Source organism: Pteropus medius, unplaced genomic scaffold (genome assembly GCF_902729225.1).
Source record: "Pteropus medius unplaced genomic scaffold, Ma_sr-lr_union100, whole genome shotgun sequence".
NCBI classification, from domain to species: domain Eukaryota; kingdom Metazoa; phylum Chordata; class Mammalia; order Chiroptera; family Pteropodidae; genus Pteropus; species Pteropus medius.
Genome location: NW_024342471.1, coordinates 3078847 through 3213541, shown reverse-complemented (window position 1 = coordinate 3213541; position 134695 = coordinate 3078847). Strand labels below are relative to the sequence as shown.

Below are 134695 nucleotides of genomic sequence, written 5' to 3'. Positions count from 1 at the left end.
CTCCTAGAAATTATTAGGGAGACAGACTATTTCATTCTTGTGAGAGAACAGCCTTGGGCTATAGGTCAAGGACTCAGGATAGACAGGCCCAAGGATGTTCCTATTGAGACTTCAGGCCTGGGAGCAGTAACCAAAGGGACTGTGGAGACTTCTCTGCAGGTAGGAGGTTGAGAGGCCTTGATGCCATAGAGGTGGTGTGAGTAGGAGCAGAGGGACCCTTCTCTAGCCCTCTGATCCCAGGGAGACTGTGATTTTCAGGTAACACTCCTGTGGGTCCGTGTTTCCCCTTTTGTTTTGCCACCTGCAGGCCGAGTTTCCAGCCTCACATCACCTGGTGGGCCTGTGTCTCCGACTGTCTCCTTCCAGCCGCTGGCCCGTTCCGCCCCCAGGGCAAGCTGCTTGCCTGGCCCCCCAGTGTCAGTTCTGTCTACTGGCACTTCCTCCACCTCCTCCACTGGCTTGGCCTCTGCAAGGGGTGCTGGTGACCAGGCTAAGGCCGCTATCTCTTCCACTGGGGCAGGGGTGCCCACCAACTCTATGACCACCAGCACGGCACCCTCCAAGGTGCCCTCCCACTCTGCATTTACCAGCACAATTCCATCCAAGTTGCCCACCAGCTCAAAGCCCCCTGGTGTAATGCCCACTAATGTGCTCACCGGTCTGGCACCATCCAAACTGCCTGTCAACTCAATGCGTACTGGCACAGTGCCACCCAAGGTGCCTACTGGCTTGGTGTCTGACCACAGGATGCCCATGAGCACAGTGCCCAGCAAGGTGCCTGCCAACACAGCACCCACCATTAGGAGCAGCAACAGTTGCCTGGAGGTAAGTCCTTACCCCTTCTAGTAGTGACCCAGGCCCCTCCCTAGCCCTGTCCTTGGTTGGACCCTTCCTAGTTTTCATTCTGTTTCCAGCCTGGGCTGGTCCAGAGCCTTTTTGAAGGTGTAGGGACAGCTGAGAAGCAGCCTCATCCAGACCCTACACCATGCCCTTTAGAGTAATAATAACCATTAGAACTCTTAAGTGTGGATACCTCAGGAGGGTCAGGCGTGGTGGGCCACCCCCATTGGTCACGTCTATTAACCCATTTAGAGCTCACAGCTCGCTGGTAAGTTTGCAGCGCCATTTTGCAAACAAGGGAGCAGTGAGGGGTAGAGCAGGGTGGCTTGTGTGCCTCAACACTTTGCTCTTCACCACTGGGATATTTAGCTTGTCCCTCCATGACCAGAGTTTTACAGACAACAGCCCTAGCCCGTCCAGCCTGGGTAGCCGCTCTGATCCAGCAGTGCCCCACTTCTGAGCTGCCCATCTAAGTCTGCACATCTAATCTTATTACTTCTGTCTGCCCAGAAGAACCAAGTCCAGGGGGCCCCTTGGGTACTGTGGCCAACCACTCCATGGCCCTAAGGCCCAGGCCAAATGTGATGCAGGATGGGGCCACACACCACCAAGGGCTCTGAGGGGGTGGGGCTAAGCTCCTAGGCAGGGAGATGGCTGCCCTGGAGGAGGTCACCGCTGGTGCTGTTGTAGCGCCTGGGTCTCCTCCTCCCCTACTGCCTTCCTGTACCATCATCACTGGTTTGAATCCCCAAGAGAGGGTGGCCTCATGGGCATTATGGGCTGGGAATTGCAGGGTTAGGGTATTAGTTCATGCCCTGGCCAAGGAATGGGGCTGCCCAACCTGGCTTGTCCCCTTGCTATCTCCAGTCCCATCCATACTCTTCTTTCTTGACCAGGACACTCCAGTGTCTCCAGTGCCCACAGGTGCCACCGCTGGAGGCAGCTCACCTTATGCAGACAGCAGTTGTGACAGTTTGGGCTTGGAGCCAGAGCTGAGCAAGCCAGGCAGGCTGGAATCCTGCATGAGTAGCCAGCCATTCTCTGGCTGCTCTGCGGACCTTGCCATCAGCTACAGTGACACGTTGGGTGCAGGACCTGACAACGCCCCAGAGGAGAATGAGTACGTGTCGGTGGATGCCCTTAGGTTGCATGTGGTTGAGGCTCCCAGCCCCGACCTCCTAGAGGGCAGCCCCAGGCCACCTTCTGCCCTGCAGCCCCAGGCAGAGAAGCAGTCCCTGTGTGTTGGGACGCCCCCCTGGGTTCCGTGGCTTGGGGTGGCTGTGGCCGGGGTGCTCCTGGCTGCAGTCGTGGCTATGCTATACCGGCGGCGCCCACTTCAGTGAAGCACCTTGGTCCTCCCCGCCACTTGTCTTCCCCAGTACATCCAGCCCCAGCCACGGAGCTGGTCCTGCCCGCTGGAGGCTGGGTCAGAGCGGAGCCAGGGGGCTACAGGCCTGGCCGGAGGCCACGCCACCATTGACAGTCTTGGGAGGCAGCATTTTCGTCCCAGCTCATGCACTCTGCAGCTCTCTCAGCTTTCTGGGCCCTGGGCTGCCCTGCGTGTGCCAGACTTTGTCCGCCCAGCAATTTGGATTATTGCCCTTGTCCTCTGGAGGAGGTGCCTCCGTCCAGGCCTTATCCCTGTTTGCCCGAGCCCACGAATCAGTAGGTGCTGCTGGAGGGTGCAAGGAGTCAGCAATGCCTCCCATCCTGCCCTGGTCCCTGGCAGTGGACAGCGCATATCTGGGGTAGGGGACCCACAGGACCTTGCTCCTCACTCCTAGTGGCCAAGCCTGAGCCCACTGCCCTGGAGAGCACCCTGGAGAGCACTGGAGCTGCTTATGGTCCTCTGCCTCTTTGGTTCTCCACCCATGCAAGGCTGGGGAGGAGGTCTGGAGGTTCCTGTGGACCCTGGGGAAGCCTGAGGCAGCTGCTGGTGCTGAGGACACCCTCCAGAGCTTCTTTCCAGCCTTCTCACCCCTTTCCCTTTCCTTCTCTCCTGGTCCCCATCCCTATGAGAGCTGTGGAGGGGACCTTTGGGACAGAGCTCAGGCCAAAGTTTGTTTTTCAGTTCCACCCCTTCCTGGGCTGTGTGGCCTGGGCAGAAGATCAGATTTCTCTGGTCTTACTTCCCCATGTGGACTACGAGTATTATAGCTCATCCTTCTCTGGGTTCTTCTAAGATTGAAGCATACAGGTGTTTGTTAAGTGACTGGCCCAGACCAGGTAGCCACTAAATGCTTCTCCCACCTCTCCCCTGTCCAGCCTGGTAGAGATGAGGGCAGGAGAGGCACAGTGCCCAGTGGGTAAAGGTACAACTCTGTAGTATAGGGTGGCCGAGGTCTGCATTCTACTCTGCCTCTCTCTTGCTCCGTGCTCTTAGGCAAGGCGTTAACCTCTGTGCCTGTATTTTCTCAGCTAAATAAGTAAATAGATAAGTATGTATATCTATCTATCTATCTATCATCTATCTCCTGGTGTTGTTGTGAGAATTAAATGAATTTATCTACATAAATCTTTGAATGGTTCCTGGAATTTACTAAGTGTGGGAGACATGTTATTATCACTATTCAAATTGGAGGGGCTGGAGAACTTTGCAACATCTTTAGACTCAGAGCCTACTGCCTCCCCCACTTTTATTTGCCCCTTACTTTATCCTGTGCTTTGGGGATTTGTTGGGGAGTGGGGAGAAAGGCACGTCCACTGGGGCAGCTGTGCAGGGTAGGGGCTGGAGTACCCCCCAGCACCCAGATGGATAGGGGGTTCTTTTCAGGTGGCCATCTCTGGACAAGGGGCATGCACAGGAGCGTCAGGAGCTGCTTCCACTTCTGGGCTCCACAGGGGTAGGGACTACAGCCCTGGGGAGACATTAGGTGGTGAGAGGTCACTGTGGCCCACCCACAGGCTGTCAGCCTGCAGGGTTCTGCACTCCGTTTTGGCTGCTACAATCTTTCTTTGCCCTGCACTAGGGGACTTCAGCAACCTCTACCTTTAATTCCCTCTACCTCTGGACTTCTCTTTGACCCTCATTTCAAACCCAGTAACCTGTACCTTGAAACCAGGCGTGGTCCCTATACAAGCTGTCTGAACAACTTCCATCACCTTTACTCTTTACCTGCCCTCTGTGCTTCCACCTCCCTCGTAGTTACCCAGGTCAGTGAACAATTCATACACAGGTGCTAGTTTTAATGTGTTTCCCTCCCAGGGTATCTTTAGAAAAAAGTGTCTTAAGAAAGCAACATGTAGCCCCAAAGAATGCTATTTAAGTGGTGGGATTTCAAGCACAGTGACCGGTATATAAGATGGCACTAGGCTCCTGGCCCCAGCCCGGCCTTTAGCCCAAGGTGAAGTGTACCTTCCCCGATGTGTGGGAGATACCTTTGGGTAAGGTGTGTAGAAAGTGTTCAGGGACCTACCCAGCACTTTTCAAATTATGCTACCCAGAGTCCTCGCCTTGGCTTTCATTGACTGGCATCCGTCTTTTGGCTATTGTCAACCTGAAGACCTCTAAAATGCCAGCTTCAAGCAAGGTTGGGAATTGGCTGGTGTATCGAGGCCTGTGGCCAAGGGAGGGCTTAGGGTGGTTGATGAGATGTGTCAGATCTCGGGATTACTGGGTTTGGAGCGTGGCTCTTAGCTGCAGGTTGTTGCATGTAAGAGGGAGCCCAGGTTACCCTCACAGCCATGGCCTGGGTGATGGAGGCCAGAACCCAAGGAGGAGAGGGAGGGCCTCCACCTCCAGCGGTGGGCCCAGTCCCCTATACTTAGAGACTTGGGGAAGCACACTTTACCTTGGGCTAAAGGCTGGGCCATCCTGGGCTTGTGTCAGACTCACTAGCAGCCAAGATACATACATATAAATCTCTTTCCACCTTCTCTACTGCTGAAACATTTCTCTCAAAGCTCCAGAGCTGCTGATGCTTCTCTCTCCCTGGGAAACACAGTGGACCTTACTTGATGACCTACTGAAGCCAGACCAATGCCATACCTCACTTTATTTCCTTTCTGGATGTGCTCAGGTCTAATCGGATTTAGAGAAATTTTTAGTCAAAGATCAGGAATATGCCCTTTACCCTGCCAGGCCTTGGATATTCATAGCTTCTTTTAAGAAACATTTTTGTTATTGTTATGGCAAACTTTCAAACACACACAAAAATAGAATATAGGAAAAAATATATATGAAATACATATATAAGAAAAATAAAATAAGAACCCCTATGTGCCCACCACCAGCTTCAATAATTATGGACTGAGGGGCAGTCTTGTTCATTGCTGTCCGATTCCCCTTTTTCTATATAGGTTCCTTTTGTAAGAGAGTGAGGGGTTCAGAAAACCAAATGGCAGACTTGGGTGGGGACGATTTTGTGGCAAAAGCCCTCTATTTTCTCTAAGGCAGCATTAGGCATTCCCCTCTTGGTTTCTTGGTCTCTGTGGGTGACATCCCACTTGAACCAGTTCAGAGTGTGAGCAGCACTGATGTCCCTGTCTTAGGAAGAGGGGACCAAACGAGGTGCCTCCATTGACAAGCTCCTTGGAGGTTCTGGCTTCTGCCCCTGTCTCAGAGAGGTGACAGTTGATGAGTATGTTCTGTGGCACTTTGCCCCATTTCACCAGGGGCCTCCTCTAGGCTCTGACAGACCCCTTCCAGCAGGCAGAAATGCCACTGGGCTGGATTCAGATTCCACAGCATGGCTCCTGCTCTCATGGGAGTCTCCTAGGGATGGAGTCATTCAGGCCTTGAGGCCCTTGCTTTCTGCCAGTGCAACCGCAAAGCTGATGGCCAAGAATACACCACCCCCATCTCACCCCCGGGAAAGTAGTGTCCAGGGTTCCTGTTCTAACCTGGGCTGGAGGCAATAACTCTCTGTAGATGAAAATCACAATTCTCCTGTGCTTACCCTTCTGCTCTTTTTCCTATAGCCCAGGGCCGTGAAGGTCACATGTACTGTTGGGCGTGGTCACCCAGCATTACTCATTCCTGCTGCTGCTGCTAACAACAGCAGTAACTAAAAGGGCTACCACTTACCCTACGCTTCACTGTGTGCCCACTGTGTGCCCGGCTAAGCACTTTAAATATATATTAACTCCTTTAATTCTCACAATGTCCCTATGAAAGGGGTACCATTATGACCCAATTTACAGCTAGTCCTCAAGATTGGATGGGAGGAAGGACTGCCGGGGACAATGCAAGGGAAAACTGACCTTTGAGCCCCAGACCTGGTTGTTCTCTATGCCTATGACCCATAGCTGATTGGGTGTCTGGAGCCCAAGACCCAATTTTAAAGTGAGATTTCACACTAATACATCCCTTCTTAGTGTGCCAAGATCTACCACCTGCTATAATAGTGTAATAACATGAAATATATAATTAATATAGTCTCAGGGATGTTATAACAATATGACTACAATCATCGTATTTGTGGTAGGCTCAATGGCCTGAGGCTGTATGAGGCAGGGCAAAGAGCACAAGCCTTAAAAATGCCAGGCCTCTGGAGGTCAGTTTGTTCAACAGACATCATTTATTAAAAGGTTTTCCTGTATCAGGTCTAAGGCCTTAAATGAGGAAGACACTTGCATATCCTCCAATAGTTGGGGATGGCTCAGGAAGTGTGGTGGAGACAAACAGGCTTTCATATCATCATTTTATGTATTTGTACAAAATTTATTTTGTACCTACTGTGCGCAGAGTGCTAGAAAAGGGCTCGGAGACCCAGAATCATAAAGCAAAGACTCTAAGAGTCCCTTTTTACCACCTATTGTCTCCAATACAATAGTGATGGTCTAGAGCAGCAGTCCCCAAACTTTTTGGCACTAGGGACTGGTGCTCGTATGGGAATTGAATGCCTGATGATCTGAAGTGGAGCTGAAGCTATGATGCTAGAGCTGGGGAGCAGCTGCAAATACAGATGAAGCTTTGCTCGCTTGCCCTCCTACTGTGCAACCTGGTTTCTGGCTCCAGGGTTGGAGACCCCTGGTCTAGAAGAGTGTTCCTGAAGCATGGGTGGGGGTAGGAAGAGAAACGAGTGTTGTTTTGATCAGTTATATACTATTAATAATTATCACAATCTAGGAAAATAGTAATACTAAAGAGCCTATAGGGAATAAGAAAACTATTAAGTATAAATTTACGAAGACACTCAGCAGAAAGGCTAAAATGAAAGGGTCTGATAAGATCAAATGTTGATGAAAATATAGAACAACTGAAATTCTCATGAACTTTTGGGGGAATGTAAATAGGTATATAACCTTTTGGAAAATGCAGTACCTACTAAAGCTGAACACATGCATAACCTGTGACCCAGCAATTCCACTCCTGGGTATGTGGACTATAACAGAAACGAGCTTATATCTACCATGAATGTTTCTAACTGCACTGTTCATGATAGTCTCAAACTAAAATCAACCCACATGTCTATCCACAGTAAAGAGGATATGTAAGTTGTGGTAAAGTCACAGAGTAGAATACTAGCATATAGCCGTGAATATGAATGAACATATTGCTACACACAACCACAAAGACACATTTCACAGACATGACACTGAGCAAAAGAAGTCAGTATACACAAAAAAGTTCGCACCATATGCTTCTGTTCATATAAAAAGTACAGAAACGAGCAACTGAGCCCTGGTGTTCAAAGTCAGAATGGTTACCTTTGGGAGGGATAGAACCACAAGGGGCATTCTAGGGGGTGACTCTACCTCCTGATTTGGGTGTTGGTTTCATGTGTATGTTCAGTTTGTGGCCAGATTCTCTCTTGGACATATGGAAATAAACTAAGGTCACCCAAATGAGAACAAACAGAGACTGTTTATTCAGAAATTGCAAGAAAGTCAGCCATTATTCATGTGCATTTGGCAGGGAGGGACTCAAAGGCAGGAAGGCAGTGGGAAAGCTTTGTGGTGAAGAAAGGGAGGCTTCAAGTGTTTGCCTGGGACCCTGAAGTGGGGTCTGACTAGAAGAGGGGCATCTCTGTGATTGGTTGGGGAGCACATTTGGCTTTCTCTGGTTGGGCCCGAGTTGGAAGAAAGGAAGGAGTGGCTGGAGATTGGGAGGAAGCTGGCAGACATTGACATCGTCCTTATTCTAGGTCTATTATTTATTGCAGAGATTGTGGTTTGGCTTTCCAGACCGTTTACTGCCAAGGGTTCTGTCAAAGTGCTTTGTCACATAGGGCCTGGCCATTGTCCATTTGTGTAGTAGGTCTCTAGAATATGGGCTCTGAGAGGGGCTTTCCCTGCTGGAATAGGAGGTGAGCATATACACACTTCCTCCAGCTCCGAGTCCCTCCATGGGATTAGTAGTGCCACGGTGAGGATGAGGCCAATGGCTAGAGTGCTCTGCTCCAAGTCAAGCTCCAAGTCATTGCTTAACTACTACACCTGCCAAGGTTCTTTTCTTCTTTAAGGCCTGGCTGAAAGCTCAGCTCCTATTGGAAGTCTTCTTTGATTAGAATCCTTTCATTTATTAGCCTTCTTAAATTCCCATGGCTTAGCTCACATCCTGCAGTGTAAATTCCCATTCCTTGCCTGCATTTAAAAAACCTACACTAATATTTTCTTTCTACTTACTCAATACTTACCCATATAAAACAACAAAACCAAAAGTAAACCCCGTCCTCAAACCTACAACTTCTTATTGAAGTAAAATATACATACTGAAAAAGGTACTCAGAAGGGAGAGCTGAGAAGTGAGAAGAGAAAAATGGGAGGGGATAAAAAAGGTGAAGAAAGGAGGAAGCCCTGGGTTCTACTTCTGTGTCCACAGCCAACTCCTGGCATCCCTTACCATCCTGGACTCACAAACCTTGAGGCTGGGTGAAGTGATATCAAATCCTTCCTCCTCCACACTTAGTCCTTGAGTGTCCTTGGCTCAGACTGACACTGCATTGGCTTCCTCCCCCTCCTGCCCCTCCTCCACCATCTGCAGGTGCCACTGCCTTACCATCCGAATCACTAGCAATCAGACGCTGTCTTGTATTTAATCAATTTGCTTGTATTTAACATAACAAAAAAGAAAAAAATCTTTTCTTTATTACATGCAGCTGGAAATCAGCTTCTCGCTGGAGGCTTATCTAAAAGAACTGAGAAAGGGAGAAGCTGGTAATTGCTGGAAGAATTACTTTTTTTCCTACTTGCTGTCACGATGTCCTTAGAATTGTGAGTCCAGTGACAGACAGTCTTTTGCAGTATTTCTGCTGTCGTTACTTCTAGATCTAAGATCTTTTAACATTTCCTTCATTCTACACACTGTTATGAGGCTCTACCATGGCCAGCTGTCTGCTCATGAACGTAAATAGAACTTTCAATCTGGAGGGCTTGTTCTGGACCTCTCCCCTTTTCCTCCCCTGCCTTAACTCTCAGGAGTCTTTTATTCAGACACATGCTCCTCTGCTCTCAGGAATGTGGCAGGATATCATCTTCCAGGCTGGCTCAGTGAACTAAATTCTTCCCACCCAGTCCAGGTGGGTCAATCACCCCTCTGATTTTTCAATTTTCTTATAATCTCATCTCTAAAACATCTTTTAATTGCACAGGTAGTACATGAACAGGTGCTTGCTATAAAAAATTAAAATTCTACTTTAGTTATATAGGCCAGAGTTTCTCAAACTTCAGTATAGGCACAAATCCTCTGGAGATCTTGCTAAAGGCAGATGCAGACTTATTGAGTCACTGTATTTCGAAGAAATCTTTTTTGAGGATAGACAAAGAACAATAATTGAAAATGCCCTTCACTCCCTTGCAATCCTTTTCTCTTTTCGGGGGATTTGATAGACATCATTCCTTACCTTTCTCTATTTACTTCTGTGCCATCTGATAGCCCTAACTTAATCCCATTCTTGGCTTGGGGCCAGGACACTCTCTGAGGTCCTGTTCATAGCAGTGGGGTGCAAGGCCTTCTGGCTCCCAGCCTCCTCTATAGCTCCCTGTAGTTCCCCACAAAGCATGTTGTCAAGCTTATAAGTAGTTCATATGACAATCCAAACAGTTTGGTCATTGTTTCAGTTGGTTGAGGACCCTCTGGTTCTGAGTATTTTTCCACCATGTGCATGATGAGCCACCCAAACCACTGATGAAATGGAGAACAGGGCAAAGCCAGAGCTAGAGTCCCACACAATGCTGCTCAAGACCATTGGCCAACTGACCTCATCAGTTGACCTCATCATTAATCAATTAATCAGCATTCTACTTTCCCTACACTCATCTAATGGTTAAGAGTATACATAGCACAACCCCGATGCAGGTATAGCTGTTAACTAATGCTGCATGAGAAATTATGCCAAAATTTAACAGCTTAAGACAACACATTTAATATCTCACTTTCTGTGGGGAGAGATTTCAGGTGCAGGTTTGCTGGGTCCTCTGGCTCAGGGTCTCTCATAAGGCTGCAATCAAGGTGTCAGCCAGGCCTGCAGCCATCTCAAGGCTCAGTTTGGGGAGGGATTTTCACTTCCAAGCTCACTCATATGGCTGTTGCAGAATTCAGTTACTTACCAAATTGTTGCTCTGCAGGCCTCACTTCCTTGTTAGCTGTTGGCCAGAGGCTGCCCTAGTTCTTTGCCACATGGGCCTTTCCATAGGGCAACATACAACATGGCAGCTTGCTTCATTAGGGCAAGCAAGAGAAATAGAGAGTGTGAGAGCAAAACAGAAGTCAGTCTTTTGTAATTTAATCTTGGAAGTGACATCCCATAATTCTTATAAGTTGCACTCAAGGGACAATTTACTAGGAACTGGGGATCGCTGGTAGCATCATTTCAGAAGTTTTCTATAGCAGGAGGGAATTTGGCCCTGTCCTGTAAAAATGACTTATGTATTTATTCTTTGACCCAGCAATCCCATTTCTAAAAATCTAAGACAAAGATACATTGGCAAAAATGAGTGATGTATACACAAGGCTAATCATTATGGCATACTTTGTAAATAGCAAAAGATTGGAAATAAACCAGTTGTCCATCAACAGGACACTGTCTAAATAAACCATGGTATCTCCATATTGGAGTGCTATGCAGTTGTCAGTAGGAATGAGAAATATCCATATACTACTATGGAGTGGACTCCATAATGTTCTGCTAATGGAAAAAATTGAAAAAAAAATGGATATAATATATATATAATATATATAAAAAATATATATATATATTATATATATATAATATAAAGATAGTTTTTATTTTGAAAAGAACAAGTGAAGTTTTATTTAAGAGTTGAGACTTGGCATCCTGTGTGACTCTATTGGGAGAGGACTCTTGGAAGCTTGGGTCTGGTTTCCTCTGGATTTTGCCCCATGCAGCTTTTCCCTTTGCCAATTTTGCTTTGTAGCCTTTCCCTGTAATAAATCTTAGTCATGAGTACTACTAAAATTAAAAATAAGAGTTGAGACTGGAATCTCTTGTCTATTTCTATGGAAGAGTAGACAAAAAGCTAATTTAAAAAATGGTTGCCATAGAGAGAGTGAGGGAGGAAAGAGTGGAGGGTTCAGGGATAAAAGCTAGATTTCTCTGGATATACCTTGTTTTATTGACTTTGGAATCATGTTACTATTTTCCATAATTATATAACAAAATTAAATAAAATATATGCAAAATCCCCAAACAAGAATCAAATAATAATAAAAAAAAGAACCCAATTGTGTATTGATGACTGAACTACACAGAGGAGAATTATTTCAAATGACTTTAAAGCACAATAATTTTATTTTTCATCCCTAGTGCAATGCATCCTAAGGACAAAAAGAACAAAGAAATCCTAAATAGTATTTAGTAATCCTATTGTTGGTAATAATATTGGTATTTTTATTCTAAAACTATTATCTATATATTTAATGATAAAGCAAAAAAGTAGTGAATGTTATTAAGAACTTAGATTTTTGGGTAAGATAAAAGAGAAATACTAAAAAAAGGTAAAAACTATAAGTGTCTAACCAATGTACTGTATACTTGAAAATAAAAAAGATAAAAACTGTAAATTTAAAAATGAATGGAAAATAGCAGAAGAAGTTTACGATATAGTTTTATCTTTAAAAATATATTTTCTAGTTCTGTTCACCAAAAGAGCCTGAAAACAATGAACCACCCAGTATCAGTGAGCACTCCTAGTGTGCAAATTGTGGCCTTTAAATACCATTTTCCATAGAAAGAAACATTTACTCTTTGGAGAAATGGCTGATTCAAGATCTGGGCAGGAAATTTACAGAATCTGGGCTGGAAACTTGTCAGACCAGAGAAAAAGGAAGCTAGGACTACTAGAGTCATGTTTAAATGACTAGGAAATCAATCTAGAGGGCGTCCATTGGCCCAATATGGGACAATTTGAATATCAAAAAGAAGAGTGACTCCAGTGGATTGAAATTCATCAAACATGTTTCTACAATGCATGAGTTCATAATAATACTAAAAAGAAAATAATTCATTAGTTGCCTCTAGAAGATACTAGGAAACAAATTCATTCTGATAAAAGGGAAAGAATCAATCCTGCCTTTTCTATACAAGCTGTACTTAAGGATACCAAAGAGTTGATGAGAGAGGTTTCTTTATAAGAAAATTCCAGTTATTAAGTGCAGAAGAGACAATAGAATTAGAATATAACAATTTTTCAGCCCCTAATGAAATAATGGCTCGATCATCATTAGGCAATATCACCAATAGCTGCTAAAACCAGTAGGTGAAAAGCTGATGGAGAACTTTATAATGGATGAACTAGTCTGATGATCCCTGAACCAAGTGACCAATCTTAACATCTCAACAAGAGCTAATAATGCAAATAAGTAGTTAATGTTATGAAGTAGGATTTTCCTGTTCTCCTGATGAAATAAATAGGAATAAATAGCACCACTTACGAAGAATTCTTTTAAAGACAGCAAACCTGAATCTAATCAAGGCTCTACTTCTATCAGATTGCAAGAAACATAGGGGGCAGAAGAACAAGCTAAAGTACAAGGACACAGTCATCAAAATCCTGAATGTAGGAAATTCATCAGGACAAAAAACCTGGTTTCTTCAATATATATTGGAAGGGGAAAAAATGGAAGTGAAACCTATAAGTTAAGACTTAAGAGACAAAGCGATCAAATGTAATTTGTTGACCTTGTTTAAAAACAATTTGAACAATTTTTAAAAAAGTTTGACAATCAGGGAAATTTAAACACTGACTAGTATTTAATGATACTAGGTCTGTGAAAGTGTTAAAAAAAGAGTCCTCATGTTTTATAGGTACTGCACTAAAGTATTTATGATGTAGCAATATGTCTGGGCTTTACTTCACAATAATCCCTTGAGGTTTGGAGAGCGTGAGGGTAAAGATGAAACAAGAAAGACTATGAATTAAATATTGTTGAAGTTGGGTGATCAGAATATGAGCGTTCATGATACCTGATTTTTGTACATTTTTTAATTTTTCTGTAATAAAAGGTTAAGACATTTTTCTTTTGTGTCTTGATAGTAAGAGACTTCCCTAAGTGCCCTGTTGAAACCACAGAGCCATTGCACCCACATTATTTTTCTGAGCTACCAGCTAGTAACTGCGTCAACGAAGGAATAGGAATAGGTGATACTTTTTAAGCATTTATTACGTGCCAGAAACAATCTAGCTGTTCTATAAATATATTTAATTTTTCCCAAAACCCATTAAAATATTTTTCATCTTTTTGTTAAAACAGATGATATACATGTCTATATTTTGCTTTTTTTTTTTTTTCAGTTAAAATACTTTGGGAATCATTCCATAGTTATCTAAAGATATTACAAATTTCTTGTAATGGCTGCACAATGTTCCATTGTATGGACCTATCATAGTTTATTAAACTGAAGTTTAGCTAAGGTAAGCACTTTTCCCAAATCACTTACCTGGTGCAGCCAGGATTAGAACCAAGGTTCAGCTGACTCCAAAGTCTATATTCTACACTAGTGCTTCCCAAACTGTAGCACATATATGTCACCTAGAGCTCTTGCTAAAAATGAAGATAAGGTGGGTCTGGGGTGGGGTTTGAGATTCTTCATTTCTTATAAACAATTATTTCAAAGCAAAGCCAGCCTAGAACTCTGGATCTCAACCTTACCTGCACATTGGAATCACCTGGGGAGTATTAAACACTACTGACATTCGGGTCTCACCCCCCGAGATGCCAACTTCATTTGTCTGGGATCTATGCAGCCTTGCTATCTTTTTTTTCTCCCAAAGCTCCTCAGGTGATTCTCAGGTGGGGATGAGAACTACTGTCCCAGAAGCCTGCTTGTTCTGAGGAACTCTTACACCATCACTAACCTACTCCTCATTTAGTTGGCTCCTGGGCAGTTGATCGGCATCAGGTGACTTCTAATTCAGAGCAACCTGGTGCCATATTATAGCCTGCTCCAATTACCTTATCTAGAGTTAGTTCTATTTTTACATCTGATACCCCACTGTGTGCCAGCTGCATATCTATTGGGCTGGGGGAGAGTATACAAAGATGATAAAGTCACAGCTCCTTCTCTCAAGGTGTTTACAACCCAGATGTTTTTTCTTTGACGTAAGCCCCAGAAACAGTAAGAACAGTGAGTGTTAGGGTTAATGGACCCAAAGCACCACATCCCTTTCTATTTTTCTGAGACAGAGACAGGAGTCAATTAGTAATCAAAATGCCATCTTTTTAAACTTCTGAAGCTGATTGGAGAATTCGGTTTTCAGTCTATGGCTGAGTGCTCAAGTTTTGAATTTAACCCCCTGTTCACAGTGGTTCTGGATACTTCTGGCCTCCCCCTGATCCCCACAGGGGTGGACCTCTTACCAGGTGGCAGCTAGCAGACCAGAAAGCATATACTCCACAAGCCCATGACACCCACAGCGGAGGGAGTTAGGACCTAGCCAAACATACGAGGTTCCTTCTTTCAAATTTACCAATCAGATAATACATTCTTCCTCCAATGGGGAGGGAATTTCCTTGATTTGTACCATATGGGTAGCTACTTTCTCTGGATACCCTTAGAGCCAGCCCCACTGCCATGTGATAGCTGTGCACATGATAGGAACTCAACGGCTCTTTGGGTCTGTCGGGTTGATTCATTAGCTTCCCTAAAACCCAGCTGCTCCAACTTTTGCAGTCTCCCAGAGAGTTAGGTCACTATGCATACCTCATCTTTCAGTACTGACAGGTGTTTTGGAGAGGTTTTTTTTTCAAATTATTAGATTCCTTTGTTGTTTATAGGTAAGGCTCATTCAAGCCTTTTGATTTCAAATTCAGGATCTTTCAGACAGAGGTCAATTTGATCTTTTTTTTTTCTATTCAGACACTCAATTAAAAATATTAATTAAGATTTTGAAACCAGTGGCAGAGAGCTGCTGTGTAGCTCTGCGGTCCCCGTCTGTGAAGGGGTGTCTACTGTATCTGTGGGCCTGGCCACAGTGCTGCAGCTCTCCAGGGAGCAAGGTATCACTTTGTGTAAGAGAACCCAAATCGTGGTCAAGTTCTTCTCATTTGGCATGAACAGCATTTTATATTGGCATGGCATATATCCATCTGAAACCTTTACTTGTGTGCAGAAATGTGGACTCACCTTGCTTGTAACTACCGATCCTGAGCTCATGAAATAGCTAAATAATGTGGTGGAACAACTATAAGATTGGTTATACAAATGTTCAGTTCAGAAACAAGAGGTAGTAATCTCAAATATTGAAAATGGTGAGATCCTTGAAAGATGGCAATTTCATATTGTGACAAGACTACCAAAGATGATAGTACACCCGGGGAAAAACTTCAGAATCTAAGATGAAATCCAATCAGTGATAAGACAGATCACAACTACAGTGACATTCCTGCCACTGTTGGAAGTTTCTTGTTCATTTGATCTACTAATTTATACAGGTAAGGATTTGGTTATACCTGAAAAATGGGAGGAGTTGGGACACAGTTCATTACCAATTCTGAGCAAGTCCATCTTCATTAATTCACTACTACAATCCACAAAGTAAATAGTATAGTGGACTACAAAATCCTTGCTGATGACTGAAGATGAGATGAGAACAATAATGTAATTCTCAAATGTGCTTTTCCTGAAACCAAGTCAACTATAGTTCATATGTTTTATTTCATAGGTTATTTTTTAGATGGGGAACCCTTAACATATTTTACTGAACTGTGCATAGTTGTCCCATTTTTGTGATACCCGTTTGACTTTCTATAGGGTTAACATAATTTCTGCACACTGTTCAAAAGGGAACCAGTAGATTACATCAGCACTGTAATATCAATTCCTTTGAAGGCAGTAACTGTGGATGGAAAAACTTTTGCTATAAAGCTAAATGCCTTCCTAAATCAGACCTTTTGGTCAAGAAGCTTTACTCGGAATATAGGTAGGGAGATATTTAAATATGAAATATAGCAAAAAAAAGTCTGAATATTCAGAATCTTTATTTAGGTCCTAAAGTAACTGATAATCCATAAATAAAATATTGCTATTAGGTCCTTTTGCCATTTATTACATTTGTATAGTTTCCATATTGAAAAAAGCTCCAATTATTTGATTTTAGTTTACATAACTAAAAACTTACAAAGCTGTCAATATTTCTACGGTTTAAATTCCAGTGCCACAAAACTCTGAAAAATGTTTTTTTGTCTGTTTTATAAAATCAAGCTTTAAATGACAATGATAAATGAAATTAAATATGTTTAAAAAATATTAAGAATACTGTGTTAAGCCTTCTGGGCACAGTGACAACCCAGCGATCCCTGCCTCATGGAATTGTAGTCTAGTGGAAAGAGGCGTGTGAAATGAGAAAAAAAAAAAAATGGAAAAGAGTTTTAAGAAGGGGACTATGATGGAGAATAAGTGAGAGAAAGTTTCTTATAAAGTTAAACATTATATGGCCCACTACTAGGGATGAAATCATAAAGTCACAGGACTTATACACAAATTTCATAGTTTTATTCCCAATAGCCAACAATTGGAAATAACCTAAATGTCCACCAGTTGGTGAATGGATAGACAAACTAAGGTATTTCCATATAATAGAGTAGTACTCAGCAAAAAAAGAAACAAACTATTGACATACCAACAACATGGATGAATCTTGAAAACATTATGCCAAAAGAAGCCAGACTCAAAAGAGGATATTCTGAATGATGCTATTTATAGGGAACCATGGGAAAGGCAAATATAACCTATAGGGTTAGAAACCAGATCCGTGGTGGCCTGGGACCAGGGATGGGGAACGCTTCAGAAAGGTGAAGGCAGTTTTTTAATTGTGGTGTTGGCGGCTACATTTATCAAAATTTACCAAATGGCCTACTTAAAATGGATGCATTTCATTATCTATACTGAATTATACCTCAAAAAAAGTTGATTAAAATGCAATTGGAATAGAGAGGAAGGAAATTAAAAGGAAAGAAATAGGAAACGGGTTGGGCAGGGGAAGCAACACCTACTTCGAGAGGGTGGTGGTGAAGGGATTCTCAGAGGGAGAGAATATTTAAGCTGAGACCCGAACGGAAAAAAGGGCCAAAGGAGTAAAAGGTGAAGATAGGTTCCCAGGGCTGGGATGGGGGAAGGAGTTCTCTAGGCAGGAAGAATAGCAGATACGTAAGCCTTGAGGTAGGGAAGAGCCAAGACAATTGCTTTTGATGTGGTAATTAATTGGATGAAGATTGACTGCAAGGTGTTTGGCCAGCTTAAAATAACATCCCACTAACCTGCAAAAATAATGACTAATGACTAAGCATCCTCATCTATTCATTGGTACAGGTCCCATAATGACCTCTTGATAATACTTTTTAAGATATTCATTTAAGTCAACAGATGAGAATACTTGAGAGTAATACAAACAGTATTTCATTAAAATGACAAAATTCACACTTTCATTAATGTAGACTGGTGTTCTCTTTCAGTGAATATGACCAGCAACAGAGATTCTGAGAGGGGAGCACAATAAAGTTCTATGGAAGCCTGCATGTGCCAAAATAAAGTAGATAATTCTTCCTTTGTGCATTTAGCCTCTTTAGCTGCCTGAAATTTGAGGATCCTTAACAAATGGACTCTGAGCCTCTCCCCAAGGGTAAATAACTGAGAGAAGTGATAAAGAACTTAATAATGCTCTTCTTATAAAATAAACTATTATAACCACAGAGAAAGGAAACCTCCTAATTGCTTTCATTTCACTTTTTGAAAAAAATCTAAGCTTAATCATGGGTTTACTTTGCTCCAAGCAAATCTTTAATTTTTTTTAGAAGTTTTATTTAACACATACAGAAAAGTGCACAAATTAAGTGAACATACTGATGAAATATTAGAGTGGACAACACCCATGTAACTACCATCCAAAGAAACCAAACATGACCAGGCTTCCACAAGCCTATCTAATGCCCTCTCATTACTGCGTTCTCCCTGTTCCTCAAGAGTAACCAACATCCTGACTTCTAACATTATTTATGTTGAACTTCATATAAATAGAATCATACAGTATATAATCTTTTGTGTTTGATTTCTTTTGCTCAATTTATTTGCATTTTTGATTTAAGATTATAAACATCTTGCCTAACTGCCAGTAATTTATACTTGTTATTCTGGATTAACTTTAATGATAGCCACAGATTGTCAGCAAGTTCACAAATACACTTTAGAGCGTGAAGATACACGTATGTATTTAAAAGGAAAAAAAACCTGCCGGTAATGTACTGGAATTTTACTGAATCCATGCCCTTTTGATTATCATATGGCAAAGTAGCTAACTTCTCAGAAATCCAGGCTCTGTCATTTTTTTAAGCTGTGTGCCTCTGGGTAAATTGCCTCATCATCCAAGTGGTGCTGGGAGGATTAAGTGATGTAAAGGCACTCTGTAAACTGTAAAAAACACCACATATTTCAGGTGTTGTTTTCATGTTGAGGTTCATCTTGGCAGCCTCAGATGATGATTCTTTGAATCTTCAGGATGGTCTATGGGAGCTCACAGACTTGGATAGAAGCTTCCTCAGGTCAAGGGAGACCATATATATTTTTTGAGTTGGTGTGGTGGAGGGAGGAGGCAAAAAGGTAGGCAGTGGTGGGAACTGAGATTTAGAAGAATAGTTATAGCTGTTTGGTTTTTGTAGGAGCTGCAGGAGCTGGAATTTCCAGAGTTAGGAAATAGGGTTTCCAGAGTTATTCCTACGGCGAGGGGAGTTATTTTGGAGGGAGCATGGTATTTCTATTTAACAAGAGAGAAGCTCATCTTTCTTGGTCAGCCTGCTACTGGCAGTCATTACAGGAAGGGTTAAGAAAATAAGCGCTATCACCCAAGGGACATTAGTCTCCCAAGGGAGGTACTCATGAAATAATTAGCAAGCAAAAGAAACCCACGGTTCTGTTAAACTTGATGGAGTGAGCGGGGCGGGATCATTCCCGGCTTGAGTAACCTCTGGAATAAGGGGTGCTTGGAAGGGCCTGTGCTATGATAGGAAAGGTCAGGATCTCAGGGCTGGACGTGACCATGTTCGCGTCCCCAAAGAGAAGGGAATACGATGAATAATAAAAAAAAAAAGACTCCTCCACTCCCCAGCTCCAAGTTGGCCACCAAATCCTTCTCTGTCTCCCAGTGCACCACACAGAAAAGGTGGGCCAGAATCTCCTTCAAAAAGCCAACCCTACTTCCTGGCTCCCACACCCCCTCCTTCGCCACAGGAGGGTGGCGAAGGATTTATAACCCACCTCTTTCTTCCAGTTGCCATGGAGACCAAACCCAGTCCTTTCATTCCTTCTGGTACCGGGAACATTTCTCCAACGCAGGCGGAATGGAGGGGGCTTAGCCCAAATACGCCAGTGACGGTGCTGGGGGAGGGGGCGGTAGTAAAAAATAGCGCGCCGGGGGCGGGGGCTAGCGGCCCTGACGACAGCGGCGGAACCAGGCCGAGGGACAAAGGCTAGGGTCAGCCACATTTCTAGCCCTTCCGTTTGCCAACGACTGGCGGCTAGACCCTGCGGGAACACTACTTGGAGGAGGGGGCCAGCTCGGAGAGGAAGGGATGGAGCATCCGGGAGGGACTCGGGGCACGCGGCAGCATCCCGGGAGAGTTCTGGTGCCGAGGAGCGCGGACCTGTCTACGCGTGCAGGCGGGTACGGTGGAAGGAGGGGGCACGGGCCCCTCCACTCACACGTCCATTGGGCGGCGCCGCCATCACTCCCCCCTCAGTCACACCGCCTTCTCTCTGCCGAGCTCGGATCTGCTCCCCTGCTACCCTGCGCCCCGCCCTGTCCTGGGAACCTCTCATTGGACGGAGGCGCGGTCAGTCCTACTCCATCCAGGGGCCCTATTGGACACTAGAACTTCGGGCCGCCCCTAGCCTGCTGGGATTGGCTTGCTGCGCGTTGGCGCAACGGAAGAGGCGGCCGGCCGAGGGTACGCCTCTGCTCCGGCTGGACTGCTTCAGAGGAGGCAACGAGGTGTCCGGAGCTGGGGGCCTGGCTCGGGCGGCAGCGGTGGCTGCTGCGGATGGGAGCGGGCCGGCTCGGCGCCCCCATGGAGCGCCACGGCAGGGCCGCCGCCGCCTCCGCCTCGTCGACCCGTGAGCCAGCGCCCGGGGCGCCCGATGGGCGGCGGCGGGAGCCGTTGCGGCGCCGGGCGAACAGCGCGTCGGCACCTGCGGTCGGGGCCTCGGCGGAGGGCGTAAGGCGGGACCGGCCCGGCTCCTACAGCGGACCTACCTCGGTCTCCCGCCAGCGCGTGGAAAGCCTCAAGAAGAAGCGGCCCCGTAAGTGCCCGGCGGGGCGCCCTCGCGATTCGCCCTGCCCCCTTCCGGCCCGGCCGCCTTTTTTTCCCGCGCGCTCGCGCGGGGACAGTGCCCTCTCACGGTGGTCCCAGGTTGGTGCGTGAGCAGACACTGGGTTGGAGGCCTGGGATCGCCTAAACGCGGTGGCTTCGGAGTTCGGCCCCCGCCCGACCCCCGGGGCGCATTGTCCGCGCTACCTGGATGTTGGAGTGGAGGGCCCTTTTCCAAACCCTTCCTCTCTCCTTAGCTCCACAGGCATTCTTTGCCCGAGAGTCGCATGATTTTATCCTGGAGAAGGCTTCTTTTGAGTCATTTCCACTGCCTCCCCTCCCCTCAAATTCATTAAATTCTCAATGTCTGTTTTCCGTGGATTTCCAAAATATGCTAAGACATTAAATCTTTTTTATCTGGAGATTTCAAGATTCCTGGAAAAATGGTTAACTGCCTCCTGAGTAGCTGCAGGCCCTAAACTGGATTCCATGTTCTATGCACTAAGCTTTGGCTGCTTTTCTTCCCGTGAGAATTCGGGTCATCTCTCACCCAGATACCGCCTCTGTTTTCTTTGCATCTATTTGCTTTTATTCAACGATTTCAGCGCTGTAGCATTCTGGGCATTAAGGCTTTTTCTTTTTGAGGGAAAAGACAGTTTCCTGAATTTCTTCTTGGGAGTTTCACATGCTCTTGCCAGAGAATCGATCTCTCCATTTTATTATTAAGATTTTTTTTTCTGTGTTCACATCTAGTCCAAATATTTTCTCCCCATTATAGGTCTTCAGTTCAGATCGTCTTTCTAGCAGTCATTGCTACTGTTGAAAGTATCCACTGTCCTTATAGTCTAATTTAATGAACCTTATAATATAGTGACATTTTACATATGGTTAGACTTGCCGTTGTAGCCAAATTCCTATTTCAGGCTATCAACTTGTTTTAAATGCAGATTATGAGTGAGAGAAAGTGGTATGATGAGTGTGAGGTGTTTATTGGGTGGTCTTGTACCCCAGTCCTACCACTCATTTGCTTTACTTATAACTTTTATGATTTGGATGATTAAATAGAGCCCTATTTTGCTATGAAAAGTTTGAGAGTTTTCAACGTTTTTGTCTTTTCCTAGCCTCTTGAAAGAGATTTGGGAAACAGGTTATTTGCTCTTAACTGATACCATTTTTAGAGCCAGTTACCTGGTTTGTGTTTTATTTGAGAAGCACCTGATTTTTAAGCAATGCAAAGCATTAGTTGCTTCATGGTTTTGTTCTACATTATTGGATATGGATGCAAATTCCAAAGATTCAGCAAATAAGAATCACAGTCATATAATATAGCCAGCTGTTCGCGGTCATTGGTCACAAGGATTCTATATTGTATTTTGGGTGTTTGCACGGATCAGGCACTCTAAAATTTTTTTTTTTAATGAAAATTTTTTTCAGGTGCTCTTCTGAGAGCTTTGAGGTAGGTGGTAGTATTTCATTTTACAGATAGCTCTGAGGTAGGTGGTAGTATTTCATTTTACAGATGAAAAAACTGGGGCACATTTGCCCAGTGTCAAGTTGCTAGTGAATGGTGGAATAGAACTGTAAACTAAGGAATTCTATCTAGCTTTGTAGCATCTGCTTTTAGCCACTGTACTTTATGGATTGTTTATGTTCTAGTAGGTATTATTTCAATGCTGTAAGACCAGGCATAATCATGATCTTTTGTGTTCAAGGTTCTCATACTTGAAGTGAAAATTTCTAGCTACTTCCAAATTTTGAGCATAAAAATGACCTGGGGAGTTAAAAATGCAGATTCCATGGGTCCAGTTCTCTCTTTTGAATCAGAATCTGGAGAGAGTTCTGAGAAGCCTTTCTTATCAGTTAGATACAGGTACTCAAAGACCACTCTGAAAAACACTGGTTTAGACCTTATGTGTGTAGGAGTGTAGTATATAAAGTGGTTTTGAAACTTCTTTTAGGAATTAAAACAAATATTAATTCGTCATTTGGTGTCTCTTAGATAATGAGACCTGCTAAAAAAATAAACAAGGTCTTGTTCTTCTCATTTGCTCTTTCTGTACTGTGCCTGGGTGCACCTTTTTAGATGGCGAGTCAGCCTGTTGGCTGCTGAACCCTCTAAGAATATATAGTTGACCCTAGAACAACATGGGTTTGAACTGGCACGGGTCCACTTAGGATTTTTTTCAATAAATACCTGTACTGTTTTCTGTTCACGATGCGGAGTGGCTGACTGCATTGGTCTCTGCCATTTTATATAGGGTACTTGAGCGTCCTTGTAGTTAGGTATCCCTGGGGGGTCCTGGAACCACTCCCCCTTAGATAATGAGGGACAGTTAAATTTTGGGGGAGTTGAAAGTTATATGGATTTTCAACTGCATGAGGGTTGTTCTCCACTACTCCCCTCCCCGCCACCGCCGGCACATTGTTCATGGGGCAGCTGTACTTTGGTCTTTGAGAAAATTCAGTAAGACTAAATCTTTCTGTATTAGTTGTTGAGAAAGTTGGGTATGGGGTGGAGCTACCTTTTGATTTTAGAAAATGGTCTGATATAATTACATTATTTGTCTAAAGGTAGGAGACTAGTTGTCATTTGAAACTAGAAGGAGCTATTCAGTTTCTCTTAGGGATTCTTGTGGGTTCTGGTTATAGTCATGTTCTGCCACACATGTTCCCTAAAGCAGTGTGATTCCCAAACCTGTCTCCATCTCAGACTTAATGCATCATAGTCTTTAGGGATGATACTAGAGATGTGTGTCTTTAAGAAGTTCTTTAAAAGTTTTAGGGTAGGCAGAGTATGTCTCATAGGACTGAGAGAAATGCCAAGTAAAGATTGGTTTAAAATGACAGAAACGAAGATGCTAATGATGTTAATATAGCACTTACTCGTTTGTGTTAGACACTGTGCCAAATATTTTATGAAACTCATTTAAGTCTCAATTATCCTGTGAGGTAGTTAATTTTATTCCCAGTTTCCAGATAAGAAAACGGACTCATTGAAATTGTCCCTTTTGTCCAAGGGCATTTAGTGAGTTAGTTGTGTTTTGATTCTAGGTGTCTGACTTCAGACCCAGTGATCTTGACCTCCCCATTTTGGAATGGGGGATGGTACACACAGTGTAATCCAGAGCAGTGGTCTTACATGGAATCACTCAGAAGCTTTAAAAAAAAACCCCTCAGATCTATAAAGGGGTCTAAGAACATGCATATTTTAATTTTTAAAATTTTAATGAGGCATAATTACATATAGTAAAATACAATTTTTGACAGATAACATATGCTCATGTAACAGGAGAACATGCATTTTAATCAAGGGCCCCAGATGTGCAGCAGATGTGCAGGATGTGTGGAAACCCTGGGATCAGAGTGCTCTATGGCAGTGTGAGGACAGCTGGATCTTTCAAGGTGACTTGCAAGCATGTTGTAGCTGCTTGGGAGATTTTTGGGACTTAACTGATTTTGGCCTCATCTCAATCATAGAATATCGTTAACCTCCATTAGTTTAGAAAATAAAGCTTTTGTTTGTAGCTTGACAATATTAAACTAGAAAATGGATTGCTTTTCCTTGGTTTTTGGGGGAGTATCAGTGTTGGCAGAATGGAACTGGTGCCGGGGCCCTGGGACACTGCCCTTTATTAGATGCAGTGTTACATCTTCAGTGAGGGAGTTTGGAAGGGCTGCCCACTGGGAGCTTAGGAAAAACTTAGATTTCTGTTGCTCATATCCCATTTTTGAGAGACAGAATGGAGGAGAATGCTTTTTATATGGTCTCTCTTTTGGATGTAAATCATAAAACATTAAGCAAGGCTTTAAAATAGTTCAATTGTGCAGCTGTGTAAAATGGTACAGTATGTTATTTTAGGAACTGTATTTATGAATCATGCATTTAGATAATATGATTGTTCAGTGTTGTAATCCCTGCCTTCTCTTTATTTGGGAGGACCATAAGCAAGAAGAGATGTATGCTATTAAAAATATTTGCTTAAATACGTGTTAAAAGGAAGAGAGAAGGAACAGGATAATATACTGGAGGCTTTTGGAGAGGACCTTATCAGGGAGTGGAAAGAATGGCTATTTTAACTGATCATTTAAAAGATCGATGGTGTTGCTTGAGCTTAAGTTTATAACTTAGTGAGCATTTTTCAGGTTCATAAGTTGGGGTATCTTTATCTTCAGTCACTTTTCTTTCTCAATTTATGTCAGTAAGATTGACTAGGGTGTGGAAATCCCTCCTTTTAAAATAATGGCTTAAGTTTTGCTGTCTAAAGAGAAAGCCATCTTGCAATTTCTTAGTAGTCTGTTATGTATTGTATGTTTATATTTCCCAAATGTAAAGTTTTTATTGAGCCTGCTGATTTTATAACATAGTATAAGAATCTAGTTCTTGCGTTAAAATTGAGTACATTTTTATAAACCATGTATTTCCCATTGGAAAGCATTTCAGTCATTGGGACTATTATGGGACAGATATTGTGCTAAAGATAGTTTTATAGAAATAATCTGTGAGAGACAGTATAAATTCTTTCTAGAAATGTGTCCTAAGTGAAGTATAGATTATCTAGACTGAATACTTTGGAGGCCTTAATATTAGGAAATATACGAAGGGCTGCAGACAGGCTAAAATATCTGAAAATTAATGGAAGCACTCATTAGTTAGAAGTAGTAAATAGGTGTTCTATTGGTGAGATATGAGGAATGTGATGGTATAGCAAGAATCCTTTTTCCATCCAGTAGTCTCATGGTCAAGGATGGGCATCTAAGCCCCTTTGAACAGGCCGAATGTATGGTCTGAGTATGATTCCCTCAGCCACTATCAGAGCATGTGTCTAATGGACCTCTTATGCCTCTCAGTGTCTTTTAGTTCTTGGATATGTACATCCAGAAACATTAAAGAAAGGATATAACAAATATATATGAGCCGACATACTTTACTTTGCTTGTCTTATTTTTCCTTAAGTATTATTTAAAGATGGTGAATTTTATTTAACTGCTTTTTATTTTTATTTTTATTAACCCAAGAATGTGTCCTGTGCTCTTAGGTTTGTATAATTACTTGTTAAAAGATACTTGTTAAAGGATTTAGGAAATCTTAGAAATCTCTAGGAAACTTATGCCTTTCCTTGACTGTGACCTTGGGCTTTTTTATACTTCAGTTTCTTAACCTATAAAGTGGAGTCATTATAGTACTTGCATTGGTCATTGTAATAATTAAATAAGTTATTCAGTAAGTCCTAATATAGTGTTTGGCTGTTAATAGATGATCATTTAAAACATAAAAGCTGTATACTAATGTTCCAATTTTTTAATCTAAGGAAACAGGAGTAAGGTTTAATTTGCTTTAAGATTTTTGCATTGTAGAATCTTCCATTGGTCTTAGGTATAGCCAAAATTTCAGGTTCCAGTCCTGTTGATGTAATATGTTCGTTGGCAGAGTGCCGTAACTCTCCTTTACTATCCATAAGGTCGACATCATCCTAAAGTTGATGGTCAAAGAATGGCACTACTAGTAGGTCAATAGGAATTAAATCTCCTTGCTTCAGTAATATCCAGCTCTTGATTTTTTAAGAGTGAAGGAACTTTTTTTTTTCTTTTAGGTGCCAAGGACAGATTTTGTTTGCCTGACTCGTGCCAGGTTGGGTTAGACCTGTCACTGGCAGTGGAATTTTTGTTGATACAAAGAAGTCATGACTCTTCTTGGGATTGAGGTGGAATGGCTGCTGGGGAGTCAACCATAGTGTTCTTTAGAATTATATTGACATTGTTATTAATTTGGGGAGAATGGATATTTTAACAAGATTTTCCTTCTTAGAACAGGGTACATTTTCCTATTGCTGTGTCTTTCAACATACCATTTTAATAGCTGTCATACATATTTAGTATTAAATTTATTTGTAAATATTTTGAAGCTTTTGTTGTGTACATTTTTTATGTCATTTTCTTATGGTTTTGTTTAGGAGAAAGCTGTTGGTATTTATATATTTTTTTGTATTCAAATACTTAAAAATTTTTCATTAGTTCTGTTGATTTAATTGATTTTTCTTAATTTTTATTTTTTGGAGTCTGTCGAATCGGTTTTTCTCCTGCGATTTAGTAATGTAAGCAGGCCTCATTAATTGGAATTTCTACTGTGAAAACCATCCTTTCATTCTTGAGAAGAATCCCCATTGGCTCTGGTGTATTCTTCTACTGCACAACTCTATTGTATTTAATAATTTCATGTTTTGGGGTTCATGTTGTAAGAAAATGAAGAGGAATTTTCACTCAAAAGGCTAATCAGCTCTTTGTTCTTCTTTTGTAGATATGCTTGCTGCAGAGGCCTTACTCAAAATTAACTAAAGATTCATCTTCCCTTTTGCTTGTTCTGTCTAAGCAACAAATGTAACTGCCTGTACCCCCTAGCAACTCAGGGGCTTTGTAACTCTTTATAACTTCCTGCAACCCATAGCAACTCCCCCAGTGCTTTGTAGCCATCTGAGGACAAATTAACCAATCAGCCCATGCCAAATAAGTTTTATAAAGCAATGTTGCAACTGAGCTCCTGGCTCAGATCTTCAGAGCGCTAGCTCCTCTGAGACTGTGCATAATAAACCTGAGTTCTCCAAATCTCCTAGTACTGCTTGGTTCCTCCCCTCGCCCCCGCCCCCGTCCGATTTTTGCAACTTTTCTGCTGGAACAATCTAGTTTTGATATGAAGTAAGAATGACTTCTTTAGAAGCTCTTCAAAGTTTACCTGGAAATCATAGAGTCTGATGCTTTTTTTTGTTGTTGTTTGGGTGATAGATCTTTGACCACTTTTTCACAATTTTCAGTGTTTTTGATTTCTGTGTTTTCTACCTTTTTTGAGCAACCTTTTGTACTCTGTTTCTTCTAGCTGATCTGTTTAGTTTACATTTTAAACATTGTTCTAAAGTTGTATATGGGTTTATTTGTATCATCTTTGTTATATACTCTTTCATCTTCTTGATCTTTTTTTTAAAAAGAAAAGCTGTATTTTCTCTCTTTTTCTTGGATAGGCTTACCAGAAATTTGTCTGATGGTTTTTTCAAAGCTTAATTTTATTGATCAGCTCTGCTGTGGCTTTGTTTACAACAATGATATTTTTCTAATTTCTTTTATATCTTGCTTTTTATCTTTAATAACTTCTAATTTGGGTCTGTTTGGTCTGTTTTATTTTTCTAGCATTTCAAATTGTGTGTGACATTCCCTTTTAATCAGGCTTCTTTTTGAATACATTCGATAGGCTAGAAGTTTCTCTTTGAGTATCACCTTGAATGTAGCATATTGTTTTTGATGTATAGTGATCTCATTGTCATTCATTTTTAAATGTTTTGATTTTCTCTTTAATCTCAGAGTTTATAATAGTGGGTTTAAAAATTTCCAGGGGGATAGATTTATTTTTTTGTGTCTGTTGGATTAATTTCTAATTTTGAGGTATTGTCAAAAGTGAATGTAGTTTTTATTCTTTTAAATTTGAGGTTATTTAAGCTAGTGCAGTTAATTTTTGTGAACGGTTTGTGAGTATTTGAAACAAAAGTGTATTTGATATTTTTGATACAAAGTTATATTTTTGTTTAATAGATCACCTTATTATCTGATAGTTATTTCTGCCATTTTTAATTTTGTATTTACCATACTGTTTTTCTTCTTTGTTTTTTCGTACTTGTTTGAGGATCATAATGTTTATTTCTCTTCTGGAGTTGCCTATAAATTTTTAACACATTTAAACCGTCACTTCATTATTCTTGTTTAGAATTAATGAGAATCTGTATCTTCCTTTCCCCAAGAAGACAGAACTGCTGCTTGCTTTCACTTCCCTCTCCTTTCTCTTCCCTGTTCTACTTCCTGTGTTGAAATCATTTAAGTATTTTAGTTCCAGATTGCTTATTTTTCTAAAAGTCAGTGCATGTTGCTTCTTTTTCTTATTGTTTCTTATAGTTCATATCTTGGATGCTTTTAAAATTATATTGGAGTATATTTACAAATTATATCAGAGAAGATCTTTGAGTAGTAAATGTTGAGCTCTTTGCTGTGTGAAAATTTCTTTTGCAATGCCAGTTAAAAGCTGATTTGTCTGGATATGAGTTTCAGAATACTTTTCCTTATAACTTTGAAGTTATTGCTCTTCTAGCATCTGTGTGGATGAAGTCTAATTTTGTCTTCATGTGGTTTATGTATGTATCTTTGTAGGAATTCATTTTTGTGTTCAGGTCTCTCCTTTCTCCACTAATTAATTCTGTTTAGCACTTAGTGGATCTTTGAACCTGTCCTTTCACCCCTATCTGTCCTAGAAAATTTCTAGAACTCATATAACATAGATGTTGGACTCTGGTTCTGCATTCTTTATATCTGACTTTCTTTCATAATCTACTCAAGAGGCATTTTAGGAGAATTTCTTATAATTTTCCATTTTTTTTGTGCCTATTTTATTAAATGTGTTTGTTAAGCTTTATTTTGGAAGTAAATTTTTCTCCTTTTTTTCTTTTGTAAAAGTGTTTTTATTGAGGTATAATTTACATACAATAAACTACATCCATTTAAAGTTTACAATCCCATGCATTTTGACAGATATATACACCCATGAAGCTACCCCTTTGCCCCAGCCATCAAGATTTGGGTTACCCCTGTGTAGTCTTTCCCCGCTCCCCCTCTCCCCAGCCTATGGTCTGCTTTCTATCAGATCCAGAAATGATTAGCTTGCATTTTCTAGAGTTTCATATAGATGGAATCATACAGTATGTAGCTTTTTGTGTAAGGCTTCTTTCACTCAGCCTGAGATTTCATTTGTGTATATAGTAGTCTCTCCGGCCTGCCTTTTTTGTTTTGAAAGCCCCACCACAGCTGGCAATCATTTCTCTTTTTTTTTTTATGGTAGTTTATTCATTTTTCATGGATGGGATCTCATTTTACCTTTGAGGATATTTATGATTAAGTCTCCTATTTGTCCCTGCAACTCTTTCTTCAGATGTTTAGCTTCTCGTTTTGTGTTGATTTCCCTTTTGGTAATTCTACTTTGAAAAGTGATCATCTCTGCTTTGAAGATGGCTGTTTTCCTGTCAGTGATTGTAGCGTCTGTTTACCAGTCAGTCAGGATAGATTGTAGGGAAGAGATGGGTTATATGGCCAGAAATAGACTCATTTCTTCTGAGTAATAGCAGCTACTTTGGTGCTATCCTGAATCTCAGGGCTCAAGTGCCTGGGCTCATTGAAGACTTTGCCTCTGTGGGGCTGGGGGCGTGGAGTTAGCTAGTGGTTTTCAGTAGAAGGAAGTGACTGGCTTGGCCAGTTGCGCCAAATGCATTTCCTCACCAGATCACCCGTGACTGCACCAGAGCTCCTATTTCCCCATGGCAGCTATTCCATCTATAGCTTGAATGGAACACTTCTATTCTACCCCCGCCTTTATAGCTTCTGTCAGTTTTTATAGCATTATTCTTCTGAGGTTTCTGGATAGTTACTGCTCTTATCAGCCTAGTTCTGCTGAGTGTATCACTTCTTGTTTCTCAAAATTATTTTAGAAAATAGTATGTCAAATTATATCTTTGTCATTTCTAGGATTTAAGGTGAGAGGAGAAGTCATGCATGTGTATCTATGCAGTCTATCTCGATCCAATTTTCTGAAGCCCTTTTTTGGAAAGGATTTTTTTGGTAACATTAACTTTGAAACATCTGTTGCACAGAAGTCCATGGAAACTTTTTTTAGGACATCCTGTTTCGAGAGAAATTGAACACTGAAGCTTATGTTGCATAGGGTTGAGCATTTCCTCTACTCCTAGTTTGAGTACTAAACCAGAACTGAAAAGTCTCAGCATTTCTTCTGTAAGCCAAGGGGAGGGTGAAGGTTTTCAGTCTCAATCTTTTTTTCCCCAGAGTTGAGGTTCATGGGTAGTCTTTTTTTTTTTTAAATGTGTTATAGTACATTTTGGGCTTGTCTATATAAGAGGTTTGGGTTGGCTCAATATTCTAATATTTTTCTTTCTGATCTTTGTAATGTTTTTTAGAAGATGTGCTTCCAAATCAGACAATCATATTTCTTCTCCCCCAAACCTTTCTGTTTGTATAGTCCTTAGAAACCTCAGGGTATGAAATAAGTTGCTAATCTAGTAAGTGTAAATTTAGTTTTCATGAAAAGCTGTTCTGACATTTTTTTCCTCCCATTTAGTTTTTCCGTGGTTTGGCTTGGATATTGGTGGAACCCTGGTCAAGCTGGTTTATTTCGAACCCAAAGACATCACCGCCGAAGAAGAAGAGGAAGAAGTGGAAAGTCTTAAAAGCATTCGGAAGTACCTGACCTCCAATGTGGCTTATGGGTCCACGGGTATTCGGGATGTGCACCTGGAGCTGAAGGACCTGACTCTGTGTGGACGCAAAGGCAATCTGCACTTTATACGCTTTCCCACTCATGACATGCCTGCTTTTATTCAAATGGGCAGAGATAAAAACTTCTCGAGTCTCCACACTGTCTTTTGTGCCACTGGAGGTGGAGCGTACAAATTTGAGCAGGATTTTCTCACAGTATGCATTTTTTAGCTTATATACAATTTACGGTAATCTGATTGTTAAAAATAATACCTATAGCAAGTGGTAGAATCATTTCCATCTCTAATGGAACTTGAATTTTCTTGAGTCAAATTAAGTATAATTTAGTGACAGTCAGAAAATAGCCACCTAGAGATTGTTGTATAGTTTTTGTCCAGTTCATATGAGTTGATGAAAATCAGAACCACTAAAAGCATAGCAATTTATTGTTCTTTAGTATGAAAAAATAGTGAAGCTGTAATAAGCAGAGTAAGGAACTACCTATAAGAAATGATATCATTAAATCTCGAACATTGAGATTGAAAAATAATTTTTAAAATTTGTCTTTTCATGTCATAAATTTGTTTCGAACCTCCTCTACCATATAGTTTCTCTTGTTCCCTTCAGTGCTTCTTGGCTTTTTTAAAATACAAGGAACTCTGGTCTAAAGCAGTGGTTTTCAGACCTCAGGAATAGTCAGAGTTGGTTGATGACAGAGTCTCCTCTTTGCAAATGCCTTCTGATGTTTTCTGTGCTACACACTTGTTAACAGCCATCTCTGAATCATGTCTGGACACTAGATGGAGTGCCAGTGGGCACTTGATTTGGTTTTTATTCAGTGAACACTGTGTGCAAGGCCTCGTGGTGTTAGGCCCTTTGAAGGTGGAGGTGGTGGTAGGTGGGAGAATTGCCAAGTGAATTGGCTGAGACGCTGACCTTCAGGGTGTGATATAGATTTAAAATATCTTAAGTGACCATGTTTCTAATGCCACCAGTGAGACTATTGTTCCTGAGATTCTGCCTTTGCCTGTGTTATATTCCATATTTCTTTTTCTCCTTATGTGTCACCGCATGATTTTAATTAATTAATCATTTTTTTAGGCAAGGCAACCCTTGGTTGACCTCACAGATTGCAAGGACTTTGTCAGTTTACAATCCCTTATTTTTTTTTTATTTTTTATACCTACAGCACCTGCCGTATGATTTTATGACCGTGTCTTCTTTGTCCTGTATCTCCTGACTTTCTCCCATAACTGACCATAGTCATAATATAGAACTGAATTTTAAAAATGAATTTTTAAACAGGTTTTATATTTTTTGCTTGAATTTCTTTTGGTTGTTGGTTTTCAGTGGTTTCTTTTCTACCTGCGAGTAAAGGGGAAGGCAGCAGGAGGAGAGAAATTTTCCCTTCTTTGTGGAAGCCTCATAGTTGACTCTGGACTATAACTGATAGATAAAGGAGAGAAAACCTCCCTATATCCAGGACCCTGCAGAGATGCCCTTTGGAACATATTCGGTAACCATTCAGGCTGTTGCCAGAGGTTCAGCATTGTGTGGTAAATCTAAGGAGACGGTGCAAGTGTATTTTAGACCCTAGGAATTGCTTCTTAGGCTTTTGGGGTTTCTCATTTGTATGTACCAGCATTAGCCTTGAGAACTGAAAATTAAATGCCTATCAAATCCTGTTTGTGCATTAGAAGTCACTAATATTTAATAAACTACAGTGAAATAGTTTTAAAAATATTGCATTTACCCTATTTCTTTTTTAATGTGAATCAGATTTCCTGACAGTTCGTACGTTGATGTAACACCTACGTTGAGTCACTTGAGTTAGTGAAATTGATTTATGCATTCATTCAGCCTCTAACTATATCCAGTTAGGCTGGGATTCATAAGGAGTAATAGCACAACAGAACACTTCAAGATAACACAAATTATGGGAAGGATAAAAGGAAATACTGGTTGGGCATATAATGGCAGAATACTACTTGGATTATAATAGGACACTGGTATAAAATGATTTGGCTTAGAAATGAAAATGCTGGCACTTGAGATTCAAGTGTCAGGAAGTCAGTATTTAAATTTGTCTTGACAAGAAGGGCTCGAGGATATGAAATGAAGACAGCGATGAACAATTAAAGGGTTTGGGTTTGGCCAGAAGAGTAACTTAATATTCTTAATTAGGGATTATTAATTAAAGATTAAGATGAAGTTACCTATTAATTGTGTTTCCACTATGAATCAGAATGAATTGCACGTAAATGTAATCAAATGGGAGGTGACTTAAATGGGGAGAACTTGTAGGGCTGACTTTGGTTGTAAACAAAACCTTTTCCTTTTTTGGGGATTGAGGCATCTTTACGTTTGTCACATATATTGAGTATACATGCTTGTACAATTCAAATGGGTTAGAAGTTCATGGAGTAAAATGTGGAAGGTTTTTTTTTAATATTCAATGTCACCACTCTTAAAAGCTTACATATCTTTAGTTTTTTTATGTATGACTGTGTGACAGATATATGTGCACATTAAAATAGGTTTTAAAAATAGGTAGATTGGATCATATTTTATAAAATGTTTCTCAGCTTGCTTTTTTGGCTAACAACATGTCTTGAAGTTCCTTCCACTTTAATTATTAATGGAATGAAGATCTTTTTTATTCTGAATTTTTGTATAGTGTTACATAATAGGAATAATAATTTATTTAAATGAAATTCCTAAAATAGTTATTTGAATGGAATTAAGTTGATAACAGTGTTCTAAATTCTGATTCTGCTAAAATCCCCTTGTCTTCCAGAAGATGTAACTTGTTTAGATAGTGAAAAATCTTGCCTTCTAATTGGCCATTTTCAGCTTTTTGGCTTCAGGTTATTAATAATAAAGGGTAGCCTACTTTGATACTGCTCCGTAGCTTTGAAGATGTTCTTTGGAAGGCAGATGTCAGTCTTTGTGGCTCCCGCCAGGTGTCACCAGGTCCTTGCATTACTTGGATTTCTTGGAGCCTGGTTTCTGATAGGGCTGTGATCTCGGCTATGCTTCTGCTTCATGTCTGTGAGCAGCCATCTTGTTTTCTGCTCAGGTTTTTGGCATATTTCTCCAGCTGCTGCAGTGGTTTGTAGGTAGAGTGTATTTGGGTCTGTGGGAGCAAGAGTCTGTCTTGTCGGTCCATAGTTATGTTTGTGGTCTACAGATCTGTAAAACATGCACAAATAAAACACATCTATGAACATTTTTATGGTTTGTAGATGGGATACCTTGTTAAATGGAGTTTTTATTTGTTTGGCTTGTTAAAAAGTCTGAAAACATTTTTATCTCATTACAGATAGGTGATCTTCAGCTTTGCAAACTTGATGAACTAGATTGCTTAATAAAAGGAATTTTATATATTGACTCAGTTGGATTCAATGGACGGTCACAATGTTATTACTTTGAAAACCCTGCTGATTCTGAAAAATGTCAGAAGTTACCGTTTGATTTGAAAAATCCATACCCTCTGCTTCTGGTGAACATTGGCTCTGGGGTTAGCATCTTAGCAGTATATTCCAAAGATAATTACAAGCGGGTCACTGGTACCAGGTAGGTTTTTATATAAAAGTCATTATTTATTCTTGATATAATGGGTTAACACTGAGTTTTCAGGTATTGCATATAATGTTAAAATTATGTGGAAGATATAACTTTTCTAGAATTATACAAACATGTTTCTCTTTGAAAGTTCTGATTTCATGATCTCTTTAATCTCTATTGCTCAAGGTTTCATTGCTATATATATAAAATATCTCATCAGCCAATTCATGGAGCCCATAGTCCCTGCCCTCAGTATATGGCGTGCATATACCATAAAGTAACCAAAGGTAGATAGTATAAGGAGAAGGCAAGGCAAGATCCTAGTTTTGAAATTGGTCTAGATTTTATACATGTATACACATACATGTGTGTATGTACACATATGTGTGTGTGCGTGCACACACAAGCACACCTCCCACACCCCCACTCCCCGCCACCCTGGGATGGTGTGCGATCTAGAAGTTGAGGCATACTGAGCACTACAAAAATGATTGAGGGAGGGTGGTCTGAAAAGGGAAAATTTGGTGGCAGATGAGAGTGAATACGTTTTGGTTGAAGGATCAGAGATCAATTGAAAAATAAGGAGCTAGAGATTGGGATAAACAAGTTTTTTAATAGGTATTGGTTAAAGAATGAGTGGAGTAATTTTTTGGGGGAAAACATTGACGCAAGAGTGTTGATGGGGCGCATGAGGATGACTTGGGGCAGGCACTTGGAGAAAGCGGGGAGGTGCCAGCATAGTCCTTGGTGTGGTGGGCTGATCTGTACCTGAGGCTCCTTATACTCAGCAGGTGCCCATACTGAACTGAGACATGAGTGGGGAGGTGAGCCCTGTGTTTTGCTACTTTGCTTATTGGAGCACGTGAACATGTATCTTCCAAGATGTCTGTTAGGTACTTGTTTTTACCTTTTCACAGTCTTGTTTCTTACAGGTGGCATCTGCATGATTGGGTTGAGGCAAGAGTGGATTGATACGTGAACATGGTTTTGGGTTCAATTTTAAAAATGTTATAATACTGTGTTGTTTGTTTTTAATCACAGTCTTGGAGGAGGAACTTTTTTTGGTCTCTGCTGTCTGCTTACTGGCTGTACTACTTTTGAAGAAGCTCTTGAAATGGCATCTCGTGGAGATAGCACCAAAGTGGATAAACTAGTGCGAGACATTTATGGAGGAGACTATGAGAGGTTTGGACTGCCAGGCTGGGCTGTGGCTTCGAGGTAAGGGGGCATGTTTTCTAAGAAACACAGGAATAAAATATTAAATATTGGGTATATCTTTTCCTTTTTTAAACAGCTTTACATACTATAGAGTCACCTGTTTAAAGTGTCCAATTTAGTGGTTTCTAGTATATTTATAGAATTGCACAGCTATCACCATAGTACAATTTCAGAGTATTTTCATCATCTCAGAAAGAAACCTGTATCATTAGCTATCACTCCCCATTCCCCCACCCCAATTCTTGGTAAACACTAACCTATTTTCTGTCTATAGATTTGCCCGTTCTGAACATTCCATATAAATGGTATCATAGAATATGTGATTTTTCTGACTGGCTTCTTTCATTTAGCATATTTTCAAGGTTGATCTATGTCGTGGCATGAATCAGAACTTTGTTCCTTTATATTGCTGAATAATATTCTGTTATATGAATGTATAACATCCATTTCTCAGTTGATAAACATTTGGGTCATTTCAACTTTTGGTTATTATGAATACCGCTACGAACATTCATGTACAAGTCTCTGTGTAGACATACTGTTTTATAATTCTCTTGGATATATACCTAGGACTGGAATTGCTGGATCATGTGGTACAATCTTTTGAGGAAATGTCAGACTGTTTTCCAAAGTGGCTGCACCATTTTACAATCCCACCTGCAGCATATTAGGGTTCAAATTTCTCCATATCCTTGCTAACACTTCTTACTGTCTTTTTGATTTTAACTGCCTTAATAGGTATAAAGTAATTTCTCATGGTTTTGATTTGTATTGCTTTGATGAATAAGGATGTTGAATATCTTTTCATGTACTTATTGACTATCTGTCTATCAACTCATTGGAGAAATGTCTGTTCATGTCTTTCATTTTTTAGCTGGAGTATTTGTCTTATTATTGAGTTGTAAGAATTCTTACATGTTCTGGATACAAATCCCTTATCAAATACACAGATTGCAAATATTTTCTCCCATTCTGCTGGTTGTCTTTTCACTTTCTTTATGGTGTCCTTTCCAGCATAGAATTTTTAAATTTAAATAGATAAGATGAAGTCTATCTTATCTATCTTCACTTTCATCACTTATGCTTTGGTATTACATGTAAGAAATCACTGCCTAGCCTAAGATCACAAAGATTTACTTCTCTATTATAAGAGTTTTATAGTTTTAGTTAGCTCTTACGTTTAGGTCTATGATCCGTTTTGAGTGAATTTTTGTGTATGGTTTAAATTCATTCTTTTTGCATGTTGGTATAGTCAACCCAGCACCTTCTGTTGAATATTCTTTCCCGATTGAATTCTTTTGGCCCCTTTGTTGAAAATCAGTTGACCATAAATGTATGGTTTGTTTCTGAACTCAAGTTTTGTTCTATTGATGTTTTTCATTATGCTAGTACCACACTACCTTGATTAACTGCAACTTTGTACTAAGTTTTGAATTGGGTAGTGTGAGTCTAACAAGTTAGTGTTCTATTTCAAGATTTTTTTGGCTAGTCTGGGCCCCTTGACTTTCTATATGAATTTTAAAATCAGCTTGTCAATATCTGTTAAAAAAAGCAACAGATTTTGATAGGGATAGTGTTGAATCTGTAGATCATTTTGGAGAATATTGCTATCTTAATACTTTCTAGTCTTCTCATCCAAGAAGATGGAGTGTCTTTGCATTTATTTAGATCTTTACTTTCTTTCAACACTTTTTTAGTTTTCAGTGTACAAGTATTATACTTTTGTTAAATATATCCCTAAGCATTTTATTCTCTTTGATGCTGTCATAAATGGAATTCGTTTTCTTAATTTCATTTTCGGATTCTTCGGAAATATAAAGTTTTGTGTGTATTGGGGCACATGGTTTTTAATAATAGAAAAGGCACTCATATATGCTCGTTTACTAATTTTAGGTACTTGGTAAGTGCTGTAGATTTCATTTTCTATGTTTGCAGCATTTGCTCATTGGGAATCACTTTTTCTGATTAGTTGGGTTTGTTTTTGTTCAGAGTTATTAATGTAGCAATTCTGCAGGTCAGGTACTTTGAAGTACTCGATCTGCTAGGGAAATCTGAAACTCTTAAGTAGTTTACTCTGGGACTTAGCTGTCTGCATTTTGTTTTGCTGGAATAAAACAGTTTACCAGATGTGAATGTGACCATTCAGCCCAGTAGAAGAGCTGGGCAGTTGGGGAGAAATTGCTACTAGAGATTCTTCCTGCAACTTTCCCTGGTTGCAGAAGGAGCAATGGTGCCTTACAGTGTATCTTATGAGCGTGTGAATATCTGGTATCAAAAGTAGATAGATTTCAGTGGAAAGGACAAGGAAAACCATTTGCTCCGAGTGCTTGTGGTTTCTCTTTGAGGCTGCATTTCTCTTGGAGCACATGCTCCTTTATTTTGTAAATGAACAGTTTGAAGATTTGAACAACATTGCTCTAAAAGTCACTTTTATCTTAATCAAGTAACATTCAAGTTTTGTTGGCCTGTGTTGACTTTGGTTTATCAAAGGGAATTTTTTTTTTTTTTTTATCACAGCTTTGGCAACATGATGAGCAAGGAGAAGCGAGAGGCTGTCAGTAAAGAGGACCTCGCCAGAGCGACCTTGATCACTATCACCAACAACATTGGCTCGATCGCAAGAATGTGTGCCCTTAATGAAGTAAGGGGACGTGGATTTCTGTAGTTGCTCTAACGTGGGCCCCACCTTGCGTACAACATTTGTCTTCTCTGGGGCCTCAATGTGGCCATATGTGGCGGAGTTTGTTTCATTGGCAAACTTAAAACTCTTCACCTGTAATCTTTTTTTTTTCCTTACTGAAAAATACTGCTGCTATCTAGAAGTAGAGGAGAAAGTAGAGAGAGGTAGCAATGTGTAGGCAGTGTTCCAGATGGTGGGGACTGTTGGATGGCGATGATGGATAGTGATGCTGAATCTAGACTTCATGCTCATTGTGGAGCTCTAGAATCCCTTGGAAGGAATCCAGAGAAGTCATTGAAGCTGAGAGAAGACCGAACAGGCTGAGGACTGCTTACCCTGCCACCCCCTCCACTGCAGTAGAACTGTCTTTGTGCTTTCAGCTTCTTTACAGTGCTGCCTTGTAGCATTCAGGTCAAGCAGCATTGTACAGGGCTATGAAAGAACCAAGAATGGCCTTCCCGTGGGTATCCATTTGGTGCAGCTTTATAGCTTGTCCTTATTTATACATTTTGTTTAAAATTATTTTAAACAGATTCTATAGGGATGTGGCTTAAAAAGAAAACCTTAAAAGGTACAAAAGGACTGTCTCCTTTTTAATTAAAAAGATACTGTATCAGCATCAAGTAATTAAAACCTCATTTGACTATGTTAACACTATTTTCTTTATTGCATGTTCCCTTGTTCTTATTTATGTATTTAAGATTTTGGTGTACATACCATTTTATATTGTTTTGTAAATATAAATTTCATGGCTGTATATTTGATGTCTTTTTATATAAATCATTCACGTAGGGCTGGGCATTTGATAGCTGTGTAGTAAAGCATTTTTAAGCATGAAGCTATTCCTTGGTTGAATTTTATTCTTGATAAGGGACTTAGGAATGAGATTTTTTCATCTAAAAAAATATGACCATGCTTGTGAATCTTAATAGGTATTGCCAGGATACTTTCTGTGCACAAAGGCTGTACCAATTTATATCATCTTTAGCAGTAAATAAATGGATCAGTTTTACCACAACCTTGACTAATGTTGGCGGTGGAATTTCAGTTAGTTGTTTTGCTAACACTTAATAGGTCTAAACTTTTACTTTTTTGTTAACTAGCAAGGTTGAAATTTTTTTCTGTGATGTATAATTTGCCTATTTGTGTCACTTTCCTTCTTTGAATTGGGTCTTACTATTTTTTTTAACTTATCTGTATAAAACTTTTTATTTAATAGTAGTTATTGTTTGTCATTTTTAATACATGTTTTTCCTAATCTGTTTTCTCCTGTGACATTTTTTGGCATGCTTTGAATTGGGTCCAGAGTTGTCTGGTGATCAAATTTAAGTAGCCCTTGATCAGTTGGATTAAATGTAAATACTTTTTTTGATTAGAAGTCAGCTTGCTGCTAAAAATTTTGCACATGGTCTCTGTTTGGGATAGCTTTTACCAGCAAACATAAATTAAGATGAAAACTAATTGCCTTTTTTTGATGTGCTTAGAACATTAACCAGGTGGTATTTGTTGGAAATTTCTTGAGAATTAATACGATCGCCATGCGGCTTTTGGCATATGCTTTGGATTATTGGTCCAAGGGACAATTGAAAGCACTTTTTTCGGAACACGAGGTAAGCAGACTTACTTCCTGTGATACGTTACCTACATAAAGGGCATACAGTTCACTGCGTTGGAATTTGAAGTATAGGTGAAATGGGCTACTGTACTTATTTTGGTAATTGTATGGTATGGGTTTTAACTTTGATTGTAATGTTCAAAAGCTTTTTCTTACCTGATTTAACACAAGGGTGATTTTTGGTTAATTGTGAGCTTCAGCAATTTTGAAGAAAGAAGTCTTGAATATTTAGCTATATTTCTGATGCCTTATTTTCTGAATTTCCCATTGCACTTGATTTATATATGCACTTACTTTGAGTTCTGCTTTTTTCATTTTTTGACATCAGTTTTTATGTATTGATATACATATATAGTTCATGTGTCATTTGAGATATACGTTCTAAAAACAAATAGATCAGTAAAAAACCTTCCAGGACTAAAACCACAATATCATAAAAACTTAACATGTAGACAGGCTAGAAATAACAAAATGGAAAAGAATCATTGAATTGCTCAACCTGATATTTTATTGGAAAGTGCCTTTCTGTTTTTTCCAGTTTGGGGAAAAATAGAACCTGAGCTATGGAAGGGGCTCTCACTTTCCTCTGGTTGGTTGTGGGGCAGTTAAACTATTTTAAGTGTTATTGGGTTTTTAGAGACTGTTCTCATGAACAATTTTCAGAATTGTATGTGCATATTTACATTTTAACTGTTTATATGGATTGACAGAAATCAAAGTAGTATTTGAAGTGCTATAGAGATTGCTTTTTTCCTTTATGGTAGCTGTTAGCTTTTCCTTTTCAGTTGCTTTAAGTTCATAGTTAAAACTCAAAGCACACAGATTCCTCGTACCAAAAAGCTTAGTTTAAGACATCTAACTTTTTGACTTCTAATGTTATTATGTTAGTAAATCGGTACCAAGTTATTGTTTTTTATACCTTTTATATACATCTTGCTTTTTGTGATCTTTGACCTGTTTATTTTGTTTTATATTAGAATAAAAAGAAATTTTGTTTAATGTCGTATTTTAGTATAACTTTCCTCCTGCTGAATTTCTACCCCTTGTTGAACCTTTTCCTAGGTAGAACATGGAGATTTTTTTTAGGTTGACTTTTTTTTACTTATCTCTTCACATCACAGTTATAATATGGACCCTTTATGAAATTTTGTTTTCATATTTTTAGTCATTCTTGTTACCTACTGACTTAATTTTTCTCTCTGGTTAACCTTGCAAGTCTGTTTGTCTCTGTTTTCCATTTTCATTCAGGCCTTTGATGCTAGTGTTGATTTCTGTACATATGGAACTTTGATTATTTTGGGCTGAGTCTTGAAATACAATTGACTTTGAACAACATGGGTTCGAACTGAGTAGGTCTATGTATATGTGGATTTTTTTCAATAAATACAGTTGGCCCTTTGTATCTGTGGGTTTCACAATCACACGTTCAACCAACTACAGACCAGAAACAGTATTTCAAATTCCCAGCTTCAGTTTCCCAATTGCGGATTCCCAAACATGGATCGAAAATACTGGGTTCAGCAAAATGGGTGCTCAGGAAATGGGTGTCAGGAATTAAGGATAGTATTGGCTTTAATCCTAGTAATTATATTTATGGTAATTTAAATAGTTCTAAGGAAAGTTGCTCTTACTTTTCATGTATTTTTTTTTCCAGGGTTATTTTGGAGCCGTTGGAGCACTCCTTGAACTGTTGAAGATCCCCTGATGTTACCTGGGGAGGGGGTTCCCAGAAACTTCCACAATGGGATCCGTGAACTTTTGTTTTTTTTTAAGAGACTTAATTTTATGATTGTGTGCTACCCGAATCAAAGCAAGAAAGGACAAGTGTATTTTTCTAAGACATCAAGATAAATCCTTAAAAATTCTAGTAACCAGTAAGGAAAAAAAAAATATATATGAAAAGCGGACCATGTTCATGGCAGTGAGGATTTGCTGTTTAAGTTGCTCTTCAGTGTAGCTTTGTAAATGTGCGGTGCTTCACTCACAGCCACTTCAGGGCAGAGCTCTTCAGTGTTCAGCTGACTGGTTTTGTGTCTTGTTGAACTTGCTGAATGTAAGAGAAGATACTACGTGTTATAACCTAATCACAGTTTTGTCAACATGGTCTTGGAGATCATCTCCAGTGCATTAACTCTGGTGTGCATTTAGCCTTTGTGTGAATGTATTGAAAAACATATTTTATTTCAAGGTTCTGCAAACTACATGGGCAGGTTAATTCTATACTTGTAACTTTGTTGACAATTAAGCAACTTTTAGAAGGGCAGTTCCAGGTTACTTAACACCATAAATCCTGTTTGGAAAGACAGCACTTCTTCCCTGGGCAGAATTTCCTTGTGTAGTGAGGGAATTACTGACCTGATGAAAGTAAGGAAGTACAAAAAGCATAATCTGGAAGATTAAAACCAGACAAAAGGGGTTACTAGAATCAGTATTTCTCCAGGGAACTAGAGAGAATCTGGTTATATTTTCATGCTAGTAGAAAACTGGGAATTGAGGTGTCCATTGATTAATTCATGGGGAGCAGGGAGGAGTTCTCCCTGCCTTTCTGCCACCCTTGGTCTTGGTGTTTGCCTGTCCCCAGGCACAGGCTTGATTTCCCTGGCAGTCTGGCTCAAAAGGCAGCTTGACGGGAGAGACAGGTTTCCAGATGGAGTCTTGGTAGAGACTGACTTTGAACCTTTTTCTTCTGCTGTGCAGAATAATTTTTAAAACCTTCCCCTTGGAGATAGAGAGCAACGTTTGTGTCTTATTTTGTGTATTATTTGGTGCCTGCATCACTGTTGAAGGTAACGAAGGGTTTGTGTGGAGCATCTTGAACTAGAAGGAAACTCCAAGGCTCTGCAGCCTCCTTGCACTCATTGGTTTCAGGCGAGGTTCCTGGGAGGGAAGGTTCCTAGAGACGGAAGGGCGCAGGGGGGCGGGGCTGGGTCGCTGACGGAGGAGGGGTCAGGAAGGAGGGGCTACGGCCAGCGCCGTCCCTAGTTGGCTGGGCTTCCTCCGAGCCCCCTGTGTTGGCCGCGTGGGGGCAGCAGAGGCCCGTGCTGGTGGCCGTGTGAGCTGAGGGCTGCCACCTGCAGGGTATGGCATGTCCATTTCCCGAGGGTGGCCGCTTTTGTGTACAGTCTCTGGCACACGGTTTGTTGGTGCTTTTGGCCCGGTGCAGGCATCAGAGCTGGAGGGACGCGGCAGGGATCAGGGTCTCTGCTGCCACTCCTTGCAGTGCCCCTGGGCGCAGGCCTGAGTCAAGCGGAATCTGGTCCTTTGACCTTGGCTGTTCCCTAGTGCGCCTGGTGGCCCCTCCTTCCCTCCACGGTCACCAAAGACAGTGCCACAACCCACTCACTAGTACCATAGTTGTGCTTCTCGAGCCCCTCATGCCTGAGGCCACCTTCTGCTTTGGGCAGAGAGACCCCCCTTGTTCTCCAGGAAGTTAAGAGAAGGGAGGAATCTTGGAGCCACCTACTTCTCGTGAAAACCCAGACCCTGCCTCCTAGGCCCTTGTCCTGCCTAGGCTTTTGTCCCACCTACACTGACCAGGCTGTGCTAGTGCTTTATTTGAGTCTTCTTGCAACTCTCATGATCCCCACAATTGAACAGAGGAGCAAACCAGTCACATAGCTAGAGCTCCCTCTCCTGCCTTGCAGTCATCTGCCTCCATGGACCCATCACTTCCCATTGTCTGGTGACCTGAGCTTAGCTTATACTACCACTCTATGAACCTTGTTACTAAATCTAACCAACATTTTACGTCAGTCTTAGTTCTAACAAAACGTACCACTTGCTCTTCTGCCTTCCAGGGCCCTTCTATCTGCCAGCTTATTCCCTGAAAACAATTCAGTATTGCCAGCCCCCAGGCACAGTCCTGATTTCCCTTTCTGTCATTGGTAATCACCTTGACATTTCTGAGGTAGTGTGTGTGGCCCAGGGCTTGCCTCTGAGCTCTAGTCCCAAGAATGAATGCCTTCACCTCTCTCCACTTGTCTATCTCCAAGCCATCCCTGCACAGAAGTGTCAGCATCCTTTCCCCTGAACCTCCTTCAGCATCCTCCTTTGTGCCAGCTCATGAGATGCACGTAAACTCAATTTCCAGTCACCATTGCCACCACCACCCTGGTCTAAACCACTGCATTTTATTTCAGCAATTGTCCCTAACATTCTGCCCTCCATATGGTATCCCAAAAGGTCCCACCCCACACACCCCCACTAGAGGCGGTGGTGGTGGTGGTGGTGGGGTGGTAGCTGTGGTCATAGCCCATGTGAGAAAGGAAGGTGGCCTGAACCAAGATGGGAGAGGTAGGTGGTTAGAGGGCTGATCCCTGGGAGATGGTGATTGGATATGAGGTGGGGAGGTTCTGTGAGGTCGCCAAGGCTTGTTGGGGAGGCTTGGCTTCGGACCGTGATCGATATCTAACAGGCAGCTGGATATTTGGGTTGGAAATAACAGACCTGAAAATGTGCATGTGAGTGGGAATTTAGTAACTACCAAGGTAGGGTGAGAATAACGAGGTAGAGAAGGAAAAGGCTGCAAAGATCCCAAGAGAGGTCGGAGATGGGGCTGGAGGAAGTATGTTGCTCAGGAGACTGAGGAGAGGAGCTCTCTAGGCATTTACATTAAGAAGTGGCCCTGATTTACCTGCAGGATCATGGATGGTCTTGAAGATGGCAGTTGCCCTGAAAGCTATGGGGCATAAACTGACCTGCAGAGGTCCTAGCAAGGGGTGGTGAGGAGAAATGGCAGCTGCTGCAGGGTGACTGGACCAAGAGACTTTTTTTTTTCTCCTAACAGAATAGTTATTTCTAGGTCAGAGGGGTGGGGTGTGGGCTAGTTCTACCACTTGAACCCCCCCTGAGCACTAGTATCCATATTTGGGAAACTACTCCTGTGTGTCGGGCACATCTGCAGAGCCGAGGCCAGAATGATAGGTTGGTCCTTGGCCTCTGCCTTTTCTCTCTCTGTGACCTAGTACTTTACTCATCATTGCTGACCTGCACCCCACACCCCCAGAAGGGAGTGCTGACCTGCACCCCACACCCCCGGAAGAGACAGGCCAGAGGCTTCTTCCTCACAATCACACATTGCTGGTGACCAGCTCTATTTGATCAGAACTATTCACCTTGCCTTTCCAACTCTTGCTACATGGGCTTAAATGGGGTGTGGGTGACCACAAGTGGGTACATGCTTAACATGAAGTATTTTTCAAAATTTGCTCTTTATTTACATTTTTAAGTCAATTACATGCATGTTTTATTTTTTAAAGATTAGCAAAAAATGCATTAAAATTTTAAAATAGCAATATACAAAAATATAGCTTACAAAACTGCGAATGTTTAAAAATATTCTGCAGAATTCTTAGTGTACAAACTCGTCCATGAAACCTGACACTCAGCATTTCATAAACCTTTTTTTGAGGGAGTTATATAATATCTAGTGAGTGAACTCCAATGGGCTAAACTACAGGACTAAACTACCCTCCTTCCTGGCAATGACTTGTCAGAACCAGAGACAACAGTTACCAGGAACACTATCTTGGAAGACTGGGCGTCACCAGGAGGGCCTCCTTAACACTGGCCCCACCTGCCTACTCTAGTGGAGCCTGGGAGGGAAGGGGGCAGACAAAGGGATGTGGGCAGCTGGCCCAACATGCAGATCTGCCAGGCTGGTACTGGCATGGAGCTGAGGAGATACATCCAAGTAGAGACAAGTCCCTTGACCCTGGTGAGGCCCACTTTCTAGGTACATGTCCCTGGAGCAGGCATGGTGTTCTGCCTAACTCTGTAGCCCCAAGTGAGCACTGGATTGGTAAGCAAAGAGTGCTGATGCTTGGTCTAACAGTGGAGGAAAACTATTTGCATCTTGGGACAATTTGGGCTCTACAACTGGGAAATTGACATTTATTGGACAAACCCTTTTATTTTTCTCCTGATATTCTCACTCAAATGGAAGCACCTTAACCCTGTCTAGTAAGAATCATGACCCACCATTTTACAGTTAACCGCAAATTTCACCTGAATTTAGACATGTTCATCTCTTTTACTCAAATTCATAGCCTAACAAGAATGACTCAAACCCAGGGCCAGAGTCATCAAGTGACAGAGTGGAGTTTCACAACTTCAAGTTTCAGGTCACAGCCCCAAGTTGCACTTTGAATCCTGGGCAAGCCTTGGACTGCTGTTCTGGGTGGCAGGACAATGGGGAAGTGGGTGAGAACCAAGAGGCACGAGTCCATGCGCTTCCCAGGGCTACCTGAAGGAAGCAGCTTTAACTTCCATCTGCAGGGGCAAAAATAAACTTTTTTTTAAAAAAAGGTTATTGGTGGGGTAATTTCTGTCAAATGGAAAGCATTGGGCTAGGAGGAAATTCTGTGGAAGCTTTTTTGCTTGTGCATAAAGAGTGGGGAGGGAAAGGGAGCCAGATCCGTCGACATATGTGGTTAATCCTGAGACTGCACCACCTACTTGGTTAGTGATATCTGCCCCACAAGATAGATGCCTTGGCAGTTGCTTCTGCCTGCCTAAGAAAGCCAGACAGTTGTTGCCCGACGTTACTGCTGGACAGGCTTTATTAGGCATTGGCCGAGATGGGGGTGGGGAAGCAACTTGTCTAGGTCGTTGCAAGGGCTTCTGGACCTGGATCAGAGGCCTGCACTGCTGATATTGGCTAGAGCTTGCTCTTGAATGTCCTGTCACAGATCAGAAAGAGTCTGTCTGGAAGCTGGTTGTGCTCCCATATTATCTGGACATCTGTGGTAAGGGTCAGGGATGAATGGCAGTTTTTGATTTGTCTTGAAAACCAGAATTCCAGAACCAATAAAAAAATGCCCTATTCAAAGAAATGTGATTGCAAAACCACCCCCCAATTCTGGGCTCACCTTTTACAGATATTCTGACTTCTGGTATGGCTTGTCTCACATGAATAGGAATGCTCCTTGAATATACTTGTATCACAGTAAAAAATTATATATATATGTATACACACACACACACACACACACACTATATATATGTGTATATATGTGTGTGTATTTGCTTGTATATATGCATAAATGACCTGTAAAGATACACAAGGAACAAAAGTGGGTGCTCAAGGGGTGAGAAGCTGGGCTTGCTGGAGGTCAGGGATGCAAGAAAGACTTAACTGATTTGTGAAGCATGTGAAAGGATTACCTATTCAAAATTAAAGGCACATTCAGCACTGAGCAACAAATGGAGTAACTACTATGGGCAAAGGCAGATGGAGGTGACCAGGGAAGATCAGGGGAAGAGGGAGCCACCAGACCTGGACAGCAGAGGAGCCCCATGTGACCATGACGATGTTACCTTGTATCTGCAGCTTCCATGACCCCTAGACTTGTCACCAGCTAATCCTTGCAAGAACTAGTAAGGGCAGCCTTATAAACCCTGGGTGGTAGATAAAGAAACAGGCTCCAAAAGGTTAACTGGCAGAAAGGCACATGGCTGGTGAGTGGCAAAGGTTATTCAAATCACTCCAAGTACTTTTTGTCCAGAGATCTGGGGATGCCTCCTAGCGTGCAGTTCATAATTCCCAGAAAGTCTCTCAGAAAAGTAAATTACAGTCATTAACAGTAGCTTAGCAGAGTATGGATTGGGCAATGGAGATGACAGGCTTTGGAGTGGGGCTGTGGAAAGGGACAGGGCTTGAAGTCACTGGTGGATCCAAGGGCCTTGGATTTGGGGAAAAGGCTCTTCATTTGTCAAGACTTGTGAAGAAGGCTATCTGGCCATGGTGGGAGGTTCCCTGTATCTCTCAGCCTAGACTTCCCCATGGGTCACCTGCTCCCATCTGGCCATTTCCATCTTGTCCTCCCTTCCTGGGACAGGCCTAACCAAATCACACCATGGCAAAGAAAAGTGGTAGATGACAACCAAGAAGCGAGTCAGGCTGTTTTTCCATTTTTAAAGCCAGCTGAATTCAGTTGTGCCCCTGGCAACAACTAGATAATGATTCAGCCACCAGTGGAATCCAGTTGGGGCCGAGTTCTGTTCCACTAACACATGGCACACAAGTAACACCCAATCTTGGAGCTGCTTAAGATGCATTAAGTAAAAAAAAAAAAAAAAAAAGTCATGTTACTAGCTTGAGTGACCCAAGAGCAGATCAGAGTCCCCACATGTCTACAGATTAACAAAAGGTCATTAACAGCGCTTGAAGATAGAGGTGGACAGGGTGGCCTCACTTCGAGGTGTGAATCTGAGTCAAGAGTATTACAGGATCCTTGACTCATTTGTTAAAAAAAAAAGTCCAGATGGGAATTTAACCTTGTCTGTCACACAAAACTGTAATTTTAATCAGAATAAAGGAAGACATAAATTAACCGCCAGGCATTTGCAGTTACAGCAGTGCAGCACAGGGAAGTCTTGAAGGAGGAGCCAGATGGGGGTGGAGGTGGGGCAAATGCATTCAGGTTGTGTTGCTCAGAGTTGCAAGGAACTACTGCCAAGTGACAGTGGCCATGTTGCAGTAGGACAACGAGCCAAGAAAGGGGAGATGACTACAAGCAGAGCGAGCACTCAGCACTCCAGTATTCAGCCCCACCCTGGCGGAAGAGCTGCATTTTAAAAAGCCCTCCACATTCACAAGGGTTGAGGTCACATTAGTGGCACTTCATGGCATAAAACAGACCCAGTATGGTGCCCAGTGGAGAGTACACAGCACTCTCAAACTTTCCTCGAATGACTTAACTATTTGGGCTTTGCACCTATGGTCCATTCTGCACCAACCACCTCAACTTGCCTTTAGCTGTGACACAGTGAAATGAATTAATTTGTCTTCCTGTAAATACAAGGCTGTAACTGAAAGGCTATGATCCTATAAAAACTGAGTCAAAGCAATCTGCAGTATAGAACACAAGCATTTCTCCTTTTTGGGGAAAAATTATTTCCTATTCGAACCCCATAATGATAAGGTGACATTTGTCCCAAGGCCATTCCATGGAAATGGTGTTGGCCATTAATGAGGCTAGTCCAGAAGCAAGCCTATTTCTGACATTGGTTGCTGAAAACATTTCACTGGAAACTGGGTGCTTTGCAGCACTCAATTCTATTGTGCTACTTTAGAGAACACAGAAACAGGGTGAAAGTAGGAGTGTACAAATAGGTCTTTTCATGGGTGCCAAACAGGCTAAAGCTTTCATATAAAAATATTTCACACTTTCCTCGCCCTGTTTTACGAAGCAGTCCAGTTGGCATACCACGAATAGGTCACACATAAGAAACAGCCAATTCTGACCAACTGGATTTGTAATTTTCCAAACTGGATTCTGCCCAGCACTCTTCCAAGCTAATGAGAATTTTCATCATCTGACCCCACCCACCTGAGCCAAGGACAGATTCCCTCTCCCATTTTAAGACAGTAGAGGCTGATTCCAGAAAAAATTTCTTGCCACGAAGAGTGACAGGGCTTCCCGCATCCTCTCTCCATATCACGCAGACTATATTTCCAATGAGAAACTGCCCCACTTGCACCTGTGTGATGGAGCAGAGGCAAAGCTGTCGATGAGGAGCCCATTCCTAGAATGAATGGATGTGGAGCACAGGGCTGTGGAAAAGAACTTTCTGACCCAAGCTGCTTCACATAGCTAATTTATACAATATTCACGAATCCTAATGGACTCTGAGCCATTTCTAGAAAAGCTGGACAGAAAGAGCCAAAGAGTAGCATGCATTTCTCTCCTATAGGGACACTTTCAATTAGTTCTCGCAAGTCCAAATACTGAGGCACGTGCCAACGAGTGAACAGCCCTGCAGGAGCTTCCTGAAACTACATTTTCAAGTGGAGCCCTGGCTAAAAAATTACATAGGGATTTTATTTAGGATGCTTTAAATTGTTAAAAAGTGAATGATAGGCATTTTTCTCTGAAGTAGAAACTGATAGGGCAAGAGAGAGGATAGAGGGAAGGAAGAAGGGAAGAGGGAAGGGGGTCGGCATCCTCCTTTGTCAAGTGGGCCAGGACTGGCGATCCTCAGCTGTCTGATGGACTCTCAGTAGCTCCCTTCTGAGGCAGGGGGACAAGGCCAGCAGCTATGCTGCAACCATACTGCGTATGTGAGGATGTGGGCAGCACCCCAAGGCCTGAGTTACATAGGGACAGCATGGGCTCAGATCCCACCCCCTGCTAGGGCTCCTGATGGCGCTTGGCTGTGCCTCACTGGCGAGGTGGGGCGTGGAGGTGGGGAGAACAAGAGGAAATGGCTTCTGACCAGGCCTTTCCAAGCGCATCTAATGTTTTTTAGCTTAGATGATTTGATAAGGAAGTGGTGTGAAACAGGGAGAAGCGGTGGCAAGGGGCACTGCTGCTTTGTTGTAACCAAAACCCTTGGGCCCCAAGATGGCCTTATCACAGGAACATAATGCGAAAAGCTTTGTTGGCACTGCCTCACCAACCACTGGCAACTGGTCGTGCTTCGGCTGAGGTAACTGCTGGTTTTACTTGGCTCAGGGGCTGCCGGGAGGGTTCGCTGCTGCTAAGGCATGCACAGTCTGCATAGAAGCTCCTCTGTCCACAGGGTGGGGGTGGGGGTGTGTGGCTTTAAAGACCTGCCCTCAGTTCCCTTCTCTAACACTTGTGTTTATCTTCCCTTCTGCTTGAGAAAGATTCACCTTGCTTGGGAGACAGCGTGTAATGGAGTCAGCAAGAGACTCTCATGAAGTTTCTTGAACCAAACCCGCAGGCTCATTCACACCTCTTCTCTTGACATGGAGTAGTGTCAGCGTGCTTTGGTTGTCACAAGACCCAGAAGTCTGGGTTCTCGGCTTAGCTGGCCCAAGAGTTCTTCATGAGGCAAAGGAAGTGGCAGCTGGTGCCCCAGGTAGAGCAGCCAACAGAGACCACTCGTGTTTCTCCTGCCTCCATGCGGACGTGGGATCCCGCAACAGTCTGATCCTTGTAGTGAGCTATACAATGTTCTCTGCCCCAGGCAGGGGCCCCTGGGGGGGTCCACGGTCCTGCTTACTGTGCAACTGGGCCAGCTGCAGAACTGGCATGTTGCACAGTGGACATACTTTCCGAACCTCCAGCCACTTAATAAGGCACCTGCAGAATGAGACACCACAGGAGGGAAGACATCAGTTCCACGTTCATGGTACCCCCTGCCCACACGCCTCGTGTTGAGCACATCTGTCGCCCAGAGCTGGGCAGTGTGAACAAGGCGCTCCACTCGGACAACACTGTTTACCCTCTGGAGGAACCAGAGTCTCCAACCTTCTAAAAGGTGACAGTAAGAAGCCACAGTCAGCATGCTATGCCCTCAGTCATCCACTGCTTCTTAAAGAAGGAAGTACACTGAGGAGGATGGTGGGAAGTAGGAGAAATAGAATTTTCTAACAGAAATGCAAAACATAAAATTGTAAGGGAAAGGGGAATATGAGTATGTCTGCAGGAAAGGAGAGACAGCCCCATACCAGCCTTTATATTCAGACTTATCTTGATTTAAAATAACTATAATTTTGATTAAAATATGGTTTTAGGAATGGAAGCTCTCATTGGAAAGTTCCAGTTAAACAGCTGCTTATAGCCTGGGCTCCAAGGAGGTGTGGGCTCATCTGGCTTTCTGCCCAAAGTTCTGCCATGGTGGTCATGTTCCATCACCCCGATCCCTCCTAATGTCACAGACACACACACACACACACACACCCCACCCTGTAGGGTGCTTTCTGCATTACAGACCAGTCATGAAGCCAAAAGCTTGTCTGGCACTGTCCCTAGCCCTAAGTAAGTTGGCCGATGTGCCTCAAACTCGGGTCCCCTTAAATAATTCCACACCAGTACTCACTTTCTGTGGAAGGCATGTTTACATGGACAAATCCCCAACTCATCTCTAGGCTTGAAGTCTTCTAGACACACTGCACACAGCTGAAAGATAAATTCACAGGTGAGGCAAAGTGCTCAGTGCTTTCTCAGTCCACAAAGTGAAGTGCAGGCCCCTGAGGCCCAGCCATTTAGAAGGAACTTACAAAGTCCCACAGTTCCTTAAGTGAAAGAAAGGCTCGAATGGGCAAGGTCTTCTGAATAAGAGTCTCCTGCTCTTCCCGTCACGTCTTCAAAGATGGAAGGCAGAAGGGAGAAAACAGAAAGCAAAAGGCAGCTTCCTTTACTTCAGTGTGTCAGAAGAGTCTGACTTACGTTTATTCTCACTAGATAGGCTGGACGTAATGTACTTGGCCTGTGGTGTGCTAAGGGGCTGACTGTCTGCAGTTCTCTGCCTGCTCAGCAGCAGAGCCCGAGGGGACTGCTTATGCCCTGCGACAGGCCCCGAGACTCTCTTTTCCCTGGTAACATGCGTTTTATAGTTCCTGGGGCCCTTCACTTTGGCACTGTCCTGTCAGTATCTGTCTTTCTCATATGAAGTTATTTAAGAGTCACTGAATTTAAACTTATGAAAATGTACAAATGGGGGCAGGATTGCTCTCTGACAGGTGGCTAGGCTCCACTGCTTGGAATGAGGCCTTCTCCTCTACACCCAGATGCCGGATTCCAACCACTACTTCTTGGGCACTTAACAGTGCCCCAGGGACACCAAGTATGGTCATATTTACCAACTTTACAAATGAGGAAAAAGAAGCTCAGAGCAATCACCACGTTTCCTGAGGCCATGCAGTTGGCGAGTGCCACGCCTGGCTGGGGACCCAGGTCTGTTACACTGACGTGCTGCTGCTGCCCAAAAGCTTGAATTTCTCCGTTTGCTTCCTCATCCATCTCCAGGGATCCTAGTTCAACAATCGCCATTTCTTGCCGACTACCGACATGGCCTCCTTGTCACTTGTTTTATAACCCATAACATGTAACCCCATCTTCTTAGGTTATGTAACAGGACATGTGGCTCTTGGTGCCCCATGGCCAGTGCTGTGAATGCTGGTCTTCCAACATTCTTCTCTAGGGAGCTTTCAGGGCCTTATGTACATAGCAGACAGGATCTTCACAGGAAGAGGAGAATGGCTAACTGTCTCATCAGACTTGGCATTACTGCTGAGACAGCAGGAGAGCAGGGAGGAAGGCAGGACAGACAGCTGGCCTGGACTTGGACACCCACTAGCGGTGTGACGTCTGCGATAGTGATGCCTCTCAAACTTTGTTCCTTCATTTGTAAAGTGAGGACACTACCTGCCCCGCTCCCCTCGCAGGACTGTCATCGGCTCAGGTTGAAGGGACAGAGCTGAGGTGGCAGTAAGGCGAGTCTATCTACCAATACCAGTTATTTTTATTCATATTTAAACTTCATAACGGGGGCTCTATTTTCAGGTCCATTTTAAATGTTTTCTAGAGGAAGGTTGAGGACAAGCTGTGGGTAAAGTTGAGAAACTAGCAGTTCCAGCCTTAGAGTGATCTTTTTGGGCCTCAGCTTCCCATCTGTAGCGGGGGAACGATGTTCCTACTTCCCAGACTGCGTGAACAGGCCCTCTGGCCTTAAACACCAGCTTCCCTCCCAGCACAGCCTTCTGAAGCACGGTCAGGATGGCTGGCTCTGCCCGTTGGAGATTCAGTGCTGATCCCACCAGAGGGCAAGAAGTTGGACAAGACACTCATTATTATTTGCTTATTTTTCTAGTCTACAAAATTAGATTTGTAGACTTTTCAAAATTATAACCACTGCTAGTGGTTATAATGTGCTATTATGTTCTTCTCAAACAAATTCTAAAACTATAGTAACCTGAAAAAAAAAAAAGATAAATTCTAACATGTTAAGTGCTAAAGGTAACCAAAAGCCAAGAGCAATCATGAAGAGAAAAGCCTCAGATCTCACTTCTTACAAGTTCCCTGAAGGGTCAAACTAATTTTACAACTTTACAGAGCATATTTTGCAAATGAGCTTTACTTTCCAGTATATTAGCAGCAGATTGTTTCTCCAGTCTGAGTTCTCATCCCTTTTTAAAAATGGAGATATAATTCACATACTAAAATATTCACTCCTTTAAAGTACATAATTCAGCAGTATTTAGTATATTCACAGAGTTGTGCAACCATTGCTACTATCTAATTCCAGAACATTTTCATCACCTGTTCCCAAAAGCCCATTCCCATAAGCAGTCATTCTCTATTCTTCCTTCTCCCCAGTCCCTGGCAAGCACTCATCAACTTCCTGTCTTGATGGATTATCAACTTTCTGTCTTAATGGATTTGTCTATTCTGGTCATTTCCAGGTTGGAACAGAATCATGAAATGGTATCATATAATTTGTGGTCTTTGTGTCTGTCTTCTACTTAGTATGATGCATTCAATGTTCATCCATGTTGCAGCATGAATCAGATACTTCATTTTTATAGCTAAACAGTATTCCAATTTAATGGCTATACCAAATTTGTTTATCCATTCATCTGCTGATAGCCACTTGGGCTGTTTCTACCTTTTGGTTACTGTGAATAACGCTGCTTTAGACATTGGTGTTTGGTGTACAAGTGTCTGTTTAAAAGTTTTCAGTTCTTTGGGGTATATACGTAGGAGCAGAATTGCTGTGTCATATGGTAAGTCTTGAACTTTTTTGAGGAACTACTAAACTGTCTTCCAAAGTGGCTGCACCATTTCACATTCCCATCAGCAATGTATGAAAGTTTCAATTTCTCCTTATCTTTGGGTAATTATTATTGTCTGTCTTTTTGATATAGTCATCCTAGATGGTGTGAAGTTGGTATCTCATTGTGGTTTGATTTGAATTTCCTTAATGACTAATGATGTTGTGTGTATTGGCCATTTGTATATTTTCTTTGGAGAAACGTCTATTCAAATCCTTCACCCATATTTTAGTTGGGTTATTTTTCTTTTTATTAAGTTGCAAGAGTTCTTTATATTTCTAGACACAAATCTCTTATCAGACAGTCAACTGATTTTGACAAAAGTGAAAAGAATTTCAATGGTGAAAGCAGAGCTTTTCAACAAATGGTGCTGGAGCAAATGGACATCCATAGGGACCAAAAGCATGATATGATCCCTAAAGCATAAGCAACCAAAGGAAAAAACTGATAAACAGGACTTCATCAAATTAAAAAACTTTTGTTCTGCAAAAGGCCCTTTTAGGGTGAAAAGACTGGGATAATATTTGCAGATATTTTTATTCTGTAGGCTTTTATTATTGAGTTGTAAGGGTTCTTTACATATTCTGGATACTTCACTCTTATCAGATATATGATTTGCAAATATTTTCTCCCTGTGGGGTGTCTTGATAATATCCTTTGAAGCACAAAAGTTGTTAATTTTGATGAAGTACAATTTATCTGTTTTTTCTTCGGTTGCTTGTTTGTTAGGTGTTGTGGCTAAGGAACCATTATCTAATCCAAATCCACAAAGATTTATGTCTATGTTCACTTCTAAGAGTTTTGTAATTTTAGTTGTTACATTTAAGTCTTTGATCAATTTTTGTATATGGTGTGAAACAGGCTTCAACTTCATTCTTTTGAATGTGGTTATCTATTTATTCCAGCACTATTTGTTGAACAGATTACTCTTTTCCCAGGGAATTGTCTGGCTACCCTTGTTGAAAATCACTGACCGTAAATGTCTGGGTTTATTTCTGAACTCTCAATTCTATTCCATTGATCTGTATGTCTATTTTTCTGCCAGTCTTAATATACTGTATTAAGGCTGTCAAAAATACTGTAGCTTTGTGGTAAGTTATGAAATTGGGAAGTGTGGTCTCCAACTCTGTTCTTTTCCAAGATTGTTTTTGGCTATTCTGGGGTCCCTTGCACTTCCATGTGAATTTTGGGATCTGCTTGTCAATTTCTACCAAAAAAAAAAAGGAAGCTGTGATTTTGTTAGAGGTTGTGTTGATTCTGTAAATATTTTGGGGAATATTTGCCATCTTAACAATAGTAAGTCTTCCAAACAATGAATACAGGATGTCTTTCTGTTTATTTAGGTCTTCTTTAATATCATTTGATGATGTTTTATAGTTTTCAGCATACAAGTCTTAACTTCCTGTGGCAAGTTTCTTCCTGTGGAAAGAAAGGACACAGTGTGCCTGCCACATGACTTCTCACCCACTATCTGCCTGACCCAGGAAAACTGACTTAAGCATAACTCTTCCTGGTCCTTGTGCAGTGAGGATCCCAGCTGCTGCTGAGATGCAGAGGGGAGGAGATTCTTCTTTCCTTTCTATACATATACATGCAATACCACTCTGATGAAAGAAGGTATGGACCCAAACTTGTTCAGATTTGGAAGCTATGTGGATGGCTGTACCACCGTACTGTGGATGTGGGCTCAGAATTCTGCAAGGCTATGCATGTTCTATTGGTGTATATGGCAACAGCAGGTGGATGAGGCCTTCTCTGGTGGGGTGGCAGGATAGAAAGAATACAATGCAGGAAAAAAAACTGAAGAAATAATGGCTGAAAACTTCCCAAGTTTGGTGAAAGAAAAACTTTCTATATGTGAAGTTGAGTAAACCTCAAACAGGATAAATGCAAAGAAATCCCAGACATCATGCCCAGACATCATAAGCAAATTGCTGAAAACTTAAGGAAAAAAAAATCTCGAAAAATGACGCATTAATGATAAGAGATCAATGATGTGAATGACTGTGAATTTCTCATCAGAAAACCATGGAGGCCAGAAGGAAGTGGCATATTTAAAAAGTGCTGAAAGAAAAGAACTATCAACCCAGAGTTCTATATCCAATAAAAAGAACCTTCAGGAATGAAGGTGAACTAAAGACATTCTCAGATGAAGGCTAATGAATAGAAGTCATAGTCAGCAGATCTGCTCTAAAAGAATTGCTAATGGAAAGTCATCAGATAGAATATGACATAGGAAGGGAACTAGGGACACTGGGAATGAAGAGCAACAGAAATGGTAAATATCTGGATAAATATAACAGACTATTCTTTCTCTCCTAAATTCTTTAAAATATATCTAGTGGTTAAAAGTAAAAAATATAACACCGTCTGGTGGAATTTTCAATGTGTGTAGATGTGATGTGATAGCTGTTGCATAAAGAGAAAATGTAAAATGGTCTATATGGATGTAAGGTTTCTATATTCCAAGTGAAGTGCTAAAAATTGGATCCAAGTATTTATTTTGTAATTCTTAAGCAACCACTAAAAAATTATACAAAAATATAAAAGTCAAAATCACAACAGATAAAATGGAACACTAAAAATGTTCAAATAACCAAAAGAAGGCAGGAAAAAGGAAATGAAGGAATAAAAAAAGAGAAGAGAAAGCAGAAGACAAATGATAAAATGGTAGATCTAATTCCAAACATATCAATAATTGCATTGAATTTAAATTATCGAAACACACTGATTAAAAGACAGATAGGCAGAGTGGATTAAAAAACATGACAAGAAAACTCACTTCAAATAAAATTATATAGGTAGGCTGAAAATAATAAAAAGATGGAAAAAACATGCTATGCAAATATTAATCAAAGAAGCTAGAGTGGCTACATTAGTATCAAAAATTTCAAAGCAAAGAAAATTATGAAAGATGAAAAAGACATGAGATCTTGACAGTCAATTCACCAAGAAGACATAAAAATCCTAAATGTGTATGCACCTAACAACAGAGCTTCAAATAAATAAATAAATGGAAACACATAATGTGTTTATAAATTAGAAGACTCGACATAGTAAAGATACTAATTTTCCTCTGATTTATAGATTTAATGCAATACTAATCAAAATCTCAGCAGGATTTTTTTTTTGTACATATAGACAAACATTTACATGGAAGAGCAAAGAAACTAGACTAGCTAAAATAGTACTGGAAAAGAATAAAGTTGGAGAAATCATACTACTTGATTTTAAGACTTACTATAAAGCTACAGTGATCAAGACTGAAGAGATAGGCATGTAAATCAATGGAGCAGAATAGAGAATCCAAAAACAGACTCACGAAAATATGGTCATTTGATTTTTGACAAAGGTGCAAAAGAAATTCAATGGGGAAAGCACCACTCATCATAACCAGAGCTGGGGACACTGGGGTGAAGAAATCAAAGACTAAATGCAAATGGCAAGTAGATCATAGACTAATGCCTCTTTTCAAGAGAATGCCTCTCAGGCTTCTCTTGAAAAAACCCAGATCTGGCAACAGTTAGCTAGAGCTGAGTGCTGGCAACTTCTTTACGCAGGACTTGTGTGCCTCAGTGTGCCACAGCTTCCATGGCACCTTTCTGTTTCCCTTGACTCCAAGACTCTATTCAACTTATTATCCCATTTGCATGGCTAGAACTAGAAACATGTTTATTTTAGAGATCTGCTTCTCTCTGTCTCTATAAAAAGATAGAGGAAGAAAAGATAAAACAGGGGTTTTATCTTAAACTATGGGTTTTAAGAGAGGGTATTTTTCTTTATAGAAGGACAATATATTTTCATGTTTTGAATATGTATATATCACTCCTTAGCTTCATTTATCATGTGTTGCTTGACTCCTAGACTGGTAAAAAAAAAATTAACAAAAAATGATATAAATAGTCTAGGATGCTGGGAGTAGGGTGGGGGTGGCGTTGCTGTCTGGGCATCTGAGTCTGCAAGGTCCCAGGAAGGCTCCCTTAGGGGAGCAAAAGCCAAGAAGGAGCTATGTGATCACGCAATACTGGACCCCTTAAGAGCCTCTCAAGTGTATACTCCAGATAACAGAACAGTTGTCTCTATGAGACTGCTAACTTCTTGAGAGCAGAAATTAGTATTTTATGTTTGTTTGTGTCTCCTGGTTTAGTAGTGTCTGACATGTTTTATATATTCAATACTTTTAACGTTAACTAATTTTCCTTCTTTAAAATTAAAAACACTGCATATAAAACTAACACTCCTTTTGACAAACTTCCCCTAATCTCTTTCCTCTTCTTTTCTCTTTGTGTGATCATTACATGTCCTTCTCAAACCCAGTAAAACACTTTGTAGTATGCATATAAACCCATGAGCAATGTGGTTTCTTTTAGTTTACGTATGTGATGTAAACATTGGTATCATTTTGCAACTTGCTTTTTTCAAGATCCCATTAGGGATTTTCCCAGGTTGACTGATATATTTATAGAGCTTACTCCTTAATTTGCCTGCTGTATAGCACCTCATTGTTATGAATCGCTGTATCAGGTTACCTTCCTTCCCATCCTTTCTTAATCTTCCAGCATATCATGTTTTATTTATTCATTACCCTATTGATAGAAAATTTAGCTTGTCTCTGATTTTTCACTATTATAATTATTCACTAATAACAGTATCCATATTAAATTCCATGTGCTTATATAGGACTAAGTTATATATGACTATATGCTACTGGAATGCACACAAATCTAAAAGCTTGACAAAAAAATAGTTTTGACACCAAGAAATGCAACCTGAAATGACCAAATGAATTGTGAAAAATACATGGAGGCCTCTAGAAACAACCTAGAGAGCAAGGTTAGGTTTTCCTAGTTTATACCTTCAAATAACAAGGGGAAAAAGATAAGTAGCTTGGCCACACTCACTGAAACTGGAATTGGTGGGTACAGCTGGGATACTGACATACAGTTACGTAACATGATGCATGTATTCAGGTTAAAGATTCTAAACTGTTGGGTCAAACCAATAAGGAAGACTTCGTTTCTTGACAAACCTGGTTATTCAATATTGCTAATGTATGTCAGAATTTAATCTTTTCATTTATGGTCATCAAAGAGACCCCAAATAGAAAAGGGATTACTCTCTATTACTTCATGTTAATTTAGGCTAATTTAATAATGGGAAAATTTTAAAATCAAATAGTAATCAATGCTTGAGTTTAATCTAAGGTTAGCTCAACCATGCGGTAATATATCAACTCTGATAAAAAATATGCAGAAAGAGCAAAGGAGCAGTAGATGATTTCAAAGTGTTCAAGAATAATATAAATCAATTTTATTATTCAAATAATTTCACAAACTCTCTTTTAAAGAGACTGGCAATGTAGCTTCACTATAATTAGACTATATAAAACACGGATACTACAATATACGGCTTTCCAAGTCCTTGCTTTAAATACTAATTCAAAAACTCACAAAAGGAGGAAGAAAAAGGGCTCTAAGATTAAAAATTCTGAACATTGTTAGTCAGAGGCAACACAAAGAATAAAATGAGAAAGAATTTTTACAGACTATGTGTCTTAAGGTGTACAGCAGGACACACACACACTTTTGTATGTTTTAAGTTACAAAGAAAAATAACAGTGAACACCTATGAACAAACAATGCAACCTCAACACTAGACAATCCCAAGGATTTACATCTCTCCCTATATGTTCTTCCCTACTTCATCCTGCTACCTTGCCTCCCCAAACTCCCAACCCCAGAAATAATCACTTTTTTGTGACATTGGTAAGAAGGGACTACTGGGAACATTTTCAAGAGTGAAATTACTCCAAATTCATCTTGAGTAGAAAAACTTATATCTATCTCCTACTCATATAGCATGGACAGCAAGCAGCATCATTACATTGGCATCTTCCCTATTAAAAATATGAGTTATGTTACTCTCTTAAAGCCTTTACATATTGATTTTTATGTGACCTCAACCTTAAATATTCTATAAACCTATTTTTTCAACTTCTGAAAATAATGATGTTTAAGCATATGACAGCATAATTCTATTAGAAAATAGATCAAGACTGAAAGACTTATAAGGCAACTTACCTCATGTAAATTCAGTTCTTTTACTTTTTCTTTTAATATAACCTATAAGACAAAAAAAGCATATTCTTATGCCCATTTAAATCTGTAATTTAAAAAATTCCTCATTGTACTCATGATTATTTTTCTTTGGTATATATAGCTCATTTTCACTCAAATTCAATATTGGAGAGAATCTCTTTTACAGTTTGAGACAGCACATTTTAGCAACATTCTTTAAACTTTAGCAATGATGCAATATTCTCCTGGAAACAATTTTAACATCTCTTTGACAATAGATTAAATTTTGGGAAGAGACATTAACACATGCCTATCTGGACTAAGAGCTAACATGGAGAGAAAATAAATAAGGTTGATTGCCTTATGATTCAGTAAAACACAGCACTGGCTGATGGGACTGGCTGATTCATAATTTATAAAAGATTAAAAAGATCAATCTTTTAGAAGTTTCACTTATTCTTATACATCACTATCTTCAGAAAACTTTAGTTCTACCCAGTTATAAAAATAGGTTTAAAATTCATCCAGGTGCTGGTTCCTAACCTGACTTTGTAGGGATTGTATATCAGGCAAAAGGTATGCCAAGTGATAAGAGGGCAGATTATTATTTAAATAGAAAATTTCTGAGATTAAATTTAGCTTGTTAGAGTTACATTTCAAGTGAAATTGGGGGAAAAATCTCTAAATTTAGTATCTTATATTCCCGAACCAAAAATAGTTTTAAGGGCACATCATAGTTTCAGAAATCACAATCAGAAACTACCATCTAGCTATGCAGGGATGTACGCTATTTCCAATTCAGTAATTTTTAAAGACAATTTTTATCATATGTTTTGTGACTATTAGTTTCATCAATTTCCCCTTTAAATGGCCACCAAAGCCAATTCACTTTCTAGTTAGCTTACATACAAATATCTTATAGGTTGTCAAGATTATGATAGAATTGAGACAAAAAATTTCATTTAGAAAACTAAAACGTTTCACTGTGTGTATGGATCCCATAAGAGACCTACGGGGAAGAGTGTGGGATTACCTACAATATCAGTGTGAACATCTAAGGAACTTGCCAATGAGCTCAGATTTCAGAGAGACATGGACAAAAGATGGACAAAAAGATATGTAATCCTAAAATGGTGAGCTAGTTCTGGAACATCGTGTCAGCAAGGTTAAAGACCCAAATAAACTGAAACTTACAAAAATACACACACACATACATACATACATACATACATACATACATAAAAACAATAAAAAGCTAACAACAAAAATAATTTCATGCTTAGAGCCAAAAGAAAATTAAGAAATACCTATGTACACTGTTTGGTGTCAGTGGTAAAATGTTAATGGATAATACATAGAAGAAAAAAATAAATTTTAGTTGGCCTTCGATAAAAGCTGAGTTTATACTTTAAAGATCAAATCAGTAAAGGGATAGGATAAAGGGGTAGTGGTAAACAGTGATGATCCATATATCTGGACTTCTAGTGGTGTGACATAAGCTAACATTTAAAGTACAAAGGGGAGGAGGTGAGATAACTATAACAAAGCTGGTCACCTCTGAAAAACTGGTATGTCTTCTAATGAAAAGGAGGTAAAAAATTCATTTAATGAAATTTCTGAACTCTAATAGGTTAACAGTAACTTTAAGGATTATAAGCTACAGAATTTCTCTTTAGCAAAATGTTAGCTCAAGTTTTCTGTTAAATTATATTATTATATCATCTCAACTTCCTATAACTCAAAATAATACTTAAGAAGAGTACTTAAAGTGAAGTTGATCTATTTTGTACTGCAAACTGAAATTTTACAAGCAAAATGCTAAAATGAATGCCAATAAATTGAGTCCTAGTTTAAAATATGAATGGAAATCTGAGTTCTCATTTTGGTAAAAAACATGATCAAAGTCAATCTGAAGTACATTTCTTACCTGTTTGTAGGCATAAAATTCTTTGTGCGCTTGATGTCTTAGCCTAAAAGAGAAATGAACAATGCAATATTGAGATTTCCAATATATCAACTTGGAAAAAATCATTTATGATTTAAAGTCCAGAATCTTTATCCTGGAATACACCCAAATGACAAATCTGTTACCGTGTTATGAGAAAGTAACTGGTGAACCATAAAATGTTATTCTAATGTAAGTTCAAGCGAAATCTCATTAAAACAAAATCTTGGTATAACAAATATTTTAATGAAGACTCGGTTCATTTTACATTGATAGTCTACTTATTTCAATAAGTTAACATATCACATTTTTCTTAATTTAAAAATTTAAGTATAACATACTTCTAATGTACAAAAACCTTAATAAAGCTAAATATTTAAAGACACACAAACACACACAAACAGTGTAACTATCATCTAGATCAACACATAGAACACTTCTAGCACTCCTTAAATGACTTCTAATCAATATCCACCCCTAACAGGTACCCACTATCCCGATTTCTATCATTGGAGATTAACTATGCTTGTTTTTGAACTTTACATAAATGGATCATTTGGTATTCTTTTGTGTTGCCTTCTTTCAGTCAACAATTATTTGTGAAATTTATCCATGTTGTTGCAGTAACTGTCTTTTTGACTGACATAGTTTTCGGCGGTATGAATATAAAACAACTTAATTTTACATTCTACTATTGACAAATATTTAGAGACTACTTCCAGTTATTTATTATCAGTAAAGCTGCTACATAAACTCTTCTACATGTCTTTTAGTGGACATACAGACTCATTTCTGTTGCGTATATACCAGCAGGAGTAGAGCTGCTGGTCCAAAGTGCTTGTACTGATTTCTAATCCTTTGGGTAATGAGTTCTAGTTTTTCCACATCTTTGCCACTGCTTGGAATCGTTAGTTTAAAATTTTTTAGCCAGTCTGGTGGGTGTTCAGTGCTATCTCATTTTGGTTTTAATTTGCACTTCCCAAATGGTGTTTAGAACCCTTTCATATGCTTATTGCCCATTAGATACTTTCTTGTATGAAATGCTTGAGTCTTTTGCCCATTTGAAAAAATGAGTTGTCTACCTTTTTCTTATTGATTTGTAGGAGTTCCTTATATATTTTAGATGCAAGTCTTTTGATGGGTCTTTTGTACTGCAATTATATTCTACTCTATGGCTTGCCTTTTCATTCTGATGAACAGAAGCTTTTAATTTAAGTCCAATTTATCAACTCTTCCCAATAATGTCAGTTCTTTTTGTGGTCAGGTAAAGAAATCTTTGCCTACCCCCAGGTCTTAAAGATACTCTCTTCTGTGTACTGTGAAAACAATTTGTTATTTTACCTATTAAATTTAAGTATATGACTCTCTGAAATTAGTCTTATATGTATGATTTGAAGTAGAGGTTACAATTCTTTTTATCCACATGCAGATTTTCATTTGGCTCATTTATTAAAAAGACCTTTCTTTTCCCACTGCATTGCAGTGGCACATCTGTCGTAAGTCAGACCCAATATGTGAGTCTTTCTACAATTTTTATTCTGTTTTGTGGATCTATTTGCCTATACTGGGTTGAAGAGTATCCCCTCAAAAATTCATATCAAACTGAAACCTCAGAATGTAACCTGGTTTGGAAATAGTCTGCATACTATTAGTTAAAGAGAGATCATATTGGGATTAGGGTGGACTCAATCCAATATGACTGATGTCCTTAGAAGAGGAGAGGAAATAACAGACACGGGGATGAAAACCAGGTGAAGATAGAGACAGAGACTGAAGTGATGCAACTACAAGCCAAAGAAATACCAAACATTGCCAGTAACCACCAGGACAGGAAGAGAGGCAAGTAAGGATCCTCTCCTAGAGCCTTCTGAGGGAGCATAGCCCTGCAGACACCTTGACTGTGAACTTCTAGCCTCCAGAACTGAGATTAAATTTCTTTTGTTTTAAGCCACCCAGTTTGTGGCATTTGCTTACAGGAGCCCTGGGAAACTGATGGGCCTGTATCAATACCATGGTAGTTTTTTTTTTAACTTGTATTTTGAAATAATTTTAAGCTTACAGAAGAGTTGCAAAAAAGAGTTCACATATACCTTTCTCCCAGCTTTTCCAATGTTTATATCTTACACAACCATAGTACAATGATCAAAACAATTAACATATATTGATATTGATATATTAACAGACTTTATTTGAATTTCCTGGTTTTTTTTTTCAATATGATCATTATTTATTTTGTTGCTCAAATTGATTTAGGTTTGGCCTTTAGGAGCTCCATCAGGTTGACTCCTGTGTCCTTTCTACATGCCTTCATCATTGTCCATGCATTTCCTTGCTTATTGGCACTGAAAGATGTTCCAGGCTCATCTTGTATTTTCCATGCCCCAGTTATGGAATTAACCACTTCTTCCAAAGAACGTTGGTTTCTTTTATTGGAGAATAGTATTTAGAAACCAAGACCTGGGTGCTAGGTGAATTGTACTCTGGTTCAAGTACTGGAGCTCTGTAACAAGTCTTGAGGACTGATAGTATAAGTCTTCAAGCTTTGTTCTTAACTATTGTCTTGGCTATTTTTGGTCCTCTGCACTTCCATTTAAATTTCATGAGCCTGCCAATTCACACACACACACACACACACACACACACAATCTGTTGGGATTTTGACTGAGATTGAATGGAATTTATAGATCAATTGGGGAAGAACTGACATCTTTGCAAGACTGAGTTTCCAACCTAGCAACATAGCATATTACTCTATTAGATCTTTAATTTCTCCCTACACATTTCTAGGTAGAACACTCACATCTTTCCTAGATTTATTCCTAGGTATTTGGTAATTTTTTATCTATTATAAATTGTATTTCAATTTTTTCATTTTCTAATTCTTTGTTGCTATAATATAGAAAAACACAATTTTTGCATGTTGATCCTGTATCTAGTGACTTGCTAAGTTCACTTACTAATTTTAAAGTTTATCTGTAGAATTGTTTGGATTTTTTAAGATACAGCCTCATTCTGTCTACAAATAATGAGTTTAAACTCTGCCTTTTATATTTGTATATATTTTACTTATTTATTCATTTCTTTTATTTTTTTCTGCAATGGCTAGGACCTTTAAAACAATGTTAAATAAAAGTGGTGATAGTGAATGTCCCCATCAATAGGTCACTATTATGTTTTCTCTAGATTTTTTTAATAGATAACTTTGATTCAAATAACGTTCCCTTGTATCGTTTGATTAAAAAAAATCATAAACATATTACTTTTTATTAAATGTTTTTTTCATCACTTTTTCTCCCCTTTTTACAGTCAATGTGATATACTGTATTGATACCTTCATTCCTAGAATAAACCCCACTTGGTTGTAATATACTTTTTTGCATATCTCTGAATTTGATTTACTATATTTTGTTCATGAGAAAGATTAGTCTATAATTTCCTTTCTTGTAATGTCCTTGTGAGTCTTTGGAATCAAAATTATGCTGGCCTCATTATATGAGTTGAGAAGAATTTCTTCTATTCTCTGGAAGAGTCATTTAATAAGAGTGGTATTTTTTTTTCTTAAATGTTTGAAGGAATTCCCTGGTGAAGTTACCTAGCTTGCAGTCTCTTTGTGAGAATGCTTTAATAACACATTCAATTTCTTATATAATTATTAATATTTTCTTTCTTCTTCAGTTTTATTTCAATAAGAAAATATTCCTTTATTTGTATTCACATAACATATAATTAACCATCTTAAAGTGTATAATTCAGTGTTATTTAGTGTAGTCACGATGTTGTGCAACCACTAGCTCTCTCTAGTTTCAAAACTTTTTCAACATCCCCTGCCAAAACACCTGGTCTCCTTAAGTAATCACTCCCTTTCCCCCCTCACCCCATTCCCTAGAAACCTCTAATCTGCTTCCTGTCTCTGGATTTGCCTATTATGAATATATTATATAAAAGAAATCATAAAATGTGACATTTTGTGTCATTTAGCATGTTTTTCAGGTTCACCCTAACTGGAGCATGTATCGATACTTCGTGACTTTTTATGACTAAATATATGCCATAATTTGTATATTCATTCATCTATTGATGGACATTTGGGTTGTAGTCACCTTTTGGCTATTATGAATAATGCTGCTATAAACATTCCTGTATAAGTTTCTGTGTAGACATCTCTCTCCATTTGCCTTGGATATACACTTAGGAGTAAAATTTCTGGATCATATGGTAATTCTATGTTTAACTTTTTGAGGAACAGCTGAACTCTTTTCCACAGTGGCTGCACCATTTTACATTCCCACCAGCGATGTATGTGTTCCTATTTCCCCACGTCCTTGCCAGTACTAGTAATTTTCCATATTTTGATTAGTATCTTAGTAGGTGTAAAGTGGTATCTCATTGTGGTTTTAATCTGCATTTCCTTAATGACCAATAATGTTGAGCATCTTTTCATGGGCTTGTTGGCTATTTGTTTATCTTCTTTGTAGAAATTGCTATTTAAGTCCTTCACCTATTTTTAATTTAGTTGTCTTTTTGTTGTTGAGTTGTAAGAGTTTTTAAGATATATTCTGGATATTAAACCTTTATCAGATACATGATTTGCAAATATTTCTCTCCTATTCTGTAGGTTGTCTTTTCATTTTCTTGATAATGTTCTTTGATACACAAATGTTTTTGATTTTTATAAGCCCAATAGAAAATTTTTTCTTTTGTAGCTTGGGCTTTTGGTGTTACATCTAAGAATCCATTGCCAATCCAAGGTCATGAAGATTAACCCATTTTTTCCCCCAAGAATTTTATAGTTTTAGCTCTTATATTTAGGTTGTTGATCCATTTTTGAGTTTTTATATAGGATGTGAGGTGGGGGTTAAACTTCATTCTTTCACATGTTTTATTCAGTTGTCCTGCCATTTGTTGAAGAGGCTTCTTTCTTGGCTGAAAATCAGTTAGCCATAGGTGTTTATTTCTGGACTCTCAATTCTATTTCACTGGTTTATATGTCTATTCTTATACCACAATGTTTTGATTACTGTAGTAAGTTTTGAAATTAGGGAGTGTGAGTCTTCCTGTTTTTTTTTTTTTTTCTTCAATATTGTTTTGGCTATTTGGGGCTCCTTAGAGTTCCAAATGAATTGAGGATCAGTTTTTCCATTTCTGCATAAAAGGCCATTGGAATTTTGATAAGAATTGTATCGAATCGGTAGACTGCTTTGAGGAGTACTATCATTTTAAAAATACTAAAGCTTCCAATCCATGAACATAAGATGTCTTTTCATTTATTTAGATCTTCTTTAATTTCTTTCAGCAATGTTTTGTAGTTTTAGTGTACAAATCTTTCACCTCTTGGGTTAAATTTATTCCTGAGATTTTATTCTCTTGGATGTCACTGTAAATGGAATTGGTTCCTTTATTTCCTTTTCAGATTGTTTCTTGCTGGTGTGTAGAAACACAACTGATTTTTGTGTGATTTTTATACCCTGAATGTTTGCTTAATTAGTCCTAGTAGATTTTTTGGTGTGTATTCTATGAGTTTATCTATGTATATAGAGTTTTACTTCTTTCTGATTGGATGCCTTCTATTTTGTTTCTTGCCTAACTGCTCTGCCTAGAACTTCTAGTATAATACTGAATAGCAGTGGTAAAAACTGGCATCTTTGCCTTGTTTCTAATCTTACACGGAAAACTTTGTCTTTCATGGTTGAGTATGATGTTAATTGTGGATTTTTCATAAATGCGATTTCTCGGGTCAGTTTTGATAAATTATATTTCTGCTAGGAAAATGTCTAATTCAACTAAAATTTCAAATTTAGTGGCACAAAGTTGTTCATATCCTTTGTGATCTTTTAATGTTTGTAGTATTTGTAGTAATGTCCCTTTTTTCATTTTTGATATTAGTAATTTGTTTACTCTATTTTTCCTGATCAATATTTCTAAAGATTCATCAATTCTGTTAATCTTTCCAAAGAATCAACTTTTTGTTTCAATAATATGTTTTCAATTTCATTGATTTCTATGCCTAGCTTTTAAATTTTCTTTTGCGTTTAACTGGCTTTTTTTTAAAGCTTCATGAAAGGAAAACTTTCATCATTGGTTTTCAGTCTTTCTTGTCTAATATGTGATTTTGAAACTATAAATTTCTATTAATTAGGTCAAATTTATTAATCATGTAGTTCAAATCATCTCTATCCTGAGTTTTTTTTTTTTTTGTCTGCTTGTTTTACTGAGAGAAGTGTACAGTGCTTTTCATGTAAAGGAATAAAATGAACTCCATTTGAGTTCATTAAAATGAGGCTTAATTTGTACATTTGTTTTATTTATTTGACTCTTTTAAATTGGATCTGCATATTTTCCCAAAGCATCATTACTTCCAGCCACAGCATGGGTCAATTTGTGCTTATCTTTTTCTTCAATCCCTGGCTCAAAAATTCACCCCTGCCAGGAAGTTCTATTTAAATTATCTTCACCCTTCTGATTATTCTTTTAGACTCTAAGTCCCACTAATTACCTAATATTTTAGATTGAGCTATTTTATTTTACATTTGCTATGCAATGAACACAAATGTCTCTTTGCTATTCCTTCCAGGAAACAAACTACTAGTAATATAGGTTGTAATTTATTTGGTGAAAGGTAAGAATGGAAAACAATATTTTTAATTTCCTTTTTCTTCAGCAGCTTGTTATTCATTATTAAAAGAAAAAAAAAACAGTAAAATAGGTATAATCTTCATTCAAAAAGTTCCAGGCTCAAAAAAAAAAAAAAAAAAAAAAGATTTTGAAATTCAAAAATAGTTATTTGGAAATGAGGCCTGATAAATACAATTTATTATTATTTTTTAAGTGATTAAGAACACATGCTCTGAGGTCAGATCCAATTGGGTTTGAGTTACAGTTCTAACCAACTTTTATCTGTGTGGCTGTAGGAAAATTACTTAACTTCTGTAAAATAAAGATTAAAAAATTACCTAGTTTAACTGCAGTGTACAGCACAGGATCTGACACATAGTAAGTGTTTAATAAATATTCATTCCTAAAAAAGTATCTAAGAAAGCATGATTAACAATGCTGAACGGTTTGGAGAAAATGACAAAACAAAACAAACAAACAAACAAGACAAAACCAGCTTATGGCCACTACAAACCTGTGGTCTCCATTCTCAGCTAGACCCTCCTCATTGCTCTCTAGTTTTACACATTCTTGCTCAGTATTTTAATCTGTTTCCATGCAGTAGTCACTTCAAACCTTGCCACTTTCTTCAAGCTTTATCCTATCACCTCCTTCCCTATTCAACTACTTTACAAAGAAAGAGACTGTAATACATATAGCTCTCTCACTCCCAGCCCTGCATACCTACATATATACTGTTCTCCAGTTACCTTCATCTCTGTCTTAAGAAGGTATGCTCCTGCTTTGACTAATACTACTTTAACTTTTAGATGTTTCTTCTCACTTCCATGATTCATTCTCTCACAAATCTTCCACAACTAGCTCATTCTCCTGAATATTTATAAATGTAATATTTATTTGATAAATCTGTATCTTAAAAAAAAATCAAACACAAAAATACTTTCTTGGTTCTACAGCAAACTGCCCCTCAACCCCAATCTTTTCTCAGCCAAGATTCTTCAAAGAGGAGGTAGGTTATATTACTTATATTCATTTTCATCTGCTGTTCAGGCTTTGCCCCATTATAGAGCACCTTTCATCATCCCTGTGACCCATGCTACTGAAACATTTCTCAGATTATGGATGCAAATTGTTAAATGTACAATTGACTCATGAACAATGCATGAGTTAGGGGTGCTGACCCCTTGTGCAACTGGAAATCCACGTATAGATTTTGACTCCCTAAAAACTTTACTAATAGCCTACTGTTGACCAGAAGCCTTACCAATAACATAAACAGTCAATTTAACATATCTTTTGTTATATGTATTATATACTGTATTCTTACAATAAAGAGAAAAAATGTTCTTAAAAAATCATAAGGAAAATACATTTACAGTATTTATTTTAAAAAATATGCACATAGTGAACCCACGCAGTTCAATCCTGTTGTTCAAGAGTTAACTTTACTGAACTTTTCAATTCTCTTACTGGACCTTCTTGGGAACAGCTGACACAACTGACTCAATCCACTGAAACCCTATTTGTTGGGTACCTCTCTCAAGATTTACTATCTTCTGCTATCCCTTCCTAGTCTCTTTAATGGGCCCCTTTTAAATATTAGTGTTTCCCTAGGATTCTCTCCTAGATTCATTTTATTTCACTATACTATGTTCTCTGTAGGAGCCACTCCTGGCTATAGTTTCCATCTATATTACATGACCTTCTACTTTCAGACCAGTCTTCTCATAAGCTTTAGACATATATCCAACTGTGTACTAAACATCTTGACTATTACACAGGGAACTTGGTTCCATGTCTGAAATGGAACCTATCATCCTCCAACCCCAACTTGCCCATCCATTTTCGATCTCTGTGAAGGGACTGCTTAAGCCAGAAGTTCAGGAAAGATTCTAAGCTCATCCTTTTCTCGTCTTTAATGCCCAGTCACCAAATTCTGTTAATTTTCACCTCCCAAATATTTCTCACAACCATCCATAACATACTCTCTCTAGCTCTATTGTCATTATCTTGGTTCAAGACCTTATAATATCTATTAGGTAAGTCAATATTTTCCCTCTATTTTTAGTCTCAAAATTGTACATATATATCAAAGTCATATATAATTTTACAGGGTTAGTAAAAAAACTGGCAGTCCTCTGCCTTCTTTCTCAGAGATAACCATTTTTTCCCTTTTAGCTCACTATTGATATTTACTTTCATATCTCTAAATATCCTTCTTGTGTTGCTACTCTTGATTTTTCAGTTGTATGCATATCTAATGACTTCCTACTAGGAACACCATACTTTCCTTTACAAAAAATCACTTATCGAGTGCCAATATTGTGCCAGGCATTGTTCTGTTTTGGGTAAATGATACAGCAAACAAAACAAATGTCTATCTGGGGAGAGAGATAAATAACAAACATAAATTAGAATATTATATGATTCACTATAAAATAGGATCATTCCTAGCAAGGTAAGATGTCCTTTTGTGCTTCAGTAGTGATCTATTCATAGCCCTATCACAGGCAGCAGGCTCTACACGACAATATTATGTAAGATCGTGGTTGGTAGTGGGTGCCTTGTTTATTAGACCTAAGCAGTATTCCTCCTATGGTTCTGATGAGTCTGGCTATGCATGAGAACAGAAGAGCCCCCTAGGAAGGTGCTGGAGAACTTATGTTAAAAAATAGGCCTGGGTAATTTTAGAGGAGTTGAATCCATGAATCCCCTGACCAACTATAATGACTTGTTAAATCCAGACTTAACATCTGAAGGGTTAAAAGTAACAAACTAGGATGAACAGAAAGGAAATGCTTCTTACTTTAAGGTTAAATTTTCGAAATGGTTACCAATGACTTATAAATAAAGCTTAGAAATGTTTGAACATGACAGGCTTCTCTGATTTAAAACGATAATTTGATTTTAGTGTAGCAGATCCCCACTTATTTGCTTTGTTAGCTGAATAATAAAAAAGGATAAAAAAGGATAAAATGAAGTACAATGATAATGCATGAAAACAATTGCTATCATTTTTTTATCTCTTTACTTATTTGCTTGATCATTAGAAGAAATACAATGAGGTAAAATGATGTTTCATAACTTATTTCTCAAAAAACTTACCCAGAATCACAATTGGTATATTAGGATTTTTCTAAAAACAAAAAAATTAAAGGCTTAATTCTTTAACATATAATAAAAACTATACTATACATTTTAGAATATTTTATATATTATAATCTTTCCTTAATGAACCTTTTAAAAGTATTTGGTTATATTTTTGTATTAGTTTTTCTTTTTAAAAATAATTTGGTTTCAAATATTAAATTTGCAAATTTCTAAGTTAAGTCAGTATTTGTGGAGAAATAATCAAAAAATTTAGTAGGTCTGAAAAAACGGAAACTTTTAATGCTATCCCCATATCCTGTCTGTGCTATGGCTAATTCCTTAATTAAAAAAAAGCTGAATATTTATATAACATTTATCAAACTATTTATCAAACTATTATTAAAGAATTATTTTAAAAAAGGACATTTCTAGAAATAAACAGATTTTTAAAAAGTGTTTCCTGAATGCTACAATTATATTAGCTAAGTATTTCTCTGAGCAAGACCTAAAAATCATAAGCAGCCAGCATATCTATGAGATACAAAGAGTGATTACATTTTGTGAGAACTTCAGAAAAAGTTCACTTTCTATGAAGAATGTAAATTCACTTGTCAGAAAATCAGAAGCTACATACTAAATTCATTTGAATTTGACGATCAGTAAGTGCCCTAAAACACTGGGGGCCACGATGAATTATTGCTGAAAGATATCTGAAAATGGCATTTATGTTAACTATAATCATACTGTACAAACACTAAAAACTGTTAGATGTATAGCTGTATTATAAAATTCAATTTTCTATTATTTTATTCCATAAGCTCTTTGAACAATACAGTATAAAAATTTTTACAGTCTGAGTTTTGGCTTTGAAAATGCTTGCTTAAACAATTATGAGTCATTCAACTATGAATCCTTTACTGGACAAATCCATTACTTCTTCAAATGATGTGTTACTCTTTATAACTTGTCTGCACATGTGCTGTAGAGCTTGTGGAATACTTAGTGTTGTATACAGATAATCAATCACCTGAACACCTGACCAGTTCAATAACAAATGGGAGTTTAAAATCTTGAGAGACCACGAGAATCTGTTTAAAAGTTTGGATCTTGTTTGAGACATTGCTTTCTGATCCCTAATGACTTTAGCTAACAATGATGCAACGCCCTCCTGAAAAGCAATCTTGAAATATCCATGAAAGTAAATTAAATCTTGGGACAATGACATAAATGTATCTGGTTTAAATGCTAATGTGTTGGAAAAATAAATGAGAACAATTTTCTCCTAGAGTAAAACACCTCATCAGCAGATAGAATTGAAGACTGTATAAAGGTATTTTACTAATAGTAACTCATAGAAGGTTAAAGTGTTAAGCCATTTTAATTTTTAAAAATTTGTTTATCATTCTGAAGGGATTCACAGGCTTCCCCAAGATATGCTACTTTGACATGTGGATTATTTTGAGCTGAAGGCAAAGGAGACCCTGCGGGCCCAAGAGAAACTTTTATCTCTCTCTTAAAAAAATCTAAATTGGGGGCTTTGCCCATAACACTTATTACCATAAATAACTTATGACCCACAGGGCAGGACAAACATGTAATTACTGAACATCTGCTTCTCTTATTGTCCTTCGAATGACCTACCTCCTCCAAGGCACCTTAGCTCTGAATGCCATATATACCTCATTTTAACTTTCTGTCCCTGAACTCCTCATGTATGTGGGGTCTCTGACGCTCTTGTGTAAGTGGGGTTCCCATATATGCATATGTAATTAAATTTGGTTATTTCTCTTGTTCATCTCTCTTATGTCAATTTGATTATTAGACCAGCTGAAAGAACCTAGAAGGGAAGAGGAAATTTTCTACCCCTCCCCAACAATACTTATAAAACATTTTAACCTAAGGGCAGAAAGTTGATTTATTATTGTTTAATATATTCTGTAGTAACATAAGAATGAAAATTGATTACCTAATCAAGTAGCAACAGAAGAGTAAACTAAGGATGAAGACAAATATAGCAGTGCCAAAAACCACAATATATATGTTGAGAGGCAGATTCTGGAATCCAATATTAGGCATTCTGAAGTTGTAATGTGGGAAATCCGAGCTCATGGATGAACTGTGGGGGGAAAAAAGAAAAATGGAAAAAAATTAAGTTATAAAGACTAGCAACCAAGCCACCATCATCTTTGTACATGTACAGTAGTCCCTCCTTACCCTTGGGGGATATATTCCAAGACCCCCAATGGATTCCCAAAACCATGGAGAGTACTGAACCCTATATACCCTATTTTTTTCTGTACGTACATACATACCTATGATAAAATTTAATTTATAAATTAGGCACAGTGAGCAATTAATAACTAAAGTAGAACAAGTATAACAATATACTATAATAAAATGTGAATGTGGCCTCTAAGTATCTTTTTGTACTATATATACAGCATGGACACGCTGGACAAAGGGATAATTCACGTCCAGGTCTGGATGGTCAGATATTTCATTATGCTGCTCAGAATAGCACGTATTTTAAAACTTATGAATTGTCTATTTCTGGAATAGTCCATAAATTTTAATGTCAAGGAGAATATAAAGATGTGGGGAAAATTAAAATGTAAACTGTATATATGTATGTATGCATATTTGGTTTTCACCCACAATTTCTGGCTTACAGCTCCTTGGAATTTCCGGAGCGTTGAGAGTGAAAAAGGCGTTTTTGTTATGTTAGAAGTGAGTTCTGGAAACTACCTAAGGATGGGGGCTGGTTGCCAAGGGAGTCAACTACATGATTAGAGGGTTGGAACTTCAGTCCCTCCCCCTGACCACCAGGGAGCAGAGAGGGGCTAGAGACTGATTTCAATTGTCAATGGCCAGTGAATTAGTCAATCATGACTATGTAATGAAGGCTTCATAAAAACCCAGGAGGGCAGCTTGTTGGTCCTTTTTTGGAGAGTTCTGGGTTGGTAAACACATGCAGGTGCTGGGAGAGTGGTGTGCCTGGAGAGGGAATCGAAGCTCTGTGCCCCTTCCTACATACCTTACCCTATGCGTCTCTTCTATCTGACTGTTCTTGAGTTACATCTTTTTATAAACCAGTGTGATACAGTAAATAAAATGTTTCTGAGTTGTGAGCCATGCTAGCCAATTAACTGAAGCCAAGGAGGATCCTTAGTTATAGCAGTTGGTCAGAAGTACAGGTAACAATCTGAACTTGTGACTGGCATTGAGTTGGAAGGGGTCACTGGAGGGAGCAACAGCTGGTTGGTCAGAAGCACAGGTAAGAGAATGGGCTTGTGTGTGTGTGTGTATGTGTGTGTGTGTGTGTGTGTGTACAGTCTTGTAGGACTGAACCATTAACCTGTGGAATCTGATACTATTTCTGGCAAGATAGCACCAGAATTTAGTTAATTCTTGGACACCCTGCAAGTGTCTTAAGAACTGTTGGTGTGGGGGCAAAATCTCCCACCCCCACATTGGAACTGGGTCCAGGAACCCTTTTCAATCCCTTAGAAATATCTCTCATCAGACACACTGGACTTTGTAAAATAACTCAGTTTTGGAAAGATTAAAATAAACATCCACACTGAGAGGGTTAATAAATAGGCAAATAGAAAGTGATGTGATGGGAGAAGGAACAGGTTTGCAGTCAACAACTCTGGATGCCGTTCCTAGGATGTCACTAACTAGATGTCAGTACTTGGCCCATCTATACCTCAATTTTCTTATCTCATCTAAGATTTAATGTGAGTGTCTGTGTGTGCATTTTGGTTGGGGCAGGTGGGAAGGATGACATTAAATAAAAGTAGTAAATAATATTAAAAAAAACCCTAACAAAGATCAAGTCTCTGGAGAGGATTCCACCAAACCCAGTGATCTTTTCTTAGGAAACTCCTCTGCACACATGGCCAAACTTTGTGTCAAGTGGCCTGCCAACCTGGCTCCCAGATACAGGAACTGGATACCTATCGGAGCCAAAGGCAGCCATCAATATAGGCTAGCTGGGAGTGAGTCAGTGTGAGAACATTGCCTGAAAAGGTCCTTGCACTAGGTGGCACCACCAAGGAACTCTTGGGGAATTCTGAAGAGACAAAGACATGTGGAGTATTATAAGTAGTGTTGTCAGCAGAGACATTGGCCTTGGTGCTCTTGGAGGCTGGCTGCTGAGACTTGCTTGTGAGTTGTCCATTCTTGGCAGGGCCTTACGAACTATTACCAGAGGAGTGGGGGTTGGCAGAAGATATGCTCATGTAGAATACATTTTAGGAATTTTCCTCCTTTCTTTTGGTAAATGAAATTGCTTAGCTATGATTAATATGTTGGCCCAACAGTCTAAGTAGTATATTTATTATTCTAAGATGTTAATCTTACTTTAGAGATACATTAGTTTTATAATATTTTTATTATGATATCTGTCCAGCATGCATATTAATAAGCTTTTGAAATAAGAGTCTTTAAAAAGAGAGTTACTACTCATTATTCTAGTAAATAAGCATTCTTTGCCTTGTAAGTATATAAATGTAAAAGTTATTTAGTAATTGTTTCTTGTGGGAGTAAAGAGGAGAAATAGAACAGACAGTGCTTTGTTGGATCTCACTTAACATTTTTGACTTTATTTGCATGAAAACCTTTTCCCCCGTATGCAATTATTAGTTCCTGAAATCTCTAGTCTCAGCCTATATTTCAAACCTCTAAACAGTTAAAAAAAAAAAAAAAGAAAGAAAGAAAGAAAGAGAAAAGAAACAGACAGGACGATGAATATTTTATTGGCAGTGGGATTTCTCACCAAGATAGAAAAGGGACAGAATATATGAGATTTGGCTCCACAGAGGACCTGTGGTTTAATAATTTTTATTACATCCTGCTTCTACTTGCTTTGGATTTAGTTGTTCTTTGTCTAGCTTCTTACAGTGGAAGCTTAGGTTATTGATTTAAATTATTTACTCTTTTCTAATATAGACATTCATAACTATAACGTTCCCTCTAACCTCTGCTTTAACAATGTCCCATTAATTTTTGGTAATCATCAATGATTTAATTTTTTGAGCAATAATTTAATAAACATTTCTAAAGTCAGGTAGCAGACCATTATTCCAAAAGTGATACTCCTGAATATAACTTTCAAAATTTTGGTTTATCACAATTTCTTAAGAGGATATATACCCTGTATATCCTCAAAAAACAGGTGAAATTCACATAACATAACATTAACCATTTTAAAGTGAGCAATGCAGTGGCATTTAGTGCTTTCACATATTGTGCAACCACCACCTCTAAAAGCATTTAATTGCTCTAAATTTAATAAAACCCTGTACCATGAAGCAGTTACTTCTCATGCCTTCCCTTTCCCCAGACTGGGCAAACATCAAACAATCTATGGATTTACCTATTCTGCTATTTCATACACATGGAATCATACAATATATGGTTTTTAGTATCTGGCTTCTTTCACTTAGCATGTTTTGAGATTCATATCCATGTTGTAGTATGTCAGTACTTCATTGCTTTTTATGGCTGAATAATATTCCATTGTATGTATATCCCACAATTTGTTTATCCATTCATCCGCTGATGGACAATTGGGTTCTTTCCACCTTTTGGCTACTGTGAATAATGCTACTATGAACATTTTTGTACAAGGATTTGTTTGCATACCTGTTTTCAATTCTTTTAGGTATATTCCTAGGAGTGAATTGCTGGGTCATATAATTGTTTAACTTTTTGAGGAATCACCAAACTTTTCCATAGTGGTTATACACCATTCTATATTCCTACCAGCAATGTACAAGGACTCAAATTTCTTCATATCCTTAGTAACACTTATTTCTGTGCTTATTTTTAAAATACCCATCCTTATGGGTGTGAAATGATATTTCATTGTGGTTTTGATCTGTATTCCCTAATGACCAATGATGTGGAGCATCCTTTTGTGTGTTTATTTCATTTTTATATCTTTGGAGAAATGGCTATTTAAGTACTTTGCCCATTTTTAAACTGGGCTTTTTATTAAATTGTAAGAGTTCTTTATGTATTCTGGATACTAAACCCTTATTAAATATATGATTTACAAATATTTTCTCCCATTTTGTAGTTCATCCTTTCACTTTCTTGACAATGTTCTTTAATGTATAAAAATTTAGTGAAGACTAATTTATCTTTTTTTGCTTTCTTTTTTTCTTTTATGGCTCATGTTTTTGGTGTCATATCTAAGAATCCATTGCCAAATCCAAGGTTATACAGACTTATCTCTGTTTTCTTCTAAGAGTTTTAGCTCTTATATTTAGGTCACTGGTTCATTTTCAGTTATTTTTTGTATAAAATATGAGCGGTCCAACTTTGTTCTTTTGCATGTGAATAGTTGCCTGGCACCATTTTTTAGTCTATTCTTTCTCCATTGAATGGTCTTCCCTACTCATGTCAAAAATCAATCGGTCATAAATGTTTGGGGTTTATTTCTGGACTCTCAAATATACTTTTTTTTTTTTTGAAAACTGTTTTGGCGATTTGGGGCCCCTTGTAATCCTGTAAGAATATGAGGACTGGTTTTTCCATTTCTCCAAAAAGAAAAAGATGACTGGAATTTTCATAAGGATTGCACTGAATCTGCAGTGCTTTGAGTAGTCATCCCATTATTTTGTTTGTTTTATTTTCATTTTCATCCAGCTCAAAATGTTTTCTAATTTTCCTTTTGTTTTCTTACTTAACCTATGGGCTACTCAGAAGTGTAATGGTTAAATTTCCAAATATTTGTGAGTTTTCCAAATTTCCTTTTGGTGATTTTTCATTTACTTCTATCATGTTAGATTTCAATTCTTTTAAGTTTATTGAGACTTGTTTTATGACCTAGCACCCAGGGGTTGGCAAATTATGTACAGCCTACTTGTTTAGTGGAACACAGTCATATCTACTTGTTAATGTGTTGTCTATGGCTGCTTTTGAGTTAAAACGGCAGAGATGAATAGCTGTGACAGAGACCATATAGGCAACAAGCCTATATGGCCCTTCAAGAAACTTTTTACCAACTCCTGGCCTAGCATATAGTCTATCTTGGAAAATGTTCCATGTGTGCTTAAGAAGAATATGCATTCTGCTGTCATTAAGTAGTGTTTGATAAAATGCCAGTTAGGTCAATTTGGTTGATAGTGTTGTCAGTTTTGGTTGATACATAACTCTTATGTATCTTTGGTAATTTTTGGTGTAGTTAATTTACCCATTATTGAGAGTGAGGTACTGAAATTTTCAACTATTATTATTGAATCATCTATTTTCTCTTTTAATTTCATCAGGTTTTGCTTCATGTATTTTGGGGCTCAGTTGTTAGGTTGGTATATTTTTGTAACTGTTATATCTTCTTGATGAGTTGATTATTTTCCTATAAAATATCTTTGTCTCTAGTAATATTTTTTTTGTTTTGAAGTCTATAATGTCTGATATTGGCATAGCTGCTCTAGCTTTTACACATTTTCTTTGCAAGAAAATTTTGAATCTAAAGTATGTCTCTTGTAGACAGTATGTATATAGACCTTTTTTTTTTGTCTAGTCAGCCAATGACTGCCTTTTAATTGGAGCAATCTCTTCAATATTATTTTTGCTATGCTTGAGTATGTCTCTTGTAGACAGTATGTATATAGACCTTTTTTTTTTGTCTAGTCAGCCAATGACTGCCTTTTAATTGGAGCAATCTCTTCAATATTATTTTTGCTATGCTTGGATTTATGTTTCTTTTCTATATGTCTTATGTCCTTTTACTGACTTTTTTTTGTATTACGTGGATATTTTCTAGTGTACCATTTTAATTCCTTTTTTAAATTTTAAAACATTGTTTCTTGATATTTTATTGAGATAATTGTAGATGCATAGGCAGTTGTAAGAAAACAGAAATCCCTCATATACTTTGCCAAGTTTCTCATAATGGTACCATTTTACTATATAAAGTCACAACTATATATTGGTTGTATTTATAATTATACCATATCACAAACATGAGATAGACACTGATATAACCATTCTTACTCAGATTTCCCCACTTTTATTTGCACTCTTTTGTTTACGTGTGCGCCTGAGTGTACCTACCACCACAGGCAAGATACTGAACAGTTAAAATAACACAGGATTCCTAGTGTGACCCTTTTAAAACCCCACACACTTCTGCCCTTTACCCTCAGTACCTAACCTCCAGCAATGACCAATCTGTTCTCCAAGTCTAAAATGCTGTCATTTCAAAAATCATATAAATGGAATCATAAAGTATGTTACTTTTTGGAGTTAGCTCAGCCCCCCGCCCCACCCCCCCAGCATAATTCTCTGGAGATTAATCCAGGTTGTTGCTTGTATCAACAGTTCGTTACATTTTATTGGTAAGTAGCATTCCGTGGTTATGTGTGTACCACAATTTGTTTAACCAGTCAATCTGCTGAAGGAAATCTGACTTATTTCCAGTTTTAGGCTATTACAAAAAAGACCTCCTATGAACATTTATAGGTTTTTATGTGAACGTAAGTTTTCATTCCTATGGGATAAATGTCCAGGAGAGCCTGTTGCTTCTTAAACTATATTTCAGTTATTTTCTTTGTGATTAGTCAAGGGCTTACAATATGTATCTTCTCACAATACAGTCAACTGCTTAACCACCGGGATACAGTCTGAGATACTCATCATGCGTAGTTAGGTGATTTCATCCTTGTGTGAACATGCAAGAGTGGTCTTACAAAAACCTGGATGGAAAAGCCCACTACACACCTAGGCTATATGGAATAAAGCCTGTAGGGGTGGAAAAATAATTTTCTCTCTACCCTTCTGGATTCTTGGCTATGATCCTCCTGTAATAAAAGACGGATTAATATTAGAAAAATAAAAGTGTAATAACATGTATACCTCCTGTATACATGGGATGGATCCAGGAATACTGAGTAACTTGCCAAAATGGCTGAAGCCACCATCTTAAATGCCACCTTCAGAAACAAAGATGTTGGGAGTGAGGGCTGTCAGTTATGGGAGGTTGCCTTGAAAAGCAAAGTAAACAGTGTAAGGTTGTTATGCAGATTTAAGTCTTTCTCTTCCACTCTGATAAACAACTCTCCCCTCAAAAAAACCTAACTACTTGGAAATTTGAAAAATAATCTTTGAAATGACTTGGGTCCAAGAGGTAGTCAAAGCAAACCACAGACTATTTAGAAATTAATCACATTGGGGCAGAAAGTTTTGCACTGAGAGAAAAATTCATAATATTCAATATTTGTATTATCAATCTAAAAATAATTATGAAAATAAATGAACAAAAGAATGTACTATAGAAGCTAGAAAAAGAACAAACCAAACAAAATAAACCAGAAGAAGGAACTTATAAAGGTCAAACAAAAATAGATAAATTAAAACAAAGAAAAAATCAAGAGAGAAACTGAAACTAACAAAACATTAAAAAAAGAGAGATAAAAACTATTGATATGCCAAGATTAAAATAAAAATCTTTAAGAGAAATAATTTAAACCTAGATTAAACGTATGATTTTATAGAAATATAATCAAAACTGGCTCAAAAAGAAATCCTGAAAATATAAAACTCTCTTCACAAAAAAGGCCCCAGGGCCTGATGGCAACAGAGATGGAACTCCATCTAAACTACAGATATTTCTGCTATCCAGAGGATTGCAGGTCCAGAGTATGGGCGAGGGGTGGCGGGTGGGGGGGATGGAAAGTGTCTCAACTCATTTAAAGAGGTAAACATAATCCTGAAACCAAAACCAAACTAACTATGCAGCGAAGCTCACAAACTCTGAGGCCTATGGACTGAATCTGGCCTTATAAATGTTTTGTTTCGCCTACGCAAAGTTTTAAAAACTGAGATAACAGTTTAAATTTGGAAGATTTAACATGAAAGTTGTAATTTCCAGCTTTACATGGCAAAAGATCAGAAGATCTGATAACTGGGGCTTCGTCTTTGCATGGCAACAATTGCTTGGAGCTGAGTGGCTTTAGGGCCTCCAAGCTGCCAGGCTGTTGCACAATTGGGAGGTGGGGGGACATTCTTACAGACTAGAATGAGTGCACTCCTGAGCCAAGGTTGGCATGCTCTCATTTGTCACAATTTCCACCACCCCCTATCACTCTCTAACTCTAAAAATGTTGGTGGTCACTTCTTGTTGTGTTTATGCTGTTATTTTTCTCAAAGATAACTGAATGATATATTTTTTCTACCTAGTATACTTGAATGATTTAATTTTTTGCCTGACCCTGTTGCCCTGTTGGCACTGAGTTTGTGCCCTTGCTTTATGGTTTCTATCTTTGATTTCCCCATACCAGATTATAGAAATACTCACTTATATTCTCTTTTAATACTTAAATGGTTGTGCATCTTAAATTTAAATATTTAATTTATCTTGACTCTATGACATGAAAAAAAGATCTAAAATTGTTTTCTAAATGGTTAGTCATTTGTTCCAGTAGCATTTATAAATTTTTTTTTTCACTGTTTTAAAATTCTACCTTTTTCTGAGTCACTTTTTACACACATCTGGGTCTGTTTCTGGATTTGGTAGTGTGTTCCCTTTTTTCCTGTCGACGATGTCCTACATTAGCACTCAAAGTTTTGTTTTAATATAACTTTAGCATACCAACCATTCATACACAATAGGGCAGTATTTTCATCATTACTCTTCCTTTATAATATTTTTAAGGCTAATCTTAAATAATTCTTTTCAGAAGAAAAATTTTTTAAAAATTCAGTTGGAAAGATGACTGAATGTATATTAAATTTATAGCTTACTTTAGGGAGAAGGTCTTTTTATGCAGGCACATGCTATGTCTTTTCATTTATTCTAGTCTTATTTTATGCCTCCCAGATTTGTATAGCTTTATTCGTAGAAGTTTTACACTTTTCTTTAGTTTATTCCCAGTTATTATATATATTTTTATTTCTATTATGAATGGGATCTTTTTTCCCATTTTATCTTCTAAGCTCGTTATTCCTGGCATAGAGAAAAGCTACTGTATTTTTGTATATAGATGGTCCCCAACTTACAATGGTTCGACCTTACAATGGTACAAAAGTAGAAGCCCTACTTTGAATTTTGAACTTTTCCAAGGCTAGTGATATGTGGTGTGATGCTCTCTCATGATGCTGGTCAGTGGAAGCGAGCCGCAACTCCATAAACAACCTATACACCATATTTTGCCAGCATTTTTTAAAATAATGTTTTCACATCCCACCATGTTTACAAAATGCCCGTCTGTATCTCTTGCTTCTGGTGAGAAGAGGAAGACAATTATTCTTGAGATGAAACTGAAGATAATTGCCCAACTATAGGCTAATAAAAGTGTTCTGAGCACATCTCAGGTAGGCTAGGTAGGCTAAGCTATGATGTTCGTTTCAGTAGGTTAGGTGGATTAGATGCATTTTTGATTTATAATATTCAACTTTTGATGGGTTACTGGGATATAACCCCACTGTAAGTTGAGGAATATCTATATTTATTTTGGAGCATAACCTTGGAAAAAAAGTTTTAGGGCAGGTACAATCATTTGCCTGCACACAAATCAATCTTACTAAAGTGCCGTAGAACACTCAGCTCTGAGCAGTGGGCACTCCAAGAAAAATTAGCTGCAAAATATACACTACGGCAACTGAACATGGTGATTTTCTACATGGGTTTTTAAATTATATATCACCTAAAATAATTATAAAAAAATATATATCACCAAATATAACTTTTGTTTCGGACTAGCTGATCTCCAGCTCATCTTTCTGACAACAAAACAGCAGACTGGCAAGTTGTCTATCAAGACCCTGCCCCAAAGGGACAGGGATCACTGCGCTTTAGAAGATGCGATCTTTTTGTTTTCTAGCATAACCAAAGGGGATCTCAGGAACAAATCACAAATATGAGAAAACCAGGATACATAACTGATTTTTTTAACTTGAGTATATGAACCAACTGCAGGAGAGATCATTCTCTCAGACATGGGACTAAGGTTCAGCTGATGAGCCACAGTGTGGCCTCGCTGGACTGGTCAGTATCTGGCGCAACTGCAATAACCTGAGCCTGAGAGAGTTAGATGGTAGGTTCTCTATGTTAAAAGTCAGAGGTAGATGTGAAGCCTCTGCAGCTTAGCTCATAGGTGCCTGCTCTGCATCATGCCACCAATAAAACTGCAAACGCATCTATTACTAGTTGGATTCAATAGATGTCACTATTATAGAATAAAGAGATTGGCTAGAATATGCATAAACTATCCCTTGAAGGATATCCAAGAAACTGATAACGTGAGCTGCTTTTGGTGAGATAACAAGGAATCTAGCGGGGGACAGATACATATCTTTTTATATCTTTTGAATTTTTTGAATTTAAAGTAAAAAGTCAGTAATATATTTGAACAATATTTGTTTAAATCTGCACATAAAAACTGACATAGACAATGGTATTAAGGGATTTAAAGGGAGACGTGTAAGTACATGTGTATCTGCACAGAAGCATAGGTTACATGTATAGAATTATGCATGCATCTCCTGCTATATCCAGAGTACACTAGTGGTGTCAAACACTTAGGTCCCCCAGAAAGCATCCTTAAACCAGGAAAGAATATTTCAAGTTTAGCAGAAAAACACTTCTTAAAATCACTTATATTCCTTTATTCTAACTCTAACTTCACCAAAGTTATACACTGATTTTAATTGTTCCCCCTATGTGATTTATATAAGAGAAAGAGAGCAAAAATTTTACTCATTCTTAGTCAATGTTCAAGTTCATCTGAAAATTCTATTTCCCATGACAAATCTATAAATTGGCAGTCTCACATAAGCTTTGGTTTTAGCAAGATTCTCCTAGGTCCTGGTTATCCCTGAGTAAAAGGTAAGGTTGCATTTCTGTATGAATAGAGGCCCAGACCCCAGAATGCAACATCTTGGGTGCAAATCCTGCCCTGAGAAGTTTTGTGCCTCAATACCTAAGCTGCCACTCCTGGATGATTCCACTCCCTCATTTTTTTCTAAGTGCTCCAGTCTCTACCACTTATATTTCAGAAGTTTCCTACATTTCTAGTCTTTTATAAATCTTCTCTGGGATTTGCCTATTGGAAATTATTCTAAGATATCAAGGTTCATAATATTTTATCTTCAAAAGGCAGACAGCTAGGCAAGATAATTGGCTGGTATTCTGTAAATATTTCCCTACATGCATCTTCTCTCTATTATCTGAGTTGTAAAGTCTAAGGTCATTCTTATCTTTTATTCTCTCAAAGATAGTTTTCCTTCTTTCCAGTTTTAAGAAACTGATAAGTAGGTATGTGGGTATACTTTCTTTAAGAACCAAATCTGGAAAATAAGTATTCCACAAACTCGATCTGTAGGCAAAGGTTTATTTTTCTCTACGATAACTTCTTCAATTTTTCCTTTACTGAGGCTTTCTATTTGCATCCCCTCTAATTTAGATTAAGTCTTATTTAGAGGGAAGCTGCAGGAGCAAAAAACTAGGCTTACAGGATTTATTATAACCCATTTGCCTATTCCATCTGTATTTTAATTTGGATCTTTCCATTCAGCCATTTTACTGACTATCCCATTATTTTGATGCCATTTTTTCCTTAAGGGATGTTGAACTTTATACTTTTAATCACAGTGCTCTACGGTTTTGATTTTTTAAAAAAAATTCTAACCAGTTCCTTTTAATAGTCTTTGTATCTTTTATCCTTTTCAGCCCTATTATTGATAATTCCACTCTTTCTGCAGTTTTTTTTTTCCTGTTTCTTTTATTCCCATTGTTTCCTCTGGATTTGTGCATAGCTTTTCTCTCTGTTGGTGTGCCAAAGTTCTAAAATCAAGTCTGAGGTGCTATCTTTGTTAATCGTAAATGAAGTTTGTTTTCTTAAACATTTTTTATTTCAGGTGTTTGTTTTTTGGCAGGTCTATTTTTACTCTGTCATATTTCCAGTAATTATTCAGTGTTGGCTCCATGAAGACTTTTTCTCCATTTCTGTGTAATGATTAAGTCTCCATTTTTTATTTAAATTATTCCATTAGATCTTTATGAGACCCTGATGGCGATGAGGGATTCAAATTTGATGTCTCATAGTACCCTTTGACCCCATCCCAGACACCATACACGCAGTATAATTTCACAAATAATCTGCTTGTTAGCATTTAACAATTGATTTGTATTTAACATACAATCTTATGATTAACTAAGAATGGAACTCTTAAGATTGCAGGTAGTAGAAGAGCGAGCACAGAGTAATGCTGAAATCAAAGGAGGATGAAATGAAAGAGAGTTGTATGGGAGGCAAATATTCTTAAGTTGAACTTCACATCATAATTATACAAAAGTGATGAAAAGAAATAAGAAGCAACAAGCAGTTCTCATTCTTAACATGAAATAAACCCTAGCTGTAATACAATATCTACTTAATTTTAGAAAAAAAACTAATCCCCTCCAGCCCTGTAAATTCATGTTTTTTTTTTCCCTCACAACAAAGGAAGTAAAAATGCAGTAGGAGAGCAATACCTATGTCACTCAAAACCATACTCTAATTAAACATACTGCGATGTTTAATTTTCAACATCTCTCTTTTGATAAATGGGCCAATGAGCCTCTTTCTTTAGAGCTAGATCTTATTCTACATTAAGGCTCATCACTTCCTGGTTCTTGTACAGGTGGGCATAAGAGACACTGCAGAGCACAAAACAAATATAATTCTTAAAAATATGGTGCGTGCTTCCAGTTGCTGGAGTAAACAGTACTTACTGTTGGTGTAATATTAATCTACTTATTTACTGGGATTACTATAAAGATGAATCATGAAAAGAAAAAATTTTCAGTATGAAATTTTTTTAATGGAGTAATAGATGTGTTATTCAAGAAATTGTTATATCTTTTCTGTCCCTTCAAGAAAACCGACCTGGTTGTAAAGGAGGACGTAAAATTATCATTATTTGCCCCAGAGAGCCTTGAGAAAGGCCAATACCATAATTCTCAAACAATTTGGAACAGTACATTTGTATTTAAAGTCTTAACTTTGAAATTTTAGATTTACAAAAAAAGTTGCGCAAGTTCCCAAATACCTTTCACTTGGCTTCCCCTAACATTAAAATCTTATACAATCATAGTACAATAATAGGAAATCAACATTGGTACAAAACTATTAACTAAACTGTATACTTTATTCAAATTTCACCAGTTTTTCCACTAATGTTCTTTTTCTTTTCTAAGATCCAATCCAAGATCCCACATCATATTTAGTTATGTCTTTTTGTTCTCCAATCTGTGACACAGAATTCTGTCTTTTAAATTAAAATTAATAAAAGTTTATTTTATTCTGAAAACGTCATGGCACTTCTGCAAACAGCTTTGAATATGGAAAAGCTGCCCTTTGCTGCTGGGAAAAGCTGAGAATTGCTGGATCAATGCAATAACCAAGAAAACATCCTGAAATAAAGAGGCAGAGTGGCCCTGAATACAGAAAAAAACAGCCACTCTTTAAATAAAGGTAAGAGTTGGCTGTGATAATCTACATAGGTTAGCTGTATTTAAGACACCTTTCCATATTAAATAAATCAACAATCGGTTCCCCTGGAAAAGCACAGCATACCAGATAGAAAGCAATACAACTGTATTCAATGGAGCAGTCATGAAAGATTAATTTACTTTTAAATTAAAAGACTTGAGTTTGTTCAGTCTACAGACTGGGTAACTTAATAATTAAATTCAAGTATACAAAAGGTTATTAGAAAGCACTGAATTTCCTCTACACATGGACCCCCTTTTCTAAACTGTAATAAAAAAGCTGCTGAGATGTGGGTGACTAATTCAAACCCTGAACCTTTGAGAAGGTATACAGTCTAGACTCTGCTCAAGTTACTCGGGGAGAAGTTGCAAGAGGGTCAGTCCTTTATAAACCTTAATAGGTTACCTCTCATTCTTGAGGGTACTGGGTTGAGCACATTACTTCTAAGACTACTGGTAAATTCTCAATTATCGGAAAAGGTACTGGTTTTTCAGAATTCCTACAGGAGCTTAGAATCCCTGAGGAAGAAAGATTAGAAAGCATAAACTGTATGTATTAAAACTGAAACAAGGAAGTTTAGTAAACCACAAGCACTTCTAGAATGATAAAATAAGAATAAACTAACAAATAAAAAATAGCCTTGAAAATGAGAGAAAACAATGTCGCTATGGCTTAGAAATTCATTAGCTAGGAACTGAGGGTAAATCAGGGGGCTCCATGGGAGATGATGCCATTAATAGAGGCATTACCTGTATATTTAAGCTTACCCACTCCCCTACTAGGACTGTAGGCAAGTCTCAATTTCCTTACACATAAAATGAGGACAGTTACAACATCTGTCTATGGGCGATGTGCCTGGCAAATAGGCGTGCTCATAATCATTATCAAGGTCTTTGGTTCTTTGATGTGAGCCTGGCATTGAGGTTAGTGTCTGAATTTTCCTGAGTCAGGGATAATTTGAGCCTGGGCCACATCTCCCTGGGCCACTCTGGTTCAGATCCAAATCTCTGGGCCTGGGCCACAAATAGACTCCTTTGTGAAGTGACTCAGAGAGGGAATTTTGGGAAACGGGCATGAGTTTAGCTACATTTTTTCAACAACAATTTCCAGATGGCTAATCTGTATAAATCAAAAGCCTATCAGTTGTTTTGGATCTTACTTTCTGTAGAAGGAGAATTCTATAGTCACAAAACAGCATCTAAGATATTTGTGACTAATTCATCAAACCTCAAATAGTTATGAATCCAGCAAAGTGTGCAGGCTGCCTGGTAGTTTTACACCGTTGAAAATTAAATTAAGTTTATAGATATTACAGTCTTAAGCATGGCCTCAAAGTCTCTCCTTTGTTTACTGGGATCACTTTGTTCTTTTAAGAAAGATATGGGAAGACTTTAACCTTATGATTTCAGGCAGACAATGGAACAGCTGAGACAATGGTGCAAATGAAATACGTTATTTCAATATTCTGGAGGGTGAGTCTGATTCTGCTGATTATATATTTTCAAAAATTCTGAAAAGGTCACGACATTCTAGAACAGCGAACAATTCTCTCAGTTGGTTTTTAAGAATCAAGACTTGCCATTTTATTAGCCCTGGAAGCTCTTTCCTATATAAAAACATTTCATAAGACCATTACTAATCTTCATGAAGCAAAACACTATTATTTTGATTTTATAGATGGATACATTAAAGAGTATGCAAGTTTGTGATTTCTCCCCCTTCAAGATCAGGAATGAGAGTTGGGTGGTTCAGGTCAGATGAGGCCTCACAAGGCATATGTTTCCCAGTTTGGTCTATATATCTAAGGTTGGGTCTATTCTCTGCTTGATCACTTTCTCCAGGGACTACTGGACTCAGTGGGAAAAATTCACACTAATTAAATTCACAAGAGATTGGCTTTCATAATATCAATTCAAGAATTCAAACTAGAAATATACCTAGCAGTTCTCTCTTGGAAGATCCTGTGCATTAACCCCATTACAGAAAAGAGAATGACACATTCTTAAGATATGTTTCCATTATGCTGTCAGCTCTTCTCCTCTAAAAGGACATTTACATTTAGAGAACCAATACCAGCTACTAGAAACACAGAATCCTCCTTCCTTCTTTAGTAGAAGAGGTATAATGGCAAACACTCCTTGGGTTCCCCTTTTGTTTATCATCAGCCAGACTGTAGTAGAGACTCTCCACACCCAAGTCTTTTCTCTATTTCTTCCACTGTAATTAAGATTTTTAGCAGGGTACATGGTTACACTGCCTAGCTTTCCTTGCAGCTGTGAATGGCCACATGTCTCAGTTCTAGCTGATGCGAGAGATGCACATGGAAGTGTCCAAGAATCGTGCTTAACAGAGCACCAAAGGTGTCTTCTACCTTCTGCTTCCTCCCTTCCTCCATCCTGCTCTCTGTAATATCTACACCACTATCTTATTCAATAAGAATATGGTTTATACCCAAGTGGAGGGTGGAGTGCTAAGAAGGAAAAGGGATTAATTGGTAAAAGGTCTGTGATGCCATGAAGCTCCATATTAGGCCTGTGCCAACTTTTATGTAAGTGAGAAATAAATTTTAATCTTGTTTTAAGCTACTTGTTTTGGGTTTTCTGTCACTAACATCTGAACCCATTTATCTAATATACTGGTGCTTTAGGTGAGTCTTATTCTAAATTATTTTGTATTAACAGACCATTTGGAATATCAGACCATGGATCCTAATTCTAGTTTAGAAAAATATGATTTTTGCTAAGACTATACATACCATTAGCCTTTTGTCATGACACCACATTAGATAACTAATTAGACAGGAAATCCGACATTACAATGCAATCTTCTCAACGTGATGTAGGAAGTAGTCTCGGACCATCAGAAATATGTTTAACAATTAATTATCTTTACAGAAACATAGAGTTAAAGATAGTCATCACTAATTAAATGAATCCAATCACCCATTTTACAGAGGAAGAACCTGAGGCACAGATGTCTGAGTTTTTCAAAGTTAAAAGGCTAGCTTTTTTATTTTAACTACAGCCATAAATTTTGGGGGGAATATGCTCTGAGTATTATATGTATATGTACCATGTTTTCAACAACTCATTTATACTAATATATAATCACTGCTTATCCCCAAATAAAAATACCTAGTGTTTAGCTAATGAGGCTCACATAAAAATAAAAAATGTAGCATGTAACTGTAGGTACTATATAATATGTCTGAGTTATACAGAACACTCAGCAGGAAAATTAGCTCCAAGAGGAAAATAGCAAATGAAAATGACAGTGGTGCAGCAGCTTTGGTTTCAATGGTCCTATAGTTATACATTATTATCTATATTGTAAGCTATATCAACAATTATGACATTATTCATATATACAAATGATATGAATCTTTTTCACATTCTATACTGGAACTGACAACCAGTATGGGACACCAGTCAACTTTATTTTAAGAAAAGTCACTTCATCTCCTTCTTACAGGATAGGTCAGTATGCCTCTAAGAATCTTAATATAACAAAAAGAGGACATGGATAGACTTTCAAAATATCATGCTAAGTAAAAGAAGCCAGTCACAAAGGATCACATATTATATGATTCGATTTATATGAAAGGCCCAGAAAAGGCGAATGTAAAGAGACAGAAAGAACAGATTAGTGATTGCTTAGGGCAGGGAAGGGGCAGCAGGGTTGGGGAGTGATAGCTAGGGCAGTAGGATTTCTTTTTGGGATAATAATAAAGAAAATGTTCAAAAACTGATTTTGGTAATAGATGCACAACTCTGTGAATATACCAAAAGCTATCGCATTGTAGCTTGAAATAAATGAACTATATGGGATATTAACTATGTCTCAATAAAGCTGTTTTTAAATAGTGGGGGGAGAGAATTGACTTATGACAACTGTCAAAAATGACATATCTACAATCTCCTAAACAGTTAAGAAAGTATGTAGTGCAGTTTAGTAGTCATTTCGTACCACTACTGGAATGGAAGCTCTAACCAGCCATAGCTCAGCAGCCAGGCTAGGCTGGCAGCATAACTAGTCTCATATTCATGAAAAAGAGATAACTGAAATGCAGCAGAGATTGTTGTTGTGTTCACTCTTGTCCCATCCCTTGCCTTACAACAACAATAACTGGGAGAGTGCTTTACTAAAGGAGATAAACTACATTCACAATAACTTTAAAGTTATTCAATTATAAATAAAAAAGTCAATAACTCTGAAGCATTCCATTATAATGACTTTTACTTGAGGCTAAGAGAGGTAGTGATTCACCAAGGCCACAGTTAACAAATAGTAGGGCCAGAATTTCCATGCTTTTCACTACATTTCTTTTTTGCCTTTATGAAAATAAACTTGTAACTTACTGTGCACAAATATATGCCTAGGTTTTTAGGAGTCTAAAGTTAGTCTGAACAAAATCTAAATGCAAGTTCCACTGATTTCATTGCATCTGTGGTTAATTATCTTAGCTTGAAGTACTGAAATTCCTTATGAGGAGCCAGTTTTCTTCAGCTTTACAGGAACTTTTAAGTCAGATCATGTGTAAAATATCAGAATTAGAATATTAAAATTACCTCAGTTCTAATAAATTCAGAAGTGAAATATACCTTAACTTCATTAAATGTAGTGGTTTTAACTTCATTGAAATTCATTAAATAAGAAAAAAGATTCATACCACAAGTGGAAGTTCTATAAATTCAGACTGAATAATACCTGGCACTTAAAAGACACTGAATAAATATGTATCGACATGAATAAAGGTAAGACGATAAATCCAAGCAGCATACCGGATAAAATAATTGAAATATCTCTAAAAAGACAAAAACCACCCTTGTTTCTGGCAGAGGATAGAAAAGGACAGGTTTTGTGGCCTCCACAGGGCAAAGCTTCAACCCCACTGAAGCCCTGTTGCTCCCTCCACTCTCTAGCCCACACAGCACTTGAACAAGGAAACAGAACAAAGGCTAACAATGGGGCCCAAGCCCAAGGGTTTTTGGTTGCATTAAAAGAGGGTGAGGAGGCAAAAGAGTTGAAACAATTCCTAGAGGGCTATTTCCAGCTTCAGCGGAATAGTGAAATCAACCCTACTACTCAGCACCTAGCGTAATGACATGCACACAGTAGCTGTTCTGCAAGCATCTTTTTAATTCAACAGGTAGGAAAATGTAATTTTCATCATTAAAACCATTTAAAGTCTTGATAAGAAATAATCAGCTTTTACGCTTTGCTCAATGGACAAAAAATATACTGATGTTATCTATGGTCTTTTGAGGCATTCCTTTATAATGGCGTTCTTTACCTTTCAGAAAAGATCAACGGCATTATTATTTGCAAATAAACAACATAATCAAAGCAAGGATTTGCCTAAGGAGAAATCATATACTATCACATACTTCTAATGGCATTCTCAAATAACATGATTAGAGGCTGTCTAGAGATGGTCACTAAGCTAAGAATACTGACCTGTTTAATTTTCATTTGACTATCAAATTTACTTTTCTCAGAATACATGCATTCAGAAACAAAAAAATTGGCTTAAGGTAAAATGGAAGACAAATAAGTAAGGCTTTATTCAGCATAACTTTACTCAGTAATTTTACTGAATAAAAATGTGAAGACATGAAGTTAAAGACATGAGAAACTACGATCATAGGACTCTCTCCCATACAGCAATTTAAATAAAAAGAATGATATTCAACAGAGTTCTCCTGTCTTTAAAAATATTTAAGCATTAATTCTGTACTATATAATCTTAATTACTTTAGTCTACAGTGCCAGGGGTCTCCAACTCTTGGGCTACAGACCAGTATTGGTCTGAGGCCTGTTTGAGAACTGGGCTACACAACAGGAGGTAAGTGAGCGAAGCTTCATCTGTATTTGAAGCCACTCCCCAGTGCTAGCATCACCACCTCAGCTCCATCTCAGATCATCAGACATTAGATTCTCATAGGAGCACTGGTCTCAGGTGCCAAAAAGGTTGGAGACCATTGGTTTACACACAATCTTACAAAAACACTGACAATATTTATTTTAGGGACACACAGACACAGAGATACACACACACAGCCCAGTCTATTTCGAATGAATAGATTAGACATTCACGGCTGGGCCAAATTAACTCTGGAAATCCCTCAATTTTTAATCCTAATCTAGTACTCTTTCCTCTCCATTGCTTGATTCTAGTTTATAAAAGTCTTACAAATATCTCTGCCTTTAACTTTCAGAGCAACTGGCATACACATCTCAATTGTAAAAGAAAAGCAATCATTCATGTTTTGCTGTAATACTCAGAATTTTATTGTAACACTCATTAAAACAAAAAATAAATTGAATTTCTTTTATTCTGATTTAAACTTATTATCTTTTTTTGAGAACACAAGAGTATAAAATTACTTGGCAGTCTCTCATATAAAGTGTATTTCAGGGTAACCTCAAACAGCCCTAATTGATGAGATAAAGTCTTTACAGAATTTCTGTTAATAAATGTGGAAGAGATGACAGAATAAGAAAATCACCATTTTGCCACAATAGATGAAATAAATGATACAGATATGACCATCAGTGTGGTATTTTAGCATCAGAAGTGGGGTAGCCAAACATAGCAAGCCTCTGAATGTGATGCAGTATTAAACACCTACTTAGCATTCGTGCCAAAAAACTTAAATCTGATTTTAATCAAGCCGCTAAGCTAACTTCCATTTGTAGGAAATCCAGGGAACAGAGCAACAAACTTGATATGATACCATGATGAAGCGAGCAAACAAATCTCAAATGTGAGAAGTTCCACAGGACTACTAACCTGGTTCCTGCAACTAGTTCATGACACACACACACACACACACACACACACACACACACACACACACACACACGAAGAGAGAGGGAGGGAAGAGAAACTGCCTTAGATCAAAACAAACATGAGAGACAAAATGACCAATGGTGACTGTGGTCTCTGAATCTCACTGAACAAACCACCTTTAAAAAAAGATATTCTTGAGGAAACTGGGCAAATCTGAATAGGGTCTAGCTATTAGATGATACCAAAGAGTAATTGCTAATTTTATTAGGTCTGAAAATGGATTTTTGGTTCTATAAGACATTATCCTTAATTTTTAGAAATTCATATAGAAGTATGTCAGGGTTTATATACAGAAATGCCTAGGATTTGCTTTAAAATACTTCAGCAAAGAAAGGTGAAATAAAAAAGGATAAATGAAATAAATATGGCAAAATCTTGATAATAATTGAATCTGAGTAGCATATGGGGGTGTGTTGTACTATCTCTTTTGAGTATATTTACAATTTTTTATAATAAAAAATTAAAAAAGAATCTCACTAGCAGAGAAGGCTGGAAAAAAGGACAGGTAAATCTATTAAGTAATATTAATCTTGGGTAGAAAATAGATCGATGAAATAATTAATATGGCAATTGATATTTTAGAAATTGAATTATATGGAAAACATCAATTTTCTCCTTGTATCGTATGGTCAGTGCCATGGACTGAATGTATCCGCCCCCCTCCCTCGCCCCAATTCATATATTGAAACTTAAATCCCAGTGTGATGGTATCTGGGTGATTAGGTCATGAGGGTGGAGCCCTCGTGAATGGGATTACTGCCCTTATAAAAGAGGTGCCAGGTAGCTCCTCTGTCCCTTCTATAACGTGAGGATACAGCAAAAATTGGTGTCTATGTACAAGGAACTGTGTCATGATTTTACATAATTCTGGAGGTCTAAAAAGATGGTGGCAGGGAACTGAAAGAGAAAATTGAGACACAGAAAACAGAAGTCACAGCTGCATTTTGAACTGAATGCTGTTTTTCTTTTTGTGTTATCATTTGACCGTTTTCTAAGAAACCAGGACCTACTTCACCTGCCTCCTGAAAGAGTATTTTAACTTTTAGTATGCAATTTATAACATATTCCACAGATAGTACTAAGGCTCTTTGGAGCTCTATTTTCAAATTATCTTCCAAGTAATTCAAATGAAACCAAACAGAAAATCAATAATCTTCCAGAAACATCTTCAAAGAATAAAATATTTTATTTCTAATACAGCAGTGGTTCTTAATTTTTTTTTTTTTTTAGGGTTATGGACCCCTCTGAAAATCTTTCAATTGAAAAAATCTACACATTTTTCAGAGTTTTATCATAGCTCTGAAGGCCTTGTTAGAAACCTTTGTAATACAGTGTTTTCATGGATAAGCATCTCTAAACAAAGCACAAATTCATCAACTTAACACTCAAGGCCTCCCATTAATTGGTTCAGACTTTTCAACCCCATTCTCCACTATTTCTCTAAGTACCACACTTTAGTCAAATGCATTAGTTATGGTTCCCTGAAGACGGCTCCCTATCTTTGCAACTACCGCTATCTGCATACTCCAGGCTACCCCAACCACCTGATAAAGGTCTATCTATCCTTCATCATCTGTCACAAGCAATACAACCAACATGAAACCTTCCTTGATTCCCTAAACATTCCTCTGAACTTCAGAATTTGGTCCTACACTTCCAATACCATTTTATACCATGATCTACTATACACCTGTCTAACCTGGTATTATGCGTGACACAGCAGTCACAATGAAAATCAACACCAAAGAAGTTTTTACCACCTATAGTGAGTGGAATGGTAGTCCCCCAAACAGTATGTCCATGTCTTAACTCCAGGAACCTGTGAATGTGACCTTATTTAGAAAAAGGGTCTTTGCAGATGTAAAGTAATTAAGTTGAGAATCTGGAGATGAAATGATTTTGAGTTATCCGAGTGGACCTCTCCCCCCAAATCGAATGACAGTGTCTTTATTAGAGAGAGAAATTGAGAGTCATCTGAAGACAAAAGCAGAGATTGGAGTAATGTAGCCACAAGCCAAGGAATGCATAGAGCCACCAAAACCTGGAAGAAGCAAGGAAGGATTCTCTCCTAGAGTCTCTAGAGGGAGTGCAGCGGCTCTGCTGACACTCTGATTTCAGACTTCTTACCTCCAGAACTGTGTGAGAATACATTTCTGTTTTAGGCCATCGATTTTGTGGTAATTTGTTATGGCAACTTTAGGAAACTATACAGCTCCTTTGTCCCATTCTAACAAGTCATTTTTATTTACTGTAGTAGTTTTGTAATGATTAATTATTCAAGATCATCAGAAAGTAGACGTGCCCCTAATCCTTATTCTCTGGCTATTTTCTGCAAATGTCTCTTAATTTTCTTTATCAATAGTCTTCCAAAAGTGCTAGTGCAGAATAGTATCTGAATAGTAAAGAGCTGTATGCTTGTGAAAGATGACAGCATCAACTGTGCTTTGTGGTGGGTTGGAAGATGAAGGCTTGGGTTCCAAACCTGGCCTCTGACCTTGTGAATCTGAACAGGTTACCTCTATGATCTTCTGTTTTACCATCCATAAATAATCTTTTGAGGGTTACTTTAAGGAGTAAATAAGCAATGTATTTAAAGCTACCAGTATAAAATGTTTTTAGTATAAGTTAGCTAAGACAATTTTCTAGGTACACAATATTGTCCCAGGCTATTGCCCCAGGTTATTGATATAATGTTCTATAATTTTTAAAAAATATCTTTCTTACTACCATGAAAATTCCTTCTGGCCTGTTTTCAGGGACAATAAATTTAAGAAAAAACTTATTCAATTATAGCCAAGCATGAAATTTCTGAAGATTCATTTCTGAAGAAGTTTTGCAGTTTGTTTTGCATTAAAGGAAAAGAACGAAAGCCTACACCTTGACTTCCCTTCCCGCCCATTTCCCATAAATCACATTAGCTCATAGGTTGGTGTTTCATTATCTGCCAAACTTTTTCTTTCCGTCCAAGATGAAGAGCCTATTTGGATATGATACCTACATTATTTCAAGTTTACAACACTGAGCATAATTTTTCATGCTCGGAGTAGGGAAGAGAACAATAAAGAGATACAGGTAGTTCATAAATTTTTTGTTTGCCTAAATGAACTTAATAAACATAGGTAATGCAGTATCATTCAATCTCCAAATTTGAAAATTTTTGAAAGGTAACATAAAGCATACTGATAAACTGTGATAGTTACTAATTTTCAGAATTCAATAACGCTGTTATCAAATGAACTGAATGCTCATTATACCTGCAGTTCTCAATTAAATTATTATGACATTAAGTCTGCTAAAGGAAGAACTGTATCTGATACGAACACCTGTTTAGTTAGGAAAACAAATAACAGACAAAATGAGACAGATTTTAAGACAACACAAATAATAAACATTCTACAGAAGCCTGTGGTTTATGCAGGAGCAAGCTTTATGAAAAGACAAAAATTTTTACTAATCCAAATGACCAAACCTTTAGAAGACAATGAAAAGAACAGGCAAATCTCACTTTACATTAATAAATAAAAACTGGAACTTTGAAAGTGGGTAAACTCGAAATTATCTACAACATAAAAACATTCACTATAGATATTTTAGGAGTGAGAAAATCTAATAGACCTAACAGCATTGAATCCATAAATATTCAAGTGGCATTACACTTTTCCAGAGCAAGTTCGCAACTTAATGTGAGGTTCACTTACAATGCCATCTAATAAGTGGCTTCTTTTCCTTTCCACACAGGCTTGCTCTAACTTCCAAGAGCACCATGGAGGTGCAGAGCAACTCTTTGGTGTGAGACTATCCTTAGGACAGATAGAAGGCCCAAGCTGGCTTTCCCAGGAATGGCCAACCTAAGTAAGGCCACTGGCCAACTACTCTTGGGCCAGCTGGCATGGAACAAAGTGTCTGGTTCCTACCTCCAGAGCAGATGAGGCTCAGCCAGCTGGCTTTCAATGGACTGCACTAGTTGGAGTGCTCACAATTCCTTTCAAACCATCTGGCATTCTTTTTGAACCCTAAATTTACCCAACACTACACTCTGAAGTCTGAAATGCTCAGATAATTGGAGAAGTCCCCACTGCTACCAAGACAAGAAAGAGGCAGAGTAACTGCTAAGTTAATTAATTCAAGAAACAATTTCTAAAATTAAAAACAGCTCTCAATTTTAGTTTGTATACTGTCAACCTTAAAATCTAAACTATTACCATGATTATTAAGTAAACTTTCAAAATAAAAATCAAAACAAATAATAAGGAAATAGGCTAAAACAGACAATTTAACATGTAGAAAAGTTGTAAGACTCCCTTAAGGCTGGCAGGACATGACTCTCCCTACTCTGAACTTCTACAAAGTCTGTCTTTATCCCTCAGAGTGGACTTTGTGTTCCTATATATATTTATCTTCCCAGCCAGCTGATAAGTGAAAACAGTGTCTTATAGCTACTTAAAAAAAAATCTGTTGATGAAGTTTTCGGTGTTTTAAAAGTTCTACTTCCAGAAATAAGAAAACTTTATATGGAATAACATGAAAAAGGAACCTCACTCCTGGAGAAGCCAAGTAAACAAAGAACAGGACTTGGCTTGACATAAAAATATTTTCTCAAGTGATCAAAATGACTTATCAAAGCACTAGACTGCTGGGAAATGCTACAGGGTGTTCATGTGTCACTGGTAGATCATTTTAATCAATCTATCACATGGGGGTAATCTGGGGAATAGAGAGGCAAGATATTAGAAAAAAATCATAAAACTAAAAACATATGAATCAAATTTATAGCCAACATATTCTAGGAGATGTAAATACTCTGAACAAAAATATTACAATGACCAAGTCAGATCAAATGTTAGAAATGGGAGGCTACACAAATAATAACTATAATTATAATTATTTTTCATTACATTTACCCTCATGCCAAGTACTGAGTTTAGCTTTTTACCCAGAAAATAAACATATGAGGTGGGTACTACTCTTATGTCCATCTTGAAGATGAGGAAACAGAGAAGTTAGGTAATCTGACAAGGTCACACCGCAAAAAGTGAAAGAGCCAGAATCAACCCCAAGTAGTCTGACTCCAGTATCCAGATGCAAACCTACCAATGTTAAATTATACTTATGAAAGAGTGAAAGGTAATGTAATGTACAGAAAAAGTCAATCATTAATAATAGTCTTCATATTTTTTCCAACTCTAAGTGAAAAAAGTGGTGAATAATTTAAAAAATAAATGAAAACTGATTTTGCTAGCAATTTTTAAAAAGTAAAAACTCTTTATTCTTCCAGGTTAAAAATGTCAGTTGTGCCTTTTTTGCCCACATATTGAGTAGGTACTTGTGCCAGTTGCTGTCCTATGGGATGCAGTGGTAAACAGGACAGATGAAGTCCTTGCCTTCCTAAAGCTGACCTTCCAGTGGGGGTAAGAGACATAAAAATCAGTCAACAACAGAATTTCAGAGAGTGCTATGTTTTATAGAGGAGGTAGGGAGGAAATGCAGACTTTTTTGACATTAAACCATGAAGGTAAAACAGAAGGGGATGGATGGGAGGCCAGGGAAAAGTTGTTTGTTGTAATTTTTTATTGTTTTCAAAGATGGGCAATATCATAGCATGTGTTTATGTTGACATGGATGGTACCTCGGAGAGTTGCTGATGCAAGAGAAAGAGCACAAATGCTCAAGTCCTTGAGTAGGTATGAGGGGGAATACGTGGGAAGGGACTGCCTCTAACAGGAAAAAAAGAAAAGAAAAACATGGGTCCTAAGGAAGGTAGAGTTCTAGATTTGGCAAGGGGGAACATGAGGGGTATCTGTCTAATTACTTCTAAACCCTCAATGAAGTATGAAGCCTACATATCAGTATGGGGAGAGGTGGGTTGCTCATGAGATTAAAGAACGTGGAGAAATTATTAAATATTTACAAGTAAAAATCTTATTAGGAATCTGGTAGCTTTCCTGGGCAGTGCTGAGAACCCACTTCAGATTTTTGGTCATGACTCTGAAGTTCTCCAGTAATATTCAGCCACTCATGTGCCCTCATGGAAAAGCTAGATGAGGGATAAGGCAGTTGTAAATAGAAAAAACATTGATGGGTAAAAAAAATATGTATCTATGAGATAAACATGAAGTCACTGACAATGTCCAATCAAGCCATGGCCTGTGTAGCACCATTTGTCTCCATCTTCCCATCACAGAAATTCTTACAAGTAATATATTTGTCATATTTAGGCATGACATATTTAATCATAAAGCTTAAAGATTGTTTCTTTTTGGTCATGAATGGTTCCTACAGATTTTTTTAAATGTACCTGTTAGCCTTCACGTTGAATCCAGAGGTGACTGGATTGAAGAAACTTTCTCTGGTGCTATTTCTAGTAATGATTCCATCACAAAGTAAAAAATAAAAACTACACGCCCCCTCCCCGCAAAGTGCATGCTCGTGATCATTCAGCTGTGCTCCGAAACCATGTTGGCTCAAGACCCAACATTCTGAAGAGCCTTCATGTCTGCACAGGTTCAAAGAGAGGAAACAAAGACCTACACACCTCTTGATGGAGGCATGTCAATACCACGAAGAAAAGCATATTGGGTGAGATGGGATATGTGTGTGTGTCTGTATGTACATACATACCACATAGTCGTTTTGGAAAAGATTATCTGCCCCATGAGCAAAAGGAAAGAAAAAGAAAAAGATGTTTCAAGGAACACCATGAAATGTCTGGAACACCATGAAATGTCTGGAAAACCAAGGATAAACAGAAGATCCTAAAATCTTCCAGAGTGGGAGAAAAAAGGAAATGGGGATTAGAATGGCATTGGACTTCTCAAGAGCAATACTGGAAGCTAATGGAACAATGCCTTCAAAAGAGGGACACTGTTTTTTAATCTAGAATTCAATGTCCAGCTAAACCACCATTCAAGTGTGAGAGTGAAATGAAGACATTTCCAGACATTTCCAGACTTGCAACTTCTGAATTTAGGAAAGAATTTCAGAGTTTATTCATGCCCTTTCTCAGGAGCTACTAAAGAATGAAGGAGACACAGGATCCAGGAAATGAAGGATTCAACACAGGAAGAAGGCACAGGGAATTCCCAAGATGATGACATAGGGAAGTCCTAGAGGACAGCTAAGAAAAAGGAAACAGAGAATACCTGAAAATACTGAACGATTATTAGTTCTGTCATAGAATTTAACGGTGAATTAATGATTGGCACAAAGAAAACTAAGCAAATGAAAACAAACAAAAGAGGCAATTATTTAATTTGGGAGAAACAAAAGTTGCACAAGAAAGAAAATGTAATAGTAGTACCCCACATGGATCATCTGTGAATAATAGGTACAATGTCGCAGTCGTATAAATACTGAATACTGACTTAACTGGGAACAGCAAAGTATAGGTATGAAGGAGGAATGCAAAGATGGCTGAATGGGACAACTAAGTCCTCAACTTCCAAAACAGAAGTCCATAGATAATACCCAAATGTGAAAAATCAAGAAATAGCAGTTTAAACATTAAAATGAAATAAAGATAAATGTAAATACCAGAAGGAACCATTGAGAGTTAAAAATGGTTGAACTATATGAAATTGCTGATTTTTAACTATTGCTCAATCTAAAAAAATGGCAATTTTATATAGTTGAAGTTAATACATTATAATAATGTTACTTTGTTACTGATTTTAGAATCAACTGCCATTTGAAACAGAAAACAATTATTGCTAGAAAATGCTCAATAGAAAAAAATTCTACTTTTTATTTATTAGATATTGTTGACGGGATAATGTATCCCAGTTTTGGGTAACTAAATGTCACCATACAAGCTATTACTATCACTAACAAAACAATATTAGTATTTCTAATGAATATAGAGAATATATTTTACATTTAACATAACAATTATTTTAATGATATAGAAATTACTTTAGGATTTTTTCTTCAATCATCATACTGCAGGAAATGCTAAACTATGGGTTGGTAAAGATTTTAGTTAACAGAATGCTGAATAACAAGGCCAGCATGTTTATAGGTTCCTTTGTTGATTCAAACAATAGCTAAGTCACTCTTGCAAAATTAAAGTTCCACAATATTGTGGTACTATGCAAGTGTATTTCAGCGATAATTCCGGTTATACCACTCTGTTTATCTAAGACTTCCCCTTATGGTTTAAGGGGAGTCCTTAAAGAAAAATCAGATGCAGGCAGTTTATAAAAATTATTGGGGTTGCTTCAATATTAGTGACACTAGTTAAGGAAGTTAATGAAGCCTTTGTTTTTAAGTTAACTTATTTTGACTTAAATTCATTGAAATGAAATAAAAATGTATTTAAATTCTACATCATAAAACCAAAATTTCTGCAAATTGAAAAGTCAACTTCTACTAATTTTAACTTCACAATAAAAGAATTTGACCATGCTAACATAAGGTAAGAATTTTACCAAGAATAATGGATTCTGATACAACCAATGGAAAATTTCCTATTCAAATTAAAAGCAAATGTTTTTAACAGAGGGAATATACATAAACAATACTGTGGAAGACTGCTTAGCTTAGATGTCATTTTGCACTGAAAATTATCAAGAATTAACATACATGTGATTACAAAATAATTTTTAAGAGAACCTTAAAATTAAACCAATTCAATTATTCATATTATCCAATAAGTTCCTAATTTTTCACCACCATTTTGAATCAAAATCATAATAAAAATATATTTTAGAGGTGTGTTTATTATAACCTACTTTAGCTAATTTCTCATCACTCTGTAAAATTATAAGGGTAAAAAAATTGAAAATGCAGCCAATTATGTTCTAAAACTTATAAAATCTGGTTTAAAAAGAGAAAAAGGTCCAAACGAAATAGCAAGGGATAGCTGGTGCTATTCCAATTGCTTCTTTTTAATTGGTCTCCATCAACTGTAACTCTTTAGTAACTTTACCAAGACAACAGTCAGGCAGTCAGTCCTACTGACCAAGCCAAAGTCTGTGGGAACCTGCAGAGCTTCCTGGGGATGAGGACAATGATAAAAGGTATTCTGTTTTCCAGTAGTCCTGTAAGAGGAGCCATTGAGCTGGGCTACACAACCAGACAACAGAACACAGGGAAATTCAGATCAAAGCAAAGGCGCATGCCAGGGTAATATGCAATAAAACTCTGTGCCAAAGCATTAGAAAAAAAAAAAAAAAAAAAAGCAAGGAGGTGGACAGAACCTGCTGGACCACCTTCTTATTTAACACAGGGAGGCAGGAAGAAACAAAATCTGCCCGAACTAAGGAGCTGAAAACACAGTATCCTAGATACATTGGCGTATTTCTATAGACATGTATATGAGTATAAAGACATATTGACAATGAATTAAACCAGGAGAGCAGTGTCCTATATGTACTGGAGTATTTCCATGTACGTATATACGAGTATCTTACCATTAACCCAAAAAGCAGAGTGTTCTAGATATAGAAATATATGAGAATATAGACATACATTTTCAATTAACGAAACCCACTGATTTTACAGTAAGAGAAAAACAAAATACTGTTGGAAAGAACATCAGAGACAGAATTCGGTGAAGGTCTGATGAAGTAATGTCTTTTTTCCTCAAACCATTTTTAACGGTCTCTGAATCATTTCATAGGAGATACACACACAAACACACACATGCCTCATTAGGTCTCCGAAAACAAAGGAGGGTCCTTAATTCTCTGGCCTGTGTAAGCACACGCGCCGCCCCCCGCCCCCACAGATCGGAGGCTACCACCTGACTTTCATTAATGAGTAAGCCCAGGCGAGAGATCGCACCCCAGACCATATCTATACATACAGTGACAAACGGGCACGAGACAAACGCCACAAAGAAAGGGGAGGAGCAGATGGGGACCAGGAAAACACTGCCACGCCGCGCCCCTCAAGGCGCGTTCCCATCGCCAACACCGAGGCAGCCGTCTTCGCCTTCCTGCACATCCTAGCTGCCTCCCACGCCCGGGGGCCCGACGCCCAGCACTGGCAAGTGGAGCAGGCGGGGCGTTGCGAACCTTCCCTCCGTGACCTCCCGGTGACAGCCCGCGCAGCCCTTTGTGCGGGACTTACCCTCCGGCCCGGGGCCGACCCTCCTTCGCGTCCCTCCTGGCCTAGGGCCGCTGTCCCACTCCTCCCCGTCCCTCGCCGGAGCGCCGGGAGTGTGTGTGTGTGGGAGGCTGGCGCCCGCCCGCGATCTCCTCAGCATCCCGAACCCGGACCCGCCCGGTTCCCTAAGCCCCAACTCGTGGGCGACAGCCCTCGGCGCCCCGGCCCTCACTCGTTCACTTACTCGGGAGCGCCGGCGGCGGCGGCGGCAACGACGGGCGTGCAGGACCGTCAGCGCCGGGCGGCAGGCTGCGGGCGGTGAGCGTCCGTCGGGACCGACAGCGGCAGAGGTGGCGGCGGCAGACTGCGCACCGCGGCCCCCGGCGAGGGGCGGGCCCGGGGGGAGGGGCGGGCGCCGCGCCTCTCATTCATGAAGCGGGGCGGGGTGAGGGACCCGGATGCCCGGGCAGCCCCCGCCCACCTTGCTAAGGTCGCTGCTTCAGAGTCTGCAGTGCGCAGGCGCGGTGCTCTGTGGCCGGGCCTGGTCCCGCCGCGCCCTCTGGGGAAATCCCGCGGGCGGAGCTGCCACGCATAGACCCTATCAATCTGTTTAGTATTCTTGCGTGTCCTATACTCATTTTAAAAAGTGAAAGCTCGGATTGCCTCCTCTTTTCTGGCATCCAGCTTGCCAGTCCCCGGGGGCACAGGAGTGCCTATTAGTTTGATGGAGATACGGTGCACAATGCCCCCTTCCTCCATCTGTCTCTCCTGCAGCATGTCCTCTCAGCTGAGTGTTGGCACCTCAGTGGTGAATGAGACCCAGAATCTGCCCAGATAGTAGAGGGAAGTGTGCAGGAAAGACTACATTCCTTTGTTTATTTGCATTGACCTAGTCCCCTCAGCCTTGAGCTCCCATTCCATAGGGCAAGCAAGAAACTGACCTTGATTTTGGGTGGAGTTCAGCCCTTCCTGTAATTCCAAGGCATATGATCTATCTAGTGCAGCTCCAAGGATCTGGGAAGGCCTCTCTAGCAGGCGGTGTATTCTGCGGAGACACCCTCCTGTTCCCAGACCCTTGGCTCTGCCAGAAAACTGGTGATGCTGGGAAGCTGCTGCAGGCCTCACAGCCAAGCTTTCTGCGGCTCCTCAGCTGAGTGTGTGGGCACTGCAGCTCGGGGCTTACCGAAATGATTGCCCCCCTTTCCTTCAGTTTCCATGTCCCCCTCTTAGGTTCTCTTTTCTTTTACCTTCCAGTCTCCCTCACACAAACTATAAACAGCTCAGTGGCTTAATGTTGGGAAGCATAAGTCATCATGGAAAGTGCCTGCAGGCAAGTTCCTTCTGCTCTGGCAAACCATAAACCTCCAATGCAAGGGAGAAGTAAAGACAAATATCAGTGAACATCTCAAGAAGTTACCCAATGGTCACAATCCCCCAAGTGAGAGAGAGATGTGCCATGTAAAGTGAGGCAAAAGGAAGGGTGTGGGAGACCCATTCTTCTAAAGTTGCCTGCAGCAGGAGGGCCTTCTCAACCAATTTGCTGATGCTTCTTACTCTAAATCAGGCCTCCTCGGGGCTGTTGCTGAAGTCTCAATCCATGCTCATGCAAATAAACATTCATGATAGATAGGCACATCTGCCCACATTTGTCATTTTCCCTTTTCCTGCACTTTTCCCTGGATTTTCCAGCCATTTCCTGAGCAGCACTATGCTGTTTCACCCTTAGTGCCTCTCTTCTTGCTGTTCTCTTTACTATGAAAGCAACACTTACCTAGGAAAACTGAAAAATCACTATTTAATGAAGTCTTCTTTCCTGTCCCCATCTTGTCGATGGACTTTCTTTTGGAATCTTCACCTGTGCCCTGTACCCACTTTCCTTTTAGTATCAGGTACACTTAGGGTTCCAGCTTGTTTGCATATTTTCTTTCCCAACCAGAATGTGAACCCTTCAACAGTAGGAACGATGTTTCCTCAAGTCCTAGCAGGTGCTGGTGCACAGTGGGCATGCAATGTTGTTGGGGAGGTAATGTTCTCTGGTGGGCCAGAGAAGCTCCAAAGTGGAGAGAAAGACTGAGCTCCCTTTTCTTTCTCCTCCTTTCTTGTGGTTTCCTTCCCCTGACCCATCTTTGGAAACCTGTTTTGTTTGTTTAGAAAGCTTGGCTAGAAATTTGCTAGTTCGAACAGGTTATAGAGTAGAGTCTTCCCTTGGGACTGAACAGGCGGAACATGGCCTCACAGTTTCCACAATATATATGACAGGATACTGCCCTTCCACCCCCAGAAGCGAATTATTCCTTGTCCCCCTTAGAGGAGAAGTTAGAGTTTGGGGTCTCCTGGTATTTTCAGCTGGGGATTCATCTGCTGGACCATTATCCTATCTGCCTAGTGATACAGAAGGTTCTACAACTCCCTCACCACTCCCAACCACCCTCCTTCTCTAGGGAAAATGCATATTAGGGTGGGATGTGGGTACATTCAAGGAGGTCTGGGCAGTTTAGGTGGGTATGTCAAACAACAGGCATCCAGGACTTGAAGCAGTGGCTTTCTCAACTAACATGGTCTCTTGTTCCGCATGGGGGAAGAGGGGACAGGAAAGGCTTCACTGTTTAGGACTTAAGAGAATGTCCCTCTTTCTATTTACCCTCCTCCTAGTCCTCTCCCATCTCATACTTTCTTCAGAGCATTTTCATCATCTCCAACCCAGTCTCAGAAAACCCTGTCACTACTCACATGGTCAGAAGTCCTTCAAGACTCCCTTACCTTCTGGAAAAGAGATATTTTCTAATTTTAAATCAAATGTCTGTGACTAATGTGGAATAGCAGCTTTCTGGATGGTAACTGTAGTGGGAACAGAGGCTGGTTTTAGTCACGTTGGATCTGTTGCTCAATACAAGATTTTTGAATAACTGCCAGATTGATAAAGGTGAAAACAGTCTTTCAAGCAGAAGCTAGAAATCAAAGGTTATCCACAGCCAAACTCCTCTCCCTGTCCTCCCAACGTGGTGGGGCTTATCCATCTGTTAAGTAGTAGGCACTATCCCAGTAAAACATCCTTGTATTGACCAATCCTTTGACTACTTAATTACCTAGAGCTCTGAATATCCCTTCAAGGGCTATTCATTCAAACATTCCATGCTTTGACCCCTTGGACTGGGTCAGCAGAAGAGTCCCACATTTTTATAAGAGCCTGAGGTATAGCTCTATGTTCCCTGAGCCCCTTCATCCAAGATTTCCTGCTGGGAAAGAGTTTTCTGCTGGGCTTTCTCCTGCTAGAACCATCTGAGTGGTCCTCCTCACCTCACAGCCTAGCTGGGGTATGACCCTGCCCATGGAGGGATGGAATTGCTTCTCAATGCAGGATGTGTGTTCACGACTGTGAAACAGTGCAAGTGGGGGAGGAAGTGCAGATTCCTATGTGCATGGCAGCTTTGGGCCAAGCTGTATTTCCTATCTGAGGTGGGAGCCAGACATTCTGTTTTCCCAGTTACCAACAAACCATGTTGCCTTTCAGGCACACATAGGCCCAGTGACCCAAACAGAACTCAGAGCTCCTAAAGATAGAAATGTGATCAGGATCTGGTGTAGGAACCTTCTAGCTGAGACTAGCTGCACACAGAGAAAGTAGAGGCACAATTTCCTGGGGTCGTGAAGACTGCTCTTACTCGCTTTTGGATAGGAGGACACCTGTCTTAGTGTGGATTCTCCCAGGAGCAAACCTGAGACAAGGGCTGGGATGCAGCCAATTTACTTGGGAAATAGGAGCAAAAGAAATGGGAAAGCAAGATATAGAAGAGGGAGAAGCCAATGCTGAGGTGTGTTGATGGGCCAGTTACTATTATGGACAACTGGAGCTCCATCCTGCTGGAAACCCCCTGAGAAAATTCGTGGAAACATTCTCACACTGTCCTCTCAAATGATGAGGAAGGAGGCTGGAGTATTTATCCACTGACTTCCCGTTGTTCATAGATGACCATCGGGGAATTTCAAGTTATATCTGTGCAACAAAGTGAGCTGCCCAGCTCAGTTCCTCCTACTATTAAGTACACAGCCTCTACCACTACCATCACCACAATTCTTGCCGCTCCTAAGTTCTCCCATCCAATTGTGTCACTAGCTTTTCTCTTTTCTGGGTTCTTTGGTCTGAGCTTGAAAGAGAAGCAAAGTGCAATGATATCTTTGTCCACAACGAATTCCAGCAAAAAGGAACTATAGTGTTTTATTTCTTCCCCTTTTCAACCTATCCAGTCTACCCAAATAGCTCTCAGCCACCATCACCTCATTCCAAAGCAAGAGACAAGAAAGGAGAGGGCAAGAAAACAGGCAGGGAATGCTGGGAGGAAATGTCTTCCTAACACAACCAGAGGCTCCCCATCCCAGGTAAAGAAGTAAATTGAATCCACACATCTACTTTTGCTCCCTTATGAAACCCACTAAAACTACTGTAAAGGAATTATTTTTTTAAAACGACACGAATTCATGAGGACAGAAAGAACAATAGCAAAAGAATTTTGGAAGCTAGAAAACAGATGGATGAATGGTAATTGACTTAGCAGCCCCAAGAAAGTTGAAACCTAGAGAAAGCTAAGAACAGACCTACTTTCATGGCAAAATACTAAAAAAAAAAAAAAAAAAAAAAAAGCAATTGGCAGTCTTAGACACCTCTGGAACAGAGCAAGCTCAAATCAGGAGAAGTGGGTGAAAGGTGATTGGGAAGCAGTTAAAGTCCTAGCTCCTCTCTCACACCCTCCTCGCTGCAAGGCTCTCCTCCTATAGGTAGAGGGCTGGAGATTTAGTCTGGAGAGGGTAAAACAGTGGGTCTCTGGGATGGGTGGGGTCACCAGGCACGGCTGAGGACAAATGTTTTGTGTGAAGGACAGGGACATGAAGTGGATATTTGCTCACTGAAGGCTAAGGTCCGCAGTTTTCTTTTCTGCTCACTTCCCAAATCCCTAGCAGCCACATTCCACCCATCTTCTTTAAAATTCTGACCAGCCCCAATAAATGACCACCCATGTCTCCCTACAATGAATCTCTGGGTTGATAAGTCTGACTCCCATACTTAGGGCTTTCAAGAAACTTTTCAGACTTATACTCTTTTTATTTTTTTAAATATATAAATTTATTTATTTAAATTAGTTTCAAGTATATATACAGTACATTGGTTAGACATCTATAATGTTCATAAAACGATCTCCCCAATTGCTCCCTCGCTTTCTTGGCCCTCCACTTACCTATCATATTAATGTTAACTGGCTTCCCTCTGCCATGCTCCCCATTCCCGTGCCCAACTATCAACTACTAATTTGTACTTTTTTAACTCTTCACCCCATCCTCCCAGCCTCCCAAACCCCCTCCTCTCTGTCCATCACCAAATTATCCACTATATTTGTGAGTCTGTTTTTTGACTAGTTTGTTCTTTTTGTTCCTTAGATACCGCATATAAGTGAAATCTTGTGGTATTTATCTTTCTCTGTCTGACTTATTTCACTCAGCATAATAACCTCTAGGTCTATCCATGTCTTTGCAAATGGTAGGATTTCATTTTTTTAATGGCTGAGTAATATTCCATTGTATATAAGAACCATAATTTCTTTATCTAATCGTCTATTGATGGGCATTTATGTTGCTTCCATATCTTGGCTAGTGTAAATTGTTCTGCCATGAATATTGGAGTGCATAGATCTTTATGAATTATTGTTTTGGTTTTCTTTGGATTAATACCCAGAAGTGCAATTGCTGGGTCAAAAGGTATATCCATTTTTAATTTTTTGAGAAACCTCCATACTGTTTTCCATAGCGGCTGTACCAATTTGTAATCCCACCAACAATGTATGAGAGTTCCCTTTTCTCTGTATCCTCACCAAGACTTGCTGTTTTTTGATTTATTGATGATAGCTATTCTGACAAGTGTGAGGTGATATCTCATTGTGGTTTTAATTTGCATTTCTCTGATGATTAGCGCCCCTGAGCATCTTTTCATAGATATGTTAGCCATCTGTATTTCCTCTTTGGAGAAGTATCTGTTCGGGTCTTCCGCCCGTTTTTTAATTGGATTGTTTATTTTTTGTCGTTGAGTTGTATAAGTTCTTTATAAATTTTGGATATCAGGCTTTTACTCTTAATCAAGAGCAGACAGTCAGAGATGATGTGTTAGGTTCCCTATAAACAGAGGCTGAGATAGGGTCCAGGTTCACATGATTTATTGAGAGTGGGCTTCTAGGAGAAGCCCACAACCCCACCTTCCCCATGTCTCACCTTCTCCAGAGGCAGCAGTGGAAAAAGCTGAGCAAAGCTGTAATCTCAGCTGGAGTCTAGCTTCAGTCTGATCCTATAGAGAGTCTGGAGTGTGAACTGCACCACAGAATTGATCTCACCTTGAAACAAGAAGGCTTTTTTTGTGCCCACATATTAACCAATCACAGGCTATGGGCTGCCAGGGAGGAGACTATAACCTCTCAGGCAGGGCAGCTCCTGGTGGAGATCAATTTTCTACAGAAATGGGCAACTCTGATTCATTAACAACCAACACTCACAGCAGCTTGGGGTAAGGACTACCAATAACATCTGCTATAGATTACCAGATATCTGAAGAAAACTACTAACATAGAAGACAGAGAAAAAAAAATAAAAACAAATAAAAATAAATATGTACATTAAACATCAAAATAAACAGAAAAAAGCAACTTGGAAGAAACCAAGATTTAATCTTAAGGATAAGAGATGATGTTACACCCATGAAACAAGAATACGATGCTATTTTAGAAGACAGAAAACAAAAATAAACTTTTAAAATATAAAAAACAAACGTGATAGCAGAAATGAAAAACTCAATAGATGGTTTGGGAAATAAAGTCTGGATTATCTCTCCAAAAATAGATTCAAAAGACAAAACAATGAAAAAATAGGAAAGGAGAAAGGAATGTAGGAAGAACAGTCCAGATAGTTTAACATCTGAATAGCAGGCATTCCAGAAAGAAAGGGGAGAACATCATTCATGATATAATTCAAGAAAAAATTCTCAAAATGAAATAACAAATTTTCAGGTTGAAATGGTCCTTCATGTGCCTAGTTCAATGGGTAAAAACAGGCCCAACCAAAGCATGTACTTGTGAAATTTCAGAACTCTGGGGACAAGGACAAGATTCCACAAGCTTGAATAAAGGGAAAAAAACATATACCAAGTCTCAAGAATCAGAATGGCTTCTGACTTCTCTTCACTGGAATTTTCCAGCAACACCGGAAGGCAGAATGCTACAGTAATATCTTCAAAATTTTAAAGGAGAATTGTTTCCAATCTAAAATTCTATACCTAGCCACACTATCATTCAAGAGACAAGTAGAATAAAGACAATCCCAGATATGCACAATAATATGCTTCCTTTTCTAGGAAGTAACTGAAGGATGTACTTTACTAAACTGAGGGAGTAAACCAAAAAGAAAGACACAGGATGCAGGGAGCAGGGGATCCAATACAAGCAGATGTATGGGAATCTCCATGAGGCTTATATAGGGTGAATCTAGGAGAATTGGAGCATAGAGACTCAAGACACAGATATATTAAGGACTGTCATCTCCAAAATGGACCACTACCATTGTGCCATCTTTGTAATCAGTTTTTCTTACAGGCACAGACTTTTGAGGTAAATTAGCTAAATGACAGAGACCCCACTTATTATTGGAAAGAGCACTAGCCTAATACTGTTGAAGCTTGGCATCCATTCCTGGCTTTGTCTTGAAGTGGCTGTGGGACCTGCAGAAGTCTCTTTCTCTCCTTAGATCTCAAGATCATGCTCTGTAAATGTCAAGAGTTTTCTTAGTGAATTCCATGTGTCCTTAAGACTATCTGTGCCTCTGTGAAATTTATTCTTCATGGTATTCAGTTCTATGGGTTTTGAAAATTACGTAGAGTCATGTAACCACCTCTACAATCATGCTACAGTACAGTTCCATCAGCCTAAAAAAATGCTCTCATACCACTCCTTTATAGTCAACCCCTTAACTCCTGGCAACCACTGATCTATTCTTTATCCTAATAGTTTTACCTTTTCTAGAATGTCATATAAATGGAATCAAACAGTATGAGGCCTTTTGAGTCTGGCTTCTTGCATTTAACACAATGCATTTGGTTTGATAAACTGACCAGCAATTACCACTGACCTTGTTTACAGTTATCCTTCAAAGAAGATTATGAGACAAGAATTCAAAATGCAGGTAGTTGATGCGAGAGGCGATCCTAGGAAGCACCAGCTAGGGGAATGAAGAACTGCAGCAGAGAAGGGAAGGAAGGCAATACAATTTCTATTGTGAACTTCATTCTATGTTGCTGTCACCTTGATGTCAGTAAGTTGTCACCCAAGTTTCTAGGAGGCTTTTAGAAATCCAGAGCATTGGCAGATGACATCTGGTCTGCATTATCACTGTCTGCCTCAGCATTATACAAGATGTGCTCCTTTGACCTTGTCTTTGGTGGTCTTTTCACAAGAGTCCTTGTTGGCCCGACTCTCATCCTTGACTGCATGATTCCTTGGGGCAGGGTGTCTCTCAGTTAACTCTTGTGCACCTCTTGATTCACAAGATTTTCTAAGGTTTCATGATGGGCCAAGGGGACTTGGAGAATTATCCAGGACTCTCCAGATTTTCTGGGATATACATAGATGTACGCAACTCATTCGATTACTTCCACACTTTGCTGGCTAAGCTTGGGAACCCCTGACAGGGCTGGCTCAACCTCTCATGTGCATGCCATCTCTGTTGGGAGGTCTTACTGTTTCCTTGAGCCCTATCCAGGGTTCTCTCTGCACTCGGAGTTCCCACACTGATATGGGTTTCACTGAGGAAAGAGGGCATGATGTAGAGCTCTTTTTCTTAGCCATCCACCATCATGTAGGTCTCCTCACCACTCAGGTTGGGGATTTATTCTAGTGTAGGTGTGAGTGAGTGCTTGCTCTCAAATCAAATGTATTCTCTCAGACACATTATATTGTTTACACATATATTCCTCTAGGTTTCTTTCTAGTGGACTTCCTTTAAAATTAACTTTTAATTTTGAAATAATTGTAGGTTCACATGAAGATTTAAGTAATAATAAAGATTCTTGTATCCTTTATCTAGTTTACCCCAATGATAACATCTTGCATAACTATAGAACAATATTAGAGCCAAGAAATTGACACTGATACAATATACCAATCTTACTCAGTTTTCTCAAGTTTTATAGGCACAGGTGTATATGTGTGTATTTAGTTTATGTAATTAATCACATATGTAGGTTCATGTTATTACCACCATAATTGAGATACAGAGTAGTTTGATCACCCCAAGGATCCTTCGTGTTGCCTTTTTATAATCATACTTTCATCTCTCCCCTGCGTCCCCCTCCTATGCTGTCCCTAACTCCTGGCAACTACTAAAATATGCACCATATATATAATTTTGTCATTTCAATAATGTTATATAAAGAAAATAATACAGTATGTAACCTTTGAGGATTCACTTTATTTACACGGCATAATTCTCAGGAGATTGATCCAAGCTGTTGTGCATATCAATAATTTGTTCCTTTTCATTGCTGAGTAGTATTCCATTGTATGGATATTCCACAGCTTATTTAACCATTTGCCTGTTGAAGGACATTTGGATTGTTTCCAGTTTTTACTATTAGGCATAGTCAAAACAATACAATAGTGATAAACATTTGTGCACAGGTTTTTGTGGAAATATAATTTCTCTGGGGTAAATGCCCAGGAGCGCAATTGCTGAGTCATACAGAAGTTGCATGTTTAGTTGTATAAGAAACTGCTAAATTGTTTTCTAGAGTGGCTGTACCATTTTACAGTCTCACCAGTGATGTCTGAGTGATCTAGGTTCTCTGCAGTCTTGCTAACACTTGATGTTGTCACAACTTTAATTTTTAGCCATTCTGCTAGGTGCGTAGTGATATCTCATTGTAGTTTTACTTTGCATTTCCCTAATGCCAAGTGATGTTGAACTTTTTTTCATGTACTTATTTGCTCCCTGTATACCCTCTTTGGTAAAATGTTTGGTTAGAGCATTTGTTCATTTTCTAATTGAAGGCTCTCCTTCCTCTGTCAAATTGCTTTCATACCTTCGTAAAAAATCAGTTGTGCATGTTCGTGTGGATCTATCTCTCGGTTCTCTATTCTGTTCTGTTGATCTATGTGTCTATTCCTTTGTCAATATCACAAAGTCTTGATTCCTGCTATAGCTATATAATAACTCTCTAAATTGGGTAGACTGATTCTTCTTATTTTCTTCTTCTTTTACATGGTTATTTTATTTATTCTAGGGCCTGGGCCTTTCCATATAAATTTTATTTGATCTTTTCTCAGCTTTATTGAGATATAAATAAAGCTGAGAAAAGATATAATTGACATATAATATTGTATAAGTTTAAGCTATAAAACAGTGATCTTTTGTACGTATATATTGCAAAATGATTGCCACGACAAGGCTAGTTAACATATTTATAACCTCACATAGTTACAATTTTTCTGTATTTGTGAACTTTTAAAATCTACTTTCTTAGCAACTTCCAAATATACAATATAGTATTGTTATCTATGGTCACCATGTTATATATCACATCCCCAGAACTTATGTATCATATAACTCTCTTTTCCTTCCTTCCTTCCTTCCTTCCTTCCTTCCTTCCTTCCTTCCTTCCTTCTTCCTTCCTTCCTTCCTTCCTTCCTTCCTTCCTTCTTTCCTTCCTTCCTTCCTTTTGCCTTTGGTTTTGGTATCAAGGTAATAGAGACCTCATAAAATGAGTTGGAAAATGTTCTCAGTTCTGTTTTCTAGAAGAGATTGTGTAAAATTTGGTGTTAATTCTTCTTCAAATGTTTGTTAGAACTCCCATCTGGACTTGGAGATTTATTTTCAGGATCTTTTAAATTATAAATTCAATATTTTTAATGGTTATAGGATTATTCAGATTATCTATTTCATCTTGATTGAAATTTGGTAGTTCGGTAGGTTGAAACTGGTCCACTTCTATTAAGTTGTCAAATTTATGAGCTTAAAGCTTTTCATAGTATTCTCATGTTATCCTTTTAATAGCTTTAAGAATGAAGTAATATCCTGTTCCATTTTCGACATTGGTTATATTTGTCTTCTTCCTTCTTTTAAGAACTATGTATGTTTGTTTAGATTCTAAATTTTAGAGATTTTCATTTTCTCTTTCCATTATTGATTTCTAGTTTGATTCCATTTAGCCAGAGAACATATTTTGTATGTATGATTTCAATTATTTTAAATTAGTTGAGGTTTGTTTTATCTCCCAAGATACAGTTTATCTTGGTAAATATTCTGAGTTCTTGAAAATAATGTGTGTTCTGCTATTGGTGGGTGCAGTATTTTTTACATGCCAGTTATATCCTGTTGGTTGATGGTGTTGTTGAGTTCTATATCTGATTCTCTAATAGTTTTATCACTTGCTGCAAATGGTATCATATATTTCAAGGTTCTTTTAGGCATGTACACATTTAGCATCCTTGTGCTTCCTAGTGGATGGATCCTTTGATCCTTATGTAATGTTACTCTTTGTCTCTAGCTGGAAAAATTATTATCATCATTTACAGATGAGGAAACTGAGGCACAAAAGAAGTTAAAATTTAAAAACAAGGGAAATAAAAAAATCACAACTAGGCAAACCCTGTAGTAATAACAGTTGCAGGCAAGATCTACTGATAGTTGTTAAAATGAGTGCATCCAATTTCTTGTCTCAGAATTTGCTTCTTGGAGAACCTAAACTAAGGCAACTTCTGAAGGGCACCATTATCCTTCAGTCACAGACAGATTGCAATCGGCAAAGGCATTATGCATGGGCAACACCAAACAGGGTTGCCATGAACAAGCTACTCAGGTGGTGTACAATTACTGGAGTTGTACAAATCAATGTCTGTATTATTTTCCTATTGCTGCTATAACAAATGAGCTTAAAACCACATCACACAAATTTGTTACCTTATTGTTCTGGAGGTCAGAAGTCCAACATGGGTTTCACTGTGCTAAAATCAAGGGGTTGGCAGCTCTGTGTTCCTTTCGAAAGCTCTTTTTAGGAGAGGAAGCCTTTTTGAACTTCTTGAGGCTTCCCGTGTTTCTTGGTTTGTGGCTCCTTTCTCCATCTCGAAAGTCAACAGTGTAACATCTTCATATTTCTCTCTTTCTCTCTCTCTGTTTCTATCATCGCTCTCCTTCTTTGACTTCCCTGACCCCCTCTTTCCATTATAAGGACCCTTGTGATCATATTGGACCAACCTGGATAATCCAAGATAATCTCCTCATCTCAAGATCTTTAACCATGTTACAAAGTCCCTTATGACACATAAGGTAACATATTCACAGGTTCTCGGGATTAGGATGTGTATGTCCATCTTGCGGGAGGTGGGGAGCATTTTTTTGTCTACCGTAGTGCCCATGGTTAAGGGTCCAGAATAAAAGAGCTGTAAGTTGGCAACATCCACCCAGAGGAAGCCAGCACTGTGAGGGAAGGGGAAGGTTGCAAAAGTGGCTAGGACATAGAATGGAGAAATACACAGCCGAAGATATATTTTAGTGTGTGTGTGTGTGTGTGTGTGTGTGTGTGTGTGTGTGTGTGTGTGTGTGTGTCTGGGAGAGGGAGGTGGAGGAAGTGAGATGAGTGTTACAATGACAGGGGCCTGGAAGGAACAAGAGGAACAGTGAGGAGGAGACAGGTAGGGTGTGTTTACTTCTGAGGAAGTGACCCTGTCTGAGGTGGGGCTGCAGAGAGGCAGGGTGAGGGTGGAGCCCATGGATTTTACAGAGAGACGTTTTAAAAGCTGACAAGAATGTATGTGAGGTAAAAATAGAGGAAGGGAGTGCTGCCTGGAGCTCAAGGCCAACAAAAGAGTAGGTAGAGCCTTCTCATGGGGTCCAGGATTGCAAGGAGAGAGGAGGAGGCAGGGCTCAGACCAGTGAGGGGAAAAAGAAAGAGAAACTAGGTTTGTTATGAGAAATGGGGCTGTAGTTTCATATTTGGAAGTGCCTGTATATGATAAATATAAGTGTAGGGTTTGGTAACAGGTTAGGAAAGAATTATAAATTTGCAACTTTTATAAAGCCTTATGTCTCCTATTAAAAGTTTTCTGTATCAAATAAGATTCATCTATGAATTCATATAATAAATACTGAGCTACTGTTAGGCACTGGGTAAAGTTCTCTGCATTGGAGATACAAACAGTGGGCAAATGAGGTGAGTGAATGGACTCAGGAAATCAGGTGTGGTAGAGAGAGAAAGACAAGGTATGAAGGAGTGAATGGATAAGGCAGAAAAGGCTTTTCTTGGAGGTGGGTAATGTGGGGTTTTCAGTATCCTTGTCACCTGCTGAGGGTCACCAGCTGAGGGAGTTTTGCCCAGCTCCTACCCTTCAGCCTACCTGGTCAGGGGAGCAGCTTTGAAGCATATATTCCTCTCTCCTTCTCCTTGGAATCTTTCCCTCTTTTCTTCTTTCTTCCACTTCCTGACCCCCTTTCCTTGCCCTGAAACCCTCTCCCCATGTCTTCCTTTGTCCTGGAGCTTGGGAGGACCAAGGCTGGAGGAGATAGTGACTGTGGTTTCCTTTTTCTTCCATCTTTTCTTTCTACCCTTTGAACCGTTCCAGAGTCACCAGGACTGACAAATGCCCCTGCCCCTGGCCTCTACAGAAAAGTTAGCACTTTAGCCAGGGGCAATGGTGACCTCCACAGGAAGACACACCCTTGAAAAGTGCATGGTCCCGCTGACACCTTGATTCCAGACTTCTAGCTTCCAGAACTGAGGTGCAAGAGAAAGGGAAAAAGAAGCAGTGAAGGAGACAGAGATCAGTGAAAACCCAGAAAGCTGGAGGAGGAAATGAGGAGTCTGCCTCGTGGACTGGTCTGCAGTGGCCATCGTCCCACTCTGGACCCAGCCTTGCTGTCTAGGTTTGGCATTGTAGGACAGAGGGGACAGACTCTTATTTCATTGGTCTCAGCCCAAGTTTCTGAGCAGTAGGAGCTGAAAGACCCTGTCCCCTCTTGTCCATCATCAGTCCATGTCTTTATTTGGTCACCCCCTCCTCTCTTTTACTGCCCAAGCTGCCCCCTCCTGTCTCCTCTCCAGTCCCCACTGCAAGGAGGACCATGTAGCAGCTGTCCCCAACCTATTTTGGCACCAGGGACTGGTGCTCCTATGAGAATCTAATGCCTAATGATCTGAGGTGGTGATGCTAGCGCTGGGGAGCGGCTGCAAATACAGATGAAGCTTCGCTTACCTGCCTCTCACCTCTTGCCGTGCAGCCTGGTTCCTAACAGACCACGGCCCGGGGCTTGGGGGTCCTCAATATAGAGGCCCAGTTAGAAAGGCAGCCTGGAGCAGAGGAGGCTCTTTAGGACCCAGAGTGGGGGCAGGATGGAGCCCCTCTTCATTGCTCCCTGCTTTGGCCTGAAAAGCTCCCCTGAGCCTTCAAGAAGGGCAGGCAGCCAAAGGCCCAGGGAGAAGGTAGACTAATTTTCTTATAAATCATGTGGTTATAAGGGCGGGAGTTTCACATGTGGCTTTTTGCATAATCAGGTTGTCAGGTAGTTAGACCATTAGAGGGCTCATAAAATCCCCAGCTGCTCTGACTCACAGCATGAGACTTTGAGAAGTGAGCCAGCAGGGATGGAACTCTGAGGAGGAACTTGTCTGTATGGCATTAGCAGAGATGCTCTTTGGCACTCAAGCATCACAAAAACTCGAGCTTCAGAATCAGTCTGAGTTCAAGTCTTGCCCTTTCCCACCTTGCCAGCTGTCTGACCTTGGGCAAGTAACTAACCCTCTCTGAGCCTCTGTTTTCACATTAGGGCAATGATGGTGGTTTCGAGGTAGAAGATTGGCCTGGGAAACTACAGCTGGCTGCTGTGACAGATTCCTGAGGAGGGCAATATATGGGTGTAACCACCAATCTTGAATCTAATCCTTGGATTTCCTTCAGAAATCTAGTGGTTGGCACTTTGGCAAACTGTTGGACAACATCTGGTGAACTCCCTGTATCTATTTCCTAGGATTGTCATAACAAAATACCACAAACTAGGTGGCTTAAAACAATAGAAATTTATTCTTACAGCTCTGGAAGCTAGAAGTCTGAAATCAAGGTGTCAGCAGGGCCATGCTTTCTCCAAGAAAGTGTCTTCATTTGGGGGTGACCACTGCCCCCTATCTAAGGTGCTAACTTTTCTGTAGAGGCCAGGGGCAGGGCACAATAATACATTTGTCAGTCCTAATGACTATGGAAGGATTAGGAATCCTTGTTGCAAGAAGAAAAGAGGCAACATTATGGAGCCTAAGCTAATTGGAGATATTTAGGGGTCTTCATCCTCTCCTGTCTTTTTGAGATGGCCTTGGATCCTAAGCATCCTGCTGAGATCACCAGGAGTGGGTGGGTACAGTGAACTCTGGCAAGTATCGCTCCTTTTAGATCTCCCTCTCCCTGTTTGGGTGACTTGCACCTTCACCCATGTCTCTACCACCTTAGGCTAGGAAAAGGTGTGGTGGGAAGAAGCTGGAGGCAGGGCTGGTGGGAGATGCCCGGGGAGTGGTGCGCCAGCCTTGAAGGGGTTGCTTAGGGAGCTGACTTAGTGGATCCTAGGCAGTCTGGGAGAGTAGGACTCTGTCTTGATTCTCAAGAATTCAGCAGTGTCACAATATTCCTACAAACATGATTGGGTGGTGCTTAGGGGCGTGCCCTTATGACAGTGCCCTTGATCCTTTCTGTCTGTATTTGTTGGCTTTCTCAGAAACACACACACACACACACACACACACACACACACACACAGAGGCAGAGAGAGAGAGAGACAGAGACAGAGGGCAGAGACAGACAGAGAGAGAGAGAGAGAGAGAGAGAGAGATTGATTTTAAGAAATTGGCTTACACAATTATAGAAGCTGATAAGTCCAAAATCTGCAGAACAAGCCACCAGGCTGGAGACCCAAGGAAGAACTGATGTTATAGTTCATGCCCAAAGGCCATTAGCTTGCAGAATTTTATCTTGCTTGGGCTTGGTCAGGCTCTTTCTCTAGTCAGGCCTTCAACCCATTAAATGAGGACTATACACATTATGGAGGGTAATCTGCTTTACTTGACGCCCACTGATTTGAATGTTACTCTTATCCCAAAACAACCTCACAGCACTGTCTGGAATAATGTTTGACCAAATATCTGGGCACCCATGGCCCAGCCAAGTTGACACACGAAAATAACCTCCTTCCTTAAGTGACTTTGACAAGCAATAGGAATGGTAGCTCTCCATCACTGAGGACTTACCTTGTGTTGAGGGCCTTGTACTTACTTCCCAACATACCTGTGTGGTAAGCGTTATTCCTGTTTCACAGTGGAGTCAACTCAACTGAATGAGTGTGATAACAGATGTTGGTGCCCTAAATGGATCTTTTTTTCCCAACCAGTGACCTCTCCCCAGGTGCTGCCAGTATGGTGGCTAAAAACTTGCATCTGAGACCTTCTCTGGAGGATCGCCTGTGGAGGATGCCCTTCTGGGAACTTACATCCACCTCTCCCATCCCACCACCTATCTTGCAAAGGTGGATAATGATTAATTGACACAGGGAAACAAAAGCCTGGCCTGCTTACTTTGAAAGGGAACAACTCTGGACTACTGACCCTGCCAGAGTTTTTTGCGAGATCAGGCTCTGATCAGGTTAGACTCTGCGGAGACCCCATCCTTGTTGAGCATCTTCCCCTGCCCTGTCCTGCTTCCCTCCTTCCCTTCTCCTGAGATTATTTCCTCAGTAAATCATGTGCCCACGAATCCCATCTCTGATTCTAGACGCATGTTAGTGGGGAATTTGAAGCCAGGTCTAGCTGACTTTAACATCAGCCCACCGACTCCTCTTGTCCATAGCTTAGTGGCTTTGTCACTCTCTCCCTCGCTTGCTCATACTTTGCTGCTGTCTCATTCCACAAAATCCAGCACCAGCAACAAGCTGCCCAATTAGGTATCTCCACAGGGGCAGGGAGGGGCAAGTCGAAGGTTATGTTTGTGAGTGGAAAGACGGTGGATCTGTGAGTCTTATCCTCCAGGCTTCTCAGAGCAGAGAGTTAAGAGTTTCAAAAGTAGGAGGCCAGATGTGCTGCAAAAGGAATGTACTCGAAATCCTGAGCTGCTTCTTGGGAGAGAGCATGAGCCAAACCCAGACTGGCAGGCTGCTTGGTCAGCAGGCTCCAGGCCTAGGCTGTGGTCCGAGGCCCCTGTTCACAGTCCCCTGCCTGTGGGCGTGCTGAATCACCACCCTGGGAAGGCCTCTGCTGGATTTTTCCATAACTTGGAGGTTTGGAAGTGCCCTAGTCACGCCTGCTCCAGTTAGGCTTTCCCATGTGGCCTCCAGCCCTCTCTTAGAGACAGTTGCTCAAAGACAGCAAATAAGTGAGAACTAGCATTCCCAGGTGGGGATGAGAGAGTCTGGACCAGAGAAGGTGGAGCTAAAGCCTGGCAGAGGAATGGCTGAGGGTGGGGGAATTGCTGGGCCCCCAAAAGCCTTCTATTCCACCTTGCTGGAAGAAACAACAAAGTATGGAGGTGCCAGTTAGCAGAGGGCTTCTCTTAACGGAAAGAGGAGTGTTGGATTGCTAAAGACTTTTACTACTGCCTTCTCTATAGAAGGATATAGTGTAGGGACTTTGGTGTCAGGTTGACTACCAGCTTGGCATGGCTGGCCTCGCTAAAGGTGGACTCTTAGGCTGCTTTCCCGCAGAAGCAGACCCTGAAACAAGAATTCAAGTGCAAGAGGCTTATTTGTGAAGTTGTCTCAAGACCTCTAGTAGGAGATTCAAGAAGTGAGTTAGGGAAGAGAAGGAAGCTGATGCAAGGCACTTTTCTGTCACAGTGGGTGACTGGAGCTTAATCCTGCTAAGGAAGTCTGGGTGACAGTGCAGAGCACACATCTGACTTACGGCATATGAGGGGCAAGGGGCAAGCTGGGGTATTTATACACCAGCTCCCATCAGTCATTAGTTGAAGGCCGCTGGGGTAGGATGTTAACTCCCTAGTTGTAGATAAACAGAATGGGGTCAAGTATCCAGACAAAACTCTTAGGCAAAATGTCACAGAAACTGGTGGCTAGAAGTGGTAAAAGCCAAAAGTAGTATCTGCTATTCATGTGGTCCCCAAATTGAGCCTTTTTATTGAAAATCGTGTCAGCCTAACTTTTCCCAATGCCAGCAGCCCCACCCTGCCCCACTCTGCCCCACCCCTAGGGGCATAGGAAGTGTAGTCCCCGTTCCGGACTGAATGATTAGAATCCTAATGATTAAAATAGTAAACATTTCATACTTGCTATAGACCAGGTGCTCTGGTAATTGCTTTAAAAGCAAGATCTCATTTAATTTTCACAACGCTGTGAAATAGGTGCTATTATTATCTCTGAAGTTCAGAGAGGTTAAGTAGCTTGCCTAAGGTCACAGAGCAGTATAATGGACTGAATGTTTATGTCCTTCCAAAATTCATATGTTGAAATCCTAACCCCCCATGTGATGGTATTAGGAGATGGGGTCTTTGGGAGGTAATTAGGTCATTAGGTGGAACGCTCATGAATGGGATTAGTGACTTTATAGGAAAAGATCTGAGAGATTTCCTCTTCTCTCTTCTCTAGGCCATGTAAGAAGATGGCCACCTTCCTCTAGTGAGGAAGTAGGCCCTCACTGGACATCAGATCTGCTGGCACCTTGATTTTGGACTTCTCAGCCTCCAGAACTGTGAGAAATAAATAAATATTGTTCAAACCACCCGGTCTGTGGTAATTTGTTATAGCAGCCTGAACTAAGATAGATCTTACGTAGGCATGCCGGCTGTTACTACCCTCTCTCTCAACCGTGTCAGACATTGCTAATTCATCACTAGACTCTTTCAGTCAAGGCCTCTCAACCCCTCTAAATAAAGTGAGTGCTCTGTTTAGTCCCTGTGACATAAAAGACATAATCCCAGAATAATTTTGGATATGTTTTTAGAGTAAGACCTGACCCACAGTAGGTGCTCAGCAAACGGAAACTGTTGGTATTATTATCGTTGCAACTTAGAGATGAAATCCACTGGCCAAGCCTGACCCTAAGAGAGAGAGGCTTTGTCAGATTTATTCCTCTGCAGCAGCAATAGAGAGTGGGAGTGGAAGGAAAGAACTGTGAAAAGCTAGAAGTTGAGGTAACTTGGGTGGGGGGTTGGTTTTGGAGCCTGGGTCCTACCAGGAGGGAGGTGTTGCGAATCAGGAAGATTGGTGGGAACTTAGTGCCCGGGAGAAGCTGGCCAGGGAGGAGATGCTAAAATTATCCCCTGTTCTTTGTCCACTGAGGTTGTGTCCTTGTCACCAGAAAGAGCACGTCTAGTCTCCCATTCCTTCCCTTCATTTGGCCTCCCTCCTGCCAAACTTTCCTTCCTACTACCCACTCAGAATCAGAGATGAGGACTGACCCCCAGGGCTCCTATGTTTATCCCTGGTCTAGACTCCAGCAACGGAAGGGCCCTTGTGGAGAAAAGGGCCAGAGGCTGTCCTCAAAGTAGCCAGTGAGTGGTTGAAGGATTTGCTTGAAAATCTGGAGATTGGTAGATACTATTGCCAGGATGTTTCTTGCCCTATGCAGCAGAATGATTTCAAAAATGACCCAAATTCTCCACCCCTCCCTGAATCCACACCCTTTATGATGTGATCTCATAGTTCCTCCCATTGAGAGGTAGAGTCTGTTTCCTGACCCCTTGAATCTGGTCTGGACTTGTGACTTGCTTTGGCCAGTGGAGGGTGGAGGAAGTTGTTGAACCCTTTCTAAGCCTTGCCTGTTTCTGCTCGCTCTCTTGGTTGCTGCCGTGACCATGCGAACAAGCTCAGACTAGCCTACTGGAGGACAAGAGACCACGTGGAGCAGAGACAAGCTTCCTAGCCGAGGCCATCTTATACTAGCCACTAGCTGGTGCCCAGACATGTTAGAGAGTCCAGCCAAGATTAGCAAAGACACCTACTTGACCTGTAGTTGACCACAGAGACAAGAGTGATCCCAGACAGTAGAAGAATTGCCCAGCTGACCCATAGACTCATGGATAATAATAAATGCTTATTATCTTAAGCTATTGAGTTTTGGAGGAGTCTGATACACTGCACTAGCTAACTGATACACCAAAATCCCAGGGGTCAATCCTCCTTTCTTTGCCCCAGCTGGACACTCAGTCTGGTCCAACATACAATAGCAGCCGCCGGCCTGACCAAGGCTTCCACAGAAGCTTCCTTGTGGCCACAACCAGCTTTCACTTGGGCTTCCTCCCTGTCAGTGGGACTGTCCTGGCACTCTCCCATCTTTTTCGTGTTCCTCTTTGTGGAGGCTAATCTGTGTGTGTGTGTGTGTGTGTGTGTGTGTGTGTGGTGTGTGTGTGTACATGTGCACTAGTGCATGTGCCCCTGTGAGCCCTAAGGCATATTCCAAATCTCGGGTTCAGTCTTCCTCTGGCTGAGGACTCCCTAAGGCTCAGCCTGTGCTTTGTCTCTAGAAGATGTTCCTTACAGAGGGACCTGGCCTGTCATTCCTTGAAAGCTGCTCTTACCTAGCACTCAGCGTAGGTTGTGAAGATCCAGCTCTGTGGATTTAGGTCAATCCCATGAACTTCCCTGCCCTGCTTCTAAGTCCAGCAAGGCTGGTGCACCACAGCCCCCACCTTGCAGAGCTGAAACTAGACTCCCTGGCTGGGCTGGCTTGGCCTGAAGCCGCCCTCAGCAGCTCTCTTGCTCTTCCAGTGGCTCTTCCTGCCCCTAGGCTTTCCCTTGTGAACTGGGCTGGTCATGGGACAAGCTCCCTCTGGCTGTCTGATTACTGGTGTGGTGGGACTTGATGAACCAGAGCGACTTAGGACACCACCCAGATCTCTTTGACATTTAGCCCTGGACTCTTTCCATACAGCATTTACCAGCTAAGATGTTTGGTTTCAACCGTAGAAATGACTCTGAGTGACCTAAGCAGAAAGATTTATTAAAAGGGTGATTTATGGGATTGATCAGGACTCACCACAGGAGGGGTATGGCTGGGTGCTGCTGCTCTTGGCACCACAGTCTCTAACCATGGCCGTGTTCTCAACCATCTCTGCTTTCTGTGGCCTCATCCCAGACTCTAGCTCTGGGATATATTCCTGAGAGGTTGATCTTGGTTCTGGTTTTTTGTACCCCTCCTGATCAACCCCATCCCTTCCTCAAAGGAAATGAGTGTTCTGATTTTAACTTTGTTCTGTCTATTCTTGAACTTCATATAAAAAGAATCATACAGTTTGTACCCTTTTGTGTAAGGTTTCCTTTGCTTAGCATAGTGCATTCGAGATTCATCCAGATTGCTGTGTGTATTAGTAGTTTGTTCCTTTTTCTTGCTGAATATTAATCCAGTGTATGGATAGACCATTCTTTGCTTCTGAATATTTGCTTTATTCTCTTATTGGTAGACATTTGGTTTGTCTCTAGTTTTGAGTTCTTATGAATAAAACTATGAACATTCACATACAAGTCTTTCTGTGGTCAAGCAATATTTTTTCCCAGAGTTTTGATTTGCTGTCTTACTCTACTGGAAAACCTCTCTGTCAGGTTAGCCACAGACCTCAGCTGGAAAGACAGATGAGTTTACCCCATGAAGTCACAATTCATATCCAAAATGGAAATTCTCATCTATGTCCCTAAACCCGCTCCTTCTGCAGTCCAGTGCAGGCTTGGGGATTGGAGGAAGCTTTGGGAAATGGTAAGATGGAGCTGGGTCTGGGAGTGTAGGTGGAGTTTGGGTAGGTAGAGGACAGAAGGACAGCATGGGCTGGTATGAGGTGGTGCCAATTAAGTGAGATACAAGGGGCTCTTATTCCCCACTGGTCAAGAGAAACCCCATAGACTCTTAGTTCCTCACATTTCTGGGTTGCTCATGGATGAAGGCCAGGCAGGTTCCCTTGGGAGTTTCACCTAGCTATCCTGGAGAAACCCTAGCTTATGTTGAAGCTGTCCCTGAACAGATCAGCTCAGCACTGGCTACAGGAAGAGGTTTGGTTAAAAGGTTTTTGAGGTAATGTCAAAAAGCTGTCTAACACAATCATCTTTACAATGAGGAGAAAGGTCTCCACTCTGCAGGGATGTTCAAGGATTGGGCCGATTTCCACACCTAGATAATAAAGGACCTGGAGTTGGAGTTCTGAGGTCCTGGGAAGGGCAAGGGCTATGGCAGACCTGTCCCTCCTTTCCCATAGTGTGAAGATAAGGGTGGGCCAAGGCCCAGGGTAAGCCTGGAAGGGAGCTGAGCAAAAAGGGGCTCTGCCATATTGCTTCACTGGGGATGGGCAGAGAGGCCCAAACAAGACAGTGGGGTTCTAGAAGACAGGGAGGAAGGGCATAGAGGGATCCCGTGGACCTGGAGTGAAGGGAAGGGGCTCCTAATAGGAAGCCAAAGTCTTGCTCCTTTGAGGGGAAGGAGACTGATGAGATCACTAAGATGGAGCAGGAAAGGTGTAATAGAATCTTGACTGCACTCTGCTCAGCATAGTGTCAGGCACTCTGCAGGTCCTGTATGATAATAGCAGTCTATTCTTTTATACTATTACTGGTTATTCTATGGATCTCTTATTTCTACCCTAGTTGAGTCAAAATAATCTGAACAAGATTGAAAATATTAATACCTTCAAGCTGTGCTATCCCACTAAAAGATAACAAGTAAGATTCATGCCAAAAACTTAATGACAATGCCTACTCGAACTCTGAATTAAAAAAGAGTAATAACGTAAATGTATATGTCTTTATTTGTTCAAAATAAAATATTACTATTTTTCTGTTAAAATATTTTGATAACAATATTTCAGTATAATTGGTTTCCTTTGTAATCTAATGTATTTTATTTTATGCATTTAAAAATGTTATTCTTAGTTGTTTATAGTGTTCACAGACAAAAAATTCAAGAATCCTTGCACTAAAGGAGGAATGGCCAGTATTGTCCTAGATGCTGGGACCTCTATTACCTGTACTAATGGCAGACATTACTAATCAACCATGGCAGTCTTTCCAGCAGATCCCAGATGCTCTCCAGGCACCTTCTACTGATTGATCTTTGTAGACATATGTGGTCGAGCTTATTTGCCCTTCTTGGTTGAAAATGAACTATATGAACCAATGCAGAATAAATCAAGGTGGGATAAAAATATGATTAAGTGCTTCTTAGGCAAGCACACAAATCAGAGCCAAGTTTGAGACTAAAAATGCCAAAGGTGTTGGAACAACAAAAAACACTATCACGGAAGACTCCAGAGTAAGGTATTAAAAGAAGGACATAATTTTGAGAGAAGGAGAAAGGAGGGTAAAATAGTATTTGGGGGCGAGAGGAGAGGAAGGGCAAGGGTGAGAAGGAAGACTGTATAAGGCTCAAGGATGGAAAGAGCAAGAAATATCAGAGGATGCTGTGGAGACCAAGATTTAGAGAAACTGTGGTAAAAGAAGCTGAAGCAGCAACTTTTAAGAAGGCTTTGAATAGCCGAGATGGTGACTTTTGGTCTGGGAAGTCACTGAGAGTCAGTTAGCAGAGGACAAAGAGCATATCGGTTTGCTTTTGCTGGGTGAGAAAACACCCCAGAATTTAGTTGCTTAAAACCACAATTATTTATTATTTCTCATTAATCTATGAGTTGGCTTGGTGGTTCTTCTGGTCTGAGCTGGCTTAGCTGATTATGGTGGTTCCCTTATGCATCTTTGGTCAGCTAGTGGGTTGGCTAGGGGCTAGTTTATTCAGGATGGTCTCATTATATGGTTAGCATTTGGCTGGTTATTGGCTGGGCCACATGCTTTCTCATCTTCCAGATGGCTAGCCTGGGCTTGTTCGCATGGTGACTGGACAGATTCACAAGAGAAGTGGAAATGCAAATGGCCTCTTGAAGCTCAGAATTGACACTTTGTCACTTTTACTATATTCTCATGGCCAAGGCAGTCCACAAGGCCAGCCCAGATTCAAGATTTGGGGAAATATCTCCTCTCTTGATGGGAGGAGATACAAAGTCACATTGCAAAGGGTGTGAATACAGGAACAGGAATAATTGTGGCCACATTTGCAATTAACCTACCGTAGGAGGTTTGAGGATAGTTGGTGGAACATGAAATAGTATGAGAAGAGCCCCAAGGATAGGAGGACTGGTTAGGAAGAATCACAGTAATGATTGGGGAAAAAGGGAAAGGATGTTTGCCCAGACTCTAAGATGAGTAGACCTGGGATGGGGGCAATGGGAAGGAAACAAGCCTCTGAATTTGGAGCCTGACTGGGCGAGGCAAGATATAACCATTCGCATAGCTAGGATGTCAGTAGGTAGCCCCTGGAGAAAGACTTGTCTGATTACTCACAACTGGTACTGGAAGGGCCCTGAGAGGCCTTGGGAGATGGCAGCTTTCAGCCCTGAGGCCTCTGCTTCCTATAGACTGGGAGATCTAGTCAAGCCCTTTAACATTTCCAGGACTTGGTGCTCCCCTCTGTAGAGTAGGGGTGGGAATTCTAACCTTATAGGACTGTTAGATGACAAACTGAGGCATAGTATATGGAAGCATTTTGTAAACTCTTTTGGGCTAAACACTTATTAGTGGTTTTATGGCTTGGTTTTGTTTTTAATTTAAAGAAACCTAAAGATGGTGGCTTGAGGGACCTAAGAGGGAGCATGAAGAGGGAAGAAGAGGACTTGGGGTTCTCTTTGGGAGGAAGGGCGTCTGTTAGGAAATTGGAGGAGTAGAAGGATCCGCAAAGGAGAGAAAGGACTTGGCCTGTATTGAATCCCTCTGGCTGGAGGTGGGGAAGGGCCCAAGACTGCTGCAGTGTGAGGCATTCACTCATCGCTGTTCCGTGCTTAGAGAATTGAGAGTTGGGGGGAGGGGGGGGAATATGATGGGAGAAGTTAATCTCCCTGCTCAGTCTTCCAACTGCAAACTCCTGGGTGGTCTGGACTAAAGTCAGCGCAGCTATCCCCTTCTCCTTCTCCTCCTCCCTGCTGCTCTGAGAAGTCCAATGGCGTCACTGCTTCCAGATGTAGTCTCCAGATGTGTCCTGGAGCATTTCCGGGTGTTTCAAGAATGCAGAGGCAGCAGCCAAGCTCCTGGCTTTTCCTCCTCCCTCCTCTATTGGGGCCTGCCTGATGCAGTCCTTCCCCTGCCTTCCTTTCACCACTAGGTCAGTATACCAGGTACCCAGAGGCACTGTGGATGGATAAATAAATACCAGTTGTGAATAAACCTGAGCCAGACAGATGCATCTTTATTCAGGTTGGAGAGAGCTTATAACTGGGGGAGTAGAGAACTCTCAAATGTTTCCATTCTGAGCAGCCTTAGCGGCTCCAGGAGGAGGAAGTGGGCTGTCTCCTTGGCTGGGGACCTACCAGGGCACTGGGCTCCTGGCCAGTCAGGGCCTGGGAGGAGCTGCTGAAAACCTCCCCTGTAATGGGAACAGCTTGGGCCTTGGTATCTCACTGGGATGGAGTCCCATTCGGAGGAAAGGCAGCTGTTTTATCAGTAGCAGACCACGGAACTTAGCAGGTAGTGCTGCTAAGAGTGAGTTTTCTGGTTGCCTGGACCAGTATGCATCAAAACAGACTGTGTGACTGAATTCCCTAGGGCTTTTTGTTAAAATGCAGATTCTGACTCATTCCATCTGGGGTGGGGCCTGGGATTCCTATACTGTCTGTCTGTAGACCACATTTTGAGTAGCAAGGCTCTAGACTGGACAGCTAAAACATGTCTATTCTTTTGAACACATCTCTATTTTTTCTGCATGTTTTCTTGTTTTTTAAGTAAAAAAGTACCAAAGAGTTAAAAGTAAAAATCTCCTATTTTTGTCTCTGGCAACCCAGTGATCTCTTCCCACAGCCAACCAGTAGTGTTGGTTTTTGTGTATGTCTTTCCAGAGATATTTTATGAATCTACAAGCAAGTATATATATTTTCTTCTCTCTCCCTGCCCTGTTTTGAATATTACCTGATATGTATTACTTTGCTTTCTGTTTTTTTTTCACCTAGCAACATACCTTGGCCATCGCTCCAGTTCCTTCTTTCTCTTTTAAAGTTGCACAGTTCCATTATGTATCATAACTCATGAGTAATTCCCTTGTTGATGGACACTTGGTTGTGTCCAATCTTTTGCTCTTTAGGACAGTGATGCAATGAGTACCTTATTATCATATCACTTCCTGCAGGTGTCATATTCATCTGAAAGATAAAGGCCTGCAAGTGGAAATGCCGTGTCAAAGGCTACATGCGTCTGTAATTTCAATGAATGTTGTCCAATTGACCTCTGCACAGAGATTGTACAAACAATGTGAGAGAGGGCCTATATACTTTATTCTCCCAATGCCACATGTTAACAAATGCCTGATCTTTGCCAATTTGAGATGTAAAAAAATGGTAAGTGCTCTTTTTGAAATACTCTCCTCCTTGAGCTTCCATGGTTCTCTTCGACTATTTATTTGTCAGTCATTCATCTCTGGGCCAGCCACATTATCAGGTGCTGGGGATCCAGGGGAAAACAACCCATGAGTAATCCCTGAGTTTTCCTCTAGTAGTAAAGACAAACAATTAATTAGTCAATAATTCCTGGTGAGCATGAAGAGGGCTATGATAAGGGGGTGACTTCTTAAGGCACTGCTTCCCAAACTTCAATGTGCTCAGGTGTGAACTTGAGGATCTCGTTAAGAGGCAGATTCTGATTTAGCTGTCCTGGGGTGGTGTCTGAGATTCTGCAGTTCTAACAAGCCCCCAAATGAAGCCAGGCTACTGGGCCGGGAACTGTATTTTGGGTAGCAAGGACCTACATAAAACAGAAGTTGGCAAAGTTTTTCTGTAAAGGACCAGATGATAAATATTTTTGGCTTTATGGGACATATGGTTTCTGTTGCAGCTACTCACCTCTGCCTTTGAAAGCAGCCATGGACAATAGGTAAATGAATGCACGTGGCTGTGTTCCAGTAAAAACTTGTTTACAAACTAAGGAGTGGGCCGGATTTGGCCTGCAGGCCATGGTTTGCTGACCCCTGGCCTAGAACACCATTGGCATTCAATAACTACTTGTTGAAGCAACTAAATGAAGGGTGCTATGGGGAGCAGTAGCAGGTGCTGAACTCACCTAGGGGTCAGCAGTGACTGCTGTTTAAACAGAGGTAATTAAATGCAGGGAATTGGTCACATGGATAATGGAAGAGCTGAGAAGTCATCCAAGGACAGCCCAGAGATTAATGCCATTAGGGAGTTGTTATCACCCAGGAGAAGAGGGAGAGGGATGTTTCTGGTGTTACTGGGGCTCAGGTCATCCAGTGGGAGCTAGAACCAGGGTAGGTGTACCTACTGGGAGCTGGAACCACGGATGGGGCCCAGCAGTGGTCAGAGATCCTGGGAAGAAATCTTTCTTCTTGCCCTCCCATCTCTCACCCATTGACCAAACCCAGCCGTGACTCAACGTATTCAGGATCCTGAAGGGGTCATATAGAGCCAAGCAGAGAAAGTCAAGGCATGATCTGAGGCCAAGAGGCCAAGGCCAAGCCAAAGTGATATTTAGAATGAAAACCAAAGTGTAGGTGGTTGACCAGGTATACAAGGGAGGAAGGAGTGTTTTAGGCAGAGAGCAAGTGTGTAGGGGTGAATGTGTGGGGTGAGGCCAGCAGGGAAGCCACTCCCTTAAGCAGGATAAGACTTATGCTTTACAACAGGGGATGGCAAATGCAGTTTTTTTTGGTCACATTGTTTTCCTTATCTTGTTTAAAAACCAAATTTAAAAATGTAGGTTTCGTCACAGAATTTTCTTTATTTTGTTTAAAAACAAAATACGAAAGTATAAAAACCATTGTTAGCTCACAGGGTGCACAAAAACAGGCATGGGCAGCCTTTGGCCCATAGTAGTTTGCAAGCCTGTTTTATAAAGATCCACTTTTAGAAGGATGGATTGGAGTGGACAGGAGGTTGAGAGAGGAGTCAGAGAGGCAGGAAAAGGGGCTGCCTAACATGCCAGGCAGGAGATGAGTGCAAATGGGGCTTGTCATGGTGAAGAAAGAGATGAGCTAGAGATGTAGAGCGGACAGGATATGGAATTAGAATGAAATGGCTGCTCTGAACAGATGGTCTGGACTGGGTCTGGAGGGCTATGCAAACTGACACATTGAATATTCCCCCTGATTAGCTTGGAATCTGTGTCTCACTTGCTTCAGAGAGTGAGCAGATCCTGTCATTCTGTCAGTGGGGCACTTTCCTACTCCGCCCCCTTTAGGTAGACTGGCGGAGGAGCAGGTTGCACTTCCTCTTAGTAAGCCAGGAATGGGGGCCACCCAGCTATTGGTGACTCACTGGTTGCTCACTGAGCATCCCCTGTCCTCTGTTTCAAGCTGTGGCTGCTATTTCATGACAATAGAGGAAGTCCCACCAACATCTACCACCTCCCTGTGGTCACTGGGTCCAGAATAGAGATGAGGGCTGGGAAGCCCCTTGCTCAACCTAGGTCTCAGACACTTGCTGGTAGCCCAGCCATCATCCTGATCAGGGGCTAATTTTAACACAGACAGGCCTGGGAGGGTGTCTTAGTTTGGGCTCCCGCAGAAGCAGAGACAAGGATTCCAGTGCAAGTAGTTCAGTGTACTGAGAGGGAAGCATTATGGAGCCAGGTTCCACTGTAAGTGACTGGAACTTAGTCCTTCAGGGGAGCTCTGGATTTCAGAGTAGAATACATGTCTCAGAGCTATCCTGTGAGTTACAGATGGAGTGCTTCTCTAAGGAATATTAATTCTCGGGCACTTGCAGCCTGCTACGTGGCCTTCTGCAGCTCAGGAAAGGAAGCTCTCAGGTGCAGACATGTAGACTTGCAATAGGAAGGCAGCTGAAACTTCATGAAATGGCGAAGCCCCCAAGAGATGGGCAGGGTTCCTGCAGAACAAGCTGTAGAGGATTGTTGTCTCCACTTAACAGATGGGGAAACTGAGAAGCCAAGTGACAGCTCTGAATCACATAGTAGGGTTGTGACAAATGTGAGGTTGGAGCTCAGAGCTTGTGGAGCTTGGGCTAGCCACTGGAGGATGAGAGACCATATGGAACAGATGATTCAGGCCAGCTGGTACCAGTTCCCACCCACTCTGGCAGCTGGCTGCATATGTACAAGGGAGCCCAGCCAAGATTAAATGCCCAGCAGAGCCCAACCCAAATTGCTGACCCACAGAACTGTGAGTTAAATAAATCTTGTTTTAGGCCACTAAGTTTTAGGATGGTTTGTTATACAGCAAAAGCTAACTAATACATAGTCCAACTTCTGTAGTGCCCCCCAGGTATCGTATTCACCTGCCTTAGCTGATGGAGAGGACACAGGCAGACAGAGGGCCTAGTTCAAGTAATAATAAGGGCCTGTAGGTGTCTGTACTTATTGATTGCATCCATGTAGATACTCTTCTATGCTGATATTCAAATATAGTCTTCCCAAGAACACTCTGGCCTGGCTGGTCCCTACAGTAATGTGTCAGAGCGGAGGAGGGGCTGACAGCTGGCAGCCAGGAAGGCTGCATGCTTGGTGTTGAGGGAAGCCAAGGGCTGGGTCCTGGAGACCACCTTTGTGGGCCTAGGAGAGCTTCAGGGATACACTGTAGGATGGAGAAGAGGAAAAGAACTTGGGAGGCAGCAAATCTGGGTTAAGTTCTGCTTCTGTTGCTCATAAGTTCTGTGTCCTGGGGCAAATGGCCTCACCATTCTGACACTCAGTTTTTCCAAAGGCAGAGTTAAATTTGGTGGGGTCTAAAGCTGATACAATTTGGAAGATCTCTTTAAGCAGAAGAATACAAAACTATGATTACAAAATTGCAGGACTTTGGAAGGGGCCCGGGCTAATGAGCTTAAGCTTCATTGGCTTTGCAGTAAATCGCTTCTGGTTTCCTCATCAGTAAAATAGGAGAGTTAATAATAGCAATTGAACAGGATTGTTGTGAAGGTCAGATGAATACACCATACATAGTGGGCATCCTAGTGGGTGGAATCGAGAAGGAAGGCAGCTTTGCATGGAGTGGTTTGCACATTGGGGAAGGGCTCATGTGGAGGCTCTTGGGGGAGATATGGTGTGGGATGAGGAGGAGCGCAGTGGAGAAGGATGGTGGGGTATCTATATTCCCACCTGGCCCACAGACTG

General features: G+C 39.9%; 3 protein-coding genes and 3 long non-coding RNA genes across 13 annotated transcripts in view; 3 read left to right on the top strand and 3 right to left on the bottom strand.

The window, feature by feature from the left end:
* The window catches only part of MAVS (mitochondrial antiviral signaling protein), a 12314-nt gene extending 8935 nt beyond the window's left edge, over positions 1-3379 (top strand). For all 7 annotated transcript variants that reach the window (XM_039863795.1, XM_039863799.1, XM_039863802.1 and 4 more), the window contains 2 exons: positions 308-825; positions 1737-3379. In XM_039863795.1, the coding sequence (XP_039719729.1) occupies positions 308-825; positions 1737-2183 (965 nt within the window). In that variant the 3' untranslated portion in view covers positions 2184-3379. The remainder of the gene's footprint in view (positions 1-307; positions 826-1736) is intronic.
* Positions 1-10917, bottom strand: part of LOC120603440 (uncharacterized) — a 12733-nt gene extending 1816 nt beyond the window's left edge. Inside the window, exon 1 of the long non-coding RNA XR_005653011.1 lies at positions 10333-10917. This is a non-coding gene — a long non-coding RNA (uncharacterized LOC120603440). The remainder of the gene's footprint in view (positions 1-10332) is intronic.
* Positions 10918-13519: 2602 nt separating this feature from the next.
* Positions 13520-19666, bottom strand: LOC120603439 (uncharacterized). Its single transcript, XR_005653010.1, has 2 exons — positions 19491-19666; positions 13520-18950 (listed from the first exon to the last, which is right to left on the bottom strand). It is a non-coding gene; the product is annotated as an uncharacterized LOC120603439 (long non-coding RNA).
* A 4-nt stretch (positions 19667-19670) lies between these two features.
* PANK2 (pantothenate kinase 2) lies at positions 19671-42110 on the top strand. The gene is given in 7 exon segments (XM_039863803.1): positions 19671-20531; positions 30696-31048; positions 34155-34408; positions 35441-35617; positions 38135-38258; positions 39782-39907; positions 41567-42110. Coding segments are annotated over 7 exon segments (1812 nt in total). The 5' UTR covers positions 19671-19804; the 3' UTR covers positions 41618-42110.
* A 4945-nt stretch (positions 42111-47055) lies between these two features.
* Positions 47056-104945, bottom strand: RNF24 (ring finger protein 24). 2 transcript variants are annotated; one of them, XM_039863807.1, is made up of 6 exons: positions 104787-104945; positions 74127-74276; positions 62441-62483; positions 60517-60558; positions 51703-51782; positions 47056-50963 (listed from the first exon to the last, which is right to left on the bottom strand). In XM_039863807.1, the coding sequence occupies exons 2-6, from the start codon at positions 74267-74269 to the stop codon at positions 50825-50827; spliced, it is 447 nt and encodes a 148-aa protein (XP_039719741.1). In that variant the 5' UTR covers positions 74270-74276; positions 104787-104945; the 3' UTR covers positions 47056-50824. The 2 variants fall into 2 exon arrangements, with proteins under 2 accessions (XP_039719741.1, XP_039719742.1); XM_039863808.1 differs by lacking the exon at positions 104787-104945 and adding an exon at positions 104567-104585.
* Positions 104946-117187: 12242 nt separating this feature from the next.
* LOC120603433 (uncharacterized) lies at positions 117188-123257 on the top strand. Its single transcript, XR_005653009.1, has 3 exons — positions 117188-117255; positions 120986-121120; positions 123188-123257. It is a non-coding gene; the product is annotated as an uncharacterized LOC120603433 (long non-coding RNA).
* Positions 123258-134695: the final 11438 nt, after the last annotated feature.

Bases quoted from the DNA above. Each gene is read 5' to 3' on its own strand.
- RNF24 (XM_039863807.1), bottom strand. From the start codon at position 74,269: ATGAGCTCGGATTTCCCACATTACAACTTCAGAATGCCTAATATTGGA. The intron at 60,559-62,440 runs GTAAGAAATGTA...TTTGTCTTATAG, and splicing joins AATTTTATGCCTACAAACAG to GTTATATTAAAAGAAAAAGT. The intron at 50,964-51,702 runs GTGAGTACTGGT...CTCATTCTGCAG, and splicing joins AAACATGCCTTCCACAGAAA to GTGCCTTATTAAGTGGCTGG.